Below are 144,179 nucleotides of genomic sequence, written 5' to 3'. Positions count from 1 at the left end.
TGCATCCCAGACACACTGAGGAGTGGAACCGTGACAGTAGACCACTGAAACACTTCCATAACAGAGGCCAGGCAAATTACAAAATAACTGTCCAATTATAATGAAAGGCTCCCTCTGGGGCATGTCTGAATCCTGTTTTTCATAAAATCAGATGGAAACCCCAATAGTGTAATGAATGTGCAGCCCAAACAAGATGTGAACAAGCTCTAATGATTATTTTGCATTCCAGAACTCCAGGTCAATAGTGGAACAAGCTGTGTTGGAACCTAAAGTGGAGGTTTCATGTCACGACCTTGGTCCCCTATGGGGTTGTCAGAAACAGCTGAGCACAACGCTTTGTTAGTATGGCTTCTAGGTTAGATCTTTTCTTTATGATAGCAATATGTGATAATTTTTATATGACATTTGTAAAGCAAAACTTTTGTGTGCCATTATAAGCCTATAGAAGGTTTTGGGAACTACAATTGATATCTGCAATTTGTAGTAAGACTGTATTACACCTTAAAGGGGATGACAAGCTTGAATAAAAAGTTGTTTCATGGTGCGTAAAAAAGATAAAGCTTACGAATATGTTAAATTAAGAAACCTGTCCCGATTTCCAGTTATCAGTACAGGTTCCAGAATTTCTACTTTTGATTTTGCTTTAAAAAAGGAGAGAGCTCCTTGTGTCAACATGTGTACAAAGTTGGATGCCTGGTTCATTTCAATAGCTAAGCCAGCCCCGTCCTCTGTATGAATCTGACACACTATACAGATTGGGTCTAGTTTAGCTAATTAAATGGGTCAATCAAGAAGACCTCAGCACACAAAGCTCTCAGCTGTGTTTAGATATGAGTGAAATAGAGGTGCCGAAACCCCGACATGCAGCAGGCATCTCAAGATGGAGGCAGCTTTCTTCATTTAAGAATATTAGTAAGATGTTGTATCCTTTTACACTTTACATATTAAAATAATAGCATTTTAAGATTGACTACCCCTTTTAAATCCCACTTTAGAAGGACTGTTTTAACCATTTACACTCTTGGCCTCAACATTGTTGAAGGAATTGTCTGGGACTTTGATATTGATGAGCAATCCTTGGGAGAGTCATTTTGTCATAATATCAGATCAGTGGAGATTCGGGACCTCCATCATTTAGCTGTTATCAGGTCTAGCAGAATTAGCCAGAACATCACAGCTACCTCCTCTGTACAGACATTATATGTTTAGCTAATTTAATGAGTCAATCAAGAAGCCCCCAACACACAAAGCTCTCAGCTGTTTTAGATGTCAGAGAAATGGAGGTGCCGAAACCCAGGCTTGCAGTAGATATCTCAGAATCAAGGAAGCTTTCTACATTTAAGTATATTAGATTATTAAGTATATTATATTCCATTCTACACTGCCAAAGGTATTGTCCAGGACATTGATATTGATGAACAATCCATAGGAGTCATTTTGTCATAAAATCAGATTGGTGGGAACCCGGGACCTCCATCATTTTTTATTTTTTATCAAGTCTAGAGAATGAGCCAGAACATCACAGGTCCATACATAAATAGTGGCTTCTCTCTAGTGCAACAGCTAAGCTTCTATTGAAATGAATAAGAGCAGTGGAGAAAAGCCAAGGAAAGCTGGAGTGTTCTGACTCCATACACTTTGTACATCCAGCCCTCATAGGACCAGCTTACAATTTATTGGTAGACATGTTGGGTATCAGACCCCTCTGATTGGATCTTGAGTAGTCATCAGTCATTGATATGAAAGTCCCAGACAAATCCTTTAAATCTTGTCAGCGAGTAAATCAATACAATGAGCACTCACATTTATAGGATATTTTCAGATTTTTTTTTATAAGAGATTTGATATTTTTGATGACTTTAAAGTGTACTTGAAATTCATACATTTTGAACCCTTGTTGATCATTTGTGGGTTCAATCAAGACACCTTCTGCGCATTCATCATTGTATTCTCATGCTATAGAATTATTCATCAGTGCCATCTAATCATTTTGACATCGTGACACCATGACCCCATTAGTGGTCAATAATATCAAATAACTTGCTTAACAAGTAAACCCGGAAAGTTTCTTAGGATTTGGAGTCACAAATCTTCTGTTAATTCTGATTTATAGACTAATTAGATTGTAGGTGTTAATGTTAAATGGATAACATGATTGAATAAAGGTATCACACTCATTAGTTTAATGAGGGAAACTGTGAAGAATTATCTTCTCACTTTGTTGTCCCGTGTCTTCGAATTATGTAACCGAACACGGACGACGGCTCTTATTATTCAATGAAAACAAGGCCACAATGAGACTGACATCAAAACATATAAATGTGATATCTACAGTGTATGACTGTGATCACATAAGGACAGGTCCCATTAGTATATTACCCGGTAATTGAGTGTGCAAAAATTAAGGGGATTGTCCACTCATTACTTCTTGGAAAAGACCCCTGAAATTCAAAGCATTAGGGCCCCAACGCAAAATTTCCATCAAGACCCCCCAACTATCATGAGTACAGATGGGTGAACTGATTAATGGTGAATCGAATTCAGTTGAATTTTTCAAACAGTTTTGATTCAGCAGAATTCACATCTTTGGGGGGTTCATGTTGGTCGCCATTTATTTAAAAAAAACTGGGAAGGAATTGAAAAAAGGATCACAAAAATTACATTCACCTTTGTCTGGAGCTTAGCTTCTCTGCCTAAAAGTTTGGGCTCCCCTGGTCAAAAATACTTTTATTGTGAAAAGTTAAGTAAGTTGAAGATTAAATCATCTCTAAAAGGCCTAAAGTTAAAGATGATACATTTCCTTTGAATTTTAGGCAAAAAAATATATATGTATTGTAATTTTTTACATTTTAAAAATTACAAAAAGGAGAATGGGTCAGTGCAAACGTTGTGGCACCCTTGGAGATTTGTGTGCTCAGATTACTTTGACCAAGGTTTTAGACCTTAATTAGCCTGTTAGTGTTATGGCTTGTTCAATATCATTGTTATTAAAGTACAGGTGATGGAAATTCCCCAGCTTTATAAAGAAACAGCCTCCTCCAGCCTTGTGCCAAAAAACAGCAGCCATGGGCTCTTCTAAGCTGCTGGCTAGCACTCTGAAAATGAAAATGGTGGAGGCCCACAAAGCAGGAGAAGGCTATAAGAAGATAGCAAAGTGTTTTCAAGTTGCCCTTTCCTCAGTTCAAAATGTAATTAAGAAATGGCAGGTACCAGGAACAGTAGAGGTCAATATAAGGTCTGGAAGACCAAGAAAAATCTCAGTGAGAGCTGCTTGTATGATTGCTAGTGAGGCTATCAGAACCATTCCTTGACTGCAAAAAAACCTAAACACACATCAAAATCCACAATAGACGATCTCAAATGGCACAAGCTGAAGGTTTTGCAATGGCCCTCACAGTCCCCTGATCTGAACATCATTGACAATCTGTGGCTTGACCTCAAAATAGCAGAGGATGCAAGACGACCCAGGAATCTCACAGAACTGGAAGAATTTACCAAGGAAGAATGAATGAAAATCCCTCAAATAAGAATTAGAAGACTCTTGTCTGGCTATGAAAAGCGTTTACAAGCTGTGATACCTGCAAAAGTGGGTGCTACTAGGTACTAACCATGCAGGGTGCACAAACTTTTTTCTTTTCCTAAAATACAAGGGAAATGTGTCATCGTTTACTTTCGGCCTTTTAGAGATGATTTCATTTTCAACTTGCTTAACTGTTCACAATAACAGTAATTTTGACCAGGGGAGCCCAAACTTTTACATGCCACTGTATCTGTATGCATTTGGGACTAAAACAATTTTTGGCAGTTAGGTTTCATTAAAATTGTTGCACTGTTTCCTTCTACAGCCTCTGTCTTGCACTGTTTAGTGCCTGCTGCAGAATGGGTTAGCTGAGAATGTGTCAGTGAGCTCATTTTCCTGTACAACTCTGTCTTTTTTTAGCTCCTCCAATCTGATTTATGACCACAGATCACATCAAAGTTGAATGTGGAGGGAAACAGCCTGTAAAAAACAAATTGCCCCAAATACATGTATTTAAGAAAAATAAAATTCCCAGAGGTGGACAACCTATTTAACATTTCTTTAACTATTATATTTTTATGCAATTTGTTTTACACTTAATCATTTTATATTTAATTGTATCTTACATTTTTGTTACTTTTTTTAACATTTATTATCATTTTTATTTCATTTGCTATTATATTTTTATACGCTTTTTCACATTTATGTGACTTTTTAATTAAATTTGCTTTTTAATTTATATGCATTTATTTATTTTTTACATCGATAAAACTTTATTTAATTTCTTATGATATTTGTATTACATTTTTTATATTTTTTTTACATTTATATTTTTTTTTTAGCTTTTTGTCTTTCTTTATTTTTTTATTTGCTATTATATTTTTATGTAATTTTTTACAGTCGATTACATTTAGATTTTTTTTATTTAATTTGTTATTATATTTTCCTGTGATTTTTGTTTACATTTTTACATTAACCCCTTCATGACCGGAGGTATTTTCGGTTTTGCGTTTTCGTTTTTTTCTCCCCTTCCCAGAGTCATAACTTTTTTATTTTTCCGTCAATATGGTCGTGTGGGAGCTTATTTTTTGAGGGACGAGTTGTACTTTTGAACGAAACCATTGGTTTTACCATATCGTGTATGGAAAAATGAGAAATTTCAAAAAAAGTGCTATCCCACAGTTGTTTTTTGCTTTGCCTTTTTACTATGTTCACTAAGTGCTAAAACTGACCTGCCATTATGATTCTCCAGGTCATTATTTTTTATCTAAGTGGTGAAAAAAAGCTCCAAACGTTGTTAAAAAAAAAAAAATTGTGCTATTTTCCGATACCCGTAGCGCCTCCATTTTTCGTGATCACGGGTTGGGTGAGGTATTATTTTTTACGTGCTGAGCTGACGTTTTAATGATACCATTTTAGTGCAGATATGATCTTTGTATTTTAATTCAATGTCGTGGCGACCAAAAAAACTTAATTCTGGCTTTTTAGTTTTATTCTCGCTGCGCCGTTTAGCGATTAGGTTAATCTTTTTTTTATATTGATAGATTGGGTGATTCTGAATACAGTGATACCAAGTATGTGTATGTGTGATTTTTTTTAATTTTAAATGGGGTGAAAGGAGGGTGATTTGAACTTTTAGATTTTTTTTATTTTTTTAAAAACTTTTTTTTACTTTTGGCATGCTTCAATAATCTCCATGGGAGGCTAGAAGCTGCCATAACCCGATTGGCTCTGCTACATAGAGGCGATGACCAGATCCACCGGGCGGTGCTCATAGCAATCCGGCAGTGACAACCATAGAGGTCTTCAGGAGACCTCCGGTTGTCATGCCAACCCATCGGTGACCCGCGATCACGTAATGGGGGTCACCGATGTGCGGATTTCCCGATCGATTGCCGAAAGTGCATGTTAAATGATTTGTCAGTGCTTGACAGTGGTATTTAATGGATTAATAGCCGCGGGAGGATCACAATTCCACCCGCGACTGTTGCGGGCTCATGTCAGCTGTTCAAAACAGCTGACATGTGCCAGGAAAGATGTGGGCTCACCGCCGGAGCCCACATCAACGGAAGGGTGTCCGACATCAGTGTACTATTACACCCAATGACGGAAAGGGGTTAATATCATTTTTTTTTAATTAAATTTGCTATTATATTTGTATTTTTTTAACATTTAGATTATTTATTTTTAACTTACAAGTCAATCAAATGAATTTTTTTTTCACAAGTCAACAAAACTTTTTTTGTGTCCTTGACAGGTTCACCAGGTCAATAATAAGACGCCTCTTGGACATTGATTTTCACGCATTAGCATTTATTCACAACGATGGGAAAAAAAAAGGATAAAAGGAGTTTGTTTTTCATACTTTTTATGATTTTCTCCTTTTAATAATAGCTTTCATTATTTCCTTTCTGTCCTCTAACAATAGGCTGTGGAATATTACTCTCCTGATTACCGCTTTCGGGCCCAATAGGCTCATTATTCAGCCTTGGCTATAATGTGTTCTTTCAAAGAGGAGCAATCTGAACTTTGGCCATAAATTTATTTTTATGTTCTTTGCGATGTAAATTCTAATATACTACACTGTAGCTGACATCTTTTTGACAAGCGATGGATATATACAATTTCTACCGCACGTCATATAAGAATCAGAGTAAACATTTTACAATGCACATCAGGAAATTTGCCTTCGCACACAAGGGCCAACAGAGGGGCACATGAAAAATGCATTTGGGTGATGGAGTATCCAAAAATATAGACAGGCTTGAGTAGCGAGACAGACGGCAGCGCATGCCAAGGCAATACCACAGCCAGACATGAACATAATATATAACAGAATATAATCTACCCTGATAATTAATGGTTTTCAAAAAGTAAAACGAGCAATGGTAAATCAGGGAAGAACAGAGAGTGACACGTATTAAAAAAAGTGGAGAATGGGACGTGAGGGAGATCCAGTTGTAAGTAAAATATTGCAGATGTATTCATGATTGTAAGCTATTGCTGTCATAGAGAGAGAGAAGCAATCCATCAAATAAATCATGGATATCACCAAACTTCATGCCTCCAGTCGGGATGTGACGGCTGCAATTACACGGCTTTTAATCACCTCTTCCAGTTCCATGTCGTAATTTTAGCCCAAGCTATCATTTATTTGACCACTGGATCCTTAAAAAAGATTGTGGGGAAAAAAAAAAGTAACATAGATATTACGAGTTAGTCATACTTTTTTTTTTCCTATGTAAGTGGCTAGGACGTTGGGTAATTAGAAACCGACGAGCATCCAGGAGGGACGGCCAATAATGACGTCCTTCAGTAACCTCGTAAGAGAGAATCATCCTCCGAAATTCCCATAAGAATCTAACCAACGAACCCCGTACTTCGGTTCTCACTATCTTGACTTGTGCTCATAGTACTTGGTGTCAAAGTTCAAAAGTGAACGAGGGGAACAAGAATGAGTCCCAATGGTCTAGTGGCCATCAGATTTACTCTTTTAAGCCACTCCTACACATTAGACTAATTTCAACCAAACCCACCAATATTGACAGTTTCTGTCCACAGACTAAGAGCTCGAGTACATGACCGTATCTTCGGTCCAAGTGAGATCTGATAAAACATCGAATTGCACTCGGACCAAAGTTAATCTATAAGTCCATGCACATGTGCCATTTTTTTCCTTTATTCTCTGATTAGAGGATTAAAGAGGAAGTACCCGATGAAGGAGTTGTTACAACTCCAAAACGTGTTGTCAATAAAGTCCTTTCTTTTCAAACCCCTGGTCACCTTGTTTTTCTGCACTTGGCAGCTCCTGAAAAAATGCGTCTTTCAGCTGTGTCTTCTATCTATGAGATATGTCACCCACTAGTGATGAGCGAGCATGCTCGGTAATGCTCGGTACTCACCCGAGCATCGCAGTGCTCGCCATGCTCGGCAAGCGCCGAGCATTTCCCGGGATGCTTGGCGGGAGCTCGGGTCCCCGCCCTGCATGTTTCGTGCTCTTTAGAGCCCGAATCAACACGCAGGAATTGTCTGCCATGCGCTGTAATGCCGCAAACATGTTGGTTGTGGCATTACAGTGATTGGATGGCCGCAGAGCGTCACCAGGCTTATATCAGACCTGGCGCCAGCCTGCTCGTCACAGTCTGTCCTGAAATCACCAGTGTAGGTGTAGGGTCGGTAGGCCGGACTGGGGGGTGGTCCCTCTCTTTACCGCGCAGAGACAAAACAGAGACAAGATGGAGGCAGGTTCTGGGTGCAACAGGTCCAAGTTTATTCGTGCTCTCGCCATCTGACTGACGGTCCTCACAAGGCGACACAGTACCTTCCTCACGGCTCTCCATGTTCAGGGCCGCTTCACACACCGTACTTTTCACCTGAGACATACATGTACATCCTGTACCTTTTCCGCTCTTCGACGCTCCTGTCAGCTTCGTCACTGTGGCTGCCATAGGCCTGTACACCAACAGTAGTTTCACTGGTCAGACGTCGTGCCAAATACGGTGTCCTACACCCGGTGTCTCGTCTTTACTGCGGTTCTTCCTGTCAGGACCACCCCCCTGACTTTCTCTCTCCTCAGTCCCCCTGGTACGGTTTTACTCACAGTGCACAAACTGTCGTAGTCCTCCTGTCACTGGAGCTCCCCCTGGGGACTGGAACTTTCTGGAACACTCCTATCAAATTTATATCAAACCCGGTTCCCTGTAACTCCGCCCCCATGACCAACGGTTTCCTAAGCCCTAAGCTGATGTCAAGTCCTTTGCTCACACTCCTCCCAACCCTCTAATGGTCAACCCAAGGTACTGCACGTCCACCACACTTTCTCAGCTGTTTCCCCACTGTAGTAACTGACACCTATCTAAACTGTGCAAACCTTCCTTTCTCTATTCTGACAAGTCCATCTGTCAGGTCACCTTCCCTACATAGGGAGAGTTGCTGCAGAGATAGGTACAGAATACTTGTTTTTTATGTCAGTGTGGGTACATGTACAGCACCATGGAATCAATGGTGCTATATAAATAAATAATAATAATACTATAACTGAATACACAAATCTAGCTAAACCAACAGTCTTTCTAAGGACTCAGTACAGGGTATATAGATATCAGTGCTAGGTAGGCAGAGGCAGTGTATGTGGCTAAATAGATAAATCAGTGCTAGGCAGCAAGCAGTGCGTGTAGGTATATAGATATCAGTGCTAGGCAGGCAGGCAGTGTATTTGGCAGACTTCATTGTATACAGCAAGAGGGTCCATTCAATTACTGTCTGCTGCTGCTTATTACAGATATTGACCGTATATACATAACCCCAGGTATCAGTGGCCACTAGAGTTGAGCGACTTTGGTCGGATCGGGTTTCATGAAACAAAATTTGTTTCAGATTAAACTGGTCCGACTAGGGCAAAAAAAATGTCGGAGTTTCATCCGAACCCTGACCCCAATGCAAGTCAATGGGAAATAAAAGTCGGCATTGAGTGGAAGACATTCATCCGCTCAATACCGACTTTTAATCCCCATTGACTTGCATTGGGGTCGGGTTTCGGACGAAACTCCGACTTTTTTTGCTCTAGTCGGACCAGTTTCATCTGAAACAAATTTTGTTTCATGAAACCCTATCCGACCAAAGTCGCTCAACTCTAGTAGCCAGGAAAAAAATGTTTTGCATCTTAATCCAGATTATTTTATACAAAAGAAATCCAGAGCACACAATTTTTTTTCTCCATTTGCTTGTTGGCACTGCAGAATACAGCCAGATCCTTTCCATAGTACAGGGTAAAAATCCAGCTATTTTAAACAGGCGTTTGGCCGTCATAACGATCACATCTGAGTGCACAGAAAATTCTGCCATTTTTGTGTTACTGTAAAATTTTGTTGGAATGTCTTATACAAGTTCTTGACACCATTTTGCTGAAAAAAAATATTTATCTACAGGGCAGATATTTTACACTGGGTTTTGTCCGCCACCCGGATCACATATAGTTGTGCTCAAAATTGTGGCATTTCAGGCCTCCATTGATTTTTTTTGTTGTGTATTTGCCTAGTTGTTGACACCATGTTGCTGCCAAGAAAAAAAATTAAAAAACAGCCCAGATATTTTAAAGTGTGGTATCTGTGTCACAGACATCACATATCAATGCGCTCAAAATAGTGCCATTTCAGCCCTTCGTTGAAATTTTATTTGCTGTGTCTTAGCCTAGTTATTGACACTATTTTGCTGTGAAAAAAAAATACAGGTCAGATATTAGAAAGTGGGGGATCTCTGTCATACACCTGACCTATCTGTGGCCTAAAAATTATGGCATTTTTTGTGCTCCATTGAACTGCTTTTGCTGTGTCTTAGCCTACTTATTGACACCAGTTTAATGGCCCAAAAAATTGCTACTTACAGGCCAGATATTTACTCCAAATGCAGCCATTTGTTCTGAAAGTGGAAAATATTGTACTCCATTTAAAATGGGCAAGGGGCATGGCAAGGGATGGAGAAGTGGACGTGATGGTGATGGTGCATGCAGAGGCCGAAGCCGTGGGCAAGCTGAAATTGGTCCACAATAAACACATCTTCTTGCCCAACCTTCCTGTCCCAATTACTAGGGGACTGCAGCAGCACACCCCTATTGAACCCAGAGCAGTGTCAAAAGGTTTTGGTTGGATAGCGGATAATGCTTCCAGTCACTTTGCCGCCGGCACCACTACCACACTGTTTTCCACACGGTCAAGTCTCAATAGCCGTGAGTCTGGACCATGTATTCCTCACCCAGATCCTTCTTCCTACCACCATGCCAAGCACCAGGAGACAACTGATCCCACACTTGGACACTCTGAAGAGCGGTTCACTTTCCCATTTATAGATTCGGGCTTCGCGAATGGTCCACTTGAAGTGGGGCAAGAGGAGATCGCATGTAGCGATATCCAAATATTTGAACAGCCACTGTCACATTAAGGCGACGGTGGAAAAGTGTCACTAGAGGTGGACGATGATGAGACACAATTGCCAGAAAGTCAGGAGGAAGACCAGGGTGTGGAAGTGGAAGATGAGGTGATGGATGATATAGTAACTGACCCAAGCTGGCAGGAGGACATGCAGAGCGAGGACAGCAGCACACAGGGGGAGGGAGGCTTAGCACCTCAACAGGTAGGAAGAAGCAGTGTGGTGGCCGCAGACAGAAGGTGGGCAACAGTTCCCCGTAACGCCAACAGTATGGAAGTTGCTAGTCCAACTGTTAGGTCTTCCCTTCCTTTATAATGGGAACAGATTTTTAGGAGGCCCTCCTCCATGTCAGTTCAAAGGTTTATTGGGGTGCGTCCAAATTTGGATCAGGCCTTGCATTCAATGCATAAGCAAACAGTATGGGAGTAATAAATGAATAATGGGAACTTTGTTTTCATGTGGCGATCCACAACATCGGTTCAAAGGGTTTTTGGGTTGAGTCCAAATTTCTGCAGCCATGACGCTTACTGCATACGCAACATAAGAGACCCACTGTTTAATAATGGGAACAGCAAAGCACAGCCGGTTGATGGCTCTCTAATAGTGCAAATTAGAATAGTGAGGGCCGACTGCTGGCCCTTTAAGAATAGTAAAGGCTGCCTGATGGCACTATAAAATTAGGCTTTGTGACTTTCAGAGTCCCTACTTCATGAATGAAACAGGATTTGTCTGATGATGTGTCACACACCATGTCAGGGTTCGAACCGGGCAGCTCTTCCTTCTGAGCTATTCAGTTCGCTGAACGGATTCATGCTTATCCAAATACTTGAACCTATGTTATGACTGATATCTCCTCCCTGAGTTTCTTGTTGGTTGCCACCCTGAGTTCCTGATTGGTTCATTCTGATTGCACATCCTATTGCTCTTAGTTCCTTGCATGATTATTGAGCTACCTGCCTTTAGTCAAGCTTCCTTCCACTTGCTACTCCTTCAAACAATACTGCTGCTCCTGGTAAATGACCCCTGGCTTCCTTGACTACAATTCCTGCTTATTCTTTCAAACTGCATTGCTGTTCCTGTGTATTGACTCCTTGGCTATTCCAGACTAGGCTACCTGCCCGGTGATGCCCCTAGTGGTTGCAATATCACTACTCCAACCAGGTCAGTCCGTAACACACCACATGGCTAGCTAAGGTTGTCGAATCGAGTGTCACCAGTTTTTCTTATAAGTGGAGAGAAAAAAAATGTTTTATCCACCTTCTCCTTTGTAACAGTCCATGTATAATTGGAGTGGTGGAACCACTGTGACATGGTCCAAGGATTGTCTGGACGGGCATGACTAGGTGAGCACCTGACTTTTCACTAGAGCCCTTGATGGTGGGGTTAGGCTTGGCTCCCAATGGACACCAGGTGCTACTCCAGGACATACCTTAGATGCACGGCAGCTGACCCCAAAGGACAGATAGCTGGAACGGCCCAGTAGGAGAGTGCAGCTGATACAGGCAGGCATGGCAGGAACACAGGAACTACAGATGCAGATGGGTACAGCTGATATACATATAGGCACTGGCAGGTGCGAGCTAGTATAGCTGATATATAGAAGCACTGGCAAGTGTAGGCACTGGGCAGGACTGGTTGGTATACAGATAGGCACTGGCAGACGCAAACAAATCCATCTGATATACAGACATGCATGGCAGGTGCAGGCGGGTCTAGCTTATATATAGACTGGCACTGCAGGTGCAGGTGGACCCAGCTAAAATACATACTGACATGGCAGGTACTAGCAAGGACAAATAGGAACATCGGAAGAACCAATAGGAAGCGTTAGGGACAGGCAGACACTAGCAGATCTAGCAGGCACTAACGGTAAGGGACTTGAGAACTAGCAAACTTGTTGAGAACAGACTACGAACATTGCACAGGCACCTCCATGCTAGTGGAGGTGCCTTAAATAATAAGTATCTCCCAGCCATTGGCTGGAGACACTTTAGGATGGCGCAAGTGCACCTTAGGTACAGTGCCCGGGGACCTGCACGCCGTGCACAGACCCCGGTCTGCAGACAGGAAGGAGGACGAAGTGCAGGATGGGGGCCGTGGTGATGAGTGAGTCGGCGTTCCTGCTGGGAGAGAGAAGAGGTGTGCAGGGACGCCGGCTCTACACCATGAAAATAGGGCTAAACTCGGATGTCTGATATCTGATAAAATCTGATATGTGAATGGCCAATATGAATATATTACATTTATCTATGAATTTAGAAAGAACAAGCATATTCTATGTCTGTCCCCATCTCCACATCCTAATGCTACATAATCCTCGATGAAATGCAGGAAAACATGGCTATTATATGACGCAAGATGATTTGCCATGATAAAGTAAGAACATAGTTTTCTTCCGGAGCTGTTGTCATTTCTCACGCTCAACGTTACGAGTGCTCCACCATCGCTCTGTACAATGCTTGTCCATCAGTTTGCATTTTTTCCCCTTCAGTGACGTTGAATGAAGTGGGTGAAGAGAGATCACCTTGAATGAGATACATCAGGCAATTTATCCTTGACAGGAACATGTATAGAACAGAATTGGGGTCTAGTAAAGCAATGCTTTTCATTCATTTAAGTCATCAGAGCCATCTGTTCCTTCATTGGGCTATTCTTCACGGAAATCATGCAAGCAAAAAATGTGAAAAGGTGGTGCATCTCGCAATACCGGGACATGTAATGATGTCTATATTAGTTGTCATCCAGTCTTCTGTGGAACAAATGATAAATTTAGAATCCCTCTAATGACTATAGAACATGAATATATGGAAGAAGGTTTAAGTTGGTGCAACAAATTTTGATGGGTTGGTAACATATATCTATGCCCATATATAAAAAAGGTATATTACTAGTAGTAGTACTCATTGAGAACCTACCTCCAAGATGACCCTTATTTGGCATGACTGTCACTACCTTTAACCAAAAAGTTCCCTATGGTTATATGTTCCAGAAACTTCTTGTTGGTTTTTAATCATGGCTGACATGCCCGAATAAAGATTTTTGATTTTATCATACCGGGATGATGTACCGAAACGTTCCGTTTTCCACCTTTATGTTCCAGAAACATAGGTGCATGGTGTGTTGCCAGATGGTGCCATACTAAGATACTGAATTTTCCTCTACTAGGCTATATATAATACCTTTGCAAAATGGCCTGTATCGAAACATGCCATGATTTTATTTTCCTTGGATACATTTTATACATATTAAATCTAATTGGTATGGCCATCTTCAGGATCCTTCCTTAAAAAATGTTGGGTTGTATGCCTCAACTATTTGAGTAAAAGCTCCCATACACAATAGATTGAAGTTAGACAGTCTGCCAAAATCTAATGTGCATGGTGGCAATTTGGAATCAAATTCTTGATCATTTTGTTCTCCTAGGTAATCTGCTGCCTACAGTGCCTACAGTGTCCAGAAGAGACTTGGAAGCCCCATACGCAATAGATAGCTGTTGGATGAATTATGGTTCAGTCCATCGTTCAGCTGGCAGGTATCTCACCCGACTCGCTCTTGGTCACTCTGCCAAGTGCTCTGTATCCTCTATGTGAGAATCTCTAGCAGCGACTTATCTAACCGAGAACAAAAGGATTGGCAATCCAAAATTGGACATGCCAGATCCTTATCACCACTTACATGATGTGTTTGGGTTGAGCTGGGGACCCCATACGCATTAGATTGTCAGTGGAACCCTTTAAATTTTAAAAGGTATGACCGTTTTTAGTCAATGTTGGCCTTAAGTGACCATATCTGATGTCCCGGTGATACATTGTTATCATTCATGATCACAGGAGACTGGACTGTTGGCCAAGCCTACGGATATCGGCAGGTTTGGCATACATTAGTGTGATGTGTATGGTTGCCTTTACTTCTGCTCCCTATTGAAAACAGATGATTGCTTGGCTCTGCCTTGTGTATGAAGGAGTCGGAGCAGATAGCCATCCATTAGCCACCTATCCGGCATCTTCGATCACACTACTCGCTTATATGGTGTGGTATCCTTTTCTTCTGCATAGTCTTTGTATGAATTTCATAAATCTACTTACCCTAAATTTTTCTTCTCATTGTTATTTATGGACATATTTCTTCTCTAGAACTGGAACGATGAAAGTCCCCGTGACTTCTTGCTCAGGAGAAGAAGCATTTTTTATGGATCTCAGCACTATTATACTATTTATGTAGCCGTGATACTAAAAAATAAAGTGAAATTCCAGGAAATTTTTATTTCAATGGTAAAAAAACAATATTTCTGGGTACTAATAAATCTTACACTTGAGCATGTAATACTCATTTTAGACCTTACATGAAAATATCATAAGAGGCCATGTCCAAACAAAAGATCCTCTTCACTCGTCAACCTCATCAGATACATCTGACACCACGAAAATTAACTGGACACCATAGCTGAAAACATATTTTGTGTGCTCCCTGCATTCAGCTCCCTCTAATGTAATTTTTAGAGTAATAGTATCCTGTTAGTTCATTGCAGTGTTAACCCATTGCTCCCTAGCTAAGCCCTCTATCACCAGAGCCGTAAAAATGTCTGGTCCATCTGTAGACACTCTTCCTTTCCACAGCAGGTGTTTCCTTACCTATGACCTCATGGAAAGTAACTTGGTTGAGTTACAAGCTGTTCCCAGAAGAAGAAAGGACATCTCTGTTGGGTCGGGTCCATCACCTTCCTCTTCCTTTCTCACCAGAGCTGCCAGTTAATTCATTTTGAAGAGTCATTCCAATGGTTCCCCTTGTCAGTGGAGTGTGTTGGTCTCATGCCTATATCACGTGCTTCGATTATTTACTTGCGATGTTATGGGGATCTGGTTTTCAGTAAAAGTTCAATATTGCATGATGTTAAAAAGAAACCTACACTTCATTATATCTAGAAGATCCTTTAGCATTGATTTTCATATTTTGATAAGTGTTTAACCCAAATGTGTCACCTCATACCCAAATAAAAATGTTTTACAATGAACCATTAAGAATGATTTGCCATGGCTAAACAATACCATCCTTCCCCAGTGCAAAGCATGAAATCTGTTTTTTTCTGTATGAGAAATTTCTGACTGGGGTCTAAGGGGTAACATTTCTCCTTGTGGAGAGTTACAAGCTTGGCATGCCAGTGTAAGGAGACTTATAGGCCATGAGGAGGAGCAACTTCCTGAAACACATGTCTACAAATTGATATTCTGATTTGGCATTTATCCTAAGTCATGTGACAAGGGTCGTTAAAAAGTTGATATTGACACTTAGGATTGCTACTTCCAATAGGTGGCTGTTGTGAGTTCATTTTCCCCTTCACCATTGAGGTCTGATGAACTCCCTCTTCTGGTGAAGGAAGGTAGTGAGGCTGATTACAAAGCACCTGAGCAGAATGATGATGACTGGGTGACTGGAATTGCTGACTGGATATAAGGCAGCCGACGCCCTTCTGCCTTGCGGGTGATTTTTCTGAGGGATTCTTGGAGACCAGTCTTATTCCTGCTCCTCAAAAGCTACGTTTTCTGCTCTGCTTTTTGCATTTGTGTTTTGGTTTTGTTTTGCCTTGGTTTTCTGGATTTCTGCCTTTCCCTGCTGGGTGAGCTGAATTCCTTTTTGCTCTGTCTTCAGAAAATACCTGGGTACTGATATAGTCTTTTTGAAGCCTAGCGTCTTCAGGGCTTTTTTCCCTATCAGTCTGTTGGCTCTTGTTTTGAGAGGGTTTTGGTGGATTGCAGACAGCAGCTTTTCTATCCTGTTCTATTTAGTTAGCTTGGGCCCCTTCATTTGCTCAGCCTATCTTTCGATCTGTGTGAGTGTTTTTTCATCTTGCTTCACCGTCATTATATGTTGGGGGCTGCCTATTGCTTTGGGGTCTGCTCTGGGGTAGTTTAGATTTCCCTTTCTGTCTTTAGGCTATGTAGTTCTCTGGCTGTGATCGAGGGGTCTAGGGCACCGTAGGAACCCCCCACAGCTACTGCTAGTTGTTTTTGTTAGGTTCAGGGGTCTGCAATCCGATAGCTGCCAACTTCTCTGGTTTTCTGGACTTAGCTAGTATTTCTGTTTTTGCCTCCTACGGTGACTCATTCATAACAGGTGGCACTAGAGTTCAGGTCCTCTTTCTCTCTATAGAGGTAATTTACATATCTAGTTTCTCATATAATTTTCGGCCTATAAGTCTCCTTACCCTGGAATGTCACTCTCCACAAAGAGAAACATTATTCCTTATACCCCAAGGTATGGATGGGACATTAGCCTAGCTACATAGACAATAGGGTCAAAAAGCCTCAGCTGTATTGATGTTACACACTTGTCCCAGGTATTCCAGTCCCTGCTTCCTTCTCCTGGGTCCGCTGTCCTTTGTTGTGCTTCATATTGGCTTTTGCAAGTTGGCCAGCATGGATTAGTGATATCATCTCCCTAGTCCTATTTGAGACAAATTAAGACATACACACCTGTGTCTTGGGATTGAGACTCTAGTCCTTTGTTTGGTGTGCTCCACCATCTATGTCTTTGTATCTAGGCTTGCATTCATCCCTGCTGGGTTCCGCTTCATCCCTCCTGCTGCTCCTGAAATCCCTGTATGTGTCAAGACCTCACTGCCCACCTGGCTTATTGCTACTGCATCAATACCCGGGATCCATGTGTCCACCTGGACAAGAAGCTTGGACAATCCACCTCATCTGGTGAGCCTAGCAATTTATTTCAACCTATAGTCCTACCACAAAGGGTAGCAAAACCCCATGTGGTGGATACCATTTTCGACTCAGTGCAAAATCCCTTCCCAACTTCAAATATCAGAATGAACTTTTGGGTCGGTGACCCATCTCCCGACATCTAGTACCCATAACATGAATTATACTTTAATTTTTTTAATGCTTTTACAGTAAAGAATCCCTGTTTATGATGAAACCTTCTTTCCTCTAGACGAAGATAATGTCAAGGTAAGATTTTTTTGGCACAACACATTCCCTAGCTGCTATAATGCTGCAAAGTTAGTCATATTTGCCAAAAAGTAGGTAACACTTTAATACCCACCTAAGCTCAATCGTTAGAGCTTCTTTCTCGAAGAATGATATATCTAAAGAAAACAATTGACTACGATTTAGAAATTATATTCCAATAGACGTAATGTGCCCAAATGGCAGAGGAACAGTAAGTAACACGCTCGGAATACAATGTGCACGTGGCGATTGTGTAATCTGTTCCAAAGAACTAAAATCCCAAGTTTGTTTTTTTTTAAAGCTCTCCGAGGAACAAAATCGTCATTTGCAGGTTTGTGCTGAAACGGCCTTGATTTTCCTCATCATTAGCAAGTTGTAGTTTGTCCTGATAAAAAGTGCTGTCGGCAGCACTGGCGCTAACAGAAACTTGCTAATCATCCCTTTTCCCTGCTTGACGTTGTCTTTGAACAGATTGTAAAAAATGTTGGCTAGGTTGCTCTACAACAAGGCCTTGGTTAAATGCTCCCAAGCCTGGGTGTGCAACACACTGGAACTGACGGGAATTGGCACATCTTGGAAACAGACCATATCGAAATAAATCCTGCTCTGACCCAGCGATTGGGCAATTCTGAGTCATCAGCAGATGCTCTTTCTATCTGTGCGTTGGCATCTTCAAGGACATTAGTCAAACTTACAGGCAAACAATTCGGGTTATTGTCTTCATTGCAAAACTTAACGTAACCCTTGTCCCTCGAAAGATAGCCACTTATCAAGTATCTCATTGGCTTTCAGAATACCGTATAGTAGCATTTTTCATTAATTTTAATTTTCTCCTTTAGTAATTGCAAAATGGTTAGGTCATCTGATTATATGCTTGTTTATCAAAAGCTCAATTCAATACCAATAATTTCTGTCTGTTTGGGAATAAACTGCTTTAACATACTTGAATTATCCCTGGTAATCGATGTCTTTTGTCTACTAGTTTACTATTTATTCCTGGTGGGCTGGTGGTCAAATGTTGATCATTTTAACCCTGGTGGTCTAGAGACCTAAAACTATTCCTATTTCTTTTTCTAGATCTTTTATTCTGTGCCCGGTTTGAGATCTCAATGACCCCTTTCCTAATAAGAAATGTGGTTGAAAATCAAACTAAAGGAAATTAACTTATTAATAAAAATGAAGGTAAATAATATATAAGTTCTGACCAGAAAAGGCAGTAGTTCTTAGGTTGAACGTCTCTACAACAATTGGTCTCTTGCAATGTTGGAATTACTTAAAGTGAACCACGCAATAATTTCAGACCGAGACATAGGTCAGAATAACAGGTAATTTTTCACTTGATGGTAATACGCAGTGTGTGATAACGCTATTCGCTTGCATATATAGGGTAAATCCGCAAGTTAATAGAGATAGAAAGATGTCTAGATGCGGGACTGAAAGTGAATCACCTGGGAGAACATGAACATGAACTTTATTTTATTTGTATGACAGAATGTTATTTGTATAACTGAAAGCTGCCGGCTTTCAGTTATACAAGCATGCCAGCAGGACTACAGTCACCACACATAGCACTGAAAGCTTCAAGACTTTGACCAACAGTCGACTCTTCACTGATGCACTGCAAATATTGAAATACTGTTAGCTCTGCACCCGGGACCCGGGAGAAAATGAATCTTATTTCTGCCGGCTTTTAGTCATATGGGCGTGTCCAGAGTGACTACAGTCTCCACTCACAGCACTGATAGCAACAGCTGTGAGCAAAACCCCAGCAATTTGACTGACAGCCATCAGGACGTGATTACAGCTGCTGGTAACAGTATATTGAGCGTTGGCTTTAGCCGCAACCGGAACGCCTGTATAACTGAAATCCGGCGGCTCCCAGGAGGAAGAGTACATTTTCTTCTGGATGCCGCACTTTCAGTACCAGCCAGCCCCCTTGTAATCTTAGCTCCTATCCTATATCTGGAAAACTTCCTTGGCTCTAAGGCATCGTCTTCTCTACTTGCAAGTCATGGTCGCTATACATTTCACGCACTGTATCCTAATATGTGCCAGAGCACGTGATTCAAAAAAATTCTGCAAAATCTGGAAAATTATGTATTATATTGTAACAAAGCATCATCGAAAACAAAGTGCTTTCATAACAAGTATGACGGATTTAAGCAGTTAAACCCGACTAGAGGTCAGTGAATATCCCGATTTAAGATTTATAGGTTCATACTGGACCAAGTGAGAGGCATTAACTTTTAATGTTTGGCATGCAATGACTGATGACTTTCTGAGCATATGAGTTTCATCTGAGGGCTGAGTTTTGGCCCAACTGAAAAGTAATATACTTTATAAGAGATTAGATGAAATCGAATGCTAATCCTATGAAAAGAACATGCATAGCAAGATGTGAGCCAGGTCCAGAACAGCCTTCCTTCTTCATCTGGGAGCATCCTCGGATTTGAAAGGTTATTTGTATCACCACGATGGAAAACAGGGTGTTTGACCCTGAAACTTAGTTCCTGTTGGACCATAATGAAGACTTACTTTACAGCCTAACAGGAAAATATCATGTACCATATGTCTCCCAAACATGTCACCTGATTTTTGCTATCCCATCTGAGAGCAGCATAATGTATGGGAAGGTACCCTGATTCCAGTCATCTATCACTTACTGGACTGCTTGCTGAAGATGTAATAAAATCAACCAGTTCTCTGAATGCTGAGCTCTGTATAATCCCTCCCCCACACAACTGATTGGCTACTTTCAATGTGCACTGTGCATAGGCAGAAAGTTGCCAATCAGTGGTGAGGGTGGGGTTATACATTAATATGGAGGACTACATGGCAGCACGTTTACTTGTCTTCAGGTGATGATCTCCTGCTGATAAAACAGTGATTTAATCAAAACTACACCAAGCAGCCCAGTAAGTGACAAATCGCTGGAATCTGGATCGCTGTCTCTATATCATGCTTAGGTGGCAAAAGTCTGGTGACAGATTCCCTTAAAAACAAATATCTCCCGATAGAGTAATGCAAAATCTTTTTTTTTCCTTTCTATATGCCTCAAGCCGACAGAACTGTAAATCCAATACTTGGTATGAAGGCAACATCTCAATGATCTGGCCAGATGACTACAATGATTACGTGCCGTAGCCAGAGGGATAGTAGATCATTGCCAGCAGCACCCCATGGGGAGGGAGACCCCCACAGTCAAGGGTTTGGTAGTTTGTGTAAACCCCCCTTGAGTGGCACTTCCCCGAGAACACATTGTAAATGCCTCCAATGTTCTTCTCGCAACTTAGGAACAACAGGATTCTCTGTTCCCGCGTAGATATAATCGGCCTTTATTGAATTAGTTGTTTGTGTTTAGTAATAAGCAGATAGGATCATTTCTAGCGCCTGCTCCATGAACTCAAGTCAGAGGGAAACAAAGGCTATATTACAGGGAGCAGTGTGGTCATCCCAGTGCACGCCGGTTGGGATGGGTATGTGTGGTTTTTCTGTAGTAGGTCTTGCATCAATAGACGTCTTGTCTGTTTAAACCCTCTCGGGGTTACATGAGGACTGCTTCAGCTCAATAGCATTGCCCTCTGCCATTGTGCTTTAATATAGGTTTATAGTCAGATATATTTTGTCTGCAATTATTCATAACCCCCGGTATATTCTATAGGCTTTTTTCTTATTACTTTCTGTCCTTTGTTCGCGCAACAAGGGGTCATTGTTTGCTAGATGGATGGATGAACCGACGACTGTACAAGTCATGAATTTCTAACTATAAGCTGGTGGGATGTCCATACATTCATGGCCAATGTTGTCTTCCTTGCCGAATAATGCTACACGGGCACCTATAGGACTATACCACGGATTAACCCATAGCTTACTAATCAACTGTGTACAGAAGTTTTCAGAAAAAGGTAGCATCTCGGCATGCTTAGCATGTCATTCTCCGCAAGGAGAAATTGTACTTCTTGGATATCGGTCAGACGCCTCTCACACGGCCAAACCAGATCTCACACTTTGCGCTGACGAGGGGCAGTACCCCGAAATACAGTGTCTGTAAATTGAGATTCTGGTTTGGCTTTTATCCTAAGTCATGTAACAAGGCTCGTTAAAGGGTCAACATTGACTTTTAAGATTGCTACTTCCAATAGGTGGCACTAGAGTTCTAGTCCTCTTCCTCTCTGAAGAGACAATTTGCATATTTCCCAGAGGAGCATCGCGGCTTTAAGTCTCCTCATCTCAGCATGCTTAGCATGTCATTCTCCGCAAGGAGAAATGATACTTCTTGGATACAGAAGAAAGTAGAAAACAAGACAAGGCTGATTTAGCTGCTGCTTGGAGTCATTCATCATCACTCGCTGGTGGACAAAGACGGAAGAGGGCTCCTATGAAAGAACAGTCTATGGGCCTAATAGTTCAACATTATGCAAAATTTCACCTGTTTTGGTAGTAAAATAGGTATGTCGTTTGACAGAAGGTGAGGTTTTAATACTAGATACAGGATAAGACCGTCCCGATGGGTCACTTTGTCGTGGTGGGATGGCTTTTATGCCTTTTTGATCAAAATAGCATTACCATAGCACCCTATATTATTCCCATGTACTATTACTATTTACTTATTTACTTGATGTAGGGCATTAGCTCATTTTGTTTTTTCTTGGGTTTTGTCTGTGAAATGACCGCAGTGTGAACATCCTCTTACACGTATACCGGCTTATAGCCCAGCTCATTTCTTTTTATTTTGCCGTAGTTTCTTGTACTTTATATACAGACAGTGGCGCCCCTTTCTGAGCTAAGCATCACCATGGATGGGTGTCTCTGTCCTGCTCAGCTCTTAGTCACATTGATGTCGTTTGACACATGGAAAGGTTTTAATGCTAAAGACAGGTTAGGATCGTCCTGATTGGTACACCTTGTTGCGGAGGGACGGCTTTTATGCTTTTTTTAATTAAAATATTGTTAACTAAGTACACTATGTCATTTACATGTACTATTAATATCTACTTGCTGTAAGGAATATGCTATTTTTTTTCTTGGGTTTGTCAGCTTTGGATGTGGAAACGGGCCCTCTTACCTCTTGGGCTCCGGTGTGACCACATAGGTTGCGCCAATGACAAATCCACCCCTGTCACCGCCTTTAATTCCGTATAGAAATCATTTTAATAAGCCATGACCATTTATTGTTCCTGGAAACTCATTACACCAAGTATAGTTTGGGGCAGGGCTCGTGGAGACCTGCCGTCACCATTGTTTCACCATACCGCTGCAAGACCAGCTCTCCTGCTCACCTATTCCTTGTAGACTGTGAGCCCACGCAGGCAGGGTCCTCTCTCCTCTTGTACCAGTCTGTGACTTGTTTTGTTCAAGATTATTGTACTTGCTTTTTATCATGTATACCCCTTTTTACACGTAAAGCTCCATGGAATAAATGTCGTTATAATAATAAATATTAATAACAATACCTTTATATTCATGATACGATTACTTATCCCACAGAGATCCATATTTTTCTTATTATGTAAATGAGCTGTTAAGATCTGTGGGCTGGACATAGATCTCCCAAGAATCTGCCCCCAGAGCTTACTTTAAATGAAATGGAGAGTTACCAGTGTGAGACATGTAATGACTGAAAATGTGCTCTCTTGATTTGCATGTCTCACACTGGTAATAAGCTCTTGAAGGCAGATTCTTGGAGAGATCTATGTTCCACCCCTAGAGCTTAACGGCTCATTTACATATTAACAAAAATATGTATTTCTCCGTTATATGATATCAGATCGCAGATATCAAGGTATCATTGTATTTAGCTTCCTATACATGGCTTAGGAGTTTTCATCCTACTTACAGATTCCCCTTAAGACAGTCATAATACTAATTCAATAACAGTATAGTACGTACAATTACACCCATACAGTGCCAAATATGCAGTGCCTACATAATAAAAAAGCGCAAAACATTGCACCCCAAAAATAGTTCTCTACATTGCACCACCTCCAGACCTTGCTGGTGTAGATGGAGACCTAGGAGCAATTTGGCACGTGTCTAGACTGACATATTGTTTTTCACTCAACTTTTTACATTACCTAAATAAAAAGCAATTAATTTCTACACATCAGGTGACAAGGGTCTCAATTTACTGGTGTTTTTTATGTTAGAGAAATTGCCAATAAATATGGATCAACAGTGATTTATTCCAAGAGAGGATCCCCTTGTCTTGTTTATATTCCTTAATAATGCCGAGCACTATTTAATACTCAAGGAGGTCTAAATATATATATATATATAAAACAAACAAGTCACAGTTAACTCTGTAATTGCCCTGAGAAGACTCCTTGGCATTCGACTCTTAACAAGACCAAACGTGTGGTTGGCAACAACCTGAGAAATTAACTTCTGCTCTTGCTCTGTGCAAACATATTACCGAGGACATGTTTGCGTTCCCGTGTTGTGCATTAATATGGCCCAGTAAATTATCTAATTAGCGGCACATATAGATGACAGAGGAGCCACTCGGAGTATTTACAACACCTTTGTACTGCCATTTATCTGAATAGGTGGCATGCCAAACTGTTCTAACAAGGAATGATTGTGGCGCTTGAGAGCTGCTCGGAATAATTAGAGGGGCGCAAAATATTTCTTTGCCGGCTGAGCTTTTTTGTTTGGCGGCTTCAACCGTGTCTTAACTTCTTAAAATGTTAGGTTTTAACATTAGCTGTTGGAATTATTGGTATTTTTCCTTAATTTGAGGTTTAGAAATGAGAGTTTTTATCATCGTACATCAAGGTTACCCAAAGAAAAACAAGTTGATGTTTTGCCTCCATTGTGTTTTGGAAAAGGAAAAGGTTTATTACATTATAGCACTTCCTTGGGGAAAAAAGGTATAAAAGGTCTCAGTGACTCAGTGGGTCAGCGGCAGAGCCATAGCTAGGTGTTTCTTCACGAATGCAAAGGTCTTTTTGGCACACCCGGACTAGCAGTGGACACCGCTTCCCCACGCTGCACAGGCACGGCGCGCACTATCCGGCTTCTACAGACCTGCCAGCTCTCATTTTGGCCATACCTCCTCTAATACAGGCAGCAGTCTCATAAATAGCCTTACTATTTCTATCATCAGTGATCTTATGGGTCCACCCATATCCCTATACCAACTATAACGGTGACTGATGAAGGTCCAGTTTTAGGACCGAAATGTTTCTGTTACTACTTTGTGGATACCATTAAAATCCTTACTTGATCATGTTAAGCTGAGTGCCGAGTTTCTTGTTATACATTTTTTGGCACACCCATTGGCACCCAGAACTTGGGGCACATGCCGCAGATCCTCTAAGTTTTTGCCTGACTTTTAACATCCGTTTGCCTTCTGACTTGTACACACAGTGTATAAGAAATTGAGATATAGTGATGTACAGTATGGATAAGTTTTAGGCAGGCGTGGAAATAATAATGTAGAGTAAGAATGCTCTAAAAATACGTCCTCAACGTTATCCATTTCTTGGTGTCCTCAGTGCTGAGAAATACAGGCGGATACTTATCCATCATGTAATATCATCAGGGAGGCATCTGTTTGGCTCCAAATTTATTCTGCAGGAAGACAATTGGTGGAGAAAGGTTGAACTTGATGGACCTAGGTCTTTTTTCAACCTTTGCAACTATGTAACCCGAAACATAGTGCCAATGTAAGAACTAGAAAAACAAGGATTTCTTGAAGTCATGATCCAGCCCTACAGCCCCCTCACCTCATCATCATCCCGTCTGTATGCGATCACATGAAGAGACAGAAGGATTTGTAGAAGAGACATCCACAGAATATCTGTGATCAGTTCTCCAAGATGTTTGGAAAAACCTCCTGCCGAGTCCCTTCATAAACTGCGCACAAGTCTAGCTAGAGGAACTGATGAAGGCGAAGGGTGGTCACCAAATATTGATCTGATTTACATTTGTCTTTTGTTCATTCACTTTGCGTTTTGTTCCTTGATAAAACTAATCTGTTTTTTAAACTATTCTTACTTTGCATCATTTTTTTTCCACACCTGCCTAAAACATTTACACAGTACTGTATATTATCTCACAGTATCTATGAACTAGTAGTCAAGCAGTGTATTATCTATGTTGAGATAGATAGGGAAAAATGTCTAAAGGCCCTTTTACATTTAGCGATGCACCAGCGATCCAACCAGCGATCCGACCCGGTCAGGATCGCTGGTGCATCGCTAAATGATCGCTAGTGAGCTTTCATACAGAAAGATCTCACAGCGATGCAGCAGCGACGCAGCACACGATACTTACCATTCACACACAGCGATCCTGCGTCCTCCCGCCCGCGTCCAGCGTCGCTCGTCGTCACAGCAGGAAGTCTCAGCAGGAAGCGCCCGACGAGAAATGGAGCCGGACATTCTCGCGCGATCAGCGATGGACAGCAGGGGAGCCGGTCGCTGGTAAGTATCACACATAGCGATATCGCTAGCAATATCGCTATAACGTCACAAAACCAGTGACGTTTTAGCGATATTGCTAGCGATATCGCTTAGTGTAAAACCCCCTTAAGGTAATACAAAGATGATCTTCATTACAATGTGATTTATTGGTTCTGTCAAACTCAAGAAGGGTTCCTAGCCGTGGTTGCCTAATGGAAAAATGTTTTCTGATTTTTTTTTTTCTTTTTTTCTCAGGACTAATTTCTAATGACTTAACTAATGAGTTTTCTGGTACTATGATTATGAGTCTTTTTTTGGGGTTGTAACTATTGGACAAGCGCTCTATCTACATTTACCCATAGAGTATGCCATGTTCTTCCTGATAAGGCGGGTGATCTAGTGGTAAATTGTTTAGTCGTTCCCATAGGTCACTTGATTATCAGTCCGGCTATGAGACTAATGGTTATTAGCAACCATTAAATAGGTGGTCCAAAATTTTTTTTATTATGGGCCTAAAAACTAACAGACAGGTGCTGCCAGAGGCAACTACCTGCCTGTTCTACCTGGCAGCGTCTAACTGCTCTTGCCGACTATTCTGCTGCGCCACATCAGCAGAGACGCTATTCCTCTTCTGGGCTGCTTGACGCCATGCTGATTGACAGCTTTCTCCCTGCCGACTGTCAATCAGCGTGACGTCAACAGTCACGTCCTGTCAACAAAGCAGAGAAGATGCAAAGTCACTGTTCTGTCAAGGTGACGTCACCGGGAGACGATGGATCGCCGTCAGGAACAGTCTGTGATCACTTTGTGCTAGCGGAGATCAGCGTTGGGCACAACAGACAGATAGTTAATCAACTACCTACCTGCCTCTTAACAAATGGGTAAAGAAACCAGCTTACCTATACGGCTCAAAGCGTGCAGCAGCAGAGGACATCGTTGTGACCAAACCTGTGAATCCAGAGCAAAAAAAAAAAGAGGTAAATTCCAGCTCTCTAAAAGTTCAAAATTTTATTCCAAAATGTTAAAAATTGATTCCATATGACAAACAAGCACACTCTTGTGTTCTTTGTGTGAGCTCAGACAAAAAATGTTGGCCTGTGTTGGAAACGTGTTGCTCTTTGATTGTCACATGGAATCCATTTTTGGCTATTTGGAATCAAATTTTGAAATTTTAAGGAGCTGTAATTTGCATTTTTATCTGCCTTAGTTCTTAGCACATTGTTAAAAAAAAACAGTCCTGGATAACCCTTTTTCTTCTAAGGCTTCTATAATTTGCTATTAAAGGGTTTTGCAGATGAATAGATAGAAGCGGGCCGTGGCATAGTGACCACGGTCGAAGCTGTCTCCACTTTGACCGGGTCTGTGAGGTTAAGGGGCCTGTGACATGAGCTGATACTCTAGCTGGTTGTGCGACGGGCACACATCAAGTTGAAATGTATTGCAGCACACAAACTCGCCAAGTCCATGCACGGCAATACACGCCGCTGGCCAATCGGAGGCCAACAGCTGATGTTGGAGGTGCATGGCATTGATGTCTTGCTCTCCCGTCACTTGGAAGCTGAAGTCAGCTGCTGACTTCAGAAGAGGACACCAGATGCCGGGGGAGTGGTAGAAGGTGACTATAATGGTTTAAATGCCTTGAACAACAGCGGCACCTGCAGAATGAGGGACATGTACCAGGAAAAGGGACATAAACCAGGATGGGGGACATATACCAGGGTGGAGAACCTTATACCGGGATGGGGGACATATACCAGGATGGGAGACATATACTAGGATGATGGATATACAGTATATCAGGAGGGGGCACATATACCAGGATGGGGCACATATACCAGGCTCAGGAGCATATATCAGGATGGGGACATATACCAGGATTAGGAACACATAGCAGGATGAGGAACACATACCAGGATGAGGAACACATACCAGGATGAGGACATATACCAGGAAGAGGAGCATATATCAGGATGGATGGCATATACCAGGATGGTGTACAAATGCCAGGATGAGGTCCATGATTGGGACATTACTACAACTGCAACTCGTATGTTCTTCTAGAAATTAGAGCAGTACACGGGCCCATTTATCTGACCATAATGACGGGGAAAGCAGGTCCAAATCTTGCACCCATAGGACTCTAGTTCCACTGTGGGGAGGAGGACTCCCAGACAGTGAAAGGACAGGTACCCAGGGGATCACCATCAGGGTTCCTGAGGGAACGATACTGAGAGGACAGTAAAAGGAAATACTTGACAAAAGTTGTCAGGGAAACAGGGGGCGGGGCAAGCTTAAAAGGAGTAGGGGGCGCACTCAAGTGGCGGTTGACAGAGAGCAGTACAACAGACAGGAAGCCGTGTGAGACAGAGAGGACCGAGGGAGCAGATGGTGTGTTGTGGAGAGACCGACAGGGGCCTGAGAAAGGAAAGCTGCGGACTCACCAACTAGTGACACGTGAGAGACTTGCACCGGCGGCAGCTCCCTGCATACGGTTCCATACAGCGACTCCCGCTGCTTCCCACCCTGTTGTGACAAGGCGGCTATCTCGGGCGACCTCTGCGATGACAGAGCATTCCTTTACAGCGGTCAGGACACTGCCCCCCTGCCTTCTCCCACAGCTGCGGCCCTGTCATCACTGGCAGAAGGGGGCGCCACCTCGCTACAGGCGATAGTAGAGGCCCCCGTCCGGTTTGCTAAGGGACCCTGAGCAGAGGTTGGTGAACAGTTATATTTAGAGACTGCGTCATCACCGCGCCCCACCAACACCGTTTCTTCAGGGCCTGTTGCGCCCCACCGGCATCGCTTCTTCAGGGCCTGTTGCGCCCCACCGACACCGTTTCTTCAGGGCCTGTTGCGCCCCACCGGCACAGTTTCTTCAGGGCCTGTTGCGCCCCACCATCATCGTTTCTTCAGGGCTTGTTGCACCCCACTAGCATAGTTTCTTCAGGGTCTGTTGCACCCCACTGTCATCGTTTCTTCAGGACCTGTTGCGCCCCACCGGCATCGTTTCTTCAGGGCCTGTTGCGCCCCCACAGTCATCGCTTCTTCAAGGGCCTGTCGAGCCCAGTTTCATCCTAGAGTATCGAGTCGTCAAGGCAGCCGCATCAGCGACTTCTACGCGGCCACGCCTGTGATCCTGACAGACCCCTGGAAGGATAAGTGTACTATAGGAGATAAGGACCCCCAGTTTGGTCATATGTGGCCTATAGCACCCGGGCCAACCGGGTTAGTCGCATTTACCACAAGAAAGTGTTGTTAGGTTTGTTGAGTCCCTGCGTTGGCTGGTGTTTTGATCATACTTTTTGTTTGCTCAATATAGCCCCAGCGGCTACAGTTTATAAAAGTTATTTTCACAAACCACACCCAGTCTCGTGTCTCGTCACTGCATCCTGCGAACCTGCTAGAACCCTACACCACCACAGGGAGCAGCTGCTCTATATGCAGTGATTGACAGAAGAGCGGTGTTGACTTACAATGTGTCATGAAGACAGGAGACTCTATGGTGCTAACTCAATTGTGCATAATTTCATCCATACTGATAGGGACATATGGCCATTTATAGGGCACCTCCACCCTAGTAGTATCTCCAGCTAATTTACTGGACATCTGTTTGGACCACAAGCGCTAGATGATCTGGCAGGTAATTCTCTACAATATGCATCGCTAGCAGTGTTTCCCTATACATTTTACACATGCCTCGGAGCAAGCAGTAGTTTGGCCTATACATTGATAGTGGTGGACCTCATACTGTGTTACATAGTTGTGTTTGGCAACTCAATAAAGGGATTAGATAGCAGAATATCATTTTGGAAAATGTCCGTTCTAGATGTAGCCTTACTGTTGCGCAAAAATAAACAATCTCACCCAGAACCATCCTTACGCTCTTACTATATTGTGAAAAGGTCACAGCCCATCTGTTTGTCTGCAGCATCCAAGACATCTGATAGTGATATTCTTTTTTTTTTTTTAACCCAGTAAGAGACACGGCTTTTTTTTATTTTCTATTTTGATTTACTAGGGGAATCTAATTTCTTCCATATGCCCCTCTAAGGCATAATAACACTGCACCCTGCATGGGGGATTAGTACTGATAATGCAAAATGGCTTTCATGAAAGTTTGAAATTCGGAGGCCTGGTGAAATCATGCATGACGAAGAACGCGCCAAATGGTCATACAAACAGAATATGCAAGCATGCATCAGATGTACAGTAAGCTGAATCAATGCTTCACACTCACAACAGTGAGCAATGATGTGCGAGTTGTATTATTTTTACCCTTTCGAATCACTTGACATGACGCGCGTCGTGTTTCATCCATGCCACTAATTTCCTACAAATGGGAGGAACCTTCACGATTTCATGGAACTAAAGAAGAGATGATCCTGGATTGCAGGATGGAGCCATCCATTCTGAAAAATAACTCTTGCAAGACAGATATAGGGAGAGTTAATACTTTATTAACTAAAAGCATGGTGGCATGAGATGACCCTACTTTAGGCCCCCTTCACACGTCTAGACAAAACCAGTACCAGTGTCATCCATCAATCAGCCAACTTGTTGACTCTGATATTTTTCCAGAATGTCCACCTCTTGGCTATTCAATGGATGGACGGACTTCATTTCGTATTCTTCCTGCTGCCATGGCACTCACATGATGCAGGTGGCATTTTCTTGGCCAAGAGACCTCTATCTGGGTCGCCCTTCCAGGGCCGTGGGGTACTCGGTACCGGGTCGGTGTCGGCGGGATGTGTCACAGCAGCGGTGACCGGGTCCGTGGCCCTGGGCACCCAATTAATAGGGGGAGTTTGAATGGTGGTGGAATGTAGTTAGATGAATATTTCGTGATGCCACCTGTGGTGTTCGGCAAGTGAGGTGTTAGGCTAACGCTGCATGCAGATCCTCTGGGACTGATGGTGGGTTGCAGCCAAGATGGTGTAGCTCCCCACAGGTGGAGCTGTAGTCCCAGGGCAGTGTAGATGCTGGTACCCAGATGTAGTGGTGCTGGGTGCACTGGCGCAAGAATCAATGGAGGACACCAGGGCTTGTCATTCCAAAGCTTTCCTCACAGTCTGTAGTACATACTGGTGCCTGCCTCCGTGCCGTGTCCTCCGGGTCAGGGACTCAGTCAACCTCCAGGCAAGATGGAATGCTCCCTTCCAACACTCCGCCAACATGTGCGTTTCTGAACGTCTCCTCTATAGCGCCTTTAAGTGTGAAGTACTCCCTGTACTGAGTTACACTGGAGTGCCTCCTGACTGATGTTCCCAAGAACTCTACCTGTATGGCAGACAGTTGTAGCCTGCTTCGGGGACTCCTTACTCCTGAGTCCCGGCTCACTATCCAAGTTGCTGTTGTGCCCCCACGTCTTAGATGGGAGTAGTGCATTTACAGCCCACTACTCCACCGGTGTCTGCTGCAGAACCATTAGTGTCCATACAACCTCGGGGACCGGGCCCCGGCCTTGCGCTTAGAACTTCTAGGCAGGGTTCTTTCTCTAACCCACGTCCTCTGTGTTCCCTTTTACTCCTACGTTCCGCACTTGTCTTTCTTTCCTATGGAAGCTCAGGCTTCAGTTCAATGTCTTTCTCCTTCTTTCCTTTCCCGTGCCAGCTGGTTCAGATCACTGAGGCAGCTGCACTCCTTCCTCCATCCCTCTTCCAGGGATCTCCTTTCCTCACTCTTTTCTGAGTGTATTCTCAACTCCACCCGCCTCCCAGCATGTTTCGTGTTCCAAGCAGGGAACCACCAAAGGTTCTCTGCTACACTCCAAGCAGGGAGCCGCAATATGGCTTTGCTGAACTACTCTGTTGTGTGGGGTGCGAGTGTTGGAGCGTGGTCAGGAGCCTCCAACTTACCTGGATGGTGGGGCACCACACCTCAGGAGGAGGTGCAGTACCTCTGTGGTGACTGAGCCTCAGGGGCGCCACATATCGATGAGCTGGATGATGCTGCTTATCTTTTCTTGGGAAATCTTCTTCAATTCGAACCACTGACCTCTCACTTGGGAATCAACCTAATAACACACTGAGCTATGGGGGAATGTGAGAACAGGTTGTATTTTGTGGTATTCGGGAAGATAAAGTCCTTTCCACTACCAGGACCACAACAGTAACACTGCAGTGACATGACGAGAATCTGCATATCTAATCATATGCTAAATAGTTGTAAGTCAAATTTATGAATGAGACAGCCAAGATGATTGTCTATAAAGTGATGGTAGTCTCATGTTCGAGGCAGTAGTGGATAATGAGATATGGATCCGGAAAGTCAAGAGTTCAAAACACTGTTACCCTTTTGCTCATCAGTTTCTAAGAAAACAGTAATCTTGTAACTTTCACACTGGCCACTGGGGCTTTTTAGACACACATTTCCTCTCCTTTCAGGAAGAGTTTTCAGAAGTCTCATTATCATCAGAGGCAGGATTACAATGATATATAACGCTTCTGTACACAGCCGATAACACCGGATCCTCCAATCAGAATACTGTAGATGATCCTCCTCCTCCATCCTTGACAATAATTTTTGACCATTAGGTGCTTCAAAACAAAAGATAAGGTTGGGGTCGGTTCATTGTGGCTATGTACATGTGTTGTTTCCTGAAATAACAGGAAGTTAAGAGTCTAAAGAAAAGCCCCAGTGGCTGGTGTGAAAATTACAAGATTTCTATATTAAGGGAAAAAAAATTGATTAAAACGATAGGTCATTATCTGGTAGTAGTTTACCTTTAATGATATACCTTAAGACAAAATCTAGTAATAGATTGAAGGAAAGAATACAAAGTTCACAGTGAAGGTTTAAAAATACCATAAATCAATTTGCCGATGAGTGAGGTGAACATGGTGCAATGCACTTGATAGTGAAAATTTGGCAAAAGTTGTAGTCTTATCAGCAATTGTAATATGCAGTCCTTGTGGGAAACAATAGTTTGCAGCTGAGGGCCCTGAAATAAATCATTTTAGAAGCTGTCTGCATGTACGGAGCCAAGATCTCAGACCTTGGGATCGGCATCACAGTGCTACTATCTCTATTAGCAAAGCGCATAAACCTCAGTAATAAAAATATCCAAATGTCCTGGCAAGTCGCTACGACAAGAAGCAGACGTCAGGTCTAAAAAATCTTCAGCTCACAGTGGTCCCAGACGCTTTCGTGAAATAGAAAAACTGTGCCAAAATGGGACAAATTACTTAAAATGAAGCCATACGCAAAAGCTCTGCTAAGTGACCAAAGACTTTCGAAAGTTGCAAACCAGACACTTTTGTGGTTGACCGCGGGTCCATTTTGGAGGTAGCAGTCTTGACCACAAAGATGAAACTGATCACCTCATCCTGTCTTGTAGTGAAAGGATTTCCTGATAATGTGGGAACGGTCTTGTATATAACTAGGATCATCACATTCGTGATCCCAACCATGACTGACCAAAGCCACAGCGGCACTAAGCAAACAAACAAACCAATAGGGAAGAAAATACAGTGCGGTCAGAAGCTCATGTAACATGAACAAACCAAGTCTGCAGCCTGGTCGAGAGTCGAGACCATGAAGATGAGAATATTGGCTGTCCAAAGAGGTCAGTCGGCACTTTTTGGAAATATTTCATGATTCATGATCATTTCCTTCTAAAATTAAAGAAAGATGAATGGTCGATTAAAAAGATCTTGACCGTTAAAGGGGTTTTCCACTTTAGACACTAATTAGAAAAGGCTTTCCACAATGTACAGATCAGCAAAATTATTTATCCATGCACTCTTTCCATCGGATGGCCACCAGTGAGATCAGAGCAAAGCAAAGTTCAATCAAGCAGCCAAACACACGGCAAAAACAGACAACATACAATTTTATTGCGATTTCGAGGAGGATTTGGATCGCCCCCAGGGGTTCGGCAGGGAAGGCGGGGTACTCGGAGCCGGGCCCGATGATTTCAATGGGAAGTGTCACGGCAGCTGTGACCCGGTCCGGGGCCCTGGGCGCCCATTGTAAAAGGGGGTTAAGTGATGTTGGAATAAAGTTTATGAGTGAATGATTCGTGACGCCACCTGTGGTGTTCGGCAATGAAGATGGTAAGCCGACGCTGCAGACAGATCCTCTGGGACAGATGGTGTGGTGCAGCAATGATGGTGTAGCCCTCCACAGGTAGGGCAGTAGTACCAGGGCAGAGTAGATGAAGAAGATAGGTGTTAAGGGAGAGAGTGTAATGTCTGGCACCGAAATGTAGCAGTGCTGAGTGGGTTGGCGCAGTAATAATCGGAGGACACCAGGGCATGTAGTTCCAAAGCTTTACTTACAGTCTGTTGAACATACAGGTGCCTGTCTCAGTGCCGTGTCCTCCAGGTCAGGGGCTCAGCCAACTTCCAGGCAAGACGAAGTACTCCGTTCCAACACTCCGCCAACATATGTGCCTTTTCTGAACGTCTCCCTTTTGCGCCTATAGTGAAGTACTCTCAGTACTGAGTTACACTGGAGTTCCTCCTGTCAGATGTTCCTATGAACTCTACTTGTACGGCAGACAGCTGTAGCCTGCTTCCGGGACTCCTTGCTACTAAGTCCCGGCTCACTATCGTTGCTGTTGTGCCCCAAAGTCTTGTGTGGGAATAAAGTGGTGACAACTTCTATTCCTCCAGTGTCTGTCGCAGGACCATTAGTATCCATACAACCTCGGGGACCGGACCCCGGCCATGCGCTGTGAACTTGGGAAGGGTTCTGCTCTCACCCTAATCCTTAGTCCTCCTCTCCTTATGTTCCATACTAATTCTTCCTTCTTATGGAGAGAGTCAGGCTTTCCATCAATGTCTCTTTCCTGTGCCAGCGGACCCAGGTCATTGAGGTCGGCTGCAGCACTTCCTTCATTCATCACACTCAGGGGATCTTCACTCTTCATCTCCCTCTGTCAGACTCACTGAGTCAGACTGACTCAATCCTAAACTCTTCTCGCTCTTTTGGTGCAGACTAAACTCCACCCACCTCCCAGCACTCTTCGTGTTCCAAGCAGGGAGCCACCAAAGGGTGCTTTGCTACACTACTGTGTTGTGTAGGATGTAGGTGTTGGAGTGTGGTCAGGTGTCTCCACCTTACCTGAATGTTGGGGTACCACACCTCAGGAGGAGGTGCAGTACCTCTATGGCTACTGAACCCTTAGGGGCGCCACAGATTCACTCACTCAGGAATCCTCGCATTTTCAGTGTCTGTGTATTTATTCAATGATATTGTTCTCAATCTTACAAGTAGTTTTACAAGTGATCAAGGGCAACAGTACTGTTTCCCTTTAAGGACAACCGGAAACAAAAAAAAAGCATTGTTGAGCAATTAGCTTCCAATTGTGTTTTTTTTTTATTACACTCATAAGTATAAGTACAAAATATGTTAAAACATGGTAGCTTCTACCTATCCCTGGGTTTCTCCTGTTGGCTTCTTCTTGGGGCCATACCTCTTGCCCCAGGAAGAAGCCAACAGGCAAAACTCAGGCAATATCATTGGATAAATATAATGATACTGGAAGTGTCACAAAGAAGGAGGATCTTGGATGACTTCAGGCGTAAACTTGTATTTTATATGTGATCACAAAGTGTCTTCAAGCTGATCACAGCTGGGGAACCTGGCACTAAGTGTCCATGGAAACCCCATTTTGCTCCTTTTTTTGTCTTTGCTTGGTTTATAGGGATTAATGTCCTATATACTAAGTAAATAAATAGAGTAGGGGACCCTCTGACAGGTTCCCTTTAACACAAATTGATGAGGCTTTTCAGAGTAAAGTCAGTTCAGTGCGCTTTTTTTTTATTTAATTGGATTTAAAGTTAGATTGGTTTGGTGTAATACTAGGTGGGAACAATTAAAGTAAATAGGCGAGCCGTTCATCAAAGTTAAAGCTGATCTATTGTGAATACATTTCCACAATTCCCTGGACGATCCTGTGTAACATTACCCTCCGTTCATCGCCTTAAAGCTTCTATTCTTGTTTGTCGAATACTTATGAAATCTAGAAGAGTAAGTGAATATTCCTAATTCTGTCTAAACTTTTGGGGAGCAAACCAGATGGTATCTTAAAAGCGAATTGTTAATGTTGGTGGTCATTAATGGAGACAACAAAACGTTTAAAAAAAGAGGGCATCAGATGTCAAAGAAAAACAATAGAAATGAAGAAAAAAGACTGAAATTCTAACCTGAATTCCAATCTAATAATTATATATATGCATTTTTTCTATATGGCAATAACAGTGCTATCCCCATCATCCATTATCAGGAATAGTCTACTGCCTTGTTTCTATCCTACCTGGCCAATGAATGAAGAAGCCATGCAGATGTTTGTATCGTCAGTGTAAACTGTTGTTAGTCAATGGTCCGAAACGGTTTGCTCCGTTTCGACTGGGTTCAGAGTCTCCTTTTCCTCTGAAGAACCAAGTCCTACCTTGTTGTTCTTAATCTTCTTCTGAGTTTTCATTCTTTTAATGTTTGGACTCTTTGAGCTCTCAGAACTTTGGTACAGGATTCAATGTGATGTTTCTTGGAGAAATTTGTGGCACACCTGTCTTGGGTATCCTTGGCTCTGTTCCCTTCACCTCAGTCCCCTGCCCTCTATTGTGCTCCACATCAGGCTTTGAATTCGAACTTGAAGAGGAAGTCCAGGATCAGCTGCCGCCCTGACCAGCTCTTTATGATCACTTTGTCCGAAGGCGGGTACAGTGATGCCAGCGCCCAATCAGTCACATGACACAACAACACAAAAGAGTCCCGGGGAAAAAGAGTGCTGACATTGCGGGAACGGCACCGGCACGGGAGGTGGGTATAAACGTTATTATTTTAAGGGCGCCAAACATTTTAGTCAAGAAGGGGGTTGTCCTAGTAGTGTACAACCCATTTATACAGACTCTACCAGCAGGTTTTTGCTAAGAAATCTGAGAGCAGCATGACGTAGAAGCTGAGACCCTGAATCCTACTATGCATCACTTACTGGGATGCTTCTTGCAGTTTTGATAGAATCCCTGTTTTCTCTGCTGTAAATCTAGCAGTGCTCTGAATACTGCGCTCTGTATGACCCCGCCCATTCTTATAATTGGCAGCTTTCAGTGTAAACTATCAGCAAGCTATCAATCAGCAGTAGAGGCGGGGTTACACAGATTAGCTGGACTAGTTTGCATGCGACACCTGGTCAGGCAGTGATAATCTCCTGCTGATAAAACACTGATTGTACTGAAACTACAACAAACAGCCCAGTAAGTGACATATCACTGGAATCAGGCTTTCTTGCCCTATTTTATGCTGCTCTAGGATTAAGTAAAAAAAAACCTGCTAACAGATTCTCTTTAACTGAGGTCTTCTGTCCCTTTCACCCATCAATCAGTGGGGGTCTCGGCACTGGGACCTCTCCCATGAAACTTTCTTACATTTTTATGACATCCCAAAACTTGTGTAAAGCTGCTGGTATACTTTTATCACATGCCCTGTTGAGCTCCCCAGAAAGGAAGTAGCAATGAGAAAGTGTGTGTATGTATTTGGAGGAAATATTTTATTTGTAACCACGGGGAAGCTTTGCTTCACATTTCCCAAATCCCATTCACAAAGCATCAGACGTCTTATAAATCTCTGCCATGTTTCATTAGTCAGGGATTATAACCGTTTTCAGCATGATTACTATCAGCGAGCGCAGAGATAGAAGTTTGAGTGAGTCGTAATTAAACACATTATCAATTTTCCACTAGATCTGCTCACGAGTCGGCGGCATCACTTCCACACATCCGCTGCAGGTAAAAGCCGGTCTCACGTATTCCGAATAACATCTTTCTCTAGTTTGAAATGACACATCGAACATGGGATTTAATTACGTTAATTGGTAAATTACAGCAACGCCGGTGTCTGAAAATCTCTGATTATATGTTGCTGCCACTCTCATTTTTTTAAGTTAACACTTGATGGTTTTCTTCTATACGGCAATGCTGAATTTACGATGTGCTGAATCAGCGTTTTTAGGAGAGATGTTAGACTGATGACATGGGCAGCACAAACCCTGGGTGCTAAGGCAGGTTTTCTAGACTTCTCACTCCTTCCATTTTCTGGTCTGTGAATTTTAACCAACTTTCAGGTAAGACCTTCTTGGAGGACATAGTATGAATCTTCAACCACCTCCATGAAGAAGAGAACCCTCCAGAATCACTGATTTCAGTAGTTTCTGGAAAGTAGTGATTCTTAGAAGGTTTTTTTTCCATGGAGATAGATGGAATAGCCCTGGAAACTTCTCAGGAGCATTTGGAACCTCTAGAGAGATTTGGCATTTCTTCTTTGAGTCCAGGACATCTACCTGTTTTTACGAATCTCCAGAAGTTCCATCACAGCTGTGTCAGACAAAAAGTAATCAAATTGCCTCCATATACTTATCTGACCCAGGATATCATAGTTAATAATATTTTTGTTGGAAATTTAGAGAGTGGGGACGCTTTAGTCTTGGTCCCAGGACAATATTGTTGAACAGCCCACTTGGGAGTCAGATTGGTGTAAACCCTACCACATTTTGTTCGAGACTCTGCACATTTTGTGACAGCTTTAATTTAGTATCAGGGTTTTTTTTTAACAACCCTTCTATCAGAGACACAATTATTCCCGAGGTTACAGTTTTATTCAGGCACTGCAGTGGACACAGAAGACCTAGAACCGCATCTTTGCAGATTCTTTAGGAGACACCCGTACTCATCAGAATTACCCTCATCACAGACATCATAATATCTACAACCAAAAGGGAAGCAATTAGAGTTGAGCGACTTTTGGTTTTTTAGGGTCGCGTTTCGTTTCGTGAAACCCGACTTTTCCAAAAGTCGGGTCGAGCAAGATCGTCCGATTATAGGGAAAAGTCGGGGTCGTCCCGAAACACGAAACCCAATGTAAGTCAATGGGGAATAAAAGTCGGCAGTGAGAGGAGGACAGGAAACACACCTACAGTGCCCATTTGAATGCCAAAAGCATCAATTCTTCTTACTTAAGCTTGTCAACCTTAATTAACTTCATAATACAAGTTACGCACTGAAAAATGGGGGTTATTTGGCTAAAGTTGTGGGGGGGGAGGGCTGGCTGCAGGTTTTCATGTGCCCTGGGCGAAAGAGCGCCCCTTTAACACATACCACAACTCATCATGCTCCGATACGGCAGATAAATAGCGGTATAGTACAATGAAAAATACCTCACTTTTTACATCTCATGACGAGGCCCATCTATTTCTCCATACAGAATCATTGGTCCCATATAATGTTTGAAACAGTATATGATGAGCTCCACATAATGCTACAGTATATGTTGGTCCCCATGGATGAAGCTCCACTGTCTTATGGGCCCAAATAATGCTCCAAACATAATGGGCCCCATTTCTAATGCTCTAGTGTATAATGGGCCCTGTAAATGCTGCTCCAGTGTCTGATGTCCACCTTTGGAATGTTCCAGTGTATGGTGGGCCCCATCTATCATTCTCCAGAGTATAGTGCTCCCCAAAAATTGCTGTCCCAACATTGAAAACAATCAAATAAGTCTCCTCGCTAGGGAATCCCTGTACTTGTCTGGATTCCTCGTCGTCCCCATCTTCCATCTCACTGCACAGTATTTCAACTTTGCAAGTGCTGTGATCCTGGGCAAGCAGGGGGGGCCCACTCGTTGGCGACGGCACTAGCACAGGGCCCCTGATAGTACGGTGGTGTGTCTGATGGCGGGTGGGCCGAACCTGCACTTTCATCTGCAGCTTCCTCTTTGTCACCGTGTAAGATGGAACTGTATATGGGAAGGGTAACCTGAGTTTCATCAGGGTCAGATTCAGGTCGTGTAGCGTGCGAGGGGAATGTAGTGGTCTGGGTCAATGTACCAGCAGATTCATCGAGCAGTGGCTGGGCATCAGTGCACTTGTGTCGCCCCAAGGAGTACGGTCGCCACAGTGGCATTACCTTCTTCCTAGGGAGTGTGATGTCATGCTTGGGAGCAACGAAGGATCTCTCTAGCAGGTTAACTGATTGGGCGGCGTTATTCCCACGAGTCATGACCCTCCAAACAGCGTTCATGAAGGCAAAGTGTTTGTTTTACGTGGGCAGTATGGTTGCAAAGCTGAACCTTAAAGGAATGTCCAGAAGGGCACCACCAGGAGTGGAGCCTACGGTTAAATTCGACTCCACCTGGGAGACCTCAACCATGCCAGCTACAGAACAGATGCACACATTGCAAGCTTAATTCCGTTAACGAACGAGACTCCGTCATGCCCCGCGGTCCGAGTCCGGCTTACTAGAGGGACACGTGAGGCTCTGGCACATGAGATTGGCCAATAACTGGTGTGTCATGCCCTTACATGTCCGTGGCTGCATGTGTGCTACACTGAAAAGGCCAGCGTTTGTCGCTTACAGGTGCAGATAACCCGCTGAACAATGTTAGTGATGGGGATCACTGATTACAATTATTACCCGCGAACAATGATTTCCCAGTAAGTGCAGGTCAACCGCAGTTCCGGAATTAGGCCTAACCGTCATTCCTGAAAAAATGAAAAACTTACGTGTGCAAACCACAGGTGCTGTAGCTTGCTTAACAGCTCGCCAGCCGTTCTCACGCCCAGTATGGATTACACGTGATTGCACAAAGGTGAGAAAGGGTACCGTATCCCCAGATAACATGTATGGATAGCGTACACATTCAAAATATATGTCTATACATCAGGAGGCAGGCTCTGACGGTGTTAGGCCCAGTATGGATTGCACGTGATTGCACAAAGGTTAGAAAGGGTACCGTATCCCTGGATAACATGTATGGATAGCATACACATTCAAAATATATGTCTCAGGAGGCAGGCTCAGACGGTGTTAGGCCCAGTATGGATTGCACGTGATTGCACAAAGGTTAGAAAGGGTACCGTATCCCCGGATAACATGTATGGATAGCGTACACATTCAAAATATATGTCTCAGGAGGCAGGCTCAGACGGTGTTAGGCCCAGTATGGATTGCACGTGATTGCACAAAGGTTAGAAAGGGTACCGTATCCCCGGATAACATGTATGGATAGCGTACACATTCAAAATATATGTCTCAGGAGGCAGGCTCAGACGGTGTTAGGCCCAGTATGGATTGCACGTGATTGCACAAAGGTTAGAAAGGGTACCGTATCCCCAGATAACATGTATGGATAGCGTACACATTCAAAATATATGTCTCAGGAGGCAGGCTCAGACGGTGTTAGGCCCAGTATGGATTGCACGTGATTGCACAAAGGTTAGAAAGGATACCGTATCCCCGGATAACATGTATGGATAGCGTACACATTCAAAATATATGTCTCAGGAGGCAGGCTCAGACGGTGTTAGGCCCAGTATGGATTGCACGTGATTGCACAAAGGTTAGAAAGGGTACCGTATCCCCGGATAACATGTATGGATAGCGTACACATTCAAAATATATGTCTCAGGAGGCAGGCTCAGACAGTGTTAGGCCCAGTATGGATTGCACGTGATTGCACAAAGGTTAGAAAGGATACCGTATCCCTGGATAACATGTATGGATAGCGTACACATTCAAAATATATGTCTCAGGAGGCAGGCTCAGACGGTGTTAGGCCCAGTATGGATTGCACGTGATTGCACAAAGGTTAGAAAGGGTACCGTATCCCCGGATAACATGTATGGATAGCGTACACATTCAAAATATATGTCTCAGGAGGCAGGCTCAGACAGTGTTAGGCCCAGTATGGATTGCACGTGATTGCACAAAGGTTAGAAAGGATACCGTATCCCTGGATAACATGTATGGATAGCGTACACATTCAAAATATATGTCTCAGGAGGCAGGCTCAGACGGTGTTAGGCCCAGTATGGATTGCACGTGATTGCACAAAGGTTAGAAAGGGTACCGTATCCCCGGATAACATGTATGGATAGCGTACACATTCAAAATATATGTCTCAGGAGGCAGGCTCAGACGGTGTTAGGCCCAGTATGGATTGCACGTGATTGCACAAAGGTTAGAAAGGGTACCGTATCCCCGGATAACATGTATGGATAGCGTACACATTCAAAATATATGTCTCAGGAGGCAGGCTCAGACGGTGTTAGGCCCAGTATGGATTGCACGTGATTGCACAAAGGTTAGAAAGGGTACCGTTTCCCCGGATAACATGTATGGATAGCGTACACATTCAAAATATATGTCTATACATCAGGAGGCAGGCTGAGACGGTGTCAGGCACAGTATGGATTTGACGGCCCAGACTACACAGCGGAGGAGCAGGGAGAGGTAAAGATTGCAAATGCTGGGGCCCTGCCCAAGCAAGGGGGGCCCACTCGTGGGCGTCGGTACTGGCACTGGGCCCCTCATAGTACGGCGGTGTGTCTGACGGCGGGTGTTCACCACCACCGTCAGAGACACTTGATTGCACTATGAAGGACCCTGTACCAGTGCCCGCGCCCAAGAGTCGGCCTACCCACCTGTCCAGGGCAACGGCACTCACACGGTGTCGTGCGCTAGGTGGTGACCCCGGCCATGGGGGGGGAGGCAGCACAGTTAGGGAGTTTTAGAAAGTGGCATATATTGATGTTGGACATTCAGCTGATGCAAAAGGTGAAATAGGTCAAGTCCCAGGAAGAGGTGGACCAAAGCAAGCCATTTTTCTGTCACCCTATGTGTCATCAGAGGAAGGTGGGACAAAATCCTTGGAAACCCATGCGTGGTTCATTTTAATGAAGGTTAGATCATCCACATTTTGGGTTGACAGACGGGTCCTTTTTTCTGTCAGGATTGATCCAGCTGCACTGAAGACTCTTTCCGATAGCACACTTGCAGCTGGGCAAGCGAGCTCCTGTAAGGCATATTGGGCCAATTCAGGCCAGGTGTCCAGTTTAGCGGCCCAATAGTCAAAGGGGAATGACCTGTGTGGGAGAACATCGATATGGGAGGAAAAGTAGTTTGTAACCATAGTTGACAACTGCTGTCTCCTGTCACTTTCCATCGATGCAGTATTACCAGTTGTGTGAGCGGTACTTGAAAAATCAGTCCACAACATTGTCATGAAACCCCTGTCTCCAACGCCACTTCTGCTGTGTGCACCACGAACACCTCTGCCAAGCTGCCCCCGGCCCGTACGGCTCGTGTGAGAACCATCACCGCTGCTGTGTGCTGGGAATGCCTCAAGCAACCGATTTACCAGAGTTGCTTGTTTATTAGCCAATATTAGGTCATGGTTCTCCTGTGGCATGATGTTTTGTAATTTGCCTTTATAGCGTGGATCCAGGATGCTGGCCAACCAGTAGTCGTCATCGTTCATCATTTTGGCAATGCGTGGGTCCCTTTTTAGGACCTGCAAGGCATAATCTGACATGTGGGCCAATGTTCCCGGTGTCAATGATGCACTGCGAGTGCTGGTTGGAGGAGCACTTTCTGGCAAATCCACATCCCTCCAGTCACGCACAAACCCTGTACCAGACCTTGCCACGCCAACATTTTCACTTGCCCCACGAGATGCATCCTCCTCCCCTAAGTAATCATCCCCATCATCCTCCTCCTCCTCCTCTTCTTCCTCCACCTCGTCCAGGAGAGGTCCCTGAGCAGACAATGGCTGAATGTCATCAAGGATTCCCTCCTCCTCTTCCTCCTCATCAACATTGGCTGCAGACACCTGCTCCTTAAGGTGCGTCAAAGTTTGCATGAGCAGACGCATAAGTGGGATGCTCATGCTTAGGATGGCGTCGTCTGCGCTTACCAGCCGTGTGCATTCCTCAAAACACTGAAGGACTTTACAGAGGTCTTTCAGCTTCGACCACTGCACACCTGTCAACTCCATGTCTGTTCTCAAAGTGCCTGGCCGTGTATCCTCCCACAAATGCATTATGGCCTGCCTCTGCTCGCACAGCCGCTCCACCATGTGCAGGGTGGAGTTCCACCTTGTTGCAATGTCGATAATGAGGCGGTGGTTGGGAAGGTGGAGCAATCGCTGCAGCTTCTGCATACGAACGGAGTGTACAGGCGACCGGCGGATGTGCGCGCACAGTCTTCGCACCTTCTGGAGCAGGGCTGTTAACTCCGGATAATTTTTGAGGAAGCACTGCACCACCAGGTTCAAGGTGTGAGCCAAGCAAGGTATGTGGCTGAGTTTTGAAAGGGCTATGGCTGCCACAAAATTACAGCCGTTATCACTAACTACCTTGCCTGCCTCAAGATGTTCACTGCCCAGCCATGACTCAGTTTGTCGCTTCAAGTACTTGGCCAGCACCTCGGCGGTGTGTCTGTTGCCCAAACACATCATCTGCAACACAGCCTGCTGACGCTTTCCACTAGCTGCTCGATAGGGGGACACATCGTGTGCAACAGTGGCAGCTGCAGATGGAGTGCTCGTACGACTGCGCTCTGTGGACGAGCTTTCGCTTCTGGAGGAGGAGGAGGAGGGTCGAACGCCTACAGCCAACTGTTTCCTATACCGTGGGCTAGGCAGCACTGTCCCACCACCACTGTCCCCTGTGGACCCTGCATCCACCACATTAACCCAGTGCGCAGTGATGGACACGTAACGGCCCTGGCCATGCCGACTGGACCATGCATCAGTTGTGAGGTGCACCTTTCCGCTCACTGACTGCTTGAGTGCATGGACAATGCGGTCTTTCACATGATGGTGGAGGGCTGGGATGGCTTTGCGAGAGAAGAAGTGGCGACTGGGTAGGTCATAGCGTGGTACTGCATAGGCCATGAGTTCGCGGAAAGCTGTGCTTTCCACCAACCGAAAGGGCATCATCTCAAACGAGATTAGTTTGGCAATGTGGGCGTTCAAACCCAGTGTACACGGATGAGAGACTGAGTACTTTCTTGACCTACTCATAGTGTCTGGGAGGGTGAGCTGGACTTGAGAGCTGCATATGGTGGAAGTAGCGGTGGACAGGGCGGACTGAGAGAGGGCTGATGATGGTGATGGAGTTGGTGTTCTTTCTGATGGCCTAGAATCAGTCTTTCGTTGATATAACAGTGGGATTCCCTGACTGCTGTGGCCTTGCAACGACACCTCAACATTTGCTGCTGTGCTAACCGGTGGGCTTACAGTGGGGGAAACAATGTAGCGTTGCTGACTACCTTCGTTGTGATCAGTTGCACATGTGGCACTTGAGGTTTGGTGTTGTGTCCACGCTTGCAAGTGCATGCTGGTTAAATGTCTAAGCATGCAACTGGTATTCAAATTTTTCAGATTTTTCCCTCGGCTAAAGGTCTTTGCGCACTTCTTACAGATAACCTTGGCCTGATCATGAGGATTTTGTTCAAAAAAGTGCCACACTGCACTCTTCCTACTTTGGCAGACATTTTGCGGCCTAGCACGCTGTGATCTTTTGACCCTCTGGACAAGCTGTCCAGCAACTCTTTTGATGTTTGGAACCTGTCTTTGGAGTGCTCCGGGCCTGCCAGATAACAGCTGCTGCGATGTCGATGTCTGATGTGGATGCTCCTCATCTGAGCTATTGGAAGCAGCACCCTCTTCCCCCAATGGATGCCAATCTGGGTCAACAACTGGGTCATCCATCACCTCCTCTTCAATGTCATGTGCACCTTCCTCTGTGTCACCGTGTATGGTGGTATAGTGTGCGGGAAGGGGCACCTGAGTCTCATCAGGGTCAGAATCTGGCTCTGTACACTGCGAGGACAATGTAGTGCTCTGAGTGAATGTACCAGCAGAATCATCCATCAGAGGCTGTGCATCAGTGCACTCCATGTCAGATTCATCTTGGCCTGGGTAATTCACCATTTCACTTGATAATCCAGGCATGGTATGTGAAAACAGCTCCATGGAGTAATCAGTAGTATGGCCTGCGTCATCCTTCAATCTTGGTTGGGGTGAAGGACACAAGGAAAGGTGTGGTTCATGAACATGAGCCTCCAATGACGACTCAGTGCTTTTACTTTTTACAACTGAAGAAGAGGAGGCGATAGAGCTGGAGGCTGAGTCAGCAATGTAAGACAAAACTTTTTCCTGATGCTCTGGCTTTAAAAGCGGTTTGCCAACTCCTAGAAAACTAAGCGTTCGAGGCCTTATGTAGCCAGACGATGACGCAGGCTCAACACCTCCTGCATTCGGTCCTATTTTGCTCTTGCCACTACCATCAGATCCACCACCAACACCATCATTACCAGCTGCCAACCCTCGCCCAATTCCACGGCCTCTTCCACCAGCCTTCCTCATTTTTGGTAGAAATGTAGACAAAATCCAACAAACTATATAGTAATGTAAAACAAGGTACAAGGTGTCTATAGGACAGGGGAGATTTTGAATTTCTGCAGACACTTGTGGACACTGGACACTTTTGGATTGTGTGAGGCCCAATGAATATCTGAGCGCTATGTGACAGGCTCGATGGCACAGCTGTGACCAAAGTGACTAGAGGATAAGGGAGATTTTGAATCTCTGCACACACTTTTGGACACTGGACACTTTTGGATTGTGTGAGGCCCAATGAATATCTGAGCGCTATGTGACAGGCTCGATGGCACAGCTGTGACCAAAGTGACTAGAGGATAAGGGAGATTTTGAATCTCTGCACACACTTTTGGACACTGGACACTTTTGGATTGTGTGAGGCCCAATGAATATCTGAGCGCTATGTGACAGGCTCGATGGCACAGCTGTGACCAAAGTGACTAGAGGATAAGGGAGATTTTGAATCTCTGCACACACTTTTGGACACTGGACACTTTTGGATTGTGTGAGGCCCAATGAATATCTGAGCGCTATGTGACAGGCTCGATGGCACAGCTGTGACCAAAGCGACTAGAGGATAAGGGAGATTTTGAATCTCTGCACACACTTTTGGACACTGGACACTTTTGGATTGTGTGAGGCCCAATGAATATCTGAGCGCTATGTGACAGGCTCGATGGCACAGCTGTGACCAAAGTGACTAGAGGATAAGGGAGATTTTGAATCTCTGCACACACTTTTGGACACTGGACACTTTTGGATTGTGTGAGGCCCACTGATATCTGAGCGCTATGTCACAGGCTCGATGGCACAGCTGTGACAAAAGTGACTAGAGGATAAGGGAGATTGGATTGCTTTTAAAAAAGCAGTTTGCAGAGCAGTGGGTAAACAGCAATGCCAGCCTGTCAGGAAGCCTTAAAAGGCAGCCCAACAACCAACACCACTGATACACCACAATATAGCCTCCCCTTGCACTGCACACACAGTGACTGGTGTGTTGTGCAGGCCAAATCGCTAGCAGCAGAAGCAGTTTTTTTGTCTTCTTCCCTGCCTAACGCTCTCCCTACAGAATCAGCAGCAACCTCTCCCTATACTGAGATCGGCAGAAGTAAGATGGCGGTCGGCGTGCACGCCCTTTTATACCCCCTGTGACGCCCACCAAAGCAAGCCAATCACTTGCATGCCCTTCTGAAAGATGGTGGTGACCCCTGCCTATGTCATCACGTTGCCCACAGTGTCCGTGGATCCTGATTGGCTGAAAAAGAGCGCAAAACAAACTTTTGAAACGCGACATTGGCGCGTAAGTCACCGACCTCGTGGCCGACCTCATCCTAGGGTCGGGTTTCGTTTCATGAAACCCGACTTTGCCAAAAGTCGGCGACTTTTGAAATTTTTCGACCCGTTTCGCTCAACTCTAGAAGCAATGAATCTGAGGTTCTCTTTTAATTTCACTCTCATAGAAAGTATATGTGCCAACTCTGAGAGGCTTCCGGGAAATGGGAAGACCTTTCAGACTTCCAGACGAGTTGGAACATCTCCCAGATGCTGCTGAATTCTCTCAAATTCTTCCTCAAAGCAGTGCTTCCAGAGTGTTTCTTCAACTAAGGGAATGGGGAAGAGGTGTAGAGATGTGGCCTGAAAAAAAGAGGGTCCATGGCTATTTCCCCCCAGTGGGGCTTACCTAGAAATTGGCGAGTATCATGGAAAGGTGAAAGATGAGGAACAAGAACTGAGCTCTCCTGTCTTTGGAAATTAAATGGTATGACCATTGTTAAGGATTTGGTGGGAGATAATATGACCATTATTGGGGATTTGGTGGTAAAATTAGTATGAAGGTTAGATGACATGACTATTGTTGTTGATTTGCTGGTAAAACCATTATTGGGGATTATTTAGTGTTCTTTGCTTATATAACGCTATCATATCCACATACGTATATTATCATTGCTGTCACCGTTTGGGCTCACAACCTAAATTCCCTATCAGAATGTCTTTGGAGTGTGGGAGGAATCCCACATAAACACGGGGAGAACATACAAACTCCTTGCAGATGTTGTCCTTGGTGCAATTTGAACCCAGGACCCCAGCGCTATAAAGCAACATTGCTAGCACTGAGCCACTGTGCTGCCATTATTGGAGATTTGGTGGTTAAACCATCATTGGAGATTAGATTATATGGCCATTATTGGGAATTTGATGGCAAAAACATTATTGGGGGTTAGATGGCATGACCATTATTGGGGATTAGATGGCATGACCATTATTGGGGATTAGATGGCATGACCATTATTGGGGATTAGATGGCATGACAATTTTCGGGGATTAGATGGCATGACCATTATTGGGGATTAGATGGCATGACCATTATTGGGGATTAGATGGCATGACCATTGGGGATTAGATGGCATGACAATTTTCGGGGATTAGATGGCATGACCATTATTGGGGATTAGATGGCATGACCATTTTTGGGGATTAGATGGCATGACCATTTTTGGGGATTTGGTGGTAAAAACATTATTGGGGATTTGCTGATAAAACCATTATTGGGGAATAGATGGTCTGACGATTGTTGGAGACATGGTGGTAAAACCATCATTGGGGATTAGATGGTGAAGGAGGCTGATTTTGAGATTTTTTCCCTGAGCCCCCTTTCTTCCATGTCCACAAACAGTTAGGGAAGGCTACCCAGCCTACAGTATATCTATGCAGCTTTGCCATTTGGATATTATATTCATTCTCCGATGTATATAATAGTTTCTTGTAAAGAAATCAGCAACAAAGAGGTTAAATCGTAAAGAACAACAAGCTGAACAACTGCAATTTCAACAGCATACTAATAACGGTGTCTGCTTTTGCATATAATCATTAGATTCAATTACAAACTGCTCCATTAATTACCATGCTCTTTACTGCTCGTGCCTCCTTGACCTAACACTACAGCTTCTGATTTTCACTGGTGATGCATTTAGTCTGGTGTCCCAGTTGTGTTGTGCATTCACCGCTTTCATGTATCAACTAATTAACCAAGTTTCTATGTTTAAGATTATATGTGCTAAGACCTTACTCAAGACCAAAGAGAAGAGGAAGCGACAAAGCCTTTAACAGAGGTAAATTAAGGAGCATAAGACTTCTTATAACTTTGTAATATATGATCTATTAAAATTGAGATGCTCGGAGTTGATCTCAGAGGTTATAGCCACCAGGGAGGACATTGGGGTGGGTTAGTGGTAAGTAGCATTGACTTCCCAGACTGGAATCCTGGGATCAAACCTGCCCTGAGGTACAGCTGCTTGGAGTTGTCTGTTCTATTAATGGTTGAATGATTCTTTTTGATTTCCTCCTTGTGACATTAAGTGTTCTTGACCCAAACAAAGATCTTGTGTAAAGGACAAAATGAACCGTACTGTGTTCCTATTGTCACTTCTGTTTTTGGAGGTGGAAAATACCTTGGCAATATTGCATTACTAAAAACTGGAACTGAGCCCAAAAAACTTTTGCAGGACCCATGTGTGATCCGTAGCCATTGGAACTAGAGCACTGCAAAACTTCTACTACTTGCTATATCCAAAGCGTATCTTCTGACTTGTAGACCACCACGACATCATGTGTGGGTCATGTCACAGCAGAATAACGTAACGACAGCCTACTAATCAAGAGAGTCACCAGATGCATTGGTAGTAGGAGGTTTTCAGGGCTCTGGTGGCCATGGATTACCGAAAAGGTAGCTAGATCAAGGATCTAAGCACCATTTTGCTTAACCTCACCAAAAACACATATCAATCAAGATGCACTTCATATCGTTTTCCATGAAAAAAAGTAAAGGTATCCTTATATTCTCCAGACTTGGACAGCTGTCCTTGACCTGGTGTGAATTGTGCGTGGAACATAAAATACAATTTATGATGGCCCCAATTATACAACAAAGTGCTAAATTAGTTTTATTTTCCTCTTCTAGAAGATTACGTCCAAGTAGAACTTTTGTTTTAGCTAGGTACATCCAAAATAATCATATTAGCCTCTTGAAGGATGTCTTCTCTGATTGTCACAAGCAGGAGCATTTTCCGCTGTATAAATGTGCTAGATCGTCATAAAGATTTGATTGACCATTTTTAGGAATGCAAGGGTTAGGTCATAAAGTCTGGGAAACGACAACATCCAGAAGTTTTGGTTTAAGTCATATGCAGTAGATTCTCCGTGTGGCACAGTGTAGTGACCAGGACAATATAGGTCAGAAAATTTGTGGCTGTACTTAAAATCATGAGATCAAGCAGGTTCTTAGGATGCATGTTAACCCCAGTCTCCACAAATCTATAAAATAGAAAAACACAATTAAGAAGAAAGAAGGTTCCAGAGTTGAATTCTAAGGATTGGGATACATGGCGTTAGAAATCGTGCAATATACAGATGGCAATGTCACCTTTCAGCCATTGATTATTGTGACTGAGTTGAAACATGAGATCTAATCCAATTGCAACTGATGTTCACAAAAATCTAACCCTAACCTTTTTTATGGTCACGGGGTACAAATCACTCACCAATATGTCCATATAGACACCAATGCAAGCCACCTACGACTGTGACCAAAATGCAATATGCTGCGACTTGGCTGTTTGTTTATTTTTTGAATTGTAAGTTGCCCCTGTACAATTGTCATGGGACATCAATTTGCCCAAATGATTTTGGTTATTCAACACATATAGTGTTATAGCTATAAACTCAAAGAAAAGAGAATTAGGTCATCTAGAATAATTGATTGCCTGCTAGGTAGGTGAGTCACCCAGAGAATATGCCCCCATTGTCATGTTCCCAAGAAGCCTGAGTAATAAAAGAACCCGGACAGGACCCCGATTGAAGAAAGCCTAGCTAGGGTGCTTCTCTTGTATCCTGCTGAGACAGCCTGTCTCGGAGAAATTATGGTACAATATATAAAATGTTTATCCAACACAAGTATAGAAAACAAGACAAGGAACAAACATCTATTCATGCATTGACCTACTGTAGCTAGCACCAGTAGAAGGTCATCTCCCCTGTAGATAAAGTGTTGCGACAGTGATAGTTTTCATGAAGTGCTACACCTGTGCAATAGGAGCCCCCTGTGTAACAAGTCCATTCATGACATTTCTACCCTCCCAAATCTTCCCCATCACCTGTGAGTAATATTGAGAAGTGGAAGGAACCTCAGAAACTCAGCCATGAAGTGCAGACCCTGTAATGTTACAGATTGGGATCAGTGAGTGCTGAAGAGCGGAGGGCCAAAAAGTCACCAACACTCTGCTGACTCCATTATTGCAGTGTCCGTACCTCCTCTGGTGGTAATGTGGTGCCCCTGAGGGTCCAGTCGCCACAGGGGTACTGCCCCTCTTCCAGAGGTGTGGTATCCCACCCTCAGGTAAGGAGGGAGCACCACCTAGGACTCCAACACTTGCACCCAATAAACGCCAGTTCATTCAGGGCATCTGGGTGTACCCTGCGGGAGGATGGCCTCATCCCAGGCTGGCTAGGAAAGGGTGTTGGTAGGTGAGTGGGAAACGTAGGGAAGGGGCAGAGCTTAGTGAGTGGTGTGAGAGAGGGTATCCAATCAGTGGCAGTTGGTGGGCGGAGTTAAGGTGGAGGAAAAGGATTGTTCTGGAAAGATGCAGTCAGTTGGTTGGTGAGGGCAGAGCGGAGGAGTTAGTCAGAGGGAGATGAGCTGAAGGAAGCTTCCGGAAGTACAGAAGGGGTCCTAGGGGTAGTACGGAAGCCAACCGTGGGGCCCGTATCCTGGAAAGGAAGGACCAGGTCGCAGTGAGGGAGCCGGCCCCTAGTCTAGTGGAGAATAACAAACGAGGCTCAGCTAGCAAGCCGGAGGCTGAGGTAACTTTAAGTGCCTCAGCCACAACCACAAACATTCCTCAAAAAGGTAGCCATAAAGATAGAGGATCCCGGGGCGTGACCCACGTTTCCCGGCAAGGTCCAAGGCAGTTGGCTTGGCTTGGGGACACTGCTTGTGAAGGCGCAGGGCAGGAGAGGTGGAGACTGGGGCAGTGAGACAGCCGAGAAAGGTGGACACAAAAGGGAGTCCTGGAGACGTGCTTTCCAAACTACCTGGGAGTTTGCTGGCCCTCTGACCTGGAGGGCACCGTGCCAAGCGGGTAACCGTACTAAAACAGTGAGTAAAAATCGTGAACCTGCACCCCGCTGCGTCCCTTGTGTTATTTGTGGCTCGCCTGCTCTGCACCGCACGTACCATCACAGACACCGACTCAATTGTAACATCTTAGCTGCCCCGGGACAAAAGCTCTGCCTGTGGAGAGGGGTAACAACTCGGCTGCATTATCATCGGCCCGGGGGGTTTGCTTTGCAGCGCCGGTCATCTCTGACCGGAAAACAACAGGTGGCATCACGATTCCTTTTTCCTTCCCATTATCCCATCATCTTCTCCCCATTGTCATCCAACATCCTTCATTAAATATCCATCTTTACTGGATGCCCAGGGCCACGGACCAGGTCGCTGGCACCGTGACACATCCCCCTTTAAAGAACTTGACCAGCCCAGTACCGAGTAATTTAAGGCCCTGTGGGGGCGCTCCATTAACATGAGCACAAACACTGCGTCCCCACCGTGAGCTTCATGGCCAAGCAGCTGCATGCAGCCTTACATCACTAATCACAAAGCAGTGTGTCGTATGGAGTGGTGTAAAGCTGCCACCACTGGACTTTGGAAGAAACATGTTCTGTGCAGTGACGGATCACACTTCTCTATCTGGCGTCTGATGGATGTGTCTGGGTTTGAACAATTAGAAGAGAACGTTGCCTGCCTGACTGCATTGTGTCATATATACAGTTTGGTAGATAAGGAATAGTGCCTTAGGCTTGCTTTTTATGGATTGTCCTCAGCCCCTTAGTTCCAGTGAAGGGAAATCCAAATACGAGTACTTCTGCACAAGACATTTTGGACAATTATAGCTCTCAGCTTTGTGGGAACAGTTTTGATAATGCCCTTTTCTTTTCCCCATGACTGAACTCAGTGCAAAAGGTCCATACAGACAGGGTTGAGGGATTTTGGTGTGGAAGAATATGACCGGCCACACAGAGCCTGGACTTCAGCCCCATTGAGCACCTTTAGGATGAGCTAAAACTGAGATTGTGAGCCTCCTCAGCCTCCATTGTCTAAACCTCAAAAATGCTCTTGGGAATAAATGGGGAAAAACTCCCACAGACACTTGAAAAAACTTGTAGAAAACCTTTTCTGCTATTGAAACTGGTATAGCTACAAAGGTATGAACTCCAAATCAATGTCTATGGATGTAGAATGGGATGCCATCAAAACTCCTGTAGGTGTAAGGTGGAAGAGTCTATGTTTAGGGAAAAACGTTAGTCAATAATCAGAAGCCAAACAAAAAGATTCAGACCAAACTTCGTCAAAACTTTTGTTCCTGGAACCCTACAATTTCTGTTAGGTGATAATTGAGCTTCTAAAATTCTTAAATTAAATGAAGTGTTTTCCAAGAGACCCGATGGGATTGTGCCATAATAAACAAGAGAGCTTCACAGTTGACAGCTCTGTCTTTTGCAACTTTACGAGCCTTTTTCAAAACCTCCAGTGCACAACACGAATTTACAAATAAAAGTAACGATGGTACATTTGCTTGAAGGAAGACTCCATTTTGATTCTATCTTTGAGTTAATTTGTATTCGCAGTTTAAAAAAAGAGTGTAATGGATCTTTTCGGCTATTATGAATAAATGATGCGTGCCTAACAACCAAACTCACAGATTACAGAAAGAATATTGTTGCAAAATGATTGTTTTCACAACTCGTAGAAAGTAATTAATTGGAGAACGGGCGTGCACAACGATGACTGAAGTGTTTGCATTACCACCGCTTGATTTAATGGTTAAGTTGAAGAGCTGAAAGCACAGAGAAGTAGAAAGAATGTGACAAAGTAACATAGAAAGGCTATGGTCTAGTTATAGGGGTTGCAAACAAAGTCAAAGTAGTCCACCAAAGTCCATAGAACAACATCATAAGATGGAGCAATACAGTCAAAAAAGATGGATCTCCCATAATTTTATAGCCTATATAGTTTTATACAGCATGTTTTTGTTGTGTTTAGTGGCACATGAAGTCTTTGGTGCTTAGGAGGATGAGTATGGGCATTTGTATCTGGCCTAGAACAACTAGGAGACCTTCTCAACCAACAGTACAAAGCACATAGTGAAGCCATTGTGCACCAAAGCATGGACTATCAAGTGATGGGAAGACTATGGAAGGGGCAAGTGGTGAACCAAATAGACAAACTCGAAAGGAAGAAATAGTGAAAACTGTAGCAGAGAATGATGACAAGTGACAAGATTCTCCTGCCTATAGTAGGTAAGACCTTTCGAAAACGTAGGTGAAACATAAGGAGGCTACACCCTTAAAGTTTACTAGAAGTAAGTTAATGGAATATACAGTAGGTTTCTTGAAATAGTTTTTTTAACCCAAAAGAAGTGTGTCCAAGACAAGAACCTGCAAAAAAGTGAACATACTGTACATTAGATGTGCCGTTCCCACCAGATGAAAGTGTGGCGCCCCCAGGAGTATGGTCGCCACAGTGGCATTGCCTTCCTCCTAGGGAGAGTGATGTCATGCCTGGAAGCAATGAAGGGTCTCTCTGGCAGTTAATCACTGCATGCAACACAGTTCCCACTCCGGGTCAGCAGAGGGAGCTCTGAACCCAGAACTGAGGGGAGGAGCTGTCTCTGAGGGCCAAGAAGGAGTGAGTCAGTTAGTGTGAGGAGGGCGTCGTGTGCAGACGTGGAGGAGTCAGTCCCAGTGATAGCGCATGATCTGGAGCCTGGTCTCCAAGGGTGTAAGGATACTAACGGTCCTGCACCAGAAACCAGAGGAATAGGAGGCTGTAAATGCTCTATTCCCACATAATCCTCGGAGGCACAACAGCGATGGGTGAGCCAAGAGAGATAGAAGGCTACGGCTGTCTGCCATGCGAGTGGAGTGTGGACAACATCAGAAAGGAGGAACTCCAGTGTAACTCAGTACTGGGAGTACTTAATAGAGAGCGCTAGTAAGGAGACTGCACAACACATCTGCCAGAGTGATTCCTGATTTGCTTCCAGGCTAATCAGCTCCTGTGCCATCTGTACTCAGGACCCTGGACTGCATTTGCCAAGTAAAAGTAAAGAAACTGCAACCTATTGTGTCCTTGCCTTCTTGCTGCAACCTCCCCGGCACTGCTACATCTCTGTGCCTGACACTGCACCTTCCTTCCCAACACCCACCTACACTGCCCTGGGACTGCAGCCCTGCCTGTGGAGGGCTATAACATCTTTGCTGCACTACACCATCTGTCCCAGAGGATCTGTCTGCAGCGTCGGCTTAACATTTGCCGAACACCACAGGTGGCGTCACGAATCATCTATTCATAAACTTTATTCCATCACTTCACTCCCTTACATGGATGCCCAGGGCCACGGACCGGGTCACCGCTACTGTGACACTTCCCAGTGAAATAGCGTCCTGGTACCGAGTACCCCACTGCCCTGGCGGGCGATCCAAATATACAAACTCTTAATTTTCCATTTTTACCATATGGCTACACATGTTCTCTAAAGATCTAGTTGAGCTAATTTATTAGCATTTCTCACCATACATGGATCTGACTCTCATTCCAAAGCCGAGCTAATGTGACTTTGCTTCCGCTTTTTTGTTTCAACTAACCAACCGGTTACTGAGAGCTACTAGCCAAGGAATTCGTTCCATGTGCTACAAGCTGCAGGTCCTTCTCGTTAAAGTCCTACACTTTATTTAATAAAGACCAATGGTTAGTACCAGAAAGGCTCATTGGATTTGATTGCAGTGCACCATTTAAGAGGTTGTCTACTACTCGGACAACCCCTTCTCAATCTTAATGGCTGGTAAAATAATAATAACACTTACACTCACCTTTGGTGCCAGTGTAAGGGGGTGAAGTACAGAAGGAGCCGAGGGAGGGTTGCCTCCTCTGCTCTGTGCCCGGAACCATTGAGCAGGGCAGCAGGTTCCACGGGGGACACTTTAGCAGCCTGTTCAGCAGCCAGGAACAGGAAGGGAGGAGAGTTGAGAGCGGGAAAACAGTATGCGCTTTCCTCAGAGCAGCGCAGACATCAGACATGGGAGGACGCTGATGCAGGCGGGGAAAGAACTCTGGTATAGCCGCCAGAGACAGAGAGACCGCGGACAAACACTGCAGACCGCGAGTACGTGAAGCCTGGGACTGCAGTGTCAGGAAGGTTGCGCACTTCCCCCGTGATAAGACGCTGCCCTGCAGAGACACTGTGTTCTGTGACAAGACGCTCCCCCGCAGAGAGACTGTGTTATGTGACAAGACGCTCCCCCGCAGAGAGACTGTGTTATGTGGCAAGATGCTTCCCTGCAAAGAGGCTGCATTCAGTAACGGAGCTGTGACCTGTTTAGAGAAACTGAGCCACGTACAAGGTTGAGGTGACTTATGTGTTAATGCAGAGCCCCTGATTCCGGTGAGAGAGCACCGTTGCAGAGTAAGAGAGAAGGACTTGGAGCAAAGGGGATATCATCAGTCTCATACCCCTCTGGCTCCCGCATTAACCCCTCGTACCCTGGCTGGACAACGTTAAAGGCCCAGGACAGAGAGTACTATGGACTACAAGCGCTGCTGGTGATTCGGCGCCAACGTTGGAGAAGAGTGACCCCTTCAGTCAAGACCCCTGCAGACTGATAAGTTTTCACCATAGGAAAATAACTCTTATTACCGTTGAATTCTGTTTATGCTTTTCTGCTGTTTGCTAAACCCGTTCATATTATATTCATCCCTATACTGTTAACTTTACCAGTATTATTCCCTGTAGATAAACCTCCCCTTTAACTGTTGGTCCGTCTGTTCCGTGGTGACATACCTATTCCTGCACGCTTTTTTACACCGGCACCATTCCAACGATGTTGGTGTTGTCTCTCCTAGGGGTCCTGTGACATTGGTATGTCACACAATCTCTGTGAGCATTCAGTATTCACTTCACTCTCCGGACCTTCTTACAAATCAAATGCATCCTGAGGAAGTGACAGCTGCTGCTTTCTCACCTCCACCAGATGTATGTGATATGCCAGAAAGCGGTGAGAGTGAAGCAGGAAGTGACAGCTGTTGCTTTTCTCACCTCCACCAGATGTATGTGATATTTTCAATTGTGGTGAGAGTGAAGCAGCCTCTGATTGGCTGCAGGGATCGCATGACATAAAAATGTAACATGAGCCCTGGGACACACAGTGCCAACAAACCAATGCCAATGGTGAGTATAAGTGTTATTATTTTTCTTGGGGCAGACATATGGATTTAGAAGGATTTGTCCAACTAGTGTACAACTACTTTAGGCCTCACATCACTTAAGGACTGGGAATAAATTTGGATTGACATTCATTCTTAAAAAATTTTCAGTTATATAAAATCCAGTGAAGTGAAAGACCAGCAAAATGTATCCTAGTGAGCAATACTAGAGAAGTGTGGAGATCCTACCAAGTGCCTTCTTTTCTTCTTTTTAGTGTCTACCTCAACCTACACGTAGTGTTTTCCAGCTTACATACAATCTGTTGGAATTTAACCTTAATATTTTTTTTCTAACAATTTTGAAATTTTGACTATGATGTCTACAGTAGTCTTGATAAACCCAAACGTATTTATGCCTCTAAGATGCTGGAGAAAGAGATTAGGACAAGTCTTTTTCATCACTTTTTGATCTTAGAGCCACATGTATAGGAAGCGTTGTGACTAATTGCACTTTTACAATTTTTCATACTTATTTACTTTAGCAGGCACAGTGGAGGGATGGATTCAACCTTTACTTGTTCAGGGATCTTGTAGACCCCGAAATGATGAGCCTCTTCTAGAATCGTGCTGTAGATCCTACCATCTGTGTAAGTAACAGCATAAGACCCTCTCTCTGTGGGGATATATATCACAGTGATGTAGTTCATTCCAGAGCACAAGAGCAAGGATTTGCATCTTCATCAATGTATGTCAGTGACCTGTTTGGGAACATGCAGCTTGCACCTGGAGAAGGGATTAAAGGGTTAGATTTTTTTTCAGACCTATTCATGAACATATATACTGTATATGTAATGTTTTTTTTTACTTTCTAGTTTTGTTAATAAGTCATCTATGCTTAACAAAACTGGATTAAACAAAGTTGTGCATTTTTCTTAAAGGTTCATTTACATCTTTAAAGTATTAAATGACCGCCAATTAATAAGTATTTATTTTTTATGCCTTTTTTTCCATATGAGACATGCAGACTATTATCAGGAAAGCCCTAGCATACATTTTTGCTGCGTTTGTCTATTGTTTAGACCTTGATGCACTTACTATCAGTATGTGTTTTAGGCATGCAATTATCTAAATTCATAACCGCCACACATGGGAACTTTGACATGCTTAGCACTGATGATGAAATCCATGGGTAGATGAGTCCATGGTCTTTCTGGAATTAACAATGAAGCCAATTCTCCAGCCGGCCGGCTATGACTGACTTTAGCGAGTGTGCTGACTTCACAAGCGGATACAAAATCTTTAATATCATTATGCATGGATGACCACTAAAAAAGCCTAGCAATGGCTTTCCGTGTAGCTGTAACCCCAGAATGACTACTCAAGACGGAATCATGAAACTCCTGTAACAGACACAATCTTAGGAACACAGGCACAAATAACTTGGACCCTGCAGAAGCGGAAGGATCTCGAGACTACGAGATAATACGTCAGCTTTCACATTCTTAAAACCCGACCTGAATGTGATAGAGAAATTAAACCTAAAAAAAACAAAGGCCATCTAGCCTCTTTAGGAGTTAGCCATTTAGCTGATTCATTATGAGGAAAGTTCTTGTGATCAGTGACCACAGTAACTGGATGAACCACCCCCTCCAAAAAAATGCCTCCGTTCCTCAAAGGTCAAATTAAAAGCAAGTAACCTGCAATTCCCGACATCATAACTTCTTTCTTTAAAAGAGAACTTTTTTGAAAAAAACAAAACACATAGACGCAGGTAAGTCAGAGTTTTGGGTCCCTGCAAAAAATCTGACCCTACTCTGACCTCTGAAGCATCCATCTCCACAATAAATGGTTCTTGGTGATCAGGTTGGATTAGATTGGGAGAATGAAGGAATTCAAGCAGACATTAAATACTCTTTAATTTTTCAAAAGCCATGATAGTAACTTGTGACCAAGCCTTGAGATTTGCCCCCTTACGGGTAACGTCAGTAAGATTAGCAATCTGAGAAAAATCATTGATAAAGTTCCTATAATAGTTGGCGAATCCCAGGAAACTTTGCAAAGCCTTAAGATCATGAGGTTGAATGCAATCAGTTTAGGCCTGCATCTTCCCAGGATCCGTCTTAAACCCTTCTGCTGACAAGATAAACCACAAGAATGAAATTTCCTGAACAGAAAAAAATACATTTCTCTAATTTAGCAAACAAAGAGTTCTCCCTCAACCTCTGTAATATAAGAACATGTTCCTGATGAGAGCCCAAATTGATTGAGAAAATTAGTATATCATCCAGGTAAATCACAACATATTTTCCAATGCAATCAGAGAAAATATCATTCATAAAATTTTGAAAAACAGCTAGTGGATTGAATAACCCAAATGGCATGACAAGATTTTCAAATATACCCTCAGACATTAAGAACGCCGTTTTCCACTCATCACCCTTCCGGATGCATATCAAATTGTAAACCCCTCTAAGATCAAATTTAGAAAACATGGCTCCCAGAAGCTGATTATATAGGTTAGAGATGAGTGGAAGTGAATTAGAATTTTTAATCTTGATTTTGCTTAGTTCTCGGAAATCAAGGCAAGGACGGAGACCCGAGCTTTCTGTTTTACAAAGAAAAACCCAGCAGCTACAGGGGAGCTTCCATAAACATTTATTAACATATTCTTTCATGGTGGTCCATTCAGGCCCAGACAAATTAATAAAGATGAGGTTTAGGAAATTTGGCATTAGGGACAATACTAATGGCACAATCATAAGGACTATGAGGAAGTAGTATCTCTGCCTATTTTTCAGAGAACCATCAATGAAGACCTTCAGATACCACATAAGACTCTTCAGACTAGCAGATCATATTTGTACAGATTTTAGACATTTCTTGTAACAATTGGTGCTGCATTTAACAATCTCTTTCTGACACTAATCAATAACAGGATTATGAATTAGCAACCATGGCCGCCTCTATTTCAACCCCGCAGGTATATTTTCCAAAATTAAACAGGAGAAGGATTCAGAGTGGAGTGCTTCCACTTGGAGTGTGAAATCCAGCATCCATTCTTCAGAAAGTGTCAAGAGAGACCACAATACAGACACAATCCAAGATCTTGTCTACATTTTTTCTCCACAACACGAAGACTGGCAACTCTAACCTCCAATGGCTCCACCTATGGTAAATGAAACTGCTCCGGAAAAGTATAACGGACTGCCTGCTATTCACCACGATTCTCACAGATTCTGCATTCCATTCGTATAGCCTGGGTCATTGCCTTCGCCAGAGAACAAAAGGCGTCATGAAGACCCAGAGTGTCATTAAGCTTTTCGGAAAGGCTTTTGTGAAACTGGCACCTGAGAGCTGCATTTTTCCACAGAACTTTAGTGGACCACTGCTGGAACTCAGCTCAGTGGTCCTCAGCTGTGTGACCCCCTTGTTTCAGGTTCATGATCGTAGCCTCAGCGACCTGGATCCTGTCGGTTTCATCATAGATTAGACCTAATCTGCCCAAAACAAAAGACCGTTCTGGGGCTTGTAGGGACAAGGAAAATGCCATATCTGAGGACCACCTCGCAGTAGGGACATGATAATTCCTACCCTCTGGAACTCATCCTCTCACGACTGGGGACGCAGGGTAGAAAAAGCCTACAGCTCTCCATGAACATCTTAAACTTGTCTTTCTCTCCTGAAAATGTATCAAGGAGGGCCATTACATGTTCGGGAGAGGCCAACTGTACATCATAGGTTACTGACATCACAGACACTGCCGGAAATGGAGGGCTATAGGAAGTATTCATAAATTGACTGTTTGATCCTGCAACTAATATTGTGATGACTCCAGACTTCTTAGTCAGATCCTGAGTCATTTTCATCAAATTATTCACCTTGTTAATAAATGTGTGAACAGGATAAATACTGGTTGAAAAGAAAAACATTGAGGCCAGTTGTAATGTGACACTGAGTAACTTCTCACAGACAACCTGTGAGTTGGGATAATCAAGGAGTCAAAGGTCAAAAGCCAGGAAGGTACATCATAAACATAGGGAAGAAACAAAGGCGTAGTCAGGTAACGGTCCAAGGTCAAAATACCAGGAAGATAGCGGATCAGAACAATGGTGTTAAACAGATGGATGATCAGAGTGAAGTGCAAGGTCAGGCAACAAAGGATCAACAAGCAGAACACAAGGCAGAGAGAGACAAACCACACAGGATTTAATGTACATCTGGCAGAAGTCTGGGACTAACAGCCCAGCTAAGTAGCAGAGCTATCAGGATCCTGACAGTGCCGGCGTACAGCCTCCGCTGAGCAGGGACTCACCCGCACTGTAGGGACCCCTGGAGACATGAACAGCCAGAAAGTACAGATGCACAGGACCTGAACGCTGAAGTTTAGCAAGCCGGCACAGGACCTACGGTCATGTGACTGCAAGGGGGCAGGGCTTAGCGTCCTGCTTTCAGAGAAGGTAGAAAACTCAGAGTCGGGCCAAACAGAGGTCATGCACAGTACGGGCAAACGAGGTACAGGAGGGGTAAACAGAGGGGAGGTCAGACAAAGCCAAAGGTCATACACGAGAGAGCGGTGCGGTACAAGAGGGGCAGGCAGAACTCGTAACAGGGACATAACCGGATCACAACCAAACAGGCAACAAGTTATCAGGCACAAGGCACACGTATACAAGAGGTCAACTAACTCAGCCGAGGGCAGGAGTATAACTGGCACTGGACATAGGTCCAGTGAACATTAAATAGCCGCCCTCTGCCAGAGAGAGTTAGAACAATTAGCCCCTAGTCTGACCAGAATGGGCCAAAGCGAAACCCCGTCCTGGATCATGACAGTACCCTCCTCTCAATGGGGGGTAACTGGACCCCCAGGTCTCTCAGGGTACTTGGCGTGAAAGGCTCAGACCAACCGATCCGCATGAACTGATCGAGCAGGAACCCACGAGCGTTCTTCAGGACCGTAGCCTTTGCAATGTACCAGATATTGAAGGGCACGACGGACCAACCTGGAGTCGACAAATCGTTCCACCTCGTACTCCGACTGCCCGTCTACCAAAACCGGTGGCGGGGAAGCTGATGATCCCTCCCCACCGGACCTCACAGGTTTCAAAAGGGCCTTATGGAAAACATTTGGGATCCGCAGAGATGGCGGGAGACGCAACCGAAAAGCCACCGGGTTAACTGCTTCGGTAATTTCATAGGGACCTATAAACTTGGGTCCAAGCTTAGCAGAGGGGACCTTGAGCCTTATATTCTTGGTGGACAGCCATACCTTATCCCCAATCTGAAACACCGGTCCCGCGGATCGTTTTTTGTCCGCAAAAAATTTAAATTTGTCCTGGGCCTTCGTAATGTTACTCTAGACCTCCCGCCATACCTCCCCCAACCGCTGGATCGTCTCATCCGCCCCAGGACACCCAGAATTCAGGTGGGAAAATTCTCCAAAATGAGGATGAAACCCATAATTGTAGAAAAAGGGAGATGTACCCGTAGACTGGTTAATGCGGTTGTTAAATGCAAACTCGGCCAACGGTAACACAGAACACCAATCATCCTGTCGGGCTGAGGTCAAGCAACGCAGAATTTGCTCCAGAGACTGATTGGTCCGCTCGGTCTGCCCATTAGTCTCTGGATGGTAAGCGGATGAAAAGGACAGACCAATACCTAACCTCTTACAAAAAGCTCTCCAAAATCTGGAAACAAATTGCACTCCCCTATTAGACACCACATTCAAGGGTACCCCATGCAACCGCACCACATGCTCAACAAACAATCTGGACAATGTTTCCGCATTAGGTAGAGCTGCCAAAGGTACAAAATGTGCCTACTTACTAAACCTGTCCACCACAACCCAGACGACGGTATTACCCTTGGAGGGGGGAAGGTTGGTGATGAAATCCAAGGACAGATGAGTCCATGGTCTCTCAGGAATTGGCAGTGGTACCAATTCCCCGGCCGGCCGGTTATGGGGGTTTTTTGCACGGGCACAAAAATCACATGCAGACACATATTCCCCAACATCAGAGGCTAAAGAAGACCACCAGAATACTCTAGCAATGGCCTTCCGGGTAGCGGAGATCCCTGGATGTCCACCCAGAACTGAATCATGGAACTCCCAGAGGACCTTGAGACAAAACTGAGCTGGCACAAAAAGTTTATCCACCGGCTTAGCCGGAGGTGCAAGAGACTGGGCTTCCCGAATCTCCTGTTCCAACATATTAGAAATACCTGCCACCACCACCCCAGGCTGAAGAATGGAGGATGGAGGTTCCGGAGGGGACACCGGATCTAGATTGCGTGACAAGGCATCCGCTCTGACATTTTTGGATCCTGGCCGAAAAGTGATCGAGAAGTTGAATCGTGAAAAAAAAGTGACCATCTAGCCTGTCTGGGAGTCAACCTTTTAGCTGACTCAATGTAAGCTAGGTTTTTGTGGTCCGTAATTATGGTTATAGGATGGACAGCCCCCTCCAAAAAATGCCTCCTCCAGGGAATCAGGCGGAGGGTGGAGAGCCAAGGCATCTTTCAGATGTTCAGACAGGCCTCTACGGAACAAACCCCGGAGGGCGGCATCATTCCAGCAGACCTCAGCAGCCCAGCGTCTGAACTCTGAGCAAAACCACTCGGCTGAGTGCTTCCCCTGGCACACACTCATCACCATGTCCTCAGCCAAACGCATCCAATCACGCTCATCATAAATATGCCCCAAGGCCTCAAAAAATGCATCCACAGTCATACGCTCAGGGCTGTGGTCAGAAAGGAGAAAGCCCAAACGGTCTTAGGAGCGCAAGAAGGAGACACAGATGGGTTTAAACCACAACTCGTTTCAACGGAGGATCTGTCTTCATCAGGTGGATGTTTCATCCACCTGATGAAGACAGATCCTCCATTGAAACGCGTTGCGGTTTAAGCCCAGCTCTTGTCTGAGTCTCCATCTTACGCTCCTAAGACCATTTTCCATTTTCTCACAATCAAAACAACGATAGCTCAGCACGCCCCTGCACCAGCTTTGACACTGAAGGGTCAATCAAATTATTGACAGCTTCAGCACGCTTCTGTACCAGATTGGATGGCTGAGCTGTCAGAAATGCATCCCAGACACACTGAAAGGTGGGTGGAATTGTGATAAATAGTCAGGAAGTTCAACTGTGATCTTTTTCATTAAAAGTCCATGAGAAGAGCTGTATAATCATCATCTGTGACTGTGACAGAAGTTTCTGCATTTTTGTCACACTGCTAGCTATGACTAATGAAGAAAGAAGAAATTAAATTGAATGAAGTTCAAACATTTTTGGTTCAAACTATTGCTGAACATCTGTCAGCCATCCTTATGAGGAACCCAAAGGAATAGAAATGCATTTGGAATTCTACATATATGACCACATACAATTTTTATAAGATTTGCATATGTACATTTTATTCACTAGTAAATTAATGTCTGAAATTGAAACATTTTGCTTCTGTGGAATTTTTGTCTATTTCCTTTTGGGGTAAAAAGCAAATTTAAAAAGTTACATATAAAAATGAATGTGAAATATTCATATTAACCGTTATAAAATAAACATATGCATTTATTTTTGTAATACTGGTGCTTAACTTAATGCTTGTTGATAGTACATTCCTGTAGTTTAGTGAAGCGTTTAATATAGAATTGCTGGAAAAATTGGCGTCCTCTGATTGATGAAATTTTCACAAATTTTATTGTTGCGTCTAGTGTTGTATATTTGTGAATATTAACTACACATGTCTATTACAGTACAATAAAATGTAAAGGGAAATGTACATCTGGTGAAACGCTTGGTCTTGGATTTGCCTCAAATTTGCCAGAGGCATATCATGCAAATAACCCCTATAAAATGATCATGAACAAATTGGCCATTTAATCCTCTGTGCTTAAAAAGTCAGACTTCTCTAATCCTTGGCCTAAATTCATGGGAATAGAGAGCACAACAATAAACAGTAGTGCATTAAGATTAGGAGACTGTTGAGACATTGCAGGCTTGATTGCTACAAGCTACGTGTTGTTCTTGGATTGCACCTTCTTCTATTGTGCGTTGGCCTCTTGCTGTGTGTGTGGTCTGTTTGTCACAGTTCTTACACATTTCATGTAGCAGTTTCTTCATACAAAACGAACATATTAGGCTGCCGAGAAAAAAATATACAAAGCTGCAATACCAAGAGCATGAAAACTTGTGAGCTGTACGTAGCGCAATGGGATATTTCTGGCTATTTTATGGGTAGATGCAAAAAAAAAGTTGAAATATTCAATATTTAAAGGTAATGCATAATTGGAAACAGAACAATTGTTTAAATCAGGACTTTTCATGTAAAAATGTATTACTGAAAAAATGTTAATATTTTTTTATCTATATATCTTTATAAAAATATTTGAAATATGTGCAATTTTTCATAGCGCTCACTAGCCCATAATTTTTTTCACAGGGCTCACTAGACCCATGTCGGTTTGGTGTCGGGTTCCTGTCACTGCACAACCGGAATCCCGAGCCTTGCACCCAGCGGTCTCCCATTCCTCTCCAGCCACAGAGGAGGGTGCTCAGCAAACTCGTCAGTCCCAGTGCTCTGCCCAGACCAGCTCAGTGGGTTTGCTTGCTGCTGCTACCTCTGGCACAGCTATGGCAATACATGCTGCACAGCAGCGAGATTCTCCAGGGACTAAGTCCCCATGTCGGGCAACTGAGCATGCCCGTGGAGTGATCTCCCATTGGAGATCGAAGGTCACGTGCTCAGGTCCTGCTCCTGTTCGGATTGGCCAATCCGAGAAGCCAGGAAGGTCCTGGACGCTCACGGCTATAAAAGGTTCGCATGGCCGCTCGGCCATGTGCTAGGATAGACTGTAATTTCAGACTATATGGAGTGAGTGATGTATGCACGTATGAATGTCTCTGGTGACTGACTCATTATGAAACCCCTACCCTTGGTAAGCATGTGTTGTGCAGCCTAGCCTGCTAGCGCCCAGGCTTCGGCATAGGTAGGTCAGAGTTGACTCAGGCTTTAGTCATCATCAGTGACTTGGCACGCCTCAGTGCAAGTGCTCCACACTCCATAGCCAGCGTCTATAGCGGCGTTCGTTGTAGCGATGCCACACGCTCAGTTGGCCTAGAGGGACTCTAACCCCGTGTCCTTGGGGTAGAGTTCTGTGGCCGTTTGCTGTGCGCTCTTTGGCCGGGCTCTGTGAGCTGAACAGGCTCCAGCATCCACGTTCAGTGGTTGTGCGGCTCTGTCAATTAACAGAGTTCGCTCCTGCTCACACTGGGTGACGTAACCCACGTGTGACTGTTTTCACGCCGCTCTATTCTTCCGCCATTGTCTAGCAGCAGTGTACCACCTCTGCACGGTGGACCCCGGGCTGCGAACGCACCTACTACTACTTTATAATTTGGTGCGTTCCGCCAGCCCTAACAATGTCACAGCCTAAAATGATCCATAATTCAGGTGTGTGATCAGTGGCCTAACTAGAGTCCGATGAACCATGGAGTAAAATTTGACCCTGGGTCCCCACCTGCATGTTGATCAGATGTATGGGCCCTTGTAGTGTTCTTGATCCTATAAGCCATGTTTCCCCCCATTTAAAAATGTCCCCGTAATTCCTGTAATAATTTCCCCTATCATGGTCCTTTCTTGTAAAAATGTGCCCCATCATGAGCCCCTTCTAGGAATAATGTCCCTCATACTGGACCCCTTCCAGTAATAATGTCCCCATCTTGGCCCCTTCCAGAAAGAATGTCCCATGTCATGGGCCGTTCCAGTAATGATATCCCCCAGTCTGTGCCCCTGCTATAACAAAGTCCCCCATTCTCAGCCCCTTCCTGGTATAATGTTCCCTATTATATAATAATGTCCCCTGTCCTGGGCCCTTTACTTAATAATGTCCCCATCCTGGGGTCCTTTCTATAATAATGTCCCCCATCTTGGACCTATTTTTTGTATAATGTCACCGATCCTGGGCATGCTTCTTTTAAAATGTTCCCCATCCTCTGCCCCTTCTTGGTATAATGCCCCCAATCATGAGTGTTAGGGGCTTGCGGAACGCACCAAACCATAAAGATGGTATAAGGTGCGTTCGCAGCCCGGGGTCCAATGTGCAGAGATGTTACCTGCTGTTCAGTAATGGCGGACACAATATGGCGGTATAACAGATGAACACACACGGGATAACATCACCCGGTGTGTACAGAGGCGGACTCTGTTGCCTCACAGAGTCTCGCCAGCGTGGAACATACATGCCGTGGCCTGTTATGCTCACAGACCTCAGCAAGGTGAGCGCTGGTGTGCAGTCACAGGACTCTGCCCCAAAGACACAGAGCTCGAGTCCCTCTAGACCCACTAACGCTCGGCGCCGCAACTGAGGTGCCAGGAGAGGCTACACTAATAGATTATCACATGAAGTGCATACAGCGCCGCTCTGTCGGACGCCACTAACCAGCCTAAGCTTAGCTTCTGGAAAGCGCAATAATTGTGCATGGTGCCTCACTGACAGACGCTGCTGTACATGCAGCACAGTCGTGCCTTGTGCATGATGGCACACTCTGGCGCTAACACATGTAAAGAGACCTGGATGCATTGTGGCGCATAGGTAATGCCAGTACTAGGTGCTGACTCTAACTCCGATAAGCCTATTACATACACAACTAACTGAGGGGAATCATAATGAGTCAGTCACCAGAAACATGCATCCATCATCACACACACCAGTACATAATTCTATATTAGCGCATGGCCGGGTGGCCATGCAAACCTTTTATAGTTGCAGCCTTCCAGGACCTTCCTAGTGGTCCAATCAGAGCAGCAACAGGTCCTGAGCATGTGAACTCCGATCTCCAATGAGAGGTCGTCCCATGGGCATGCTCAGTGAACCGAAAGAGGGACTTATTCCCAGGAGCTGCTCGCTGCTGGCTAGTGTGGATTGCTATAGCTGGATCAGAGGTGGCAGCAGCAACCAAACCGACAGCACTGGCTTGGGCAAAATGCTGGGATCCACGTCTCTGTTGGGCAGCCTCCTCTGCGGTCGGAGAAGAATGGGAGACAGCAGAAGGCAAGGCTCGGGATTCCTCCTGTGCAGAGGGAGAAACCCGACGCCTAACACTGAGCCCCTTCCTGGGATAATTTCCCCACTTTGGAACTCTTCTATTTTTCTCCAGCACAATATACAAAGTAACAAACAATTACTCTTACCTTCCCCCGCTCCCACAACATCCTCTATAGCCAGCAGCTGATTTTGGTGTGCTGTCACAGGCAGCACATGACTCACTGCCATGCGCTACCCATCACGGACAAGCAGACGTCTGCTACCGACCTCCGATTGGCTTGCAGCGTATATTGCAGTGCTAGGAATCAGCAGGTCCAAAGATTCACATCCAGGTGAAGTTGGCGCTGGCGTCATTATGCCCCTCTAACCATACAGTCCCTGTCGTGGTCGAGCCCTCTGTGATCATGATCGTTACCCAACATCCCAGTGGTCATAATCACACAGAGGGGCATAAGATGACCACTGATCGGCCAACGTGTCAAACAAGCCAAGTGACCAAACTGATGTCTAATCCGGTCACTGATGTGGCGCCATGTGTCATCATACTGCCCATACCTAATGTCACAACATTTAATCTCTTTAATGTGTTTGGAGTAAAGGTTTATCTGATATCCTTCATCGCGGGATTATCAGGATTAGCACAATAACTGTAATACTGTTGATTAGTGGCTGCTTTTTCTGCTACCCAAAGGTCTGGCTTTCGTAGTACGGCCATATGGCCACCATCAACAGAGGCAGGAACTTATGCAGTAGTATCATTTCTAGTTCCCAGCATTATAAACCTGATAACTATATTCTGGATTATTGGATTTTTAGATGTTTAGAAGTAACTATATCTTCTGCTAAAAACGTAAACAAAGCTGAGATATAGGATGCTCTTCGAGGCATTTCCAAGAATTGTCCATGTGCCTACCTTCAAGGAAAGAACAATGTCAGCTGTGACTGGGGTCAGACAATTGATGATCCATGTGCATTAAACAGTCCAAGGGCCCCTTCTTCCATCATCACGCAAAAATGGAAGAATAGTAAGAACATTCCTTATAGTTTAGGGTAGTCAATGGATTAATGGTAACATCCCTGTGTTTCGGGGAGGAAACTGGTTGATGATTACTTTCCTGGTGGTCTGGAGCAATGTAAAGGTACTGTCACACTTAGCGATGCACCAGCGATCCCGATCAGCGATATGACGCGGTCAGGATCGCTGGTGCATCGCTAAGTGGTCGCTAGTGAGCTGCCACACAGGCAGATCTTACCAGCGACATAGCAGGGGTCGGGGGTCGCTACTTACCTGTCAGACGAGGCGATCCTGACGTCCTCCCGCCCGCATCCACACGTCGCTCGTCTCCACAGCAGGAAGCTGATGACGAGAAATTGTCCAGGACGTTCTCGCGCGATCAGCGATAACCAGCGGGGGAGCGGTCGGAGGTAAGTATCAGACATAGCGCTATCGCTAGCAATATCGCTATAATGTCACAAAAACCTGTGACGTTTTAGCGATATTGCTAGCGATATCGCTTAGTGTGACAGGCCCTTAAGAGTTATTATTTGTATCCCTGGTGTTCTAGAACAAAAAAGGGTTTATGCTTACATCCATGGTGCTCTAAGGCAGAGAAAAGGGTTATTATAACAACCCTTGTGGGCTAAGAAATAAAAGAATCTATAGTTACATCCCTGGTGGTCTAGGGTTGATGGGTATTTTCTGGTGAGTAAGAGCAGTGAAAAGCTTTATGGTCACAGCTCTGTGGTCTAGGGCAGTAAAGGTTTTTTTGTTACACCTTTTTTCTGCCCTATATCATCAGGATGTATGTGTCACGGGGCAGTAGTGGGAAAACAGGGGATGAGGAACCTGGGCCCCTGAACTGCCCCTCAGGCTAAGGGGGTGCCCTGACTTTCCTTAACTTGGGGGTACACTTAGTGGTAGTGAGGCCCAAGTCCCCGACTTCTCCCTATCTCCTGTTAAGCCCTGAGCTAAACCCCCAACCCCCTCCCCAGGAGGTGAGACAGGGAATAAAGTGAACTGCTCCTCAAACCAAAGGAAAGATAAAACAGACACCACGGGGTTAAAGCAACCAAAACCCAAAACTTAGCTTTATCTGCCGCCAATGCTCCAGGCAGCAGAGTAAGGCACCCAATCAGCATCCAGCAGCAACAACCCTGCTCCAGATAGCTTCTCTCTCCAGAACGGTTGGCTTCCAAATGATCAGTATTACCAACAGTCAGCTGGTGTACCAGGTGACCTTTTATAGGAAGGCAGGAGTGGTCTCCACCAGCAGACTAAACATGTATTAACACCATGGGCCACCAGGGGCAAAAACTGATATTAACCCCCGATGGCCTGAAAGGAAAAAAGTTTATATCAGAGAATCCAGAATCTGACATATCCAAAAATGGATCATGACAGTATGGTTATATCCTTGGCAGTTTAGGGCAGAGAAAGGGAACCATTTACACCCTGGTGGTCTAGGACAATGAATGAGTTTATTATTACATTCCTGGCGACCTGGGCCAGTGCAGGAGTTGTTGTTGCATCATCGGTGATTCTGGTGATTTAGTGCAATGAAAGGGGTATGTGGTTAAATCCCTGTTGGTCTAATTTAGTGAAAAACTGACAGTCAGATCACTGGTGGTCTAAGATATTGACAGAGTTAATGGTTACATCCCTGTTTGTTTAGGGCAGTGAAATGGTTAATATTTACATTTTGGTGGCATAGAACAGTGATTACATCCCTAGTGGTCTAAGGTATAAAAAAGGATTTTATGGGTCTCAAGGAGTAAAAAGGTTTAGCCTGGTGTTCTGGGGGCATAGAAAGAGTTCATGGCTATATCTATGGTGGTCTAGGGCATAGAAAGGGTTCATGTTAGGCCTTGGATAGTGAAAGGCTTTATGATTACATTACTGGTGGTCTTCAGTGGAGTAAGGGTATATGTTTTCAACCTGGTAGTCTAGAGCAGAGAAAATGAAATGTTTATAGTTATGTCCCTGGTGATCTAGGGAAGTGAAAGGGTTTATGGTTACAACTTGGTGATATAGGGGAATGAAAAAGGGTTAATCCCTGGTGCTACGGTGTACGGGTTGACAGTTTGTAGTCTGTGGCACGTAAGACAATTTTTAATAATAAAATTGGCTGCTTAAGGTGGTGTGGTGTTTGTGTCGTCTATGGCCGGTGTGTGAAGAAGAAGCGGGCTAGAGAAAAGGGATACATAAAGCATATAAATGAACAGCCTGCATTGGTGATATTGTATGTCCGCTTTTGCCGACAATGTTTTCCCCATCATAACCTTGTGTTCTGGAAGAATAAAATTCTGGATATTTTTGTCCATTTTTTTTCAAATCAGTGAAATAAAAAAAAAACGACCCAGCCTGAATACCATGAGAATAGAGATTTCCTCATTATTTTGGGGTCACCAGTAAGCACCAGTACACCAGTTCCTGTGACTCTGTTAAAATGCGGGAAACGGTTGGAAACATGACCTTTCTCGGAATTGTGTTGACCCTTGTGTTATGGGTAATTCCGCCCCCAAAAACAAAATTTACTGAGACAGTGAGTGTTCCCACTGTGTTGTCACATCCCCCTATTGAAATAAGTGGAGTCTTCTTGTGTTATGGAAGTAGATGCCTACAGATCAAAACATACTCAAATACAGTGGGGCAAAAAAGTATTTAGTCAGTCAGCAATAGTGCAAGTTCCACCACTTAAAAAGATGAGAGCGTCTGTAATTTACATCATAGGTAGACCTCAACTATGGGAGACAAACTGAGAAAAAAAAATCCAGAAAATCACATTGTCTGTTTTTTTTTCCTTTTATTTGCATATTATGGTGCAAAATAAGTATTTGGTCAGAAACAAGCAATCAAGATTTCTGGCTCTCACAGACCTGTAACTTCTTCTTTAAGAGTCTTCTCTTTCCTCCACTCATTACCTGTAGTAATGGCACCTGTTTAAACTTGTTATCAGTATAAAAAGACACCTGTGCACACCCTCAAACAGTCTGACTCCAAACTCCACTATGGTGAAGACCAAAGAGCTGTCAAAGGACACCAGAAACAAAATTGTAGCCCTGCACCAGGCTGGGAAGACTGAATCTGCAATAGCCAACCAGCTTGGAGTGAAGAAATCAACTGTGGGAGCAATAATTAGAAAATGGAAGACATACAAGACCACTGATAATCTCCCTCGATCTGGTGCTCCACGCAAAATCCCACCCCGTGGGGTCAGAATGATCACAAGAACGGTGAGCAAAAATCCCAGAACCACGCGGGGGGACCTAGTGAATGAACTGCAGAGAGCTGGGACCAATGTAACAAGGCCTACCATAAGTAACACACTACGCCACCATGGACTCAGATCCTGCAGTGCCAGACGTGTCCCACTGCTTAAGCCTGTACATGTCCGGGCCCGTCTGAAGTTTTCTAGAGAGCATTTGGATGATCCAGAGGAGTTTTGGGAGAATGTCCTATGGTCTGATGAAACCAAACTGGAACTGTTTGGTAGAAACACAACTTGTCGTGTTTGGAGGAAAAAGAATACTGAGTTGCATCCATCAAACACCATACCTACTGTAAAGCATGGTGGTGGAAACATCATGCTTTGGGGCTGTTTCTCTGCAAAGGGGCCAGGACGACTGATCCGGGGACATGAAAGAATGAATGGGGCCATGTATCGTGAGATTTTGAGTGCAAACCTCCTTCCATCAGCAAGGGCATTGATGATGAAACGTGGCTGGGTCTTTCAACATGACAATGATCCAAAGCACACCGCCAGGGCAACGAAGGAGTGGCTTCGTAAGAAGCATTTCAAGGTCCTGGAGTGGCCTAGCCAGTCTCCAGATCTCAACCCTATAGAAAACCTTTGGAGGGAGTTGAAAGTCCGTGTTGCCAAGCGAAAAGCCAAAAACATCACTGCTCTAGAGGAGATCTGCATGGAGGAATGGGCCAACATACCAACAACAGTGTGTGGCAACCTTGTGAAGACTTACAGAAAACGTTTGACCTCTGTCATTGCCAACAAAGGATATATCACAAAGTATTGAGATGAAATTTTGTTTCTGACCAAATACTTATTTTCCACCATAATATGCAAATAAAAGGAAAAAAAAACAGACAATGTGATTTTCTGGATTTTTTTTTCTCAGTTTGTCTCCCATAGTTGAGGTCTACCTATGATGTAAATTACAGACGCCTCTCATCTTTTTAAGTGGTGGAACTTGCACTATTGCTGACTGACTAAATACTTTTTTGCCCCACTGTATATGGAGATATAGTCAAAGGTCATAATGATCTCGGTCGTGAGAGTGCGATCGTGATCGGGCCTGTTCCGGAGGGGGGTCCGCCGAACGCAACGCATATTTCAGCTGGATATGCATCAGGAGATGTACATTCAGCTGAAATGCATGGTGGTGTGGAGACCTGCTGCATCCCTGCACCACAATACATGCTGCCGGCCAATCAGAGGCTGGGAGCTGACGTTAGTAACTGGCGGCGCATGTCAGTGACGTCATGTGCTGCACATCACCTGCACACTGAAGACTGCTGCCGACTACAGTGAATCAACAGTGTGATGCAGCAGCAAAAAAGGCAAATACAATTCTGGGATATATTAACAGAAGCATACAGTCTAGATCACGTGAAGTCATTATTTCCCTCTACTCCTCTTTGGTCAGACCTCATCTGGAATACTGTGTCCAGTTTTGGGCACCACATTTTAAAAAAGACATCAACAAACTGAAGCAAGTTCAGAAAAGAGCGACCAGAATGGTGACCGGTCTGCAAACCCTGTCTTATGAGGAAAGGTTGCAGGATTTAGGAATGTTTAGCTTGCAAAAGAGAAGACTGAGAGGAGACTTAATAGCCGTCTACAAATATCTCAAAGGGCTGTCACATTGTAGAAGGATCAACTTTATTCTCATTTGCACAAGGAAAGACTAGAAGTAATGGGATGAAACTGAATGGGAGGAGACACAGATTAGATATTATAAAAGCTTTTTGACAGTCAGGGTGATCAATGAGTGGAACAGGCTGCCACGAGAGGTGGGGAGTTCTCCTTCAATGGAGGTCTTAAAACAGAGGCTGGACAGACATCTGTCTGCGATGATTTAGTGAATCCTGCTTTGAGCAGGGGGTTGGACCAGATGGCCCAGGAGGTCCCTTCCAACTCTACCATTCTATGATTCTGCAGAAGAGGATGCCGCATGTCGAGGAAGAAGAGGAAGGTGGATGCAATCGTTTAATGCATTCAAGAACAGCGGTTGAATGGGGGACATATATACTGAAAGGGGGACATATATACAAGGATGGGGAACATAGGGACATATATACCAAGATTGGGGACATATATACGAGGAAGGGGACATATATACTAGGATTGGAGACATATATACCAGGAGGGGGGGCATATATTGCAAGATCAGCCCAGAATGGGGAATACATAGACCAGGAAAGAGAACATAGATGCCAGGATGGGGAGCATATATACGAGGATGGAAGACATATATACCATATATAACAGGATAGGGGGTATATATACCTGGAAAGGGCCTAGGATGGGAGTCATTACTGCATAATGGAGGAAGGATTTAAAACGCTACAAAGGCCCATACATTTGACCAATATGAAGGAGGGGTTGGGGGCCCAGGTCAGAGTTTTGCATCAGACTCTAGTTATGTCATTGGATATAGGGTAAATGATGGTTGGTACATCTAATGGCTAATACATATGCACATGTAATCCATCCTTGTGCTGGCTGTGTGCACTACGAGGAGCAAACGGATCCATTATATCCAATGTGCAAGTGCACATGGCCAAATGTTCACATGGACCAATGGTCTGTGTGCAAAGAAAATGCAGCATGCGCTATTTTGGTCTGTTTTAATAATAGAATAATGCTGGAAATGAAAGGTAGCTCCGGCATCTGTCCATAATACGAACAAGAATTCGAAGGTCCAGAAATTGTAGACTTGTCTGACCCTATTTTCAATACAGCTGTAAGCGGCCAGTCGGAGACAAAAAGGGTAAAGGTTTGCAATAAAAGACCGAAAAGCATTGTGCTCATTGGAAACTTCAATGTGACTTTCAACTATTGAATTGTGTTCACCATCCATTTTTGGTGTTGTCACCTCATGGTGTTGTGGCAGCTTCTGTGAGGTGGGACGGGACCCATCATCTCTGTGTAGGAGGGAGAGTCCCCATTGTGTAACCGAGCCGGATTCAAGGGGACTGTCACCAAGGTTCCTAGGGAGACTGTTTCTGGGGGACATAGTTAGAGGACGGACCGGAGAGAGTTCTGGAAGGAGTGGAGGCAGGGTCGATATAAAAGGAGCTGAGGACGCCAGCAGGGGGTACTCGACAGAGCGGGAGAGGAGCAGGAAGACTACAGGGTGCCAGAGAGCCAAAGCCAGAGCCAGAGCTAGAAGGACTGAGCGGCGACTACAGGGACTGGAGAGAGACTCACCCGGGACGGGAAGGAGATGACACCAAGCCTTCCAGCATAGGGACACTGACTGCATGGCTGCTCTTCGAGCAGCTACCACTGCCTGACTTCAGCCACGGCTGCAGCCTTCCCGCTGCCGCCGCGGCCACCACAGCCCGACTCCAGCCCGTGGCTGCAGCCTACCCGCTGCCGCCCGCGGCCGCCACAGCCCGACTCCAGCCCGTGGCTGCGGCCTACCCGCTGCCACCCACGGCCTCCACAACTCTACTCCAGCCCGCGGTTGCGGCTTGACCGCTGCTACCCGCGGCCACTGCTGCCCGGCCCCCGCCTGCGGTTGCGTCCTGCACGCTACGGCTGTCGCCATCCCGCCTCCGCCGGGAGGCGCAACGCAGAGGAGCTCTTCAGGGGCCTGTTGTGTTCACACCCCACTTGGGCGTAGGAATGCATGAAGCCTGCGTCAGATCCTCGTCGGCTGGGCCCAACGACTGAGATGCCGAAAGGACACCGACCACCACTCTGCCGGACGTCAGAGGAGGATAAGTGACACGTTGCAGTTGATAACCTGTAGTTTTTGGACCCGTAGTCGGCCATACCGTGGCACATAGTTACTGGTTTCGACCGGGTAGTCGTGAACGTGTTACCTGTGTATTATTGTTCTGATCCCTGTGAGGATAGCTGTTGTTAGCTTGCCGGTTACTCAAGATAGCCCTTATAGATATAAGTATATATAAAAGTTACATTCTAAGTTCACTCCGACTCCTGTCTCGTCACTGCATCCCGCGTACCTGCGATTACTACATCTGTCTGACAAATGCTGAAAGTTGCAGTTGAAGAACATCTGGAAGATTTAGGTCTCATGCTGAAGAACCACATATGACTCCTCAAGCCACACGCAGGCAGGTATAAGCAGACGCAGTTCATTAATGTGCGTACAGCATCTCCCGTATTTCAGCTTCTTTGATTTTGAGATTTACAAATCGGGCAAGAAAATAAATTAGATTTCTCCACATTTATCCCAAAAATAATGCTGAATCTATTAATCTTCTCCTTGTAGGTCAGCAATGAAGCTAGAAAACTGTAAAGTTCTTTAGAAATTCTAAGAAGAAGGGAAAGTTTTCATTCGGTTTCCCTCTAGATTACATAGACTAAACTGCTACCACCAGTAGGAACTTCATTTAGGGTTATAATTAGGGTTTTGCATTAAATCAGGACAGTTAAGCATGTCTGGCCCGAAGACATAAATAAGAACCAGACATTTGGCTTCTTCCATTGGCACCGCTTGAAAACGGCAAAATGTAGCAATGCTCGTGCAGCGCAGGGTGAGCGCGCTCATTAAGGGAAAATTAAGAACTTTGTGCCAAGAGCGCGTGAGCACAGGGCTTTCTAGATAAACAGGAACCTCAGATCCATGTGGTATTGGTTAGATGAGCGTCGCAGCAAGGCTCGGAGACAAGAAGGTAGCGTGAATCCTTTATGACTTATTTTATAGTTGTCAACATGACTCTTATTTATAGCGCTAAAAACAGGCCGGATGTTACCGAACCTCGCTAGCCAGATCTAATTCTCAGGATTGTGGTAATGTTAAGAAAAGTTAATAACACAGTATGAGACAGGTCTGGATAAAAATTAGTTTTCTGGAACAATGCGGAAATTTTCCCACAAAAAAAAAGTTGTGGGTAATATAAGATTTCAGCTGATCGGCCAAACTCGAAAAATAATAATTAGTTACAAGATACCAAAAAATGTTACAAAATATTAGTTTTGGTATTTTAGCTAATTTTTTTTTAAAGACACCAATATGAATGTTTAGATGTAACAGAGCTAAATTAGTCATTGCACAAATGACGGTGTTATTGCAATTTTTTATAGGAAGTCAGATAATAAACATTAATCAATTACATAAGAAAAAGCTATTTAGAAAGGAGGAGACCCCAATAATTACTCTTTCATTACCGGTTGATTGGATCTCAATAGTGGAGTGTTCGTTTAAAATTTGTTTACAGGACCTTGATATTAGTGACCTACTGTCACTCTAGCCAGTGACTCATGTGGTTGGAGGACCCACAGTGCCGTGGGACTGGGCTTGCCTAGGAGGGGTGCAGACAAGCAGCTACTTGGTGATTACTGGAGCTCCTGATGGTGGAGTCAGGCTTGAGTTGCAGATAGCCACCAGGTACCACAGCTGCCGATCCCAGGAGTCAGGTAGTCTGGATAGGGACATGGGAGCAGAGACAAAGACAGAAAGGATTCAGAGACTGACAGACAGTCTGGATAACATGGACTTTGGGGGATAGGTTCATATTCAGACACACAATCCTCGGTAAATGGTTCAGGTATCACCGACGTGGCTACAGGGCTCAGTTATCACTGGAGTGGCTTCAGGGTCACGAATAAAGTACACAAGATTACAGGGATAATACTGAATAGGGAAATAACTATATTATACTTAGGATGGGGGATCTAGCAACATACAGTTGCACACACTACCACTAGCAAACTTTAGGGGTTTCTCAGGCACCTCCCTATTGTGAGGATGCCTTTTACCACTCCTAGGCAGTCCCTGGAACCGTAGATGCAGATCCCAGGGGTCGAGTAGGCTGGACCAGGACACAGACAGGAAGGATTCGAAAATTGATAGACAGTCCGGACAAAGTAGACTTTGGGGATAGGTTCACGTTCAGACACACAGGTCTCAGGAAACAGTTCAGGTACCGCTGGAGCAGCTTACGGGTCATGAATAAATTACACAAGTCTGCAGGAACTATACTGAGTAAGGAAATATCTATACCAGATTAAGGATATAGGACCTGGAAGCATACAGTTGCACACACAATCATTAACAAACTATAGGGGTTGCTCATGCAACTCCCTATTGTGAGGATGCCTTTTATACAAATTGCCTCCCAGATTTCAGCTGGGGGCATCTTTGCAGGCATGCGCTACCCCTTTAAGGGCAGGGGAGCATGCGAGCACCAGTTGCGCCACTGGAAGCCTGTGCAGCATGCACAAGGCAAGTTGGGGGAGGAGTTTGAGAACACTCACTGCTAGGGTGGTGAGTATGTCAGGGTCCCTGTATGGAGATAAAAGGGAAGCAAAGCAGGGGCGTTAGCTAAGGCTGTTACAGTACACCCCTTTTACAATCCCCGGAGGACACCCTGCAGAGAGGATATAACCAGATTCCTCTTCCTGAACTCCCCCTACCTCTCATCAGGACCACGTTCTCTCCAAGTCACTGGAAGAAAGGCTGCCACCTTTTTCTTGGTCAGAATGCTTCTCACCGACTGGACATCCTCAGAGCAGAATAGAGAGAGGTTAGAAACAGGAACCTTAAATTGCTGAGTCTCTCTTAGCCCAGCAAAACTAGCTAAGTTAACCACTTAAAAGAACTGAAGATGAATTGGGACTCTTGTTTTTGGTCGGTAGATAGAAAAGACTCGAAAGATGCCTCCTCCTTGACGTTCTCAACCTGCGACCATCTGGAACCAAAAGATGCCTTCTCTGGGTCAGTCATCAAATTGGACTATCCAAGGATATGTCATTGGGCAGGGAGGTTGCTGGAGGGGAAGATGACAACAATGGTAGCTGAGCTGGACATACAGGCACCTAGACACCTCTTGTGACATGACTGTCCCCAACGAAGCTCTTCACCGGACCTCCAGTCGAGAACGAGCTCATAAGTTCTTAGCCATGAAAGACCTAAGAGAAGTGGATGAAATATATCAGATAGCACATAAAAGATGATCTTCTCCATGTGCAATGGTCCTATCTGGAGCTTTACTTGTTCCCTAAAGACTTGAACGACTTTGGATAGATTAGATCCTTTCCTAGATGATACTCTCAGCCGATTGTGAAGGCGTCGGATAGGAATCTGATACTCATCCAACATGGCTTGCTTGCTGCAGGAAATTTCCCACTGAACCATAGCCAAGATAAGCTGTCTTGACAAACTGTATACCTCCACAGGACACAGACACTTTCAAAGTTAGAGGTGAAGTATTTCCACTCTCACCTAGAGAAGCTTCATATACTGGCCATAGGTTTTGGAGTTTTTCAGACATCTCCAGACAGCAATTAATGAATTGTTCTGTGCTACTGCAGCCGTAGCATTCTCCCTTGGCACTGCCACCTTCTGGGTGCTACACTATCAGCCTAGCGTGATCGACCTGCATGGGTTCAGAGTAAATAGCATCACTGGAAAATGCAGAACAAGTGGTCTCTGAAAAGACAAAACCAAACACGACTGTTTCCTCTCAATCATCAGCTCTCTTGTTTGCTTCTTGAACCTCAGGTTGGTATGGATTGCCAAGGAAATCAATTTATCTAGAGTTATAGGGATGTGGGTCGCCCTCCCAGGGCTGTGGGGTACTCAGTACCGGGCCGGTGTCAGGGGGATGTGTCACAGCAGCGGTGACCCGGTCCGTGGCCCTGGGCGCCCAAGTAACGGGGAAATGTAGTCAATGGAATGGAATAGTTCGTGACGCCACCTGTGGTGCTCGGCAAGGGAGATGTTAAGCCGACGCTGCAGACAGATCTGCTGGGACTGATGGTATGGTGCAGCAAAGATGTAATAGCTCCCCACAGGTGAAGCTACAGTCCCAGGGCAGTGTAGATGTGGTTGGCACGGGGATGTAGCAGTGCCGGAAAGGTAGGAAGCAGGCAAGACACAGCGGGGTGCAATTTCTGTACCTTTACTTGATAACTGCAGTCCAGGGTCCTGATTACAGATGGTAACGGAGCAGGCTAGCCTGGAAGCAACTCAGGGATTCTCTCTCAGCAGACGGGCTGTGCAGTCTCCTTCCTAACACTTGTTTGAATGAAGCACTCCAGTACTAAGTTACTCTGAAGTTCCTTCTGTCAGATGTTCCCAAGAACCTTACTTGCACGGCAGACAGCTGTAACCTCTCTCGGGGACTCCTCTCACTCTGAGGCTCCTGGCTCTCTATCCAAGCTGCTGTTGTGCCTCAAGTCTTAGATGGGAGTAGGGCATTTACAGCCTCCTACTCCTCTGGTATCTGCTGTAGGACCTTTAGTATCCGTACAGCTGTGGAGACCAGGCTCCAGTTCATGCGTTCTCAAGCTGAGGGAGCTCTCCTTCCTAGCTCAACCTCCAGCTAATCTCCACACGTCTGCACACTTCACCCTCCGAAGACTAACTGACCACTCCTTCCTCTTGCCCCTCAGAGGGCACTCCTCCCCTTAATCCTGGTTCAGAGTTCCCCCTGCTGGCCTGGAGTGGAACTGTGTTGCATGTATGGATTGACTGCGAGAGAGACCCATCATTGCCTCCAAGCCTGGCATTACCCTCCCCTGGAGGAAGGCAAAGCCACTGTGGCGGCCATACTCCTAGGGGGCGCCACATTCCCCCCTAGTGCAAGTCAGCACTCCTGGGCTGAACAAAAGAAAACATGAATAACATATAACAGTTACAATAATAATTGTACAAGATTTAAAAAATGAAAAATGTACAAAAACCAAGTGCTTCAAAAATGGTCCTATGATGATAAGTCCAGCATCAATGTCCATGTTCCATTCCTGGGCAAATGGTGAATTATTTACAAATAAAGTTTTTGACCACACACAAGTCCTGTGGTTCAGTGTCCATAAAACAAAACTCCAAAGGAAACTCTTACAGGTTACCTGTAGGCACAAAACTTGAAAAACAGTTACATATTTACACATACACAATTTCAACATTTACATCTATTTTGCTATATGCGGTATCTAAGGGGTGGTATACCTTGTGTAGTGTGGGTAGACCTGCGTAACTCTAGTGTGTTCAAACTGGGTAGCATTCTCCTACCGACTCTTAGACTCACCAGGGGTATGGCAGATTCACCACTGGCAGGGCGAGGGTTCTCTGGCTCCACTGCTGGTGTGGCATCTGCTACCTGATTTTCCTGATTTTCTTGAGTCACTTCTTCTTGTGCTACCACTTGAGGAAACAGCAACACTGGCACCACTATAGCATCGTTCACTTTAGTCCAATTCGCAGGGAATTCTCCAAGCACTGTGCTGACCTTCTCTTCTTCCACTATGGGTTGGAAGTTATCTGGTTCTTCTTTCCTTTCCTTCAACTGGTCAGGACACAACTTCAAGTGATCTCTCGATACCGCTGCTGAGGTCTCTCCTCCATCTTTACTCACAAGGCATACCTTAGTATTATCAAAGTTCGAGGGCAGAATGGTATAAGGTTCAGCCTCCCATTGATCATCCAACTTGTGAAATCTTCTCTTCCTTTTCAAGACTTGCTCCCCCGGCGACAAAGGAACGGCAGGTGCATTTTGATTGTAAAGCTTCTCCTGCTTTTGCCTTGCCTGAGCCAGACTCCTTTCCACGCATTCTTGAACTCTCCGGTACTGTTGCTGCCTCTCCGTGTCCCAATCAGCATCTGGTGATGCTACTTCAGGTGTCAGGACTCCCATGTTCAAGTCAATAGGCAGCTTACCAGGTCTGGCTCTCATTAAATAGGCTGGGGTACAGTTGGTGGAGTTCACTGGGATATGGATGTAGAGGTCCACCAGATCGGGCAACTTCTCCGGCCACGGATTCCTCTCCTCCAAGGGCAACGTCTTCAGGAGGTCAATCACTACCTGGTTCATCTTCTCGCACATGCCATTGGTCTGTGGGTGATACGGCGTTGTCCGGATCTTCTTACAACCATACAGGTTACAGAATTCTTGGAACACTTCTGCCTCGAAAGCTGGACCTAGATCTGTCAGCACTCTTTCAGGATACCGATGTGGTCTACAGAAGTGCTGTTGGAATGCTCTGGCTGCTGTCCTGGCAGTTTGATCTTTGACAGGCACAACTACCAGGAATCTTGAGTAGTGGTCCACAATGTAAGGGCATAGATGTAGCCTGACTGGCTTGGAACCAGCTTCACATGGTCCAGGGCTACCAACTCAAGGGGCTGTTTTGGTGATGATTGGCTGTAGGGGAGCTCTTTGGCTTTCCCAATCCTTTCTGTTACATTGTCCACACTCCCGGTACCACCTCTCAATGGCTTTCCTCATACCAGCCCAGTAGAACCTCTCTCGGAGCAATACTTCCAACTTCTTCCATCCGAAGTGTCCAGCTCCATTGTGGGATGCTTCCAGGACCACTGATGCCTCTCTCTTTGGGACTATCACCTGCCAAACCAGCTCATGAGTGCGAGCATTGATACTCCTCCAGCACAGATTCCCTTCATAAATGAACAGCCGGCCTCTCTGCTTCCACAACTGCTGAGTTTCTTCGGGAGCATCCGACTCTGGACGTGAGTCAGCTCGTGTCAGCAGCTCCTTCACCAGGCGGACTGCAGGGTCACTATCTTGCGTTTCTGCCCAGTCATGATGGGGCAATGGGTTCAGGGTGACCTCCTTCAAGCCAGACCATCGGTTCCTCTCTCCTTGAGCACGCTGGGCCGCAAGTGGACGGTGGAAGGGAGGTAGCTCTATCTCTTCAAGAGCCTCAGGGTCTTCTCCTGCATCTGGTGGGTTAGGCATTCTGGACAGCGCATCAGCATTGGCATTCTTGTGCCCTGCCCGGTACTTGTTGGTAAACTCATAGTTAGATAGCCGAGCCATCCATCGCTGTTCCAGTGCACCTAGTTTTGCAGTGTCCAAATGCGTCAACGGGGGTACGGTACTGGACGGCCTACTGGATTACAGACAGATCTCCCTGACATAGACTGAGAAGGTAAGACACAGTGGAGGCTACGCAACAAGGCTCATTGAAGACCTTTTGGAAGGCTAACAGGAAGGACTGTAGATCCGTGGTAATAGGGTCCCCTCTCTCCCACAAGGGATTGAGCCATGCTAGGGCCTCTCCTGCAAGGTGAGACATCAGAAATCCCACTTTAGCCAAATCAAATGGAAACTGATGGGCCAAAAGTTCATAGTGCCAGGTTCACTGGTTCAAGAAATCATGGCACTCCTTCGGGTCTCTGCTAAATCATGGTGGAGCCAATAAATGAAGATTTTCTCCAGGAGCAAGGGTTGCAAGAAGGGAAGACTTGGCGTAGGTGCTGCAACTTGGGCTGGAGCGGAAGAAGCAGTCATGGTCAGGTCTTCCAACCGTGTATTCACAGTCCATAGATAAGACACATTTTTTTCTTGTTGATCCTGCTGAGAGATAAGCTCTTGGTACAACTCCGATGCCTGAGGAGTTTTGGGATTAGAGGGATCAATGGCCTGAGCAAACTGTCACGCTTGGTTGTGGTGCACTTGCTTCGTGGACACACTGTGACACAAGGCCAAGCTTGCCTAGTAGGGCTGTAGATAAGCAGCTACCTGGTGTCCACTGGAGCTCCTGATGGTGGAATCAGGCTTGAGCTGCAGGCAGCCAACACATACCACTCCTAGGCAGTCCCTGGGATTACAGCTGCTGATCCCAGGGGTCGGGTAGGCTGGACGGGGACTCGGGAGTCGAGACATAGGGTCACGAATAAACTACTTAAGACTACAGGGATGATACTGAATAAGGAAATAACTTTATTAAACTAAGGCTATAGGGGTTGCTCAGGCACATTGATATTGTGTAGGGTGCCTTTTTATACAAGATGTCTCTCAGCTATTGGCTGGAGAGCATCTTTGCGGATAAGCGTGCTGTACTTTTAAGAGCAGAAGGAGTGTGCGTTAACACACACTAGGCATTACACTGGAGGCCTGTGCGGCGTGCACAGGGGAAGGAGGAGGAGCAGAGTGAGGACGCTGCTGCAGCCGGGGTGGTGAGTATGAGTAGCACGAGAAAAATCTTTGAGATGGGAGTGGGAAGTTCAGATTATGGAGTGTGTTAGTCTTAGTTACTTGGCAGAATAGTAGGGCGGTAGTCATAGATTAGGCACAAGATGTAGGGCTGTAAAGGCAATCAGTAATCCCATAAATGTACCTAAATGTGCTCTTCTATGAAAACTCTGACAAGCCCCGATCTCTATCCTGGCTCCTCTTTGAGCAAACCCCAACTTTATTTTGGGAATTGAGGGCTTTGAAGTGGATCAAAGCTGCCCTTTATTTAAGGAATTGAGTGCTTATAAGTTCTTTATCCCCTCTTTGCATTCTTTTTTTCATTAGGGTTGCACCTACGGTGGAGTTGGCAAAGTAAGGGCCACCATAGTTGGGGGTAACGAGCTCTTCTGCATTGGCCAAGGTATTTAGGTACAAGACTAAAGTAGCAAACCGAATCTTTGCCTCGGCTATGGTGTAGGAAGGTGACAAGACAACTCGTACATTTCACTTGGGAAGTAGAAAAGAGGAAAACTTGACTCTCTGGGCCCCATAGGAGCCACAGTGATCTCCTACATACAGTAGATGCTCTAACTTTTTATCCCTATTAATTAGTTAAAAGTTAGAAGACAGCTGAAATATTAAAGTACTTAAGTGACAAAATGGAATTAAAAACTTGTGGGTCATGCATTGTGCTTCCCAATGGAGGCCCCAGCATCTCACCAGGGCAGATAACACGCTGCCTTAAGAGTTGAGCAAGTTAGATTACAACTTTTGAAGAAAGCAATTATGATTTTATTACATCTTCTGTGCTGGTGATTAATGCTGGAGGCCCCAGGGAAAATGCATCCTAACATTTGAGTGATGTGCACTGTAATTATGCATACCTCTCCAGGTACTGTAATCTGGGGCCCCGAACAAACACCGCCTGCAACGTGGAGGAAGGTGAATGTGTGGCATTACAGATGTGTTATCATACAAATGAGATATCTCCAGCATGATAGGGGCCCTAATAAATCTCTGCCTTGCATCGTATATAAGATACGTCTCAGGCGGATCCAAACAGTCACTTAATCTTCCCTACAAACTGTTTATATTGCCAAGCACCCTATAATAATACATGCATCACAGAGCCGCCATGGCTGCTGGATTAATCGTCTCTATTTTCCTACAGGTCATTCTAGAAACAATCGTTTAAGTGATCTCTACCAGTCACAAGGTTATACTATAGTACATAAAGAAAAAAGATGATGGATAGATAGATAGATAAATGATATATAGATAGATAGAAAGGAAACAGCACAGTACTTAGCTTCGGGTGCATATGGCCCCTGGCAGAAAGTCCTATTTTCAGCCACAATTTCAATATTCATTCCAAAAAAAAGGCGGCACTCCATAGTAACTTTTTTCAAAGTGGTAGGTGAGTTTTATTCAGTGCACATATTAAGGCAACGTTTTGGCTCAACTGAGCCTTTCTCAAGGAAGGAAAGAGGAATGAAAAAAAGGAATGAAGGAATGAAGGATGGATGGAAGGAAGGAAAAAAGGAAAATAGCAAAGAGGAAAGAAAAAAGGAAGGAAGAAATGAAGGAAGGAATGGAACTTTAAATGGGTTTTCCGCTGCATGGAAAGCCCCTCCTCAAGCACTATATTTTGTAATGTATAATAATAACAGCAGGTCCTCACCTCTGGAATCGGCGCCATTCCAGCGATATCAGCACAGGGTCTCCTGGCGCTTTCAAGGCAGTTATATCTCGTGAGCCCTGCAGCCAATCAGCAGCCGCTTCACTTCCCACGTCCTATCTGGAGGAAGTCAGCAGTTCTCACTTCCAGCGGATGATAGTATCGTTCTAAGGATGTGACAGTGAAGTGGTGCATTAGTGTCCACTGATTGGCTGCAGAGCTCACGTGAATTAACAACGTCATGTGATAAATTTGAAATCCAGCGCCAATGACGCTGGCACAGTGGGCACAGTGCCGATGACGCTGATACAGTGCCGGCATTGGAGGTCAGTATAGATTGTTGTTATTTTACACAGCAGAATATTGTAAGTAGACGACCTCTTTAATTTCCCTGTTCTTTTTAGTTCTGTGTGAAGATTTCTCCTGACCTGAGGGAGCTCCTTGACGTTCCTGCACTTGACTCCTCTTGACTTGACCTTCCCTCCTTCCTTCCCCCCTGACAACACAGATCTGGTCCTTGGCGGCTCTCGCTCCTGATCATAAACCCTATAATCAAATGGTTAGTTGACAATAATTGTAGGGAAGACTGTGACATCTTCATCATTACACCTCCCTGCAGAGATCATTAGCTGGAGAACTCTCCTGAGAACGAACGTTGTCTCCTGACACATGAGGTTGTTTGTGAAGTGGTTCAAAAGTATGAAGGATGTCGACCCACCCCAGGGATGTTAATGTTTATAGGAATATATTTTTTGAGGTTTTATATTATTAATGCTTTATTTATTAATGTTTTAAGAAAATCACATATTTCTACATGTTGAATACATTTCAATACATTATTTTATTTATGTTTTATAAAAAAAATCTGCTTTGTAAATTATTATTATATTCAGATAATTTGTAATACGTAGAAATTATAAATTATTTTCTTTTCACCATAAAAGAAAAAAAGTAAGTAAATATAAATAATAATCATTAATGTGTGTATATATACAGTATATATATACATAGAATTTTAATGTTTACTTTTTAGATATACTTTTGCATATATCAATGTACATATAGCCCTCAAGATGAAAGCAGCACACCAAGAAAATTCCAGTCAAAGTGCTATTTATTAGCCCATCTGGCTAGTTGCCCATACAGCGACGTTTCGGTCCTGGGAATTGTTTTCATTTCTCTTGATTAAGATATCATACTTTTCAATATATCAGTATGCGTGTGTGTATATGTGTATATATCTATATCTATATATATACATATATATCTAATATATAAAGCTCAAGTGTGTGTGTGTATGTGTGTGTGTCCGGGATTGGCATCCGCACCGTCGCACCTACAGCCACAAAATTTGGCACAGTCACACGTCTGGACCCCGAGAGCGTCCTAGGCTATGTTGTGAGGCGAAATTTTAACCCTGCGCATTCCAATTCACCAAACAATTTTGCCCCTATCTACATACTGGGGGAAAAAGTGTGTGTATCAAGCCCCGCCCCTCATTATGATGTCACAATGCCCCTATTTGCATACTGGGGAAGCAGTGTGTGCGTATCAAGCCCGCCCCTCATAATGATGTCACAATGGTTGCCATGGCGACGCTGATGTCATCCAAGGTCGCAAGCACCGCCGCCGCTCATTGTGATGTCATAATGGTTGACTATGAAATGGAGGATGTGTGATGGGTATATGGGCACCGGACTATGGGATGGAGGATATGTATATGGGCACGGGACTATGGGATGGCGGATATGTATGATGGGTATATGGGCACTGGACTATGGGATGGTGGATATGTATGATGGGTATATGGGCACGGGACTATGAGATGGCGGATATGTATGATGGGTATATGGGCACGGGACTATGGGATGGAAGATATGTATGATGGGTACATGGGCACTGGACTATGGGATGGAGGATGTGTGATGGGTATATGGGCACTCGACTATGGGATGGCGAATATGTATGATGGGTATATGGGCACTTGACTATGGGATGGAGGATATGTTTGACAGGTATATGGGCACGGGACTATGGGATGGCGGATATGTATGACGGGTATATGGGCACGGGACTATGGGATGGAGGATGTGTGATGGATATATGGGCACTGGACTATGGGATGGAGGATATGTATGATGGGTATATGGGCACGGGACTATGAGATGGCGGATATGTATGATGGGTATATGGGCACGGGACTATGGGATGGAGAATATGTATGACGGGTATATGGGCATGGGACTACGGGATGGAGGATATGTATGATGGGTATATGGGCATGGGACTATGAGATGAAGGATGTGTGATGGGTATATGGGCACTCGACTATGGGATGGCGAATATGTATGATGGGTATATGGGCATGGGACTATGGGATGGAGAATATGTATGATGGGTATATGGGCATGGGACTATGGGATGGAGAATATGTATGATGGGTATATGGGAATGGGGACTATGGGATGGAGGATGTGTGATGGGTATATGAGCATTCGACTATGGGATGGAGGATATGTATGATGGGTATATGGGCACGGGACTATGGGATGGAGGATAATTATAATTTGCTATAACTAACCACAGTTAGTTACTATGCCCGGGCAGCGCCGGGCTCTTCAGCTAGTATATATTTATAATCTGCTCAAAAAAATAAAGTGAACACTTAAATATCAAATCCTTGTTTAAGTGTTCCCTTTATTTTTTTGAGCAGTGTGTGTGTGTATATATATATATATATATATATATATATATATGCTGTATATACAACAGAAAATAATTATATGTGTAATAATATGAATATGCTGTATATATACACACACTTCACATTTATTTACTTTAATTGCTACTGAAAATATCTATTTCATTACTTCAATTTCATCATCTTGTTGCAAGGCCTGATCCCAATGTTGAGCCCCTAATTAGTCCCAGCAGAATCTGGATGTGTGTATGAGCCATGTTATTATTATTATTATTATTTATTGTTATAGCGCCATTTATTCCATGGCGCTTTACATGTGAGGGGGGTATACATAAGAACAAGTACAATAATCTTAAACAATACAAGTCATAACTGGTACAGGAGGAGAGAGGACCCTGCCCGCGAGGGCTCACAATCTTCAAGGGATGGGTGATAATACAGTAGGCGAGGGTAGAGCTGGTCGTGCAGCGGTTTGGTCGATCGGTGGTTACTGCAGGTTATAGGCTTGTCGGAAGAGGTGGGTCTTCAGGCTCTTTTTGAAGGTTTCGATGGTAGGTGAGAGTCTGATATGTTGTGGTAGAGAGTTCCAGAGTAGGGGTGATGCGCGAGAGAAATCTTGTATGCGATTGTGGGAAGAGGAGATAAGAGGGGAGTAGAGAAGGAGATCTTGTGAGGATCGGAGGTTGCGTGCAGGAAAGTACCGGGAGACGAGGTCACAGATGTATGGAGGAGACAAGTTGTGGATGGCTTTGTATGTCATGGTTAGGGTTTTGTAATGGAGTCTCTGGGCAATTGGGAGCCAGTGAAGGGATTGACAGAGGGGAGAAGCTGGGGAATAGCGGGGGGACAGGTGGATTAGTCGGGCAGCAGAGTTTAGAATAGATTGGAGGGGTGCGAGAGTGTTTGAGGGGAGGCCGCAGAGCATGAGGTTGCAGTAGTCAAGGCGAGAGATGATGAGGGCATGGACTAGGGTTTTTGCAGATTCTTGGGTGAGGAATGAACGGATGCGTGAAATATTTTTGAGTTGAAGTCGGCAGGAAGTGGAAAGGGTTTGGATATGTGGTTTGAAGGAGAGATCAGCATCAAGGATTACTCCGAGGCAGCGAGCTTGTGGGACTGGGGAGAGTGGGCAGTCATTTACTGTAATTGATAGGTTCGTAGGGGGGGTCACGTGAGATGGGGGAAAGATGATGAATTCTGTTTTGTCCATGTTGAGTTTTAGATATCTAGTGGAGAAGAAGGATGAAATAGTGGACAGACATTGAGGGATTCTGGTTAGTAGGGAGGTGATATCTGGTCCAGAGATGTAGATCTGTGTGTCATCAGCATAAAGATGATACTGAAAGCCATGAGATTCTATGAGCTGTCCCAGGCCAAAGGTGTAAATAGAGAACAGCAGGGGCCCTAGGACTGAACCTTGTGGGACTCCGACAGATAGGGGGCGAGGTGAGGAGGTGGTGTGTGAGTGGGAGACGCTGAATGTCCGGTCTGTTAGGTATGATGAGATCCAGGAGAGGGCCAAGTCTGTGATGCCGAGGGATGAGAGGGTCTGTAATAATAGGGAATGGTCCACTGTGTCAAAGGCAGCCGACAGGTCCAGGAGGAGGAGGACAGAGTAGTGTCGCTTGCTCTTGGCAGTTAAGAGGTCATTGGTGACCTTAGTAAGGGCAGTTTCAGTGGAGTGGTGTGACCGGAAGCCAGATTGTAAGCGGTCGAAGAGGGAGCAAGAAGAGAGATGGGAGGACAGTTCAAGGTAGACGTGTTGTTCCAGTAGCTTGGAGGCGTATGGGAGAAGTGATATAGGGCGATAGCTTGATGCAGAGGATGGGTCAAGAGAGGGCTTTTTGAGGATAGGTGTGATGGAGGCATGTTTAAAGCTTGAGGGGAAAACACCAGTTGTTAGTGATAGGTTGAAGAGATGGGTTAGGGTTGGGATGAAGACTGTGGTGAGGTTTGGGATGAAGTGGGATGGGATCGGGTCGAGTGCACAGGTGGTGAGATGTGATCTTGAGAGTAGAGTGGAGAGTCGATCTTCTGTAATGGTGGAGAAGTTGGTTTTGAAGGTGGAGGGCTGGGAAGTCGGGAGGAAGGGCTCTGGGGGTTGTTGACCAAAACTGTCCCTGATGTTATCAATTTTCTGCTTGAAAAATGAGGCAAAGTCTTCAGCTGAGATGAGTGGGGAGGGAGGAGGTGCTGGGGGGCGGAGGAGAGAATTGAAGGTGTTGAATAACTGTTTAGGGTTGTGAGACAGGGAGGATATGAGAGATGAGAAGTAGGTTTGTTTAGCTGTGGCGAGTGTGGTCTTGAAAGTAGTGAGGGACTGTTTGAATGCGATGAAATGCTCGTTGGAGTGGGATCTTTTCCATCTGCGCTCAGCAGCCCTGGAAGCTCGCCTCAGCTCTTTGGTCAGGCTGGTGTGCCAGGGCTGTCTGTTGATTTTGCGAGTTTTGGTATGTGTAAGTGGGGCAGCGGATTCCAAAGCTACAGCTATTGTGGTGTTATATAGAGCGGCAGCGTCATCCGCATTGTGTAAGGAACTTATATCTGTAAGAGGGAGGAGGGATTCGGAGAATGAGTGTAGGTCAAGGTGTTTAAGATTCCTGCGAGGGTGTGAAAGTTTGTGGGGTGGGGATTGTAGACATGGAGTGAAGAGGGAAGAGAATGTGAGCAGGTTGTGGTCAGAGAGAGGAAGAGGTGAGTTAGAGAGGTTAGATAGGGAGCAGAGGCGGGTGAAGATGAGGTCCAGTGTGTGGCCATCTTTGTGGGTGGCTGTAGAAGACCATTGAGTGAGGCCGAAGGAGGAAGTGAGAGATAGAAGTTTAGTGGCAGCTGAGAGAGAAGTGTCAATGGGGATGTTGAAGTCGCCCATGATGATAGTAGGGATGTCCGCGGAAAGGAAATGAAGTAAGCAGGTGGTGAAGTGGTCAAAGAAGGTGGTGGCTGGCCCTGGGGGGGCGGTAGATGACAGCCAGTTGGAGGTTGGAGGGGGAGTAGATGCGCACAGAGTGCACCTCAAAGGAAGGGAGGGTAACAGAGGGTGGCAGTGGGATTGGGGTGAAGGAGCAGGTATCTGACAGGAGAAAACCAACTCCTCCACCATGTTTGCTGCTGGGGCGGGGGGTGTGAGAAAGGTGGAAGCCGCCATACGAAAGTGCAGCAGGAGAGGCTGTGTCAGAAGGGGTGAGCCAGGTTTCGGTGATGGCGAGGAAGGAGAGTTTGGTAGTAACAAAAAGATCATGGATGTAGGAAAGCTTGTTGCAGACAGAGCGAGCGTTCCACAGAGCTCCTGTTAGTGGGACTGGGGAAGCGGGGGCTGGGTGAATGGGTATAAGGTTGGAGAGGTTACGGAAGGTTGTGATAGAGCGTGGATGGGAGGTAGAAATGACTGTGGGAATGTGGTGAGGAGGACCAGGATTTGGAGAGATATCACCAGCAGTGAGAAGGAGCAGAGAAAGTGTTAGCAGGTGGGAGCAGGAGAGGGCATGAGGGGGCTGTCTGTGTTTGGAGACAGAGGATTGTATGTTAAGGAACAGTTTTGAGGCGGAGGTGAGGTGGATGGGGAGGATTGAAGAAGAGATGAACAGTTCCTTACTAGGAGTAGGGATTAGGGGAATTAGCAGAAAGTGAAGGATTATTGGGGTGAAAGTGAAAACAAACAGAAACATTGTTTACAGTGACTGTGTCCAGTTACCTTCAGTTCCCTTCTGGTTCAATTCTGGTTTTAATTCTTAAATTAATCTTCACACTTCTAGCTCACACTTATAGGAATCACAATGCAGACTGAAGTCTATGCAGACTTGTACTCTGCAATATATGTACAACTAAGTGCAGTCAGGTGTGAGGCAGAGAGGAGTGGTCTCTGATCATCTTGGCCAGACAATTAAGAGTGGACCAGATGTATATGATCAAGCCAGAGTAAACAAGGTCATAAATAACACTGGGGTAAGCTGGGGTTAGCTGAAAGGCATACCATGTGAATGCTAGGTGCAGAGGCAAGTCTATGTGCAAAGCTGGGTGACGCACTGTGTGTCCTTCATAGACAGACAGCAGGAGAGCAGGAGAGCTGGGTGGATGGACATACCATGTGAATGCTAGGTGCAGAGGCAAGTCTATGTGCAAAGCTGGGTGACGCACTGTGTGTCCTTCATAGACAGACAGCAGGAGAGCTGGGTGGATGGACATACCATGTGAATGCTAGGTGCAGAGGCAAGTCTATGTGCAAAGCTGGGTGACGCACTGTGTGTCCTTCATAGACAGACAGCAGGAGAGCAGGAGAGCTGGGTGGATGGACATACCATGTGAATGCTAGGTGCAGAGGCAAGTCTATGTGCAAAGCTGGGTGACGCACTGTGTGTCCTTCATAGACAGACAGCAGGAGAGCAGGAGAGCTGGGTGGATGGACATACCATGTGAATGCTAGGTGCAGAGGCAAGTCTATGTGCAAAGCTGGGTGACGCACTGTGTGTCCTTCATAGACAGACAGCAGGAGAGCAGGAGAGCTGGGTGGATGGACATACCATGTGAATGCTAGGTGCAGAGGCAAGTCTATGTGCAAAGCTGGGTGACGCACTGTGTGTCCTTCATAGACAGACAGCAGGAGAGCAGGAGAGCTGGGTGGATGGACATACCATGTGAATGCTAGGTGCAGAGGCAAGTCTATGTGCAAAGCTGGGTGACGCACTGTGTGTCCTTCATAGACAGACAGCAGGAGAGCAGGAGAGCTGGGTGGATGGACATACCTGTCGGAAGAATAGAGATGCTTGTTAGAGTGCGATGGTGGCAGGTAGCAGGGCACAGTCTGTATTCATCCTTCTGGTTTTAATTCTTAAATTAATCTTCACACTTCTAGCACACACTTATAGCAATCACAATGCAGACTGAAGTCTATGCAGAAGTCTATGCAGTCTATGTTATCTGTCACTGTTCTTTTGTGAGTCACGGAGTTATAGGGCAATCATTGAAAATAAGGAAATTCGATCAAGTCACTTCCAAGGTGTGATGAACAACTACCTAATAGAAGCGTTAAGCTTCCGTAATTTAATAAGCGATTCAAAAGAGAAGTGCAGTTATACAAACAGCCCTATTTTGTAATTCAAATATATTTACATAGGGGGTGCTATTGAGTAGCCCTCTGTTAGGGTTGCGGATCGCACTAAATATAAAATATGAGAAAGTGCGATCGCAACTTGGGGTCCACCGTGCAGAGGTGGTATGCTGCTGCTAGGTAATGGCGGAACTAGATGGTGGGTAAACGCTTGCTCACATAGAGCCTCTGAAACAAACGCCGGAGCCTGTTGAACTCACAGAGCTCGGCTAAGTGAGCGCTAATTAGGGGTCACAGAGCCCTGTCCTAGAGACACTGGACCAGAGCTCCTCTAGACCATCAGCGCTCGGCGCCGCGGCTGCGGTGCCAGCAAAAGGTAAAAGTATATATATCTTCACCAAGTGCACACAGTGCAGCTTCGGCGGACGCCACTAACTACCCAGGACGGGGAGGAAAGTGCTAGGGTTGCGCATGGCGTCGCACGGCGGTCACAGCTACCTGGTGCGGTACGACAGAGCCCGTAGCAGGGAGTCACAGTCGGTCGCTAGTGTGCGTCGAGTACTGGGAGCACGGTGGCTTGAGCATAGCCACCCATTGGCGCTGACTCTCACTCTGAATCCCTAACAAACAAAGGGAGGGGAGTCTTAATGAGTCAGTCACCATATACATGCATCCATCATCACAGACACAAATAAGCATAAGAGTCTATACTAGCGCATGGCCGAGCGGCCATGCGACTCTTTTATTGGCATCCTTCCGGGACCTTCCCAGTGATGGACCAATCCGAGCAGGAGCGGGACCTGCGCATGTGACCTCCGACCTCCAATGAGAGGTCATCCCACGGGCATGCTCAGTACCCAAAAGATACGACTTAGTCCCAGAAGCGTCTATTTGCTGCTGACTCAGGCATGGAGTTATAGCAGACCCAGAAGGAGCAACCATACGGCTAGCATCAGCCTGGGCAAGACGCCTGGAGTGACGGCCCTGCTGAGCAGGAATCTCTGCAGCTGCAGAGGAATGGGAGACCGCAGAGAGCATGGCTCGAGATTCCCCCTGTGCAGTGGGGAAAACTCGACGCCTAAGACCCTCTATTAGTGAAGAAGCCAAGCAAATATTTAGTCCTTCTCTGGACTAGACATATCAATTTAATTAAAATATAACTACTCTACTTTTCCCCTGTAGTGGGCAATGTGGGAAGAATGTACAAAAGGCTGTAGCTTCTCCTGGTGATATTATGGTTCCTCAGGTCCCCAACCAAAAGATTTCTAATCACAAGGAGAGGATATTACACCAAAATCACGCCCCAAAAGATCTTAGAATAAATTACATATATGAATAATACAGACCCAAAAATGCATACAGATCCTAAACCAGAACCAGACCAAAGACTTGACCCAAATTGAGCGTAGACACAAGAACAGACCCAACATTGATTCGGACACCAAGATGCAAGTTCCCGAGAACATGTCCAAAAAATGCAGACTCTAGAATACACCCAGATGTAAAAAACATCCCTAAAACAAATAAAGATCTCAAAAGAAATATATAGACCTAAGCCTTGTCCATGACTTAAATTCAGGTCTTAAATTCAGCTCCAGACTAGATTGTAACATGATCCTCAACATGACTTTAGACTCCCAAAGAATAGACCTCAGTGAAGACCTAAAATTAACTCAGTGTAGATAACGGGGACAAAACTTGGAAAACATGGGCCCCAAACTCCCATGATGTCATTCTGTATAGCCCCCAACAATCTAGACATGGAAATCCTTGTCCACAAGTTAGAGAGGAGAGGCACCCAAATTGAGAACATGGATGGGCACATACTATCCCCTAACCCATTTGGCATTCCAGATAACAGTATATGAGATAGACAGGTGCCCTTCTCTTCCACTGTCTTTCTTCATTGTAGTTTGTGGTGTCTAATCATGTGCATGCACGATCTATTGGGGGCAATTTGGGTGAGAAGAAGACCCAGGTTCTCCTGGAAGTTTATCAGATATTTATGGCAGATATGTTAATATGCAATAAATGTTTCATAAAGTAATTCCACATTGGTTCAGTAGAAAAATGTGCACCTCAGACCAGAAAAAGTTGCACATGCCTGGTCTAGACCAAATCCAAAAATAAATGATCTGGCCATCCAGATCATTTGGAACCATAGGTTCCATACTAGACCTAAAATGCAGACAAAAGACAAATACAGACCTAAGAAAGTTACAAACTTTACAATAGACCCCCTAAGTCACTTACATCTCAGTATGCAGCTTTCTCCACACCGGGGGCATAACATCTTGACGTTTGAGCTCATGAAAGAAGTTCTTATTGTCATGGTTCACTTTTTGGGTCCAGTAAGTCTCTCCCTTATTTCAAAAGTCTATTGGACCATTTCAGGAAAGGAAAAAAGTTGGAAACAGACCCCAAAGTCACTTCTCCACACCAGAAACCTAACACCTTGATGTTGGAGCTCAGGAAAGAAGTTCTTTCTGACATGGGTTCATTCTTGGGGTCCAGTAGGTCTCTCCTTTATTTTGAAAGTCTATTGGACCGTGTCAGGAAAGGAAAAAAGTTGCAAACTTTGCAATAGGCCCCATAAGTCACATCTCAGTGTGCAGCTTTCTCCACACCGGGGGCATAACATCTTGAAGTTGGAGCTCAGGAAGGAAGTTTTAATTGACAATTGTTCTTTCTTGGGGCCCAGTAGTTCTCTCGCTTATTTCAAAAGTCTATTCGACCATTTCAGGAAAGGAAAAAAGTTGCAAACTTTACAACAGACCCCCCTAAGTCACTTACATCCCAGTATGTAGCCTTCTCCACACCAAGGGCATAACATCCTGATGTTGGAGCTCAGGAAAGAAGTTCTTATTGAGATGGGTTCTTTCTTGGGGTCCAGTAGGTTTCGCCTTTATTTCGAAAGTCTATTGGACTATTCCAGGAAAGGAAAAAAGTTGCAAATTTTACAATATACCCCCTACGTCACTTACATTTCAGTATGCAGCCTTCAAAACACTAGGGCATAAAAACTTTGAAGTTGGAGCTCAGGCAGGAAGTTTGGGTCGCCTCTGTCCCAGGGCTGTGGGGTACTTGGTACCGGGCCGATGTCAGTGGGATATGTCATGGCAGCTGTGACCCGGTCCGTGGCCCTGGGCGCCCAAATCAATGGTGGTTTGTAATATAGTTTATGTGACAGTTCATGACGTCACCTTTGGTGTTTGGCAAGCAAGATGTTAAGTCAACGCTGCGTGCAGATCCTCTGGGGCTGATGGTGTGTTGCAGCAAAGATGGTGTAGCGCCCCACAGGTGAAGCTGTAGCCCCAGGGCAGTGTATAGGTGCAGGTAGTGTAGAGGAGGACACCCACATGTAGCGGTGCTGACGGTGCCTCAGGGGCGCCACATACCCCCCGTTAAACACAGCACGTCCTCGGGCTGCAAGATAACAAAGTAGACAGCAAAGAAACATACAAAAATTTTGTAATGCATAACAAACTTTTCTTATACTAATCTTCCTAGTATAGGAGGTACTCATCTTTAACGTTACAAATAGTGTTGAGCATTCCGATACCGCAAGTATCGGGTATCGGCCGATACTTGCTGTATCGGAATTCCGATACCGACTTCCGATATTTTTTCAATATCGGAATTCGGCATCGGAATCAGAAGTTCAGTTGATTGACGGCCTGACGTCATCATGATGCGCGGTGTGTGCGCATCATGATGCGCCGTCATTTCGGGCCTTCCGGGGGGCTGTGCCGGCCTGCCGGGGGGCTGTGTGGACTGCCCGGGGTCTGTACCGGCCTGCCGGTGGTCTGTGCACCCTGTGGGGGTCTGTACCGGCCTGCCGGGGGGCTGTGCCGGCCTGCCGGGGGGCTGTGCTGATGTCCGGGGGTCTGTGCAAGCATCGTCCGATGGGACTACAAGTCCCATCGGGCGATACCTGCTACCATGACAGTGATTGACACATTAGCCAATGATGGGACAGTAGTAGTCCCATCATCCGGCTAATGTGTTAAATGTTAAAAAAAAAAAAAAAAAAAAAAAAAAAATACTACATACATACTACATGCTACATACATACTACATATATACTACATACATGCTACATACATACTACATGCATGCTACATACATACTACATATATACTACATACATACTACATACATACTGCATGCTACATACATACTACATACATACTACATGCATGCTACATATATACTACATGCTACATACATACCACATACATACTACATGCATGCTACATATATACTACATGCTACATACATACCACATACATACTACATACATGCTACATATATACTACATGCTACATACATACCACATACATACTACATACATGCTACATACATACTACATACATACTACATGCATGCTACATACATACTACATACATACTACATGCATGCTACATACATGCTACATACATACTACATGCATGCTACATACATGCTACATACATACTACATGCTACATACATACTACATATATACTACATACATACCACATATATACTACATACATACTACATGCATGCTACATACATACTACATGCTACATACATACCACATACATACTACATACATGCTACATACATACTACATACATACTACATGCATGCTACATACATACTACATACATACTACATGCATGCTACATACATGCTACATACATACTACATGCATGCTACATACATGCTACATACATACTACATGCTACATACATACTACATATATACTACATACATACCACATATATACTACATACATACTACATGCATGCTACATACATACTACATGCTACATACATACCACATACATACTACATACATGCTACATATATACTACATGCATGCTACATACATACTACATATATACTACATGCATGCTACATACATACTACATGCTACATGCATGCTACATACATACTACATACATACTACATGCTACATACATACCACATATATACTACATACATACAATACATTCATACAATACATACATAGACATACAGTACATATAACATAGAGTAACATACTTACCAATACTTGTCACATTGTTCCCCGAAGCCATTGTCTTTCCGGAATAAATATTAACATAACAAACCACAAAAATACTCACCCACGATCCGAAGCAGTCCACGAGTGTGTCCCACGACGATCTTGGGTAGAGAACTGCAGCATCAGATGATGCTGCCGTTCTCTACGGGCTGCAGGAATCCAATGACGGAAGGTAGGTATCCTTCCGCACTGTATTCCTCCGCCACTTAAAAAAAAAAAAAGTCCCTAGTCTCACTTTATGCCATTGCTGTGTGGGAAATTCCTGTGCCGGCCAGCCCCCCGGCAGGCCGGCACAGCCCCCCGGCAGGCCGGCACAGCCCCCCGGAGCCTGCACAGACCACCGGCAGGCCGGCACAGACCACCGGAGCCTGCACAGACCCCCTGGCAGGCCGGCACAGCCCCCCGAAAGGCCCGTACAGACCCCAGAGAGGCTGTACAAGGGCAGGAAAGGGTTTTTCTTATTCCGATACCGGAAGTCCCATAGACTTGAATGGGACTTCCGGTATCGGAATCGGCGATACCGATACTTTTTTTAAAGATCGGCCGATACCATCCGATACGATACTTTGAAGTATCGGATGGTATCGCTCAACTCTAGTTACAAACAATTCTATCTTAAATTCTATCTAATATTTTTGATTCTAAGTGCAATTCTCAATTCAAAGTGCTATTCTCTGTAACACATTTTTACACATTTATTTTTCTACTTTCACTGTCTCTTCTAGACGCAAGACGCTGACCGCAAGCACCTGGTCCGTCACCTGTCTACTTTCAATTCTTTATTCACATCACTCATCTCTATATCAGACATTCTATAAAAGCCATTTCTCAGTTACTAATACTCTTATAAAACACATTATCAAATACTTCACAGTAAAACATTCAACAGTTATTCTTGTAAGTGTTGGACACCGCTCCCAGCCGGGATTTCTTGCAGTGTCCTTTGAGGTAGACATCATCTTCGAAAAGTGTCCATGCAAAAACATTATCTTCGCAAAGTGTCTCTATATGTAAAACCAAGAAAGGGCACCTAAAGAGGTGCTGCTATTTACAATAAAAGTTTTTGGATCACTCCAAGTTCATGATCGCTAGTTCAAATTGGGAAAACGCTGCCAATCAAAACAGGGCAACTAAAGGCTCCTAATACTAGGATCACAGTAGGGGCAGTCATCATACCTGCTACGTCCCGGTGCTGTTCCGGCTCCTGCGGGGGCACTGGATGGCGAATGACGGCAGCCGCAGCCCCCGGGGTCGTCTGTTGTATGGCCGGTAGCTGTATCCGTTCTGGTTCAGGACCAGGACAGGCTGGCAGGAGCCTGCGTGGCCGCGCCGGCTTCGGGCTGGGACTCCGCTCCCGTCCCACAATCTCCGGGACTCTCATGTATCTTCTCCTGGCATGCCGCATCCAATGACAGCACCGGCCTGGCGGCAGAGGCGGGCGCTGAAAAGGGTGTCGGAGCAGTGGCATGCTCCACGAGCACTGCCTAGGGGAGGGTGGCTTCCCCCCGTCGTTTTCTTCTGGCCTCCGCGCAGCTGCCATCATGGCGTTCTGGCGTTCTTCTTCCTGCCTCGGCCTCTTTCCCGCCACTGGCTTCTTCTGCCCCTCCTTCCGGGGGCGGCGTCTTCTTCCAGCGCCTCCATTCCAAGCCAGTATACGAACTCCTCGGGGGGTGGGCCATGTCGCGGTCACATAGTAATTCAGCCAGGGAAGGCCCAATACTCTTTGCGGTCTTTTCCTAGGACCTCCCATCTCTTCACGCCCTTCTTCTCCGGTGTCAGTGGGATATGTCACGGCAGCTGTGACCCGGTCCGTGGCCCTGGGTGCCCAAATCAATGGTAGTTTGTAATATAGTTTATGTGATAGTTTGTGACGCCACCTGTGGTGTTTGGCAAGCAAGATGTTAAGCCAACGCTGCATGCAGATCCTCTGGGGCTGATGGTGTGTTGCAGCAAAGATGGTGTAGCTCCCCACAGGTGAAGCTGTAGCCCCAAGGCAGTGTATAGGCACAGGTAGTGTAGAGGAGGACACCCAGATGTAGCGGTGCTGACGGTGTTGGTGCACAATGACTGTAAGACACTAGGGCTTGTAGTTCCAAAGCTTTACTCACAGTTCATAGTACACGCTGGTGCCTGCCTCCGTGCCGTGTCCTCCAGGGCAGAGACTCAATCAACCTCCCGGGCAAGTCAGGCTTCTCCTCTCCAACACTCCGCCAACATGTACCTTTCCTGAACGACTCCTCTATGGCGCCTTTTAGTGTGAAGAGCTCCAGTACCATGGTACTCTGAAGTCCCTCCTGTCAGATGTTCCTAACAACTCTTCCTTGTACTGCAGACAGCTGTAGCCTACTTTGGGGACTCCCTTTATCCTGAGTCCCGGCTCTCTATACAGATGCTGTTGTACCCCAAGTCTTGGATGGGAGTAGTGCATTTACAGCCAACTACTCCACCGATGTCTGCTGCAGAACCATAAGTGTCCATACAACCTCGGGGACCGGGCCCCAGCCTTGCGCTGAGAACCTATAGGCAGGGTTCCTCTTCCAACCCACAACTCCACTCTGTTCTCCTACTCCTTCGTTCCGTGCTGTTCCTTCTCTCTCTTATGGAAGCTTAGGTTGCAGTTCTACATATTTTTCCTTCTGTTCCTTTCCTAGGGAGCTCATTCCACTAAGACTAGTCCTCAGCCTCTCCTGACTGACTGTCTTCCTCCGCCTTGAGCTCCCCTCAGGCTGACCTCCTGCCAGCCTGCTCTCTGACTCAGACTCCCCGTCTGACTGATCTGTAATTGTAAACTTTCCCACTCTTTTATATCTAACTCCACCCACCTCCCAGCACATCTCGCGTTACGAAGCAAGGACCCACCAAAGGTGCTCTGCTATCCTCTAAGCATGGAGCCACAATCTGGTCCATTGCTGAACTATCCTGTGTGTGGGTGCAGGTGTTGGAGTGTGGAAAGGAGTTCCCAACTTACCTAGTTGGTGGGGCACTACACCTTAGGAGAAGGTGCAGTACCTCTGTGGCGACTGAGCATCAGGGGCGCCACAAGTTCTCATTGACAAGGGTTCTTTTTCGGGGTCTCCTTTATTTCGAGAGCCTGTTGGACCAATCCAGTAAAGGAAAAAAATTTGGGGTTCTATAACCATAATACCCTTTGCAATAAGTATAAGTAGAATGACACAATTTTACACAATGGACACACAATTAATTGTAACCATGTATTTATCCAAAAATAAGTCTCTTCTTTTATTCTAGGTGAAAGATAAATTTCACATTGAAGAATCCGACTCTGGTCATTTCTAGTCATGTCCTAAATTAGACTCTAGTTTGGAACCGGCATGTGATTTTTAACGCAGTTTCAATGGAATTGATTTACGCGGAGCTTTACATTTCTTTGTTGTATTGATTTTTCGGTAACACCAAAAAAAAAAAATGTCAATCTAATAAAGTAATTTAATTCCTTCACATTCAGAGAGATTAGCAGCATCAATTCCACAAATAGCTTGGTTGTAGAGGGAGGGGAGGGCATCTCACACTCTTAACTTCCCTGTGAATCAAGCTGAATTATATCTGAAACGGCAGCAATTTCCTCTGGAGAGGCAGCTGAGATTTCAGGCACTTACAGTACAGCGAGGATCTTAAAACTGTCAAGGATGCAGGATATCATCCTGAATGTTGAGAGTCAGAAGAGGATTTCTGTACAGTGCCCCCGGATTATCTTATAATCACTCTAAACCCAAATTCCATTCACATGGCACCAGATAATAATAGTAGTAGAAAATAATAATTATAGACACCTGTCATACAGCTGAGTCCTGATTTAAAGGATGAATTAATATCGAAGTGGTAGTCCCATTTAAAGGGGTTGCCCACTACTGGTAAATATTTGTAAAACAGGCTAAGACTAAAAGACAAAAAAAAAAAATTTGTCGGGGGACAATGGTAGCAGTACAGAGGTGTCAACTATTGGACACCTCTGCTACGATTGTCCCCCGCCAGTGTGCTAGCTTCTTGCAAGGGTGTGCATGAAATCTCCAGATTAAATGGGGATCAGAGGGCCCTGTTGGGAAGACACATACAGATCTCATAATATCATCCCATAAATATCTGTGAGCTGAATACTGCTTTTATAGGGATGTTCTGGTCCAAATCGATAAGTCTGCAGTCAATCTGTATGACTGCAGACTTATGAATCCCCCCAGTGCAGGCACTGTGCACAGCGGGATTTCACTGGGTTTAGATGCGGAAATGGAGGGTATGTATGAGTTATACATACGCCCGGCCAGTGGGCATGGCCTCACTTCCATACACTTGTATCGAGTGGTCAAGCCATGTCTAGTGATGTGGCGGGACAGTAGGCATGGCCTCACTTCCTTACACTTGTATTGAGTGAGGTCAAACCCCTTTTAGTGACATGGCTGGCCAGTGGGCATGGTGTCGCTTCCATACATGTGTATTGAGTGAGGTCGAACACCTTCTAGTGACATGGCCAGCCAATGGGCATGGCCTCACTTCCATAAACATGTATTGAGTGAGGCCAAGCCTTGTCTAGTGACGTGGCCGGCCAGTGGGCATGGCGTCGCTTCCATAACACGTGTATTGAGTTAGGTCAAACCCCTTCTAGTGACGTGGCGGGACAGTGAGCATGGCCTCACTTCCATAAACATGTATTGAATGAGACCAAGCCCTGTCAAGTGACGTGGCAGGCCAGTGGGCATGGCGTCACTTCCATACACTTGTATTGAGTGATTCCAAGCCCCGTCTAGTGACAAATGCGGCCAACCAGTGGGCGTTGCAGACTAGAGGGCGCGGCCTCGCTCAATACATGTGTCCCACTTTCGTTGCCTTTTACCATTTCTGTTGGTATCTCTAGTTCTAGTCAAATGAATTGTGCTTTAAACAGCTAGTTTAGATTAAAAATAAAGACCCAGGGAGTTTTGGCTCTGCTGAATATGGAAAGTTTGAGTATTTTCTGTTTATTTTTTTCATACTGCAATTTTTATCATTGCAGTCGCATCAGTACTGGTGGGCATAGACCGAAAAGTCCACTTGTGCAAGAACAATATATGGACCCTTCGCAGTCCAATAGCTCTTCATATTGCACAATTACACCTACTTTGGAGGTGGAAATGGACCCTTGTGCGGCTTCACAGGTTGCACCGATGATAAGTCCGCCCCTGCACACCAGGAGTTAATACTCATGGATGCAGCCAATGACAAGGTGTAATTTGGCATTTATTACAATTGTCTGGCTTATAATGTAATTGTCCCCTCTATCCCTGGGCCTACAGATAGGAGGTACCTGTCGTAATGAGAAATTGCTGGATTACGCTGATCATATACATTGATGTCATAGTTAGAACCATCTTTGACGTAGACCTGACCATCCTTTCCAGCGAAATCTCTTCAACTCGCTTAGCAAATCACCGTCGTTTTAATTTTTCATTTCATAAATCAATAGTACGCATAAAAATAAGCAAATTTGTAATATATTATGAGAGAACTCTGCTTGTTTCTCCCCCTGGATGGATCTTAGTCTCTGACTTCATGAATAAAATCTGCAAAATCCTTATCAAGTGAAGGAAAATTTTCTCCATTACTGAGATCGTAGAAGACAGTTGGACACTAAATTCCTGCTGTTTCAGGAAACAACATGTGTACATAGCCACAATGATCACACTGTGAACTTATTTTTTTAGTGTGTCGGGGCATGGAACACCTTGCCCACGACAACAACCCTACGCAACTTTACAACAGTCCCAGACAACCCCTCTAATTTTGCTGTCGTTTTATGGCTTCCAAAAGGTTTTCCTGCTTAGGAAGTCGACAGGAAGGCCCAGATGAGGCTGGAGTAGTTACATTGAAAATTCTTGTCAAAATAGCTGTTTCAAAAAGCTTTTTGTCTGACATAAATATTTCAATTTTGAGTCCAGACTCATCTTAATATCAGAATTACACAGCCATTATGATGTGGATTTGCAAAGTAAGTACAGAAGCCTCATCTGGTCTAAAAAAAAAAAAAAAAAAATCTAATAATGGATGCAGTTTCTTTTGTGAAATCCACTTTAATGAATGAAAAAAAAAATAGCTCCCTAATTTTTTGACACAGTTGTAGTGTGTGTTTTGTACTCATACGGCCGCCCCCGTCTTTGCACCCCTTAGAGCCAAACTTAAAAAACTGTTTTAAATAAAATAGTACTTTTTTTTTTAATGAAATAACACCATCCTCTACGAATAATGTTTAATCATGATCACATTAGCAGCAATTTATAAGAAAGTTCAGTAATAAAGTAGAATAGCTATGGGGGAAAAAGCAGGGTAAGAATGCTAGGATTAACTGGAGCAATATAAAAAATAGATTATGTTTAATGAAAAATTTCCCAGCGTTCAACATTTTTATTATAGTTAATAACGCCAGGCTTCATTTTTGTCGGCGGTAATTGTGAGTCCTTAATAGCCAGCGCTACTATTCCCCCCATTGGATATTGGCAGGCATTAATAAGCTTAATTCTCCAGGTTTAAGTTTAATGGTAGTGAAATATATAAGGTAGTTACATTTATACTTAACGGCTAACAGGGAAGTAATAGCCTTATGCTTTTTTGGCTCCGAAATGCTCTTTTTAGCGAGAATATAAATGGAATTGGGATACAATGGGCAATGAAAAGTTTATTTAACAAGGTAACAGGATAGCGCCGAACATCCATATTCATCCTTGCTCATTGTGACTAATCGGAAGATTAAATATTCTTCCAAAATTTAATGAGGTTTATCCAGTCTTATAAAAAAAAAAGGATCGTTTTTTCCTCCCCAAAAAGCACCACTCCTATCCATAGTATGTACAGTATGTGATATTTCAACTCATTCGCATATATTAGGATGAGCTGCAATACCAGACATAGCCTAAGGACAAGAGGGCGCTGTGCATAGATTAACAGCAATCCTTTTACTTTTGGATGCTAAATGAAATCCAGAGATGGTGTGTCAAATGAATGGGAGTTTTCTGGGTGACACATACATGGGAAGTGTAAAGGACTGGCTAGACCCAAGGAAGAAGGTGATGTCAGCTTTGGGATAGAGAGTGATGAGATGATGTGATGTGTTACTACTCTGTCAAGTGCGTAGGAAAGTCTATTTAAGAAGTGTTGGTGCCATTTCGAGAGAGTGAGTTGCTGGATTAGAGAGTGGTTTGAGTAGCGAAAGGCCAGAACCTAGGTTACCTGAAGGAAAAGCCTTGGCAGTAAGGTGCTGGAGAAATGAATAGGGTTGTATTTGGTGGACCAAGAGCAGAGGAGGACCTTAAAGGAGATACTGTGGAAGTGATGGACCAAAGTTTAGAGGAGCTTAAATGAGATACTATAAAGGTCGGTAATCTACATGGTGGAGGCGCTTAGAGAGTGGTTGATCAGATTGTGGTGGAGCTTGGAAGAGATGATATGGACGTAAATGAGTGTGGAGAAGCTTAAAGGAGATGCTGTGGAGGTGGGAGATCAGAGAGTGGAGAAAGTTAGAGGAGATGCTTTGGAAAGGGTGGATAGCCACCTGACACACAGTATAATGCCTTCATAGGCTTCAACACAAAGTACTATTCCAACCAGAGTTACTTCCCACACAACATAATGCCCCCCACAGTCTTCCACACACCATATGATGTTCCTATAGTCCCGAACACAAAGTATTATGCCCCTCAAAGGCCCCCACACATAATATGAGGCCCTTAAAGCCCTCAACTCATAGCATGATGCCTCCACAGTGCACCACAACAAACAATTATGCTACCCACAGTCATGCCACACAGTACTTTGTGTTCTGTTTCTATGCTACTAAGCTGGTTTTCAATACAGATGACAAGTAATCTGGAGATCCTTAAAGGGGATTTACCACTAACAAAGTTCATTTTAATCGATAGATCTTGGAATAATAATAAGTTCCACAATTGATGCGTTTTAAAAAATAAATGTTCCTGTGTTGAAAAAATCTTATAAATGTGCCCCTGCTCTGTACTGTGTAATGGCTGTGTCTGACCATACAGGAGGAATGTGGTCTGATCATACCACAGCTCCTGGGCGGGGGAGAAAGCAAAAGAGAGGACACAGATATTACAGCACGGAATCGCAAATAATTCTTTCTTTGAGGTAGAACAGTTTTAAAAAACAGACAGGGAATTGATTTAACTTACCAAAAGAATCAGGTGTGATCTCTTGCTGTAATGTCTGCATACTCTCTTTTACTTCCTCCCCTGCCCAGGAGCTGTGGTATGATCAGACCATGTTCCTGTACGGTCAGACACTGCCATTACACAGTACACAGCAGGGGCTCATTTATAAGATTATCTCATCACAGGAACATTTTTTTTAAACACATCCAATTGTGGAAATTATTATTATTCCAAGATCCATTGATTAAAATTAGCTTTAAAATTAACTTTGTTCCTGAGATAACCCCTTTAAGTCTCTCTTCAATGGAGTGGTTAAGCAGGAATATGACGACTCCGTTTCACTTTTATAATCAGCTAGATCTGTACCCTAAAGACACAAATATAGTTGAAGTCAGAGCATACTCCCAACCTCCACGGACAGCGGGAAAGGACAGTGGGACAGCTTTGCAAATTCGGAATTTGGGGATGTTTTGGAAGTATATGGACTATGTGAAGTAGACAGTGGAAAGGTAAGGCTGGCAGCTGGAGCCATTTGAAGTCAGCTAGTGGTTGTCAGAGTTGTAGTTTTTCAACAGCTTAAAAATCCAGAAATTGAAGATCATTATTTCAAGGTAAATTGTCTGAATAATACTGTAATCATACACCAGAATCCGAAAACAAACACACAGTAATAACAGAAGAAGGCGATGAAATGTTTTTTTTTTAATAATTTTGTTGCCTGATGACATTTATTAAAACACACCGATATTTGAAAACTGTACAAGGAATCTACTATTTCTTGGTTTTACTAAGTACTCAATTGACTATTTTTCCACCAGGGAGCAAAGAATTGGATTGCCTACCCTTGAAGGACCCAGCGAACTTCATTCCTGAGGAAAACATTGGTTCATTCTTGAGCAGAAACAGATCCCCGAGGCCCCTAGAAGGTTGGGTGAGGTTACAAAGCCATATCGGAGTATATTATGCCACCCATTCCAGAGCCTGAAGGATTATATACAAGTAAAGAACATTGCAGATCTCTGGCAATCTACCAAGAGTTACAGTAACTATCCCACAAAATGCAGCCCACGCACTGTCAGACGGATGCTCGAAGCAACTCAGGTTAATGTCAAAAGGTCTTCAGGAATTTCTGACCACTAATTGCTGTATGTAGGATCAGAAACAAGGAAGTCAAACATTGTAGTACTGAAGAACATTCAACTCTTGTTAAGAAGACCTGAAAATAAGGGTTGTCTGATCAAAAAATCTATTTTGTTGTACCCAACAGAGGAGACCAGCGTTAATCGTGGAGCTCCTCATTTGGGCTCTTTATCTGTTGATCAGAGTGGAAAAATTGATTGCCAAGAGTGTCTCTTGCTCTCCAGGTCTTGTCCTGTCTTACATTACACAAATAGTGTCTCCAGAGTGTAAAAGGACAGGAACTTTAGTGCCGCTGTTTGATATAGCAAGCCAATTTCAAACCTTTAACGAGATTATCCCCCTATACTGATCCTCTATGTATCCCACCATCTTGAGCCCTTATGTATCCTACCATTCTGGGCACCTATGTATCTCCCCCATCCTGGGCCCCTATGTATCTCTCCCATCCTGGTCCCCTGTGCCCCCTATATAACTAACAAATAATGTTACTGATGATCTAATAACTCGCTGCCAATTTAATGTGCTTACGATTGACATTGTTTGAGATCCAGGCCAAATATGGAAGACCTGAGAGCCAACTATTTAAGGGAAAAATCAATTTTTGTTAATTTATTAGGTCTCCGTTATGTTTTGCCTAAAAGTGTAAGCATTGTGAGCGGTTTGATTTCCATCATATCAGAAACTATTACTGTCATCAAGTTTTTGATTAACTGACCCACTTCATCGCTTATATCTGACATTGCGGAGTACCTCTAAACTCTTGCCATCAGTAAAGGACGATATATAATGGGCTCATACTTTTGGAACTTTTACTTAGAGACTTTATTATTTTTAGTGATAGTTATATGATAGACCCGTGGTCGTTCTGACGACTACGGTTACTGGCAGGCAGGCCCCCATTATATCCATCACAGAGGCTCACCGATGACCCAGCGCCCACCGCAGGATCATCTGGTGTCCCGACGGGCCAGTCCAAATCTGCTTGGACTACCCTAATTTTTGGGCAGTGTAATCACAGTATAATATTGAGTTCCCCAGGCAGAAAGGCAGAAGGGATGTGTGTTTTTTCCCTGTGTAAGCCTGTATACTTTGAAGTGGCGTTTCCAAGGCAGAACTGTGGATGAACTTTAGAAAACCACCGTTTTTCTAATTTTTACCTCATAAATCAATATCACATGTGAAACTAAGAAACTTTGAAAAATATCTGATGAGAGAAATCTGTCCCTTCTTTTCCTTCTTGACTGATCTTTTATTATATCCATATTGTCAGTTCACAGGTGATATCTGAATTCAGTGAAGACAGATCTTCCCATTACGAAGATGACAGTTGGTGCTCAAACGGTTCTATGGAAAGGGGAGGAGCTAGAGGCGGAGACAGACATTCTGCTGCAAGTTCTCTTGAAATTACAAATACACTTAAGCATCCATGTTCTACCAACACCAAGAAGAAAGACTTAAACCAATTGAGCTTTTGAGGGCCTTGGGAGCCCACTGCTCCTTTTTCATTGTAGTGCTTTTCTTAAAGTTTAAGCATGGGGCAAATATGTTACATTTAAGGAAATTGTATTTGTATATCAGTCCAAATTTAATAGTTTTAAATGTGTCATCTGATCCTCATGGAATTTCTGTTAGGTATCTGGGGGGTCAAAATCTCCAAGTCCCCCCGATGCAAAATCCTGAAAATTTACCATTTAGGGTCCGTGATGTTCAAGGACCGATATGAAACCATAGGTTCTGCCTCTCCTGCGGCCACAGACCTGGGATCATGAAATTTAAATGGGTTGTCCACTAGTGATGAGCGAACGTCCTCGGATAAGGTGTTATCCGAGCAAGCTCGGGTGCTAACCGAGTGACTCTTGCGTGCTCAAAAAATATGAGTCACTTTGCTCGTATTGTAAAATGCTGCATTTTGTCTCTAGTAAAAAAAAAAAAAGTGGCAAAAATGCAATGTGTGGACAAGCCTTTAGGAAGAGTTTACAGATCTGTCTTTTTCTTAGCTCCTATCAGCTGATTTATTACCACTGACCACATCAAAGTTGACTGTGCTGGACAGCAAAGAACCCGTTAAATCCAGACGGTGCAAAATTTTTAATGAAACCCAATTGCAAAAATTATTTTTTTCCCCCTCAAAATAAAATTTGGGTAAAAGAAATAAAATAAAATGAAAACAATATTGGGTCGCCCTCCCAGGGCTGTGGGGTACTCGGTACCGGGCCGGTATCAGTGAGATGTGTCACAGCAGAGGTGACCCAGACCATGGCCCTGGGCGCCCAAGTAATAGGAAGATGTGAATGGTGGAATGTAGTTAGATGAATAGTTTGTGACGCCACCTGTGGTGCTCGGCAAGGGAGGTGTTAAGCCGTCGCTGCATGCAGATCCTCTGGGACTGATGGTATGGTGCAGCAAAGATGTAAAAGCTCCCCACAGGTGAAGCTAAAGTCCCAGGGCAGTGTAGATGTGGTTGGCACGGGGATGTAGTGGTGCTGGAAAGGTAGGAAGCAGACAAGACACAGCGGGGTGCAATTTCTGTACCTTTACTTGATAACTGCAGTCCAGGGTCCTGATTACAGATGGTACTGGAGCAGGCTAGCCTGGAAGCAATTCAGGGATTCTCTCTCAGTAGATGGGTTGTGCAGTCTCCTTACTAGCGCGTATTTGCGGGATCTCCAGTACCGAGTTACACTGAAGTTCCTCCTGTCAGATGTTCTCAAGAGCCTCACTTGCACGGCAGACAGCTGTAGCCTATCTCGGGGACTCCTCTTTCCTGAGTCCCGGCTCACTATCCAAGCTGCTGTTGTGCCCTCAAATCTTAGATGGGAGTAGGGCATTTACAGCCTCGTACTCCTCTGGTGTCTGTTGCAGGACCCTTAGTATCCGTACAACCGTGGAGACCAGGCTCCAGTTCATGCGCTCTCTCCAGAGATGAGCTGTTCCTCTCAGTTCTATCTCAGTGCTCCTTCCACACGTCTGCACACTTCACCCTCCGCAGACTAACTAACTCCTCCTTCCTCTTGGCCCTCAGAGAGCACTCCTCCCCTTAATCCCAGTTCAGAGTTCCCCCTGCTGGCCTGGAGTGGAACTGTGCTGCATGCATAGATTGACTGCAAGAGAGACCCATCATTGCCTCCAAGCCTGGCATTACCTTCCCCTGGAGGAAGGCAAAGCCACTGAGGCGACCATACTCCTGGGGGCGCCACATTCCCCCCTAGTGCAAGTCAGCACTCCTGGGCTGAACAAAAACATGAAACATATAAACAGTTAAACAATAATAATTGTACAAGAGTTAAAAAAATGGAAAAGATACAAAACCCAAGAGCTTCAAAAATGGTCCTATGATGATAAGTCCAAGCATCAATGCCCATGGTCTATTCCTGCTGCTGGTTGCTTGTTAGTCGCATGTACTCTGCTTCCCACAGGGAGAGATAGGGACTGGTCGGGGTAATTGAAAGGGCCATAGAAACGTCTACTGCCTGAGGGGACGGCATATCCGCTACCTCCAATGGCGCTTCTGCTGCCGTTGGTGACTCAGCCGGCGCTGTCACTGGTTCCTCAGGATCCGACTCTTCAGTGTCCATCGGGACCTCGGCTGGCAGCACTGCAGCCTGAGGCTGCCGGCGGAGGTCAATTGGGCCATTTCAATTTGTGGGTTCCGTTCCCAAGACTAGGGTCAGGTCGGGGGCGATGGTCGTACCTTGTGCCTCCAGACGAGGTTCCAGTCCCGGCACCTAGTAGTGGAAAGCGGCAGCCGCAACTCCAGGAGTTGTTGATTGGGTGGACCGCAGCTGGATTCGGGCAGGGGCAAGGCCGGTTTCAGCCGGGGTCGTTGGTGGAGGCCGGTACAACCGCACCCGGTCCAGATGGGGACGCGTCCCGGCCATCCGTTCTGCTCCAGAGCCCTCATATATCTCCTCCGGACGGGACTCATCCAATGGCAATATCGGTTGTGAGGTGGTGGCGGCCGCTGCAAAGGGTGTATCAGCGGTCGTAGCCTCCACAGGGGCGGCCTGGGGGTGAGTGGCTTCTCCTCCCGCCGTTCTTCTGTCTTCTTTTCTCTTTCCATCATGGCGTTCTGGCGTTATTCTCCCTAATCTCTTGGCCCCTTTCCCGCCACTGGCTTCTGCCCCTCCTTCTTGGGGTGGCGTCTTCTTCCAGCGCCTCCATACTAAGCCAGTATACAAACCCCTCGGGGGTGGGCCATGTTGCTGTCACATAGTAATTCAGGCAGGGGAGGCCCAAGACTGTTCGCGGTCTTTTCCTAGGACCTTCCATCTCATCACGCCCTTCTTCTCCACGCCAACGGCCTTTTTTAATGTTCATTTTACAGTCTATTAAATTGTGTCTTCTGCACATTCTCAAAAGTTTTAAGTCCAACAAATCTTAGGCACACAGAACCCGATGACATCGGGTCTCGTCATCCTGTTCGTGACGCCAAGTTGGGTCGCCCTCCCAGGGCTGTGGGGTACTCGGTACCGGGCCAGTATCAGTGGGATGTGTCACAGCAGCGGTGACCCGGACCATGGCCCTGGGTGCCCAAGTAATAGGAAGATGTGAATGGTGGAATGTAGTTAGATGAATAGTTCGTGATGCCACCTGTGGTGCTCGGCAAGGGAGGTGTTAAGCTGACGCTGCATGCAGATCCGCTGGGACTGATGGTATGGTGCAGCAAAGATGTAAAAGCTCCCCACAGGTGAAGCTATAGTCCCAGGGCAGTGTAGATGTGGTTGGCACGGGGATGTAGTGGTGCTGGAAAGTTAGGAAGCAGACAAGACACAGCGGGGTGCAATTTCTGTACCTTTACTTGATAACTGCAGTCCAGGGTCCTGATTACAGATGGTATTGGAGCAGGCTAGCCTGGAAGCAATTCAGGGATTCTCTCTCAGCAGATGGGTTGTGCAGTCTCCTTACTAGCGCATATTTGGGGGATCTCCAGTACCTAGTTACACTGAAGTTCCTCCTGTCAGATGTTCTCAAGAGCCTCACTTGCACGGCAGACAGCTGTAGCCTATCTCGGGGACTCCTCTCTCCTGAGTCCCGGCTCACTATCCAAGCTGCTGTTGTGCCCTCAAATCTTAGATGGGAGTAGGGCATTTACAGCCTCCTACTCCTCTGGTGTCTGTTGCAGGACCGTTAGTATCCATACAACCATGGAGACCAGGCTCCAATTCATGCGTTCTCTCCAGAGATGACCTCTTCCTCTCAGCTCACCTTCCACATGTCTGCACACTTCACCCTCCGCAGACTAACTAACTCCTCCTTCCTCTTGGCCCTCAGAGAGCAATCCTCCCCTTAATCCCGGTTCAGAGTTCCCCCTGCTGGCCTGGAGTGGAACTGTGTTGCATGCATAGATTGACTGCGAGAGAGACCCATCATTGCCTCTAAGCCTGGCATTACCTTCCCCTGGAGGAAGGCAAAGCCACTGTGGCGACCATAATCCTGGGGGCGCCACAATATACCTAATAATAAAATAAATAAAAATTAATTCATTAAAGAAAATAATAAAATAAACAAAATAAAATTTAAGAGAAAGAAAAAGAAAAACTTTAAATTCTCTCATCGCCTATTACTTACACTTGTGTTTCTTTTTTTTTCAAATGCTCTTCAACATTACTAACCCCTTTAGTCTTCGCTCCAGCAGGAAACCTATGTACGTTGGTGATATGCCCGTTAATCGATACCGAAGCAGAAGACTCCTTTGGTTTAGACTTTTTGATAGAGATGAGAAGAAACGCGCTGAAAATTGAGACTGACAACCAGACAACAAGCTCCTAAATAATGCCGGCGTGCGGCGCCTTGGGCAAAGTAATTTTCTTTGTGTCAGCTCCTATCAGGAATTATATGTAAGGATATGAGGAGTGTGCACTGAATTGAGGTGCATTAGACTAAGAACTGAAGGTGTTTAAATATTTGCATATGGCCAAGAATTATATTGAAATAAGGTGTCAATTTAGAGAGGGTAGACGGATAACGCTGACTCAGAGGTGTAAAGCAAGGCAAGACGCAGAGAGAAGGAAATGTGGATTTTTACAGTGCATTAACTTTTTCAATGCTGGAAGAAGCAGACCAAACACAAGGGAACTTTTCAGGACAATATTACTACTGAAACTAGTGGTACTGCTTTGTAGGTCCTAGAACATCAATAAAAATGATACCTGTTTTGTAGTGATCCGATGTGCTAGTGCTGAGAAATCGAGCTTTGAAGCTTCTTGGAAATTAGCCTGGAAGTTCATTGGGTGTGTCAATAGCACTTCCTGGCTAATTTACATGTAGCTTCAAAGCTCGATTTCTCAGCAGCGGTCCAAAATAGGTATCATTTTTATTCTTGTGCTAGGACCTACACAGCCACACTACTAGTTTCAGTAGAAAAATCAGATGTTACCCTTGCACCTAGACCCAAAGGACCTACACCAGTTCTACAATAATACTTTTTGTTGTTACAAATTTTGAAAAAGGGCCAAGAAGCTTCAAAGCGGCATCTTGAGTTCTCCAGCCAAGCACTACAGCTCCTATTTTATTTTAAGGTTTGGGTAATCCTGCAGTAGACGTCTCTGGTAATCTGGATGGCCTTTAAGTGAATAAGACATCCAGGTTTTGATATGGATTAAACAGAGCTTTAAAGCTGGCAGATCCTATCAAGAAGGAGTCGAGACAAGAGATAAAGACTGAGGATTGTCTTCAGGTTTTCTAAAACTTACAGGAGCAGTGTCCAGAATCCTGGCCCTAAGTTCATTACAGTGTCTCGTCATCGCTTAAAGGTTAAGAGATGATACCGGATGCTTATTGCATTAAGACTATCATCTTGGCAAGGAGATGTGTCCTAAGCTTGATCTTATAGCAGGAGTTCAACAAGTCCTTGTAAGACATCCTGTTATGCAAAGGAGCATCGCGAGGATTCTGCATTAATATTATGCTAGAATGAATTTGTTATTGAGTGATTGAATTTATCTGTAAAACCTGATCCGTAATAAGAGAAGTAATATTTATCAGAGTAGTCTGGAAGTATTCCACGTGCATCACGCACTGACGGTGACATCAAGGCATAAGGAACATGAATGGGATTAATACTTAAAACCCTCAGCTGAGTCTATTTAACTGAGAATTAGAGCAATTCTTACTACTTTTTTGCACAAGCAGAATGAAGCAAAGGGGTATCAAGGGGTGTAGTTTCCAAAATGGGGTCACTTGTGGGGTTTTTCTACAGTTTGGGCTCCTTAAGGGCCCTGTAAATGCAACATGTAGCCCGCAATCTATTTCAGCCAAATTTTTGGGCTCAAAAATTCAAATTCTGCTCCTTCCCTTCCGAGCCCTGCTGTTTGTCCAAACAGAGGTTTCTGACCACATGTGGGGCATTACTGCAGAAGAAACTAGGTAACAAATAGTTGCCTCAATTTTTCTGTGCTACCCTTTATCAAAGTATAAAATGGGGCTAAAGTAACATTTTTGAGGAATAATTTTTTTCTTTAATTCCAATTTGCATTAAATTCCTGCGTAGCACCTGAAGGGTTAAAACACTTTCCTGACAGCAAATTGAAAGTGTTTGAGGGGTGCAGTTGGTATCACTTTTGGGGAGTTTCCAATATATAGGCCACTCAAAGTGCATTTAAATCTGAATAGGTCCCTAAAGAAACAAGTTTTGAACCAAAAAAAAAAAGAAAAATTGTTGATAAACTTTAATCTGTCTATTGGAAAATTGGGTGGTAAACAGTATGAATTTTAGGGTATGTTCATGTAAGGAAGGAGACCGGGTGTATTGCGGGGCTTAGGTCAAAGGAGGCAGAAATACCCGGGGCCCCTGCGGAGTCCCTCAAACTAGGGAAAACCCTGTCTGACCCTCAACCCAGGGTTTTTGCTAATGGTGCAAATGCCTGAGCCTCCAACCTTTCCTTATCTCCTGCTCAGCCCTAAGCTGAACCCTCCACCCTCCACCCAGTGAGTTGTCAAACCACCAAAGCCCACACAGTAATGACAGACAGGGAGAACTTAAACCGCACCGCGCCGCATACACACAGGAAAATACCGTAATGTGAACAGGGCAAAACAAAACACAAATATAGGAAGGCGAAAAGGTAACAACGGATCATACGCCACCAGCTACGAATTTCTCTCTCCAACACCTACTCTCCAGACCGGAACCACTTGGCATAAAACACAAGCTATAATCGGCGACGCCCACAGGCCAGCACGACTATTTAAAGACCGTGGGCGTGACCAAACATCCCACCTGATTTCCAGCTAGATTAACCCCCGATAACCTGAGTAAAATCAAGCCGGCGCCACTGAGGCTATAGTGGACGGAGATGGAACTACCGCTGCCTGCCGGACGCTGTGGTGTGAATAGCGTCTGACATGACAGTACCCCGTCTTCTACAAGGGACCCCAGGGCCCTCAAGACTCATAGGACCAGCCGATCCGCATGTATGTCCGAGGCTGGTACCCAAGACCTCTCCTCCGGATCATACCCCCGCCATTGTACCAAATACTGAAGAGAACGGCGCAGTACTCGAGAGTCCACCACCTTGGAGACTTCAAACTGTAGATCACCATCCACCATGACTGGAGGTGGCATCGGCGTCGTGTCCACAGAGCCTACCACCTTTTTCAATAAAGCCCTGTGAAACACGTTGTGTATCTTGTATACCGCAGGAAGTTCCAACCGATAAGCAACCGGGTTAATGATGGCAGCAATCTTAAAAGGGCCAATAAACCTTGGACCCAATTTCAATGATGGAATTTTGAGTTTTATGTTTTTAGTAGCCAACCACACCCAATCACCCACACACAGGTCCGGACCTGGCACGCGTCTAGCGTCAGCCACACGTTTGTACCTTGCACTCATGCTCAGCAATCGCTGTTTCACACTCCTCCAGACCGATTATAGTTGAACTCCTAACCGGTCCTCCTCTGGGACGCCCCCAGAGCCCCCCTGACGCAAGGTACAAAATTGAGGATGGTGCCCATAAACACAAAAGAATGGAGACTCTCCCGATGATTCTTGGCGGTGATTATTTAATGCGAACTCGGCCAAGGGAAGGAACGTCGACCACTCCTCTTGGTTGTCAGACACAAAACATCGCAAATACTGCTCCAGATTTTGGTTCATGCGCTCAGTTTGACCATTTGACTGCGGATGAAACGCCGACGAATGAGACAACTTGATCCCCAATCGTGAGCAAAAAGCTTTCCAAAACTTCGCCACAAACTGGGTCCCCCTATCAGACACTATGTCCGACGGAACTCCGTGTAGTCTGACCACCTCCTGCACAAAGACCTGAGCCAACGTCTTCGCGTTGGGCAAGGAAGGCAACGACACAAAATGCGCCATCATCAAAAATCGATCAACCACCACCAGGATGACCGTGTTCCCCACCAAGGCAGGCAAGTCCGTGATAAAGTCCATGGAGATTTCTGTCCATGGCCTACTAGGTATCCCCAGAGGCTGTAAAGTGCCAGCAGGACGGGTTCTGGGCGACTTGGCCCTGGCGCACGTGATGCAAGCTGTCACGTACTAGACCACGTCCTGCCGGATTTTTGACCACCAGAAGCGGCGCGATACCAGCTCCAAGGTGCCACTAACCCCTGGATGACCGGCCAGGACAGAGTCGTGGTGTTCCCCCAACACTTTGAGACGAAGATGAAGGGGTACGAATGACTTATTAGCGGGAAGTCCTGGCGGTACCTCCTCCTGGGCCTCGGCAATCTCCGCCTCTACCTCAGTCGTGAGAGCCGAAACCACTACACCTTCCTGGAGGATGGGTACCGGATCTTCCCGAGGTTCTCCCCCCGGAAAACACCTGGACAAGGCATCCGCCTTGGTGTTTTTAGCCCCAGGACGGTAAGTCACCAGAAAGTTAAAACGTGTAAAAAACAATGCCCAGCGAGCCTGCCTGGGAGACAGACGCTTGGCCGACTCCAGATAGAGCAGGTTTTTATGGTCGGTGATGACCGTGACCTGGTGGGCCGCCCCCTCCAGGAAGTGTCGCCATTCCTCAAAAGCCAATTTGATGGCCAACAACTCCCTGTTGCCGATGTCGTAATTCCGTTCGGCAGGCGACAGCTTCTTGGAGAAGTAGGCGCATGGACGCATATTGCTCAAGGACGAGCCCTGTGACAGTACTGCCCCCACTCCCACCTCAGGCGCATCGACCTCCACCGTAAAAGGTTTAGATACGTCTGGTTGCACCAGAATGGGGGCTGAAGCAAAACGGTTTTTCAGAAGCTCAAATGCACGCACCGCATCATCAGACCAGATAGCGAGATTGGTACCTTTTTTCGTCATGTCCGTGAGCAGTTTGGCTATAGTAGAGAAATTCTTAATAAACTTCCTATAATAGTTGGAAAACCCAAGGAACCGCTGGAGCGCTTTTAGATTATCAGGCCGTTCCCATCGCAGCATCGCTTGCACCTTCGCGGCGTCCATTTTAAACCCTGCGGCGGATACAATATAACCCAAAAAAGGCAACTCCTGAACAAAAAATACGCATTTTTCAAGCTTAGCATAGAGCTTATTCTCACGGAGCAACTGTAACACCTGCCTGACATGCTCTAAATGAGTGTCCTGGTCGCTCGAATAAATGAGGATATCATCCAGGTACACAATCACAAATTTCCGCAGCACATGAGCGAATACATCATTTATGAAATGTTGGAAAACAGCAGGCGCGGTTGTCAACCCAAATGGCATAACTAGGCTTTCAAAATGACCCTCAGGGGTATTAAATGCCGTCTTCCACTCATCCCCCTGATGGACCCTTATGAGGTTGTATGCCCCCCTGAGGTCAAGTTTGGAAAACCACTTCGCACCAGCCACCTGGTTGAACAAATCAGGGATCAGAGGCATCGGGTAGGGATCACGGACCGTAATCTGGTTTAACTCCCGGAAATCCAGACACGGGCGTAACCCCCCATCTTTTTTCTTAATGAAGAAAAACCCCGCTGCTACAGGTGAGGATGAAGGCCGGATGTGCCCTTTACTTAAACTCTCCGCGATGTAGTCTTTAAGAGCTTGTCTCTCCGGACCAGAAATACTAAACATCCTCGCCTTTGGCAATTTAGCCCCGGGCTTTAACCTAATCTCACAGTCATAGGCTCGATGTGGAGGTAGTTCTGAGCAACCCCTCTCAGAGAATACGTCCGCAAAATCCAGCAACGCCTCCGGAAGGCTGGACTTCACGGCGGACACACATGTGGCCAAGCAATTTTCCTGGCAGAAACCGCTCCACTGAACTATGTCCTGGGTTCTCCAGTCAATCACCGGGTTGTGCTTGGACAACCATGGGAAACCCAGGACCATTTGTGCTGGGAGATTATTGAGTACCCTACATGTAACCCACTCAGAATGTAGGACCCCAATGTGGAGTTTAACCTCAGCTACAAACTCAGTAATCTCCCCCTGTGGGAGGGGAGCGGCATTAATGGTAACCACGCGAATAGGATGAGGGAGTTTTTCGATCTTAAAACCTGCCATGCGTGCAAACTCCTCATCCATGAGATTGGTGGTGGAACCGCTATCCACAAACACTGATATGGGTAGCTCTCTGCCCGCAATAATAACCCTGGCAGGGAGCATACATTGAGATACCATCATGGAGGATATGCATACGCTCAGTTGGGCCTCCTCCATACCCTCTGAGCTTACCAGTTTTCCGCCGGTGCGACTTTCTTTGGTAGCACAGGACAAGCATTTACATAATGATCTCTTTTACCACAGTAAAAACATGCTCCATGCTTCCTGAACCCAGGAACGCGACGCTGCACATGTGATACCCCAACGATTTGCATAGGTTCCGTGGGCTCACCTGCAGCAACCACACTTGCACCCCTGCTTTCCCCCAGGGGCAGCGTCTCCTGCGCCCCTTGCCGCAAACGGCGATCAATACGAATAACCAAACTCATGGCAGACTCTAACGATGCAGGAGTCTCATACATCAGGAGGGCCTGTTTAACTCTTTCTGAAACCCCATGAATAAACTGACTCCGCAGCGCTGGGTCGTTCCACTGTGTGTCTACTGCCCAACGGCGAAATTCTGAACAATAGTCTTCCGCTATACGTTCCCCCTGACGGAGGGCGCGTATTTTAGATTCCGCCAAAGCCAATCTGTCGGGATCATCATAAATGAGCCCGAGTGCTGAAAAAACATTCTCAACCGAATGAAACGTAGCAGAGTCAGCTGGTAAGGAAAACGCCCATGCTTGGGGGTCCCCACTCAGTAATGATAACACCAGACCCACCCGCTGAGCCTCATTACCTGAAGAGACCGGGCGCATGCGAAAGTATAACTTGCAGGCCTCCCGAAAGATGACAAATTTGCTGTGTTCCCCAGAAAATCGTTCAGGCAGCGGAATCTTTGGCTCTGCACCTGCACCAGCAGAAGCCGCTTGTACATTAGCTACAACCAGGCCCTGCTGCGGAACTGCCCCCTTCAACTCGGTGACCTGTAAGGACAGCGTCGCCAACTGGCGGTTTATAGAAGTCATGGAATCCATGGAAAAATGTTGGGCCGATTATAATGTTATGCGGGGCTTAGGTCAAAGGAGGCTGAAATACCCGGGGCCCCTGCGGAGTCCCTCAAACTAGGGACAACCCTGTCTGACCCTCAACCCAGGGTTTTTGCTAATGGTGCAAATGCCTGAGCCTCCAACCTTTCCTTATCTCCTGCTCAGCCCTAAGCTGAACCCTCCACCCTCCACCCAGTGAGTCGTCAAACCACCAAAGCCCACACAGCAATGACAGACAGGGAGAACTTAAACCGCACCGCGCCACATACACACAGGAAAATACCGTAATGTGAACAGGGCAAAACAAAACACAAATATAGGAAGGCGAAAAGGTAACAACGGATCATACGCCACCAGCTACGAATTTCTCTCTCCAACACCTACTCTCCAGACCGGAACCACTTGGCATAAAACACAAGCTATAATCGGCGACGCCCACAGGCCAGCACGACTATTTAAAGACCGTGGGTGTGACCAAACATCCCACCTGATTTCCAGCTAGATTAACCCCCGATAACCTGAGTAAAATCAAGCCGGCGCCACTGAGGCTATAGTGGACGGAGATGGAACTACCGCTGCCTGCCGGACGCTGTGGTGTGAATAGCGTCCGACATGACACCGGGCTGTGGGTACCTATGAGATACCAGGTCCAGAACTGCCGAGGCCACGTCCAGTGTTGCAGGGGGGAAAGAAATGGGAGTCGGAAAGGACCCATAACCTAGAGGGAACGGGCGTGGTAAGCGAAAGGAAGAGGGGGATTCGAGCATGGGAAAAGGCAGAGAGTTCCCGCCGCAGGGAAGAGAGAGCAGGGAACTGCTGTGCGCTGCGGAGTGAGTTGAAGTGCAGAGCAGAGAACCAGGACCTGGTCAGTGAGGACTCCTGGGTACCGCTGGGCGCACAGAAATACGGGACCAAGTGAAGCAGTGCAGTGCAGGTATTCAGGTACCAGCGGGTGTGCCGAGGGAGGAGCGCCAAGTGAGACATCATGGTGTATGCATCCAGTTGTTGGCGGGTGCGCAGGGGAGCACACGCCAAGTAGAGATTTGTGCAGAGCTTCACAATTTGGCTCTGCAGTTCAATGGACTGGGGGCTCAGTGGGCAAAATCGGTGACCTCACGCTGTCTCTAGAAGCATGACCTGTGTTGGGCAGGGAAGCCTGAAGACGCAATACCAGCCTCCGCCGGCATCCCATCAATTGGACTGCAAGCGTGTAAAGGATAGCAGAGTCACGATAAGTTAAAGTTGATAGAAAGACTGTTGTGCTGAAACACAATTAAATTGTTTAAACTGTTTCGCCCTTTCCTGTTATCTCCCTGCGATGTGTTCATTATTGTTAATTAAACCGCACTCCTGTTAACCCTTGCTCTGCGCCTTTGCGCTACTGCATCTGTTTACCTGCTTTACATTTTGGCGTAGTCAGCAGGATGCAGTCCTTGAAAGCAGAGGCAGCAGACCCAGGGCCGGTGTTAGCAGTAGGCAGACCAGGCAGCTGCCTAGGGCTCCTGCTCCTCCAGGGGCTTCCAGCAAGCGGCACATAACGCAGCCGCTATGCGGCCCGTGAGGCAAGGGGGCTCACCTGCCGCTAGTGCTGACTCTCCCTGCCGCCGCCGCATTGAACAATACTGGCATCAGAGTCGCCGGTATAGTTCAAAGCAATGATGGAGGAGAGAGCGTCTGTTGATGCTCCCTCTCCCATCATAACCCTCTGCCTCTGAGACAGCGGGTGCGCGATGATGTCACTTCAGCGAGCACCCGCTGTGTGCCGGGCAGTGCAGCCACGGAGACAGAAGCCGAGCCTGGAACAGCACGGGACACGAGGAGAGATGAGGATTGTGGTTTTTTTTAAATACATGGGTATCTCACAAAATTAGAATATCATCAAAAAGTTAATTTATTTTAGTTCTTCAATACAAAAAGTAATACTCATATTATATAGAGTCATTATACACAGAATTATCTATTTCAAGTGTTTATTTCTGTTAATGTTGATGATTATGGCTTACGGCCAATGAAAACCCAAAAGTCATTATCTCAGTAAATTAAAATACTCTATAACACCAGCTTAAAAATGATTATAAAATCCAAAATGTCTGCCTACGGAAATGTATATTCAGTAAATGCACTCAATGCTTGGTTGGGGCTCCTTTGGCATCAATTACTGCATCAATGTGGCGTGGCATTGAGGCGATAAGCCTGTGGCACTGCTGAGGTGTTATGGAAGCCCAGGTTGCTTTGATAGCAGCCTTCAGCTCATCTGCATTGTGGGGTCTGGTGTCTCTCATCTTCCTCGACAATATCCCATAGATTCTCTATGGGTTTAAGGTCAGGCAAGTTTGCTGGCCAATCAAGCACAGTGATACTGTTGTTTGTAAACCAGGTATTGGTACTTATTGCAATGTGGACAGGTGCCAAATCCTGCTGGAGAACGAAATTTCCAATTCCAAAAAGCTTGTCAGCAGAGGGAAGCATGACATGCTCTAAAATTTCCTGGTAGACGGCTGTGCTGACCTTGGTCTTGATAAAACACAGTGGACCTACACCAGCAGATGACATGACTCCCCAAACCATCACACTAGACCTTAAGCAGCTTGGATTGAGTGCCTCTCCTCTCTTCCTCCAGACTCTGGGACTTTGATTTCCAAGGTCTAGTGTGAAGTATCCACAATCAATGGAGACCAAGGAGGAGAGATGGGAGTCCCGGAGGTTTAATCTCTACTAGCCCTACTGTTCATTGCTTAATTGATACCGGATCACAAGTCACCACCATGCCAGAAGCTTACTTTAGACATCATTTTCCAGAAGTGGTGCGGCCTGGTCTGGATGGAGATTAGAGTGTGTGAAAAGGATATAGGTCGAAAAGGGGTCGTGTTGGTTGCTGGGGATCTCAGTGACGGACCTGTGGTGACTTTCGGGATGAATGTACCGAAAGAAGCCGGAACTCTCCTGGCCAGTGAGCAGCAAGAGGCCTTTTTGGACCGTTGGAGCCCGCAAACTCCCCAAAGAAAGGTAATTCAGCAACTGATTCGAGTTGCCAAGGCTCAGGAAACATCAAGCGAATGGAAGGTTCTAGGAAAGGTGATGGTCAGACGGTTCTCACATTGCCAGTACGATCCTGTACGCCCCTTGAGGAGGTGGAGGTGCAGATAGAGCTGACATCGGTGGAACAGGTACCCCATGGACTCCTCATAGCTCAAACATTAGCCATAGTCCATGACGGTAACATTGTAGTGTGGTGCATCAACCTGGAAGAATATAGCCTCATCCTTTCTTCTAAGAGTGAAGTGGCTCAGGTCCTGGGAATGCCATAAGAACTGGTGCAACCAGAGGCCATGCAGTTGGCAGTAATGCAAGAAGATGCCTGGACTATAGCCGTAACAATGACACCGGAACACACATCTGGAGGCGTGAGGGAGGGTTGCTGAATCTTGAAGTAAATGTGGGCTGAATTGATGGGACTCTCGCCTCAGCAGGTACAACAGGTGGATGCTGTGTTAGAGCGATGTCAAGAGGTCTTTGCCTGTCATGAAGATAACTTCGGGTGCACTCAAGCTATCACCCATGAAATTCCTACAGGAAGTGCTGCACCAGTTCGGGAAAGAAATCAGCAGATACCTCCTCAGATGTATAAAGAAGTAAAGGAGATGCTGGCTCACATGCTGCAGAGTGGGGTCATATGGGAAAGTCAGAGCCCGTGGGCGGCTCCCATCGTTTTAGTCCGGAAGGACGGAACCCTGCACTTGTGTGTTGATTACCGACGACTGAATGCCTGTACAGTGCGAGACTCCTATTCATTGCCCAGAAGTGAGGAATCACTGTTTGTCTTGGGAAGGGCAAAGTACTTTTCATCATTTGATCTGGCCAGCGGTTACTGGCAGGTGCCCATGGCTGAATACAACCGGCCAAAGATGGCATTCATAATGCCTCTGGGACTGTTTGAGTTTAATAGGATGCCCTTTGGCCTGACCAATGCCCCTGGGTCATTCCAGCAGTTGATGGAGAAATGCTTGAGAGACTTGAATTTTGAAGCAACACTCATTTACCTCAATGACATCATCGTCTATGCAGCCTTCTTTGAAGAACATCTTCAGGGGCTGGAGCAAGTGTTGAGTCGGCTGCAGAGTCAGGGCCTGAAGGTAAAGCCTCAAAAATATCACCATTTCCTCAAACAAATTGAGTATTTGAGACATTGTATCCGGAGAAGGAGTGCAGCCTGCACATGAAAAGATAGCGGTCATGCAAGAGTGGCCCACCCCGACAACAGTGAAAGATGTTTGGGCCTTCTTGGGGCTTATCGGGTACTACCGAAGATTCATGAAGAATTTCACTTGTCTCGCTAATCCGCTATTGGAACTACTAAAGGAAGTGCCATCCAGTTCAAAGAATTGAGCTATTCAATGGGGAAGAAGCCTTCAGAGCCTTGAAAATGGCTTTGACAGAGGGCCCAATACTCGCCTATGCGGATTTCTCACAGTCCTTCATCCTTAACACTGATGGAAGTCTACATGGTCTGGGGGCCGTTCTTTCATAAATGCAGGGAGGAAAGGAAAGAGTGATAGCCTATGCGCACGGGTCTCTTCACCACTCTGAATGGAACCCGGACAATTACAGCTCCTTCAAGTTGGAACTGCTAGCGTTGGTGTGGGCAATGACGGAAAAGTTTGCAGAGTATTTGTCCGGGTCCGAAGTCGTGGTGCGCACCGATAATAATCCCCTAGCCCACCTGGAAAATGCAAAATTGGGGGCCTTGGCAGAACAACGGGTGGCCCACATGGCAAAATATCGGTATAAGATTGCTTACTGGGCCAGGGCCGAGAATACACATGCTGATGTTCTCTCAAGAGTGACCCATGAGCGGCCCAAACAGGACCGAGATGAAAAATTGGAAGCAGAAGAGATTCCTGGTTTTCGGGACCTTGCTAGGTGATTGGTGGCCACGCAGGGACAGATTGGAGAGGCATCTGGAGAATGGGTGTTGGGATGACCTCAGGATGAATGGGTGCAACTCCAGCAAGCAGATGAAGAACTTACCCAGCTAAGACAGTGGGTGGCCCTGAAGCAACTTCCCAGCTGGCGAAAGAGAGACATTTTTTCCCTAAGGGGACAGCGGGAAATTCTAAAGTTGGAATATGGATGGCTATAGAGAAGAATACAGCTACTACGGGAATTGGGGGTCACTTGGCAAGTATTGCTCCCAGAAAAGTTGATCCGTGTGGTGGCTATGGAAATAAAGATGTTTTATGTTAAACTCTCTTGGGTCACTGCCTCTCTATTGCAATGTGTGAACACCGGTGGACTACAGCACTCACAAACCACAGAGTGGAACACTGGGAAGTAAAAGGAGGAAAAACTAAATAGGAGAGGATGAAGATAGATACACAGACAAATCATCAAGCAACAATGTTTATAAAAACATTTCAAATACCTCCTAACAACCAACACCTCCAACGATCCCTGCTTGCCCCAGGCAAGTATATATAGCAGAGGGGAAAGGCCAACACTGAACAGCTGAGACAATCAAAGCAGGAAAGCTCCAGGAAAAATTGGAGCAAGTTCAGAGAAGAGCTACCAGGATAGTGAGCAGACTGCAAACTATGTCCTATGAGGAACAGTTAAAGGATCTGGGAATTTTTAGCTTGCAAAAACGAAGGCTAAGAGGACACTTAATAGTCTACAAATATCTGAAGGGATGTCACAGTGTAGAGGGATCATCATTATTCTCATTTGCACATGGAAACAAGAGAAGCAATGGAATAAAAATGGAAAGGGAGAAGATACAGATTAGATATTAGAAAAAAACTTTTTGACAGTGAGGGTGATTAATGAGTGGAACAGACTGACACGAGAGGTGAGTTCTCATTCAATGGAGGTCTTCAAACAGAGGTAGGACAGACATCTGTCTGAGATGGTTTAGTGACTACTGCATTCAGCAGGAGGTTGGACATGATGGCACTGGAGGTCACTTCCAACTAATATTCTATGATTCTATGATAAAGAGAAAAAACTATAAAAAATGCAACAAAGGAAATGCAGAACATATTTTGTAACCATTTGAAATAAAGAAATGACTCAATATTTGCAATTAATGGCTTCTTTTTCATTAGATTCACAATCTAATGCATTTTTTTTTTTGCCCGCTGCAATCTAGCAGCAACAGCACAGATTTTTGTAATCACCCTTTGTTATTTACAAGGAATTTATTCTATTTTCAGGGAGGTGATTTTTTTTTTTTCCCGTTAGGTTAAACTGTCCCTTTAAACCAAAGGAATTATGATGTGTGACCTTGAGAGAATAATTCCTTTATGGCAAAGACCCCTGAAATGTAACAAATGTGACAGTGCTGGAGAAATGTCTAAATTTTATTAAGTGTTTCATTACAGGCATGTAACTAATGCAGCGATACACATCACCCCTGTTCACGATAAAGCGGCACGAGTGGGGGATTTAACATGTGCTAGACATAGCAGAGTCAATTATGTATTCACATCCTATGGTGTAAATGAATAGCATTCAACCATAGGCCCGCGGACCATGATCAATAATGGAAGGAATATTTATTGTTTTGCTTTACGAAGAATAATGGATCTCCGAGAAGTCTAATTGTAAGTCGTGACCAGGGGAGAAAAGTGTTTGATTGTTTTGACTGCTCGCGAAGCCTGTGAATTCTGTACGAAGTATACAAACATCACTAGTCATAGTATATTTGTAACATTTAAAGAGTAACTCAACTTTTTTTTTTCTTTCAAGAATAATAATTTTATCCGACATGGAAAGTTTTGAAAGTTTGCAAATCACTTTATTAGGGGATTTTTCATCTTTCTGGCTTTTCCAAAGTCTATTTCCCGCAATGATATCAGATCGTACTAATTTAGAGTACAGATGATGGCAGTGATGAGTCAGCTGGTGTCTCACTAGGTCTGGAGATAAGATGATGATTACAGAGTTAGTGAGAAACCAGTACTCAGCTGACTCATCACTGCTAGGAATAAGCGGACCTGTCGATGTTTGGGTTCGTCAAAAATTTTGTTCAAATTTTGAGTAGCGTGCCAGAACTCTACCCGAACTTGAACCCGAACAGTAAAATCGTCGTGGTAAGGGCTATGGAGATGACGAAGGAAGTAGAGTACTACCACAGAATCTCCTTCTCACAATTCTCCGCAACTTCGAACACTGCAACAGACTAGGTGTCCAGTACGAACCCCAAACTTTACAATTTGGGATCGCTCATCTTTAATCACTGCTATCATCAGTACTCCAAATGAGTATGATTTTGATTACGATTTTTATTACGATTCCAAGTATGATTTTGATTTTAATCAGTACACTTAGAGGAGATGATAGGAGCTGACCTATCACTGCCATCATCTGTACTCCAAATGAGTACATGATGATATCACTACAGCTGAAGGCAGAAAATAAATTCAGGAAATGAAGGCATTTGGAAACCACTTAAATTCATTTTTTATCACAGGAATGAAAACAAAATTCCCTAATAAAGTGATTTGCAAAGTTTCATAACTTTCCATGCTGGAGCAGAGCCAGTGCAGAAAGTGAGCATATGGTGTTTTTTTAGGGGCTATGTCATTTAAAAAGGGGTTTTAGACATGGTGGACGCCCCCTTTATTGTTTCTTAGTTATGCAGTAATGCATTCCTTGATTCCGTAGATTCCTCTAGCCATTGACTTCCATGTGTTGAAATGTTGAAAGCAGGAACAGCTGGCATACGGTAATGATCTGAAGAAATGAGGAGTCAAATTGTGATACCTAGACAAAGAGGCCAGAGCATCTCTAAATCAGCCGATCTCGTAAGGTGTTTCTGGTATGTAGTGCTTAGCACCTGCCAAAAGTAGTCTATGTGGCTGATCAGATAACAGGGTCATGGGTGCCCAAGACTCGTGTAGGTGCATTAGGAGGGATGGCTAGGTTTTATCATCCAATTCTAGAGATCTATTGTTGCAAAAATTGCTGAAAAACTGATTGAGATATGTCAAGATGCTACTTGCAGCAAGTTGACCCATGTCCACCACCCAGAGAGCCAACAACAATGGAAAAAGGTGACAAACTACATCATGTTGACATCCTGGTGCATGTGTGTTGCTTATGTGGGAAATGATGGCACCAGGATGCCCTAAGGGAAGAAAGCAAACCGGTGGAGCTGATGTTCTGCTGGGAAATCTTGGGTCTTGGCATTCATGTAGATGTGACACGTGTCACCTACCAAAACATTGTGTGACCACTAGCAGTGGTATCTTCATATGGCAGTGGCCTCTGTCAGAGAGGACAATGCCTCTTGCCACACTGTATTGCTAATGTATAGAGACTCTGGCAATTTTTTGTCCAAGGTGGTGACATCCATAGGATTAAAAGAGGAACCATAGACAGGAACAAAATGTCACCTCATTTTGATATCCATTCCTTAACGCTTGGGCAAATTTCCAAATCTCAAGAGAGGTGATGTTAGGGCTGGCGGAACGCACCAAATAATATAGAAGGTATTTTAGGTGTGTTCGCAGCCCGGGGTCCACCGTCCAGAGATGGTAACTGCTGCTCGGTAATGGCGGACGCTATGTGGCGGTATAAAAAATGAACACACGTGGGTTAACGTCACCCGGTGTGTACGGAGCGGACTCTGTTGCTTCACAGAGCCGCACTACAGCTGAATATAAATGTCGAAGCCTGTTAAGCTCACAGAGCTCAGCAAAGTGAGCACTGGTGTAAAGTCACAGGACTCTGCCCCAAGACACAGGGTCGGAGTCCCTCTAGACTCACCAGCACTCGGCGCCGCAGATGCGGTGCCAGGGAGGACTAAGTACGGAAATACCCACTTGTTATGAATGAGTCACCGTAGGAGGCAAAAGCAGAAATACAAGCTAAGTCCAGAAAACCAGAGAAGTTGGCAACTATCAGATTGCAGACCCCTGAACCTATCAACACAACTAGCAGTAGCCGTGGGGGGTTCCTACGATGCCCTAGACCCCTCGATCACAGCCGGAGAAATACATAGGCCTAAAGAAAGAAAGGGGAAATCTAAACTGCCCCAGAGCAGACCCCAAAGCAATAGGCAGCCCCCAACATATAATGACGGTGAAGCAAGATGAAAATACTAACACAGACAGAAAGATAGACTGAGCAAAGATGGGGCCCCAAAACTACCTAGATAGGAAAGGACAGGAAGGCTGCTGTCTGCAATCTGCCAAAACCCTATCAAAGACATAAGCCAACCAGCTGATATGAAAAAGGCCCTGAAGCAGCTAGGCTTCAAAAACTGAATCAGCACTCAGGTATTTTCAGAAGACAGAGCTAAATGAATTCAGCACACCCCAGCAGGGAATGGCAGAAATCCAGAAAAACAAAGCAAAAACAAAGTCAAAGCACAAAAGCAGAAGGCCGAGCAGCAAACTTAGCTTTGGAGGAGCAGGAATTCAGACTGGTCTCCAAGGATCCCACAGAGAAATCACCCGCAGGGCAGAAGGGCGTCGGCAGCATTATATCCAGTCCGTAACTCCACTCAGCCAGTCACAATCATCAGCCTCAGGTGTTTGACAATCAGGCTCACTACCTTTCTTTACCAGAAGAGGGAGTTCCTTGGGCCTCAGTAATGAAGGGGAAAATGAACTCACAACAGTACCTCCCCCTTGAGGAGGGGGTCACCGAACCCTGAACTATGCCACCAGGGCGATCAGGGTGAGCCCGATGAAAGGCACGAACCAATCGTTTGGCATGAATATCAGAGGCGGAGACCCAGGAATTATCCTCCTGACCATAACCCTTCCACTTAACCAAATACTGGAGTCTCCGTCTAGCCAGACGGGAATCCAGTACTTTCTCTACCTCATACTCCATGTTACCTTCAACCAATACAGGGTCTGGAGGTGCCACCCCCGGAACAACAGGTTCAACAAACCTCTTCAACAAAGATTTATGGAACACATTATGGATTTTAAGTGTGACAGGAAGAGCCAAACGAAAAGAGATCGGATTAATAATCTCCACAATCTTGTAAGGTCCAATAAATCTAGGCTTAAACTTAGGAGAAGCCACCTTCATAGCAATATTTTTTGATGATAACCACACCATATCACCAACCTTAAACTGGGGACCAATGGTCCTATGTCGGTTGGAAAACCGCTGGGCCTTCTCCTGCGAGAGAGATAACTTATGCACCACTTGGTCCCAGATCTGGTGCATTCTCTCCACCACAGTGTCAACACCTGGCAGGCAGAGGGCTCCACCTGCCCTGAAGAAAATTGAGGATGAAACCCAAAGTTACAAAAAAAAGGTGACATCAAAGTGGCAGAACTAGCTCTATTATTCAAAGCAAATTCGGCCAAGGGCAAAAATGAAACCCAATCATCCTGATCAGCAGAAATAAAACATCTCAAATATGACTCCCAGGTCTGGTTTGTTCTCTCTGTCTGCCCATTGGTCTGAGGGTGAAAAGCAGAGGAGAAGGACAACTGAATTCCCAGCCTGGAACAGAAAGTTCTCCAAAATCTAGACACAAACTGCACTCCTCTGTCAGATACAATGTTCTCAGGAATCCCGTGCAAACGAACCACCTGTTGTAAAAACAGGGGCACCAACTCAGAGGAAGACGGCAACTTAGGGAGTGGTACAAGATGAACCATCTTAGAGAACCTATCACAAATCACCCAAATAACAGTCATCCTCTGAGAGACAGGTATATCAGAGATGAAATCCATTGAAATATGGGTCCATGGCCTCTTGGGGACAGGCAAAGGCATCAACAACCCACTAGAGCGAGAACACGATTTAGACCGGGAGTACGTCCCACAGGACTGCACAAAATTCCTGACATCATGAGACAAGGAAGGCCACCAAAAAAACCGACTCACCAGATCTCTAGTACCAAAAATACCTGGATGACCAGCCAAAGCAGAGCAATGAATTTCAGACATCATTCTCTTCTTCCACTGGTCAGGAACATACAACTTTCCACTGGGACAACGCTCAGGTTTGTCCTCCTGGAACTCTTCCAGAGCACGTCTCAAATCGGGCAAGATGGCAGAAAGAACTACCCCTTCGCCTAAGATGGTAGCAGGCTTGGTCACCACAGGAGAATCAGCAAGGAAGCTCCTAGAGAGGGCGTCTGCCTTGACATTCTTTGTTCCAGGAAGAAAAGAAACCACAAAATCAAAACGTGTAAAAAACAAGGCCCACCTAGCCTGTCTAGGCTTCAAGCGCTTAGCCGACTCTAGGTAAATCAAATTCTTGTGGTCAGTGAGGACCACGACTTGATGCTTAGCTCCCTCCATCCAATGTCTCCACTCCTCAAATGCCCATTTCATGGCCAACAGTTCCCTATTCCCCACATCATAGTTACGTTCAGATGGAGAGAACTTTCGGGAAAAGAAAGCACAGGGATTCATTTTAGATGTTACAGGATCCTTTTGGGACAAAACAGCTCCTGCACCAATCTCAGAAGCATCCACCTCTACCTGGAATGGAAGTGAGACATCAGGTTGCCGCAAAACCGGGGCGGAGGTGAATCTTCGCTTCAACTCCTGAAAGGAAGAAACAGCCTCCGGAGACCAATTTAACACATCAGCACCCTTTTAAGTCAAATCAGTCAATGGCTTGGCAATACTAGAAAATTTTGCTATAAATTTCCGATAAAAATTAGCAAAATCCAAAAGCTTCTGGAGGGCCTTCAAAGAAGTGGGCTGAACCCAATCGTGAATGGCCTGTACCTTGGCCGGGTCCATTTCAATAGTTGACGGGGACAAAATAAATCCCAAAAAAGAAATCCTCTGTACTCCAAAAAGGCATTTAGATCCCTTGACATACAGGAAATTCTCCCTCAAGATCCGGAACACAGTCCGAATATGTTCCACATGAGAATCCCAATCCTTGGAGAAGATCAAAATATCATCCAGATAGATAATCAAAAATTTATCGACAAAATCTCGGAAAATATCGTTCATGAAGCACTGGAAGACAGAAGGGGCATTAGTGAGCCCAAAAGGCATCACCAGGTACTCAAAATGTCCCTCCGGAGTATTAAACGCCGTCTTCCATTCATCCCCATGCTTAATGCGAATACGATTATACGCCCCCCTGAGGTCAAGCTTGGTAAACCAGCAAGCACCTTTAACTCTGGAGAATAGATCAAAATCAGGGGTAACGGATACTGATATTTAACAGTAATTTTGTTGAGGGCACGATAATCAATACAAGGTCTTAATGATCCATCCTTTTTGGCTACAAAAAAAAAAACGGCATCCAAGGGTGACGAGGATGGTCTAATATGACCCTTCTCCAACGCCTCCTTAATATAGGATCGCATAGCCTCGTGCTCGGGTACAGATAAATTGAAGAGCCGACCCTTGGGAAATTTACACCCCGGGCTCAGTTCAATTGCACAGTCATAACTCCTATGAGGATGCAGAGACGCAGACTCATTCTCACTAAATACATCATAAAAGTCCGCCAAATAATCAGGAACATCATGCGACTGAGGAGAGGTGGAAAACACCGGAGCCTCACTAAAGGCACACCGACAACCCCAACTCACCACAGACACAGATTTCCAATCCAAAACTGGATTATGAATCTGTAACCAGGGAAACCCCAGAACAATAGTATCATGCAGATTATGCAACACCAGAAATCTGCAATTTTCTTGATGGTCTGGGGCGACCCGCATTACCACCTGGGTCCAAAACTGGGGTTTATTTTTAGCCAAAGGAGTAGCATCAATTCCCCTCAAAGGGATAGGCGTCTGCAGAGGTGTCATCGTAAATCCACAACGTTTAGCAAAATCCAAGTCCATTAGGTTTAGGGCTGCTCCCGAATCCACAAACGCCTTGGCGGAAAATGTGGACAGGGAGCAGATCAGAGTAATAGCCAGAAGAAACTTAGGTTGAACACCCCCAACAGAAAACGTGTGTGCAAAGCGTTTCTCTCGTTTGGGACAGACAGAAATAATATGCGAGGCATCTCCACAGAAAAAACACAACTTATTACGCCTTCTGAACTCCTGACGCTGCTCTCTGGAAAAAACTCTATCACATTGCATAGGTTCAGACATTTGTTCAACAGGTGGCAACACCTCTTGTGCAGCCTTGCGTTCGCGCAAACGCCGATCAACCTGAATGGCTAATGACATAGAATCGTCAAGACCAGAGGGAACAGGAAATCCCACCATAGTATCTTTTACGGCTTCTGACAACCCCTTCCGAAAGAGAGCAGCCAAGGTATTATCATTCCAGGTAGTAAGTACTGCCCACTTTCGGAATTTTTGACAGTACAATTCTGCAGAATCACGACCCTGGCTCAATGCCAGCAGGGTCTTTTCAGCCTGATCAATGGCATTAGGTTCGTCATACAACAACCCCAAAGCTTGAAAGAATGCGTTCACATTAGTCAGAATAGGATCATCTGGTTTCAAAGAAAACGCCCAATCCTGGGGATCGCCACGCAGCAAAGAGATGACAATTTTAACCTGCTGCGCGGAGCTCCCTGACGAGTTAGGCTTCAAGGCAAAAAATAATTTACAATTATTTTTGAAATTCAAAAATTTAGACCGATCCCCAAAAAATACATCAGGTGTAGGAATCTTTGGTTCAGCAGCATGTGAATGAGCAAGGTAGGCGGAAATTCCCCGCACTTCCGCAGCGAGCTGCTCCACACGATCAGACAATTGCTTTATCTCCATTGAGAGAAAAAAACAAATTCCCCCTATGGCCTCAGAGATATAGAGGAAAAAATATACACACTTTTTTTTTTTTTTTTTTTTTTACAATTCTTTCCTGCTATTGAGTACCCTAGAATCTGCGGTAGGGCGGGTGATTCTGTTATGAATGAGTCACCGTAGGAGGCAAAAGCAGAAATACAAGCTAAGTCCAGAAAACCAGAGAAGTTGGCAACTATCAGATTGCAGACCCCTGAACCTATCAACACAACTAGCAGTAGCCGTGGGGGGTTCCTACGATGCCCTAGAGCCCTCGATCACAGCCGGAGAAATACATAGGCCTAAAGAAAGAAAGGGGAAATCTAAACTGCCCCAGAGCAGACCCCAAAGCAATAGGCAGCCCCCAACATATAATGACGGTGAAGCAAGATGAAAATACTAACACAGACAGAAAGATAGACTGAGCAAAGACGGGGCCCCAAAACTACCTAGATAGGAAAGGACAGGAAGGCTGCTGTCTGCAATCTGCCAAAACCCTATCAAAGACATAAGCCAACCAGCTGATATGAAAAAGGCCCTGAAGCAGCTAGGCTTCAAAAACTGAATCAGCACTCAGGTATTTTCAGAAGACAGAGCTAAATGAATTCAGCACACCCCAGCAGGGAATGGCAGAAATCCAGAAAAACAAAGCAAAAACAAAGTCAAAGCACAAAAGCAGAAGGCCGAGCAGCAAACTTAGCTTTGGAGGAGCAGGAATTCAGACTGGTCTCCAAGGATCCCACAGAGAAATCACCCACAGGGCAGAAGGGCGTCGGCAGCATTATATCCAGTCCGTAACTCCACTCAGCCAGTCACAATCATCAGCCTCAGGTGTTTGACAATCAGGCTCACTACCTTTCTTTACCAGAAGAGGGAGTTCCTCGGGCCTCAGTAATGAAGGGGAAAATGAACTCACAACACCCACTAGAGTGCATGCAGTGACGCACTGGCGGACGCCACTAGCCAGCCTAGACTTAGGACTGGAAAGCGCACTATAATACTACCGAAGTGCACACGGCGCCGCTCTGACAGGCGCTGCAGTAAATTGGGTACCAATGTGCCTTGTGCTGGACGGCACAATAAGGCGCCCAGTGAGGTGCTGACCTGGAAGCACTGCGGCGCTAGGCAGTGCCTCAAATCGGCGTTGACTCTAAACTCTAACCCTATCAACATGCGTATCAAAGGGAAGGGGTTTCATAATAAGTCAGTCAGCGGTTCACAAGCATCCATCATCACACACACCACTACCAAATACTGTCTATATTAGCGCATGGCTGTGCGGCCATGCAACTCATTTATAGCACCGTCCTTCCGTGACCTTCCTAGTGGTCCAATGGGAGCAGCAATAGGACCTGAGCATGTGACCTCAGACCTCTAATTAGAGGACTTCCCACGGGCATGCTCAGTGGGCCAAAAGAAGGACTTAGTCCCCAGAGCTGCTCGCTGCTGGCTATTGCAGGTTACTATAGCTGAACCCTGATTGGCAGCAGTAACCAAGCCAACAGTAGTAGACTGAGCAAGACGCTGGGAACGACGTCTTTGCAGAGCAGGCTCCTCTGCGGCTGGAGAGGAATGGGAGACCGCAGAAAGCAAGGCTTGTGATTCCTCCTGTGCAGAGGCAGGAACCCGACTCCTAACAGGTGAGTGCTGCATTTAAAAGCAAAGATGGTAGGACCAACATAGGCTGGGCCCTCTCTCTATAATTTCTCCATAGAAACCATGGAGTCTTCCTTTATAGTGTGGAGGTTATTGTCACCAATCTTTATTTGGCAGGGTTGTACCAAAAAGTTATCCCCTATTTATAGGATAGAGGATAACCTCCCAATCCTCTGGGGTTGCTAAGAACCCCATGTGAATGGAACGGTTGTCAATAATGCACACCTCCGCTCCATTCCTTCTCTGTGGGGCCTCCAGAGATTACAGATCTCGGCAGTGCACACGATTGACCATCTCTCGATTCACATGGGGCTCTCCAATAACCTGGTTCTCGGGATTGGTGGAGGTTCCAGCAGTGAGTCAGACCCCACCAATTGGGAAGTTATCCTTCATCCAATGGATAAAGGATAACAACCAAACTTGGTACAATCCCTTCATTGACGCCTCCGCAATATATTTAAGGGTCCTATCATTTTTTGATGAAAATCCCCCTCTGAGATTATTTCTATCATTCCTATTATTATTTCTTTTATTAACCTGTTACCACTTTCCTGCCTCGTATCCAACACCCTGTAACGCACTGTGATTATTATTTTTTTTTTTTGCTTTGTGGCCCCGTCAGATGACATGATAGACTTAAGCTAATAAAGATTTTAATTAAAGAAATAAAAAGTTGCTCGACCTTCGCGCCCTATCAGGATACTTTTATTAAATACTTTCTAGAATGTCGGACCCAGCTGTGTACTGCCCACTGATGTGAAAATATGAAGGAATATTTTAGCCGGAATGCTTAGGTCCCCCCCATTGTTCGCCGTCTCTTAAGTGCTTAGTAAAATCTGGTGGCTCCGGTCTCCCACGCGCCAGTCAGGTGATTTCTGCTGGTAATCGCACCAGCCAGGGGCATTTGATTTACACAATAATGTTACATTACTGAATGTGCCATTATTGCGCCGCTACTCATGAGTTTAGCTTCCTCTGAGCAGTTTATCATTTTGATATACTCAGCTCCTGCCTGAAAGTGCCATAAAATCTAAACTCTTCCATTACCTACATCTGTTTAGAGCTGTCAGAGGGCCCAGCAGGGAGATGCTGGGCAGTCCTCTATGAATTCTTCACGACTTTACTCACAGCAGATGAAAAATATTGGATTCCGCAGACGTTTCTCTCTGATTCCTGGACACTTCACAACTCTGGAGTGTTGCTCCGGCTGTAGGAATGTAAAGACTAAATATTACGCATGTCGTATATCTAAAGAAAATACTAATTCTGTGTTTTCGATAAAATATTTGCTTTTAACTACTAGGCCATCTTAGGAGTATTATTTCTCTAACTATTCTATTTGTTCAATTATATAGCAAGACTTTAGTGGTTAAAACAAAAGATTCTACATTAGGGCGATACATAAGAAAAAACTGTGATTTTGGTAAAATATGTGCTCTTAACTACTAGGCCATCTTCTTATGAGTATTATTTATCTGACTATTATATTTGTTCAATTATATAACAAAACTTTAGTAGTTAAAGCAAAAGATTCTACATTAGGGCGATACATAAGAAAAACTGTGCTTTTGGTAACATATGTGCTCTTAACTACTTGGCCAACTTCTTATGAGTATTATTTCTCTAATTGTTATACTTGTTCAATTATATAGCAAGACTTTGGTGGTTAAAACAAAAGATTCTACATTAGGGCCATACATAAGAAAAACTGTGATTTTGGTCCAATATGTGCTCTTAACTACTAGGCCATCCTCTTATGTGTATTTTTTTCTCTAATTATTATTTATGTTGAATTGTATAGCAAGACTGTAGCTCATTGATTAAGAGAAAAGGTTAAGCATTAGGGTTATACATGAGAAAAAACTGCTTTGGTAAAATATGTGCTCTTAACTACTAGGTCATCTTCCAATAAGTATTATTTAAATAATTAATATTGTTATTTAATTGTCTAGCAACACTTTGGCTCAGTGATTAAAACGATAGGTTCTACATTAGGGCCATGCTTTAAAAAAAATTATAAGCATTCCTAGCGGTAAAATCTGTGCTCTTCACTACTAAGCCATCTTCCCTATAAGTATTATTTTTCTAACTAGTATTGTTATTCAATTGTATTTCAACACTTTAGCTCAGTGATTAAAACAATGTATTCTACATTTAAAGTAAATTTAAGAAAATCTGAGCTTTTGGTGAAACGTGCTTTTAACTACTAGGTCATCCTGCTATGAGTATTATTTCTTTTACTATTATTGCTTTTCAATTGCATAGAAAAACCTTTGCTCGGTGGTTACAAAAAAATTACATTATTGTCATAGAATCATAGAATGTTAGAGTTGGAAGGGACCTCTATCGTGCTCACTGCAGGATTCACTAAACTTTTGATATGTGGCCAGTGTTTAAGTGGGAGCCAGCATCGCGGCGCCTCCCATCAGCATCGCGCATTCAACTTATCGGCATCATAAACACCGATACAGTGTGTGGTCGGGGGGGGCTGTATTATAATGTGTGTGTGTTTAGGAGGGCTCCATTACACTGTGTGTCGGGGGCTGCATTATACTTTATGTGGGGGCAATGCATTATACTCTATGAGGGGGCGTTGCATTATACTTTCTGAGGGGGGCTGTACTATACTTTCTGAGGGGGGCTGCACTATACTCTATGAGGGGGGCTGCATTATACTCTATGAGGGGGGCTGCATTATACTCTATGAGGGGGCATTGCATTATACTTTCTAAGGGGGGCTGCACTATACTCTATGAGGGGGGCTGCATTATACTCTATGAGGGGGGCTGCATTATACTTTCTGAGGGGGGCTGTATTATACTCTATGAGGGGGCTGTATTATACTCTATGAGGGGGGCTGCATTATGCTTTCTGAGGGGGCTGCACTATACTCTATGAGGGGGGCTGCATTATACTTTATGAGGGGGCGTTGCATTATACTTTCTGAGGGGGGCTGCACTATACTCTATGAGGGGGGCTGCACTATACTCTATGAGAGGGGCTGCATTATACTCTATGAGGGGGCTGCATTATACTCTATTCAGGGCGCTGCATTATATTCTATGGGGGCTTCATTATACTCTATGGGGGCCGCATTATACTCTATGGGGGCTGCATAATACTAGGTGTAGGGGATGACAAAGGCGGAAGCCAAAAAAAGGTGTCAGGGTGTATACCACTCGGATCAAGGAGCCCCTTTATCAGTGTAAGTCTGCTGTCATTATTACACTATTACATTATGACCCTCACTATTAGGTGACTTAATAGAAGTGGCCCACGATAATATGATCACTTTCTCGCATATAGTCTCCCCTATTCTTAGGTATATACAATATATGGAACTTTTCTTAAATTGTTGTGAAAGACACTGACTTACCGCACTTGCACCTTACTTATTTGCACAGAAATTATAACTTTTTTATTTTGGTTATGCTCTTTACTGTATCTATTTTTTATGATAACTCCAATCATATTGTGCTAGCCTAACTGGTCCTCCTTCCTAAACGATTTACTATCTCGGGTGTGCGCCCGTAGATTTATCTTCATATGTGTATTTTTAGCGGATAACTTTTATCATTGTTCTGCTACCCCTGTTACCCTGTGCACACGGTGCGGATTCTACTGCGGATCCGCAGCGGATTTGCCGCTGCGGATCTGCAGCAGAACAGCAGGTAATGTACAGTACCATTAAAGCCTATGTAAAAAAAAAAAAACCGCTGTGCACATGCTGCGTTTTTTTCCACTCAGTTTTTGTGCACAAAAGGAGTTTATTAACCCTTCAGGTGCGTCACAGGAATTTTTTGAATATTTAAAAAAAATGAACATTTAACTTTTTTTCACAAAAAAAATTACTTCAGGTTCAATTTTTTTTATTTTACCAAGTGTAACAGGAGAAATTGGACTGCAAAAATTATTGTGCAATTTGTCCTGAGTACGCTGATACCTGATATGTGGGGGGAACCACTGTTTCAGCGCATGGCAGAGCTCAGAAGGGAAGGAGCGCCGTTTGACTTTTTCAATGCAAAATTGGCTGGAATTCTGATCGGATGCCATGTCGTGTTTGGAGAGCCCCTGATGTACCTAAACAGTGGAAACCCCCCACAAGTGACCCCATTTTTTAAACTAGACCTCCTAAGGAACTTATCTAGATATGTGGTGAGAACTTTGAACCCACAAGGGCTTCACAGAAGTTTATAACGCCCAGGCGTGAAAATAAAAAATTCGTATATGATATTTTTGCCCCAAAATTTTTATTTTCCTAAGGGCAACAGGAGAAATAGGACCCCAAAAGTAGTTTTGCAAATTGTCCTGAGTAGGCTGATACCCCATATGAGGGGGTAAAACACTTTTTGGGTGCATGGCAGAGCTTGGAAGGGAAGGAGCACCATTTGACTTTTTCAACACAGAATTGGCTGGAATTGAGATCAGACGCCATGTTGCGTTTGGAGAGCACCTCATGTGCGCAAATAGTGGAAACCCCCAATTCTAACCCTAGCCCTATCCCTAGCCCTAACCCTAACCCTAACCCTAGCCCTAACCCTAACCTTAACCCTAGCCCTAACCCTAACCCTAGCCCTAACCCTAGCCCTAACCCTAATGGGAAAATGGAAATAAATACATTTTTTTAATTTTATTATTTTTCCCTAACTAAGGGGGTGATAACGGGGGGTTTGATTTACTATTTATGGCGGTTTTTATGTTTGGCGGCTGTCGCACGCTAAAAGACGCTTTTTATTGTAAAAATAGTTTTTGCATCACCACATATTGAGAGCTATAATTTTTCCATATTTTGACCCACCGAGTCATGTGAGGTCTTATTTTTTGTGGGACGAGTTGACGCTTTTATTGGTATCATGTTTGGGCATGTGACATTTTTTGATCGCTTTTTATTTCGTTTTTTGGGACGCAGAATGAACAAAAACCAGCGTTTCATGAATTTCTTTTGGGTGGTGCGTTTACGCCGTTCTGGATGCGGTAAAATTTATAAGGCAGTTTTATTCTTTGGGTCAGTATGGTTACAGCGATACCTCATTTAGGTCTTTTTTTATGTTTTGGCGCTTTTATGCAATGAAAACAATTTTATATAAAAAATAATTATTTTTGCATCACTTTATTCTGCGAGCTATAACTTTTTTATTTTTTCGCTGATGATGCTGTATGGCGGCTCGTTTTTTGCGGGACAAGATGTCGTTTTCAGCGGTACCATGGATATTTATATGCGTCTTTTTGATCGCGCGTTATTGCACTTTTTGTTCGGCGGTAGGATAATAAATCATTATTTTTTGCTTCGTTTTTTATTTTTATTTTTTAAGGGGTTCGCTTAAGGGGTTAACTATTGGGACAGTTTTATAGGGCGGGTCGTTACGGACGCGGCGATACCAAATATGTGTACTTTTATTGTTTGTTTGTTTTTTATTTGCAAAAAATGAATTTTTTGGGGAATATTTATTTTTTTTTTTGAATTTATTTAGCGATTTTTTTTAAAATTATTTTTACACTTTTTTTTATTTTTTTTTTACTTTATTACAATGTCCCAGGGGGGACATAACTGTCCTGTGACAGATCGCTGATCTGTCACATCACAGATCACTGTGACAGATCAGCGATCTGTCACAGGCACTGCACAGGCTTCCTCATGCCTGCGCTTTGCAGGCACTGAGGAAGCCAGCTTCCTGCAGGCCCCCGGAGGTCCCCGTCGCCATATTGGATCCGGGGACCTGCAGGGAAAGAGCCCCCCGCAGCAGCACTGCACATTGCGCTACCGTGGGGGGCTCAGGGAAGCACGGAGGGAGCCCCCTCCCTGCCGATGCTTCCTTTTAACCCCCGGTACACCGCGATCGTGTTTGATCGCGATGTGCAAGGGGTTAACGTGTCGGGGGCGGTCCGTGACCGCTGTGTCGGGTGTCAGCTATGATAATTAGCTGACACTCGGCCGCGATCAGCGGCGCTCACCACGTGGGCGCCGCTGATCGCGATGACGTAATATTCCGTCCATGGTAATTAGGTCCATGGTCACATGGACGGAATATTACGTCAATTGTAGGTAAGGGGTTAAACAGCTGACAACAACCCCAAAACTATTATTATGCCACAACACCAGGGAAATTGGGAACAACAGAGGCTAAGCACCAGAATTGGGGCATCTAATGGATGCGCCATTTCTGAAGTGACTGAGGGCTGGTCTTATTGGGCTGTGGAGGGGCCAATATTCACCGCCTGCTAGGGTTGCGGATTGTACTAAATATAAAATATAATAAAGTGCGATCGCAACCCGGGGTCCACCGTGCAGAGATGACAAACTGCTGCTCAGTAATGGCAGAAATAGATGGCGAATAAACGCTTGCTCACACGTGGGTTAACTTCACCCATTGTGAATGTAAGTGAACTCTGTTGCTCCAGCGAGTCGCTAAAATGAACGCTGGAGCCTGTCGAACTCACAGAGCTTGACTGAGTGAGCGTTAATTAGAGGTCACAGAGATCTGTCCCAGAGGCACAGGACTAAAGTTCCTCTAGACCATCAGCGCTCGGTGCTGCAGCTGTGGTGCCAGCAAAAGGAGACAGTATATACAATCGCGCCAAGTGCGCACAGTACCGTTTCGGCGGACGCCACTAACCACCTGGGGTGGGGAGGAAAGTGCTAGAGGTGCGCACGGGGTTGCACTGGCAGTTACTGCTACCTGGCGCAGTACGACAGTGCCCTGAGCAGGGAGGCACAGTCGGACGCTAGATAGTGCAGAGGACTAGGATGCACTGTGGTGTATAGCTTAGCCACTGACAGGCACTGACTCTAACCACAAGACCTAACAACAGGCACAACCAAGGGTAGGGGTTTCAAATGAGTCAGTCAACAGATACATGCATCCATCATCATACACACCTTAAGCATAAGAGTCTATACTAGCACATGGCGAGCGGCCATGCAGCTCTTTTATAGCGGCGTCCTTCCTGGACCTTCCCAGTAGTGGACCAATCCGAGCAGGAATGGGATCTCCGCATGTGATCTCCGGCCTCCAATGAGAGGTCGTCCCACGGGCATGCTCAGTACCCAAAAGACAGGACTTAGTCCCAGAAGTGTCTACTTGCTGCTGACTCAAGGATGGCGTAATAGCAGAGCCAGAAGAAGCAACCAGATGCCTAGCATCAGCCTGGGCAAGATGCCTGGACTGGTGTCTTTGCTGAGCAGGAATCTCTGTGGCTGCAGAGGACATGGCTTGAGATTCTCCCTGGGCAGTGAGGGAAACTCAACGCCTAACACCGCCCTTCCCAGCCTATTAATAACAGTCCGCAGCTCTCTGCTTAGCCTTTGTTGGTTATTAAAAATATTGAGGACCCCATGTCATTTTTTTAGGGTCCTCCATTTTTAATAACCAGCAAAGACAAAGCAGACAGCTGTGAGCATGTATTAAAATGCTGGGAAGGTGCATGGATATTGGCACCTTCACAGCATAATAATACCAGCTCACAGCTGTCTGCTTTTCCCTTGCTGGTTATAAAAATAGGTGGGACCGCACGTTGGTTTTTTATTTATTTATTTCAAAATGTCAGACCAGGTCACATGCTGCGCCGGCCAATCACAGCCATGGCAATACTTGGCATGGCTGTGATGTGCCAGAAATTCCCTCAGCCTTAAAGCTTGTTCACTGGCTGTTTTGCAGCCTTTCAACAAGCTTTATTAACCTGCCAAACCCAAACAGTAGCATGGATGCACAGTAAGAAGTCTGTTTTCGGTGTTTGGTGCAAACCCCAAACTTTACCGTTTGTGTTCGCTCATCCCTAAGATAGAGTAGAAAATCAATCAAAAATAGGAATTTCACAAGCATATAGATTGTAGTAAGCAAGAATTGAGTCAGTAATTTATGATAATTAAAAAATTGTCACCAGATTTGACAATGTAAACTGCATTATTAACACACAAATCTCACAGCCCTAATGAGGCTGGTGTATTTACTTTGACACTACATTTTAGAATGGCTGTATAATGCTTCATGAAAGTTTAACCTTTTCTCTGCCCACCTAGCCTGATTAACAGCTCATCGATGTCCCTCCTATTTTTTGCTGAGATCTCACACTGCCCAAAGTAAGTACATCAGTCTCATGAGGTCTTGAGATGTATTTAATAATATATACAGTGTGTATACTGAAATTTCATGACAGA

The sequence above is a fragment of the Dendrobates tinctorius genome, unplaced genomic scaffold (genome assembly GCF_039654945.1).
Source record: "Dendrobates tinctorius isolate UK_male_01 unplaced genomic scaffold, ASM3965494v1 ptg000009l, whole genome shotgun sequence".
NCBI classification, from domain to species: Eukaryota; Metazoa; Chordata; class Amphibia; order Anura; family Dendrobatidae; genus Dendrobates; species Dendrobates tinctorius.
The sequence above is the reverse complement of the archived record's forward strand: the minus strand, read 5'-3'. Positions refer to the sequence as shown.